Source organism: Zootermopsis nevadensis, unplaced genomic scaffold (genome assembly GCF_977971745.1).
Source record: "Zootermopsis nevadensis isolate Lab colony 2312 unplaced genomic scaffold, Znev_1.0 Znev_ptg000196l, whole genome shotgun sequence".
Lineage (NCBI taxonomy): Eukaryota > Metazoa > Arthropoda > Insecta > Blattodea > Termopsidae > Zootermopsis > Zootermopsis nevadensis.
Genome location: NW_028259327.1, coordinates 1 through 108,892, shown reverse-complemented (window position 1 = coordinate 108,892; position 108,892 = coordinate 1). Strand labels below are relative to the sequence as shown.

The 108,892-nt window shown below is 37.3% G+C and overlaps 6 protein-coding genes, 1 long non-coding RNA gene and 2 pseudogenes across 24 annotated transcripts; all 9 read left to right on the top strand.

Moving 5' to 3' along the window:
- Nucleotides 1–8,397, top strand: LOC147870810 (fatty acid synthase-like). Of its 6 annotated transcripts, XM_087341893.1 has the most exons (6): nt 1–25; nt 2,680–2,926; nt 3,021–3,132; nt 4,488–4,770; nt 6,452–6,748; nt 7,470–8,397. In XM_087341893.1, the coding sequence occupies exons 4-6, from the start codon at nt 4,756–4,758 to the stop codon at nt 7,677–7,679; spliced, it is 522 nt and encodes a 173-aa protein (XP_087198019.1). In that variant the 5' UTR covers nt 1–25; nt 2,680–2,926; nt 3,021–3,132; nt 4,488–4,755; the 3' UTR covers nt 7,680–8,397. The 6 variants fall into 6 exon arrangements, with proteins under 6 accessions (XP_087198019.1, XP_087198022.1, XP_087198020.1 ...); XM_087341896.1 differs by lacking the exon at nt 3,021–3,132 and having other exon boundaries at nt 2,680–2,849; XM_087341894.1 differs by lacking the exon at nt 3,021–3,132.
- A 5,988-nt stretch (nt 8,398–14,385) lies between these two features.
- LOC147870809 (calcineurin-binding protein cabin-1-like) lies at nt 14,386–23,815 on the top strand. Its single transcript, XM_087341899.1, has 10 exons — nt 14,386–14,397; nt 14,822–15,001; nt 16,417–16,554; nt 18,329–18,518; nt 19,072–19,217; nt 19,694–19,807; nt 20,137–20,301; nt 21,772–21,870; nt 22,437–22,543; nt 23,319–23,815. The coding sequence occupies exons 1-10, from the start codon at nt 14,386–14,388 to the stop codon at nt 23,365–23,367; spliced, it is 1,200 nt and encodes a 399-aa protein (XP_087198025.1). The 3' UTR covers nt 23,368–23,815.
- Nucleotides 23,816–28,553: 4,738 nt separating this feature from the next.
- Nucleotides 28,554–57,435, top strand: LOC147870806 (structural maintenance of chromosomes protein 6-like). Of its 4 annotated transcripts, none has more exons than XM_087341889.1 (11): nt 28,554–29,968; nt 30,687–30,792; nt 40,189–40,348; nt 40,749–40,944; nt 41,502–41,660; nt 42,319–42,479; nt 44,556–44,645; nt 44,947–45,132; nt 45,957–46,079; nt 54,046–54,236; nt 57,000–57,435. In XM_087341889.1, exons 1-11 carry the CDS (start codon nt 29,947–29,949, stop codon nt 57,001–57,003), a joined length of 1,398 nt encoding a protein of 465 aa, XP_087198015.1. In that variant the 5' UTR covers nt 28,554–29,946; the 3' UTR covers nt 57,004–57,435. The 4 variants fall into 4 exon arrangements, with proteins under 4 accessions (XP_087198015.1, XP_087198014.1, XP_087198017.1 ...); XM_087341891.1 differs by lacking the exon at nt 57,000–57,435 and adding an exon at nt 46,665–46,684 and having other exon boundaries at nt 29,932–29,968; nt 54,046–54,185; XM_087341888.1 differs by lacking the exon at nt 57,000–57,435 and having other exon boundaries at nt 28,555–29,968; nt 54,046–54,984.
- LOC147870808 (U5 spliceosomal RNA) lies at nt 30,384–30,496 on the top strand (annotated as a pseudogene).
- Nucleotides 30,833–40,218, top strand: LOC147870807 (uncharacterized). The gene is made up of 3 exons (XM_087341898.1): nt 30,833–31,650; nt 34,555–34,707; nt 37,844–40,218. Exons 1-3 carry the CDS (start codon nt 31,576–31,578, stop codon nt 37,994–37,996), a joined length of 381 nt encoding a protein of 126 aa, XP_087198024.1. The 5' UTR covers nt 30,833–31,575; the 3' UTR covers nt 37,997–40,218.
- A 3,565-nt stretch (nt 57,436–61,000) lies between the features above and the next one.
- On the top strand, nt 61,001–70,412 carry LOC147870805 (calcineurin-binding protein cabin-1-like). Its single transcript, XM_087341887.1, has 10 exons — nt 61,001–61,012; nt 61,437–61,616; nt 63,032–63,169; nt 64,942–65,131; nt 65,669–65,814; nt 66,291–66,404; nt 66,734–66,898; nt 68,369–68,467; nt 69,034–69,140; nt 69,916–70,412. The coding sequence occupies exons 1-10, from the start codon at nt 61,001–61,003 to the stop codon at nt 69,962–69,964; spliced, it is 1,200 nt and encodes a 399-aa protein (XP_087198013.1). The 3' UTR covers nt 69,965–70,412.
- Nucleotides 70,413–76,468: 6,056 nt separating this feature from the next.
- Nucleotides 76,469–77,863, top strand: LOC147870804 (uncharacterized). Its single transcript, XR_015533157.1, has 3 exons — nt 76,469–76,627; nt 77,013–77,097; nt 77,236–77,863. It is a non-coding gene; the product is annotated as an uncharacterized LOC147870804 (long non-coding RNA).
- Nucleotides 77,864–88,708: 10,845 nt separating this feature from the next.
- LOC147870802 (structural maintenance of chromosomes protein 6-like) lies at nt 88,709–108,782 on the top strand. Of its 10 annotated transcripts, none has more exons than XM_087341903.1 (10): nt 88,709–88,838; nt 91,892–91,997; nt 101,310–101,469; nt 101,870–102,065; nt 102,623–102,781; nt 103,440–103,600; nt 105,677–105,766; nt 106,068–106,253; nt 107,078–107,211; nt 107,798–108,782. In XM_087341903.1, exons 2-10 carry the CDS (start codon nt 91,894–91,896, stop codon nt 107,832–107,834), a joined length of 1,227 nt encoding a protein of 408 aa, XP_087198029.1. In that variant the 5' UTR covers nt 88,709–88,838; nt 91,892–91,893; the 3' UTR covers nt 107,835–108,782. The 10 variants fall into 10 exon arrangements, with proteins under 10 accessions (XP_087198029.1, XP_087198030.1, XP_087198026.1 ...); XM_087341904.1 differs by lacking the exon at nt 88,709–88,838 and adding an exon at nt 89,054–89,102 and having other exon boundaries at nt 101,870–101,954; XM_087341900.1 differs by lacking the exon at nt 88,709–88,838 and adding an exon at nt 89,054–89,102.
- LOC147870803 (U5 spliceosomal RNA) lies at nt 91,589–91,701 on the top strand (annotated as a pseudogene).
- Nucleotides 108,783–108,892: the final 110 nt, after the last annotated feature.

Sequence of the window (108,892 nt, the reverse complement as noted above, 5' to 3'; positions counted from 1 at the left end):
GACTCTTTCGGGGCTGACAACCATGGTAGGTAGCGCTACAATCTAAAGGAGTAGTTTTAATGTACCTTATAGGCTGTAATATGTGATGGTGTTTATTAGTAGACATTGTTTTTGCAAATGAGCTAACTGTTGTGACCCTATGTAATGGATATATAATGTACAATTTTGTTTTAATTTTACAAAAAAATATTATGGGTCTCAGATATTTATTACATCGTTCAATGTTGTTTTCATCTGAATCTACATTCCACATTTGCTAGTTATGCAGCTTCTGAAATCATATGAGTTTTTTCTTTATATTTCATGTATTCCATTTAATGTTTTCAGCCCACATAAAACAATATCCTTTCTTACAGTTCTTGTGTTTTGCATGTAGAAAGAAGTCAGATTTTAAGTCAGGGTTGATATAGCTCAATGGTTTCAAAATTGGTATAAACCTCATTGTCTTTGGTGTACATGTGTAGTCCAGTTAATTAGACAAGTACGTGGCCTCGTCCTATGAACTGCATATCTCATGTGTCAATAAACATTCAGATAAAATGTTTGGTTCGCAGTGTGTTACTAAGGAACAAATTCTCAACGAACATTTCTTTGGAAGCAGAAAAAAAATATCTTGACATGCACAACTTTCACTTCTCCAGTATTTCGGTAGATTTCCATCAGTGGCTGTGACGTTTAATTTCTGGGTTGTACTTAGAACTCAGAGAGTTTTATCATGACATTATGAGACTTGAAACATTTCTGTCATTTAGAGCTATAAAGATGGATGGAGCAAATTTTCTTTGTTTCATTTTTTGATGATCTATAAACAAATTTTCAACTTTGAAGGTGGTTCTTACCCTTTCGACGTAATCAGTCGGATCCTCTGAAATGTATGGTTAGTGTCTACCGGATTACATCGTGATATATCCCAAAAGATGTCCCTCTTAATTCTCATCACTATGCAAAGCTCAAATCTCACCTATTTTCAGTTGATTTTATGTTTAATTTGCTGACTAAAGTTTCGTCTTTGGCATGTTCAAATATTTTGTCACTCATTCATATGTCAGATGAAACCAATACTTTTTCTTCTTTCTCTTCTCTCCCTGGATTACAAAGGCATCTGTTTATGCACATCACTTATCGTAAGTCACGTGTTCTCTTCCTTCTTTGCTTGTATTTTGATATCACCTCTTAACTACAGACTAGTTTCAGCATGACTTCATCTTGTATACATTTATCAAAGTTCAACCCAAAAATGTGTAAATTCTTTCTTATAAAATCAGATGAATGTGCAAATAGGATGTAATGATGGCCAAGTCATGATTCTAGGTCTTGAAAGTTGATAGCTGCTAAACTGGTAAAGAAATTCCTCGCTTTTGTGGAATATGAATATTTGTTGTCGTGTTCTGTCCTGAATTAGTTGAGCCCTATTTTAAAAAGGTTCATTTTAATATAAACCTCCCTCCATTACTAATGTAACCCACACAGAATTCTCTTCAGGTTTAATGACCATGTATGTACGTGTCTATTCTACCTCATCATCCTTTATTTAATCAGTCTAATAATATTTAATAAAGTGTACAAATTATGAAGCTCATCATGTATTTTTCTTAGATCCAAATATATTCTTAATTCTTTGTTCGAAGATATCCTCAATCTTAATTTTTCCCTTAGAGTGAGAGAGAAAGTTTTGCACTCTTAATTTACTTTTTTTAATAAATAATGGACAGATTATATTTTAAAGATCATTTAATCATCAGGTATTTTAATGACCCCATTTTTAAATTTAACAGTGGCACATTAGTTAATTATTGTGGGTAATACGCTTCCGAAATTTGACTTCACTTTGGGTAACACTAATTATAATTCACCTTCAGATTGGTTAATAATTATTAACCAATTTGGTTAGCGCATGGCCCATAAGTACTGTATGGAGGTTTTCCTATGTTCCAATTTATTTGCAGTATTTAAAATAATGAAGACTGAGACACATGAACGTAGTTAGAACTCTCGTTTTACCGGGTATTGACTGAAACTGACCAGTGAGACGACGCCACATTTCTGAGACGTAATTAAACACTGAATTTCTGTCTTATTTCACTTTTTGATTTAGTATAGAAGTAAAGCTTATGAATTTGGAATATTACTTGGAATGTTGAGTAACAATGCTTACTGGCTAGGAGTGAGTGGTGTTGGGACAACGAACATCTTCCGGCTGTCATCGTGTGATGACTGCCACACGTAGCTTGTTTTTTGACTCTCGTAAATGACATATAATTCCGTTAAATGTAGTATGACGTTATCGAGGGCCAATCAGTAATGTTAACTGCGAGTAATGACTTATAAGCTGCCAATCACAGACATGCTAAAGGAGTTTCTTTAACAACAAGGAAGAATTGTAAAATTTCTAAGTCAGTTGAAGGTGATGAGTTAATGACAGGAAAAATGAGTCTTTGACCATTTGAAGTTCTAAATTGAACTAGAGCAAACATTTAATCAGCTCTCAATTCTCCATACTGGTTTGAACTTTGCCACATTTACAGAGAATTTAATGGCTTTACATCATGAAACTCTTATAGACTGCAAATTAGAATATGCCCTTATCCAAACTCCAGTGGGCCTCGTGGTATGAGATGAGTAGAAGTCTCCCTAATATACGGTACTGTCTAATGTAGATGATTTCTTGTTCTCCCTTAGGTCAAACGGGAAAGATTTCGTGGAAAGACGACTGGGTAGCATTCCTGGACAACTGCAGATGAAAATACTTGAGGAAGAATCGCGACGTCTCCTCGTTCCAACCTATATCCAGAAGATCACAATAGACGAAGCTGATGTCCGTGAACTGAACACCAAGAGCCATGATGTTGGCGAGTTGGTCCGTTTCAGTTTGAACGAGACTTCATCTGTACGCGTGCATGTGTGTACTGATGGGACGAGATTGCTTGTGAGTTCTTAGCATGGAGTGGAGAACTGCATGCACACCTCCACAATATTTCTGTTCCTTTCAAAAACATTGCCTTGTACGTGGCTGTCTTCAGGGTTGTAGCACCACGTAGTCTGGAAGAAATTTACCAACATTATAGAGGTTCTTGCTGCCTTCATCATCAGAGCACTTATCATCCTGATGGGCAGTGGACAATCAACTGACAGGTATGTGCATTTCTCTGTGTGTGTGTGTATCTCATTACCAAAACGTCCTCTTTCATTCCTAATATAAACTTCGTTCTACAACTTGGTTTCAGAACATTTTCATGCCACACATAGGGCATTCTCCTTTTTTCATGTTTTACCTTTCAGACCCTTTGATCTCCATATACATTAATGTAAGCGTGTACAGCTTTTCCTAAGGTTTAGTCGCATATAATAGTATAATTCCGTCTGTACTCAGTTTTCGTTAGTTCGTAAAAGTGAATTGTACTCTTCCAATTCACACTGTTAAAAATATTTTGCACTTCTGTATCATTGTTTCTGTCTTTACGACTTTCATTACGCTTGTCTCATTCCTTGCGTTTTCGAATTCAAATATACTTCACGCCAGTGCTATCTAACTCAGGCTTTAATAGTGCAGACCATTTTATATTATTTTTATTATCACATACTTGAGAATTATAATAAATGTTTACATTCTCATCATCTCAGAGCATTGCAGTTCTTATTCGCTATAGGACAAGATGATCAAAAAATCAAAATGAAATGTGGGACAGGAAACATAAGAAATCCACAGAAGACAGCAGAATTATTCTATTTGTATATTATCTGAAGCATTCATGGTGACTAAGTGTAATGAATTCTTCTTGGGCTACCAGACGTGTCAGGTTGTTGAGGACGAGGATGAAGACGGTTTTAAAAATGCTAGTTTTTTCTCCATTTAACCACCTGACATGGCTGGTAGCCCAAGAAGAATTCATTATATTCAATTCCTACTTCACAGAAATAGCCATAAATTTTTGAACCAAAATTTTGTTAAATTCTCAAGTTGCATGTTACCACAGTTGTAATAAAACCATGGTTGTATTCCAAGTAACTGAGTTTAAAGTTGAAAAAGGTAACAAAAAGCGTAAGGGCAAATGTTCAGAAGGTGTTGATGGTGTACCAGACTATGTAGTTGATTGATGTATAATCATATCAAAAAACCATTAGCACATATTTACAATGTTTAATTACAATCAGATATGCTTTCAGACAAATTAAAATCGGTGAAAGTACATTTTCAAACTACAAAGGTGGGTTATATGAATAATCTACAACTGTTGAGTGTTATCTATTGGTCTGGCTACTTTTCTAAAGCCATTCTGTAACTTTGATAATATATCTCCAGCCATATTTTTATTCATTTACCCAAAATACTAGAATACATTTTCCCTGTAATTGAAAGCAATGCAGTTCCTCTAAAATTGTTTGTATCATCCACACTCCCTTCTCTTCATTAATTTCTGTGCCTATTACATACCAATTCACTTGTACTAGAGAGTTTAAGTAAATATTTTTACTGTTTCTTGTGACAGTGCTGTCAGTACATGTGTATAAGGAGTTGGATATCATCCAGTCAGCAGGCGTGGAAGTACGAGGACTCCAAACTAATGCCATAACTCAATACAAGTGCCCGACCAAGCCTGTGCTCGAGAAATACGTGTTCACACCTAATGTAGAACCTGCACACTGCACTGAGGGTTTGCTCTGGAGAACACGAGTGTCACCCATGTGAAGGTGGTGGAGCTGCACAGTCAAGGCACCACACTTCTGTCACCAGCTGTGAATCTCATCATTGCGGACATGCCACTTATAAAAGCAAGTGTAACAATGTGTGACACAGAGTTACTTAATTTATAGTCAGCATTATTTATTATTTTTATTTCACTTGAGGTTGATTGGTCCATGTCTTGATAGGAGGAAACAAAGTGGGATTTCAGCTTTTCCTTTCTATTGTCTCACCTCCTGACATTTTTATGTTGTCTGTACCATTTCTGTAATTATCTCTCTTGTCTTCTTTACTAGTAACTTTGCATGCTGAACTCCTACCACATCATCCTCACAGCTGCAGTATCGTTCTCGTACCAGAATTTCCACATCTGTCTGTGAAACACAACAATTCTTCTTCTTAGATATAGCAATATAGGTTCACTTGGGTGGCCTCTGTACTACCACTGACCACCCTGTGCAGTACCATGGCCTATTAGAATACATGACTAATCCTCTATCTTAACACTGGCACCACTTTGAGGCGTGAGGTGGGCAAGCAGGATTTGAACCCTACTGCCTGCTGCTATGCTCTGTCTTGATGGTATACTGCCACTATCCCTGTTTTCCATTGGGAGCAGAACCCCTTTCTGAATGTTTTTACTCCTGGTATCTAACCCTTTCCACAGTCTCTTTGTATGTACAGGTAAGGTTAGTTAGGTAGATCAAAGAATACATCCAGTTCACTATATATGATATATATCATTAATGATGCATTCTCCGTCCATCTTAAAGTCTGTTCACTCCTTAGATGTTCCTGTACCTAACAGCTCTTGATTTCCCAATAACATGGCTGGCTCATTTACTTACAGATCCAAGGATTCCTATGGTGGTTACCAGACCAGTCCATATCCTGGCTGGTTGGAACATTAGTATGTGGCATTCCATAGCTTATGGCTCCTTCCCTTTTGGCCTGATCTATCCATCAGCAAGTTTTCCCTCCTGGCTCATGCCTTCTTGACTGTGCTTTTGTGTCATCAAGAGGACTGTTCTGCAGTTTGATGGTGTCAGCTAGTTTCTGTTATCATTTGGCTGTCTGACTCTCCATATGACCTAGTTTCTGGGCCACTTCATGAGATTATGAGATTTATCTTCTGAGCTATATATAATTCTGCATACCTCTGTGTTTTCTTCTTCTGGGTTTCTTAATATTGAAACCAAACCGAGTTTGTTATGGTTTTACACCAGCTCTCCTACTTATAATCTCTACTAGTTCATAGTCTGTGTTTCCATCGTTGTTCATTATTAATATGTCTAATTAGCTTAAGCTTCAAGAAGTAATGTTTGCACTTGATGGAGTCATGGGAAGGCACAGAATTTGTGCCAAGAAAATAACTTGAGTGTTAGAGTAACCAATTTGGAAAAGAGTAAGCAGAAGATATTCATGTTCACTGCCAAAAGCACCAAATTTTTATAACTGAAAGCAAAATGTGCATGTAACCAAATTAACTTTTATTGTGTGAGAATATGGGATTTAAGCCTGTGTACTATGGGGCTGTCTGCTGGTTAATAGTTTTTGTAGTATGTTACTGTGGCCCTTGGCAAACTGTTCCACACTTGAGCCATAATGCATGGCTAATGAAGGTTAAAGATTTGTGAATAGCATTAAGATGCTTCTAGGCTCTTGTTGAAATGTTTTACTAATATTGTTTAAGCTTATGTTTAAAAAAACACAAAAAGGCAAAGAGAACGACAATAATTGAACATGTTTTTTGGTTGTTGTATATTGCAGGCAAATATAACAGTCCTGTCGAATGGTTGTAACCTGTCACACAGAAACTTAAACGAGACAGGGATAATGGTTGAGGAACACAAATTAGAAAATGAGCGCAACTGTACCCTGGTTATTGCTTCAAACATCCTGCTGTATAGAGAATTTCTGCAGACTGCTTTAAGTGCTCTGGCTGATGGGGCGTGCATCCTGACTCGTGAGAAACCTGAAACAAACAGTCTGTTCATCTATGGCTTTAGGCTTGAAATTGTGTTTGAGAAAACCCTAAAGGATGAAAAGTTACTTTTGCTCAGGAAGGTAAGGCAGAACGTTTATAATGTTGATCACAAAAGCCTATGACATTTCCTTTTACTGAGCCGCATGAATCCAATCCCCATCCATCCACTCTGTTTTTATCTCTTTTAATATTATCCTTCCATCTATGTATCAATCTTCAGAGTGGCCTCCTACCTTCAGGTTTTCATGCCTAAGATTTGAATGTTTATCATCTATCTCATGCATGCTACATGCCCCACTCATCTCATTCTCAAGCATGTGCTCACCATAATAATACTTTCTTGACAGTACAGATGTGCTTTAATAATGTTAATAATGAAATATTTCTTTCTTTAGATTATTGTTTCCATGTTTGCTAAAAGTAACATCATCCATTTGTGATATAGCTTCTTAGTCAGTACAGCATAGTGTAAAATATAATAACTGATTAAAAGTAAAACTCCAATAAAAGACATAAGTATGGATGTGAGTGAAATTACTGAAAAGGCATTCTGAGATTTTCAGTTTGTATAAATAAGGATAATGTCTTTACAGTAAATTTTACAAGTTATGTAATTCCATTTCATAATATAAGAGGAAATCTACCACCTCGGGTTGACAAGAGCAAAATGATTAATAAAAAGTAATCCCAGTTAAGCCAGAGGTGGCAGTATGATCATCAGCTCATCAAGAAACTTTGGGTAAACGAAATGATTTTTTTGTTATAATATTTGGTAGAAAGTGTATGTGGAATCTGTTTCAGAGATTGATGGTGGAAAATCCAGTTGTGATCTACATTGCAGCCCAGAACTATGATTGGCTGCCACAAATGCAGACTGTCATCCAAAGCAACACTAAGCATCGCATTATCCTTGTAGCTCAGGATACACCACTCAATGGCATTTTGGGTCTCATGAACTGTATCCGCAAGGAGCCAGAGACCAACTTTGTAAGGTTAGAGACTCCTACTTGAACCTTTTTACTGCCAGTGAAGAAAGTACCACATGTTAACAAGTTTTCACCTGATTTCTAAGATTTGAACATTTGTGTAATATTTAATCTCTTTGACTTATAAATATTATTTTATGTTTTAAAATAAAATTTCCATCTGAGATGGTGATTTATTTAATTTATTGTTCTTACTTATTTATAAATTCTTGGAACATATGCCAGTTTCACTATTACAATAAAGTCCACAATCAGAATTTTTGTTGAAATAAAACCTGTCTTAAATTTGCATAATTGTTCATGTTTAGATAAAATGTTATAATGTACATTTTTGTCTTGAAGATTAGCTGATTTGAGTTGGTTCACTCTTTTCTTATTCATTTTCAAATATTGCATGTTTGATTGTTTGTCATGTTAAGGGTATAGAGCTATGACTCTGTTCTTGCTGTAGAACCTAAAGTGTGGATTTTCCATTCATAACTTTTCTGTAGATGAATGTAACTTAGTTTTGTCTGAATCAAAAAGAGAGAATTTTTAATATGTGCTGATTTTTGTCGTTCCCCAGTTGCATAAGAGCTTACTTGCTTTTCTGAGAGTGATAGCTGATTTTCTGGCATGAAATTAAAACAAGAGACTTTGTGAATTGGCACTGAAATTATGTAATGAATTTAAAGTTATAATTGGTTAGTTTAATTTTGTTTAATTCTTTAGATAGGTCAAAATAAATGTTTGTTTGGAAGTGAGTTTAGTGTTTACATACTATGTGGTCCAGCTTTTACAGCATTGTGGTTGAGAGGATGACCTGTAGATTAGCATCCTGAATCAGTAATTGTAAGGATCACAAATGGAAACAGGCACTTCATTGTTATTCATTTAAACTTATCCAGATAAAAAAATTTAATCAGTCAGACCACATGGGAGATGGAAGCTTAGTTGAAATGATAATATTAAAGTTCATCTTATTGGAATAGGATAGGAAGCTGTGAACTGTATTCTTGTGGCTCACAATAAGGACCAGTTGGCAACAAACCTTTGGTTTCCTTGAAAGGCGGGACTTACTTTACTAGCTGAGTGACCATCAGCTTGGAAGAAAGACTCTGTTTCATGGAGTTTTAAAAGGTTGAATTAAATACATGTGCCTTTTGTGTGAAGACAATGAACATTAATGTTTATTAAACTTATTGAGTAACATTATGATGATAATAAGGAGCCTTAGAATAATTCATATTAGATTCATCAGTTCGAATGACTGCATTATTCATGTCTCAATAAAAGGATATAATTTAAATATATAAGTGAACAAGCAGAAGGTCTACGCCCTCCTGCAAATTTAGTTGTGAGAAATTATCGAGCAGGGAATATCCGTATTAGGTGTTGAGTGCTGCAAGTGCCATAATGAAGTCTGACGAAGGGAAGTTCGTGTTCGTAAGTACGGTTACCAGTGGGCTTAGTCAGTCGGTGTGCTAAAGAGAGTCGTGCAGTACAATCCCGTGGCGACATATAGAATAATCGTTTAAGAATGCTTCGCGCTAAGTTCATTGTGCAGTATTTTACGAAATCCTACCTGTTTTCATAAATGATGGAAGATTTTTAGGTTATGGAAATGTTTGGTAGTTGGTTTTCTATAGGTGATGTTGGTTGGCCTGATTAATTGACGCAGCCCGCGTTTCATCTTATTAGTTTCTGCAAATTTAGTTCCAAGAATTGAATAAACAGGGAAGATGTCGCTGCTGAATCCGCGTGAGGTGTTGAGTGTCTACATGCCAACATGAAGTCTGACGAGTGGAAGTTCGTGTCCGAGACTACGGTTAGCAGTGGACGCTTTCACTCGGTGTCTTGTGTTATAGATAGTCGTGTAGGTATTAAAGATTTGTGTCTGGTTTTGATCTAAGCAGGGTGTTAAACGCCGCTGGGTTCAGTAACAATTCGGGTGACCGAGAGGCAATGTGTGCCAGAATGTAGGCGATCTAGTTACGAAATGTGTGTTATTTGTTTCATAGTGCTTCGTGCTAAGTTGATTGAGCTGTATTTTACGATCCTAGGTGTTGTTCCGTGTGGTTGGTTTCATAAATGATTTTAGGTTATGATTATGTTTGGTAGTTGGTTTCTTATAGGTGACGGTAGGCGTGTTTCGCCTTCATTTGTTTGTAGTTCCTGTCATTTTTAAGGGCTAAGATGTAACTAATGGCGGTTACGGAAGTACTTTCCAGCAACCCCGTTTCTGCTTATGATTTTACAATTTGTGGAGTGGTATTTCAGGCAGCATTTCGTTCGGCAGTGCAGTGGAGTGTGCTAGGTAGGACATCTACTTCAGCCCTTTTGTCGTTAGATGGCAGAGGAGTTCGTCAGGGTGGGCATATAACGATCATCGAATATCGCTAGTTCAGCGGTGGCGGGATGTGTTCGCTGTTTTTTTCGACGTTGCCGTCCCTGCGTATGAGGAGAATGGCGAATTCTGAGGTCGGCGTGATCGTGGGCTGCATTACGAGTCTAGTGCAGATTCACTGTCATATATTTATATATATATATATATTGCCATGGCGTGGAAGTTAATTTGATTTTATTAGAATTGATGTGTGTCATCTTTGTGTGAAGGACGTAAAGTGAGAAATATTTTGGTTGCATGGAAGGTCGGTTTAGTTGGCCAGTTGATCATTAATGTGGTGTAGAGTGCCTTCGTAGTAAGAATTAATACTGGTCTCTCAATGCGGATGTTTATTTCGGTACATGGTTTTGTTTCAGGTAGGCGTGCCTGCAAGCATATGGGATACTATAGACGTTACGCATTTACGAGTCCATCATTACTACAGAGGTAGCAAGACTTTGCACCGGGAGCTGACATGATCATTGTGCATGATGGACACAATTCATCAGGCGATGCGGTTGGGATGATCCACAGACACGTGTTGGCAGCCTCAGTTTTAGTGACTTGCTTGTGGAAATTCAGTAGCTGTTTATTTAAGTTTGTGTAAGAGCCTATCGCAGTGGACAAGGTAGAAGTAATCAGCTAGGGTTACAGGTTGTAATGTTGGTTATGTGGCCACCACACCACGGTCGCACACTTTAGATTCCTAGTGACCAAGTATCACGAGTTAGTAGCATGCCTCACAATGCCACAAGGAAGACCTCAGGCCCTCGTGTGATCTCCTTGCTTTCGGAGGAGGTGTACGGTTATAGATTCAGTGTGAGTGCCTTGTCTGTCTGAAAGAGGAGTTTGAGATCAGGGGATGTGCTTAGTGGCAACTTTCTCGTGAACTGTATCTGTAGTGTGTGGAGTAATATTACCAAGAGATGGCAGACAAAGTTATCTGAATGTCAGTGTTTCAGAAGATCAGTTGTGTGCGTGATGGGGAAGCAGCTTATTTGGAGTTGGAGATGTGAAGAACCAGACAGAATGAGGCACCTGGAGTGTTTGTGACTTGGATAGGAAAGTGCAGTATTCAGGTATGTTAGAGCGTAGAGTTTATTTACATTCCATAGATCCTTCTTAGGACTCAATCAAAGGATGGAGAACAAGTCATTTTCTGCAATATACATAAACCTCAGGACTTCATTCAATATACATAAACTTCTGTATTTTCGACACAATAACAAGTACGTGTTTCACATATCAATGTACATATACTGAGAATTTTAAATAGAAATACAAAAGTGACTTTACATATAGATTATAGATATACATAAAGCTTACGGATTTTCAGCAGAGATGAAAGCGTATACAGAATAGTAAGAGTGAGTGAAGAGGTAACCTTTCAATGCAGGCTTGAATACCTTTATATCATAATTTAGACTTTTAATTGTTGGTGGAAGATTATTAAACAACTTGATACCTGTATAGTACACCCCTTTCTGATATTTAGTAAAGTTAGCATTTGGCACACATAGGTCATGTTTACGTCTTGTATTTAAATTATGTACATCTGTATTTCTTTTAAGATTATCCAATTTTTCCACCACAAATTATAGCAAGCAGAGTATGAATTCACTTGCAAGTGGAAGTATATTAAATTTACGAAATAATTTTCTACAGGATATCCTGCTTTTGACACCGGCCATTATTCTAATTATTTTCTTTTGCATGTAAAAAACTTTATTACTGTCTGTTGAATTCCCCCAAAAGATTAATCCATAAGACACCACAGAGTGGAAATAAACAAAGTAAACTAGCTTTAAAGTATCTATTGTCATGGGTGGTATGACTGTTCTCATGGCAAGGCACGCAGAGCTTAATTTGGGAATAATAATATACTCAATGTGTTTCTTCCAATCTGAGGTATTGTGAACTCGTAAGCCAAGGAAACTTAAATATATAAGTGAACAAGCAGAAGGTATATTTCAGTATGAGATCTCTGAAACATTTTGTATATATTTTCAGGTGTTATTTTATTCTGGATACATCAGCACGCCCATTAAAGATCTTGTTATGAATGTATACAGTGATGGAAAGTGGGGGTCATACCGACACCTGCCACTAGACAGCTGTGCCACTGTTACTGTGCCACATGCCTATGTCAGCATAATGACCCGAGGAGATTTCTCCAGCTTCAGGTGGCTGGAGGGAAATCTGGACCCTGACAGGTGCTGATCAACTCTTGTACACAGTAATGTGATTACTTTAAAGTTCCATTATAGTGATGAGGGACCAGAATAAATGTACTTAAAATTTAATGCCAAGTGAGCTTGCTTGATTGTTCAACTTCATGAACAAGAAGTATATCAGAGAGTAAATGAAAGTTAGGTTGTCGAATTAACTAACTTCATAGCGTATAAGCTATCTTAAGAATTTGAAAACTGCTAATGTGGCCAAGAATTTACCCTGTATATAAGGAACCTTAAGGTTGGTTATTGTGTTCATAAGAACCACCCACTTTCACGTATTCTGATCCAGTTGGATAGCAAAAAAAAAAAAAAAGGGCATGTAGGTTTAAATTTGTTAATTCTGAAGATGAATTATAGTTGATTACAAATACTAGGAAATTTCCCATCAAGAATGGCGAAAAAATCTAAAGTCATACTTAAAAACACATTTTCTTTATTCTTTTACAAATCAATGTATGAAAATTTAAATTTAATGTTTTTTAACAAAAAAAAATCACTATGTATCTTTGCGTAACTAAGATTGTAGTATGATTTAATGTAGTACAGTCTTAAACATGATTTTATATCTAAGTTGTAACAACTGTGCCTCACTGTGTACATGCACATAGTAGGACGACCTTAACAACATATCCATGGCTATAATATTATCTCATAGAGCCCAAAATCTCTTAACAGGAAATGATCACCAACCAACCAATAGTAATTATTATGTAGTTAAATAATAGTCTACTGCTCATCAATTCTCTTGTCAGCTTTCAAAATCTACGCTGTCCTCTGTGTCTATATGCTGGTTTCTCCATTCACTATTAAAGAACGTCCTGTGCCCTTGTGAGAAATTGCACAATCAACATGAAATTCTGAGGGACACACACACACACACACACACACGTATATATGTCTCCATGTCACATAATGTAATAGTTTGTTTTATATATTACATCAAATTTTTTTGTATTTCAGGAAAACTTGGAATTTGTTACTAAAGAATTTTTGTGTTGAAGGGCTAGAGTTCTCTGGACATGACCAGAATGGGCAACGAGTTACAGGACACCTCTGGGCTCTCCATTTGAAATTTATGTCTCTGATTTCTGTTGTAATGTTATAGTCAGTTCTGTGCCTGCATATCTGTTGTGACTATTATTTCCAACTAAACGTCTGTATGTATTTTTTATTAGTTCCTGCATATACTACATATTTTGTCAATTCCATCTTTGTTACCTTATTCCTAACACGTGGCCTCGTGTCTTACAGCGTGAATATGTTCAGGTAGCTTAAATAATATATTCGAGATCTAGACAAAAGAAAACTATCCACATTATCTTTCTGTGGTTTCATTTATAACAAATTAAAAAAGTTGTTTGAATAATGATAGGTGGAACAGTTATTGTTTCATTTCTTTATTCGCAGAAATTTGTTTCTCCCGTGCCATATGTAACTGCTGTATTTTTGGTGGAAATTGCTTCTACTAGCTTCTGCATTACTATTTTGTTGTCAAAGCAACATGCTTACTTTTGAATGTCTTTCTTGTAACAGACGACAAAATAAAATACCAAGGGTTTATTTGCACCGAAATAAATCTAAACTAAATAATAGATCAAGTTATTGACATAAATTGAAGTTCTTTGGTTTCGAATACATAATATTGAATACTTTCATATATTAATATGTATAACTGGATATGGTGAAGTCAGATGGAATCCACTCAAAATTCAGTTTAATGTGTGAATCAACACACACTTTCCAATTGTTATTAACAGAATTATTATGTATTTTGTTATCTAAAAAGAATTTCCAGTCAGTGCAAATAATTGATAATTATTTAACAATGTATAAATTGTGAATTGTGTTTTTTTAATATCCATGGTTTATTATGTCTACTGTCATCTCACTAACTTATGGATCAATGGAACATATTAAAGCTGTATGATGTATGTATAACTATTTAACAAGTTTGAAAAAACAGATGTTTTTTTTTTGTAAAGTTTTCCAGCCCATGTAAGTTTAAAAGAGATTCATCATGCCCCCAGGTCTACTAGTGATCTTGAGATCAAGAAACTGTGAATCTTAACATTCACACCTTGTATTTATCTTTATGACATGGTACTTGGGCAAGGGCCAGTCCCCTAAAGAAAATGAGATTTCAGGTATAAATGGCAGTGAGTATGGAGGTGGCTATCTTCAGGGTTGTTACGCTATGTACTCTGGTAGATTTCCGCCAACGGTTCAGAAGTCATACTGTCTCCGTCAAAAGGGCGATTAACATTTATTGCCCTGATGACAGGCAGTATGACCTCTGAAATGTTGGTGGAAATCTATCAGACTACAGGGAGCAACAACCCAAAAGACAGCAATCTTCATCTTCTGAGTTCTTTTACTGTATAGGCTCATAAAAGTTGTGATCTTTCAGAGGTGGCTGGTGCCACCACCATCAGGAAACATGCACCTCCGAAACACCAGCAGACCTCTACCAAACTACACAGTGCAACAACCCAGAACAGAGCCACCTTTATACCTAAAGAGAATTTAACATAAAAAGAAAAACTTATTGCTTTGCTTTATTGTGAACAGGCTTACTATGCACTTGAGATGATCGGTCACATGAGAAAGGGTGAGTCTGTGCTGGTCCACTTAGAGAGCGGGGGTGTAGGCCAGGCAGCCATCAACATCTGTCTGCACGCAGGTTGTACAGTGTTCACTACTGTTGGCACGCAGGAGAAACGGGCATTCATGAAGAAACAGTTTCCACAGGTATTTCAACAGCCTATTTCCTATCTCATGCACACATAGGGGAGATTTTCCGCCATGATAAATTGAATTATTTTACAGATTCTGAGTGTTATGTGTGAATTTCATTAAAAATCGAAGTTTCGATGTGAAACATACTGTCACAGAACTCAAATACTGCTCCCCATCCCCGCTCAGCTTTCTGCATTGCCTGCTTGTGGCAACATCATGACCAAACAGTTGGGCATACACATAATCACCTTCTACGAAAGCCTGTCAGTGCCAAAACATTTCTAGTCACAATGCAACAAATGAGTTCCCTTTCAAATAATGAAGTATGTGCTCTGTTATGGAATTTCTCACATGACAGCGTTACTGTCTCAGCCATCTGCTGGAGGACTGAACGTGTGTGCTATTTTCCTATTTATATTCTTTATTTTATTCTTTCTGATTGTGGGGCAGCTGTCAGCTTGTCCTGTTAGATTATGTTCCCATACCTCCACCAGGAACATTCATAATTTTTGTCTGGTTTCTTGGTTGTAAATTTTTGTTTTTGGCCTGGATGGACTCTGGGGGTTCTCAGTGATGCATGACGTGGCAGCAGCTGTCATAAGTTCCAAATATCGAATCTGAATTTTTGGTGTTTAGTATGGGGGGAAATTTGGGCCTCAACATGAGAAGATTGTGGGACATTTTGGTTTTCTCTGTGTTGGGCAAAATACTGTTTTTCTTTGTACATATGAGAGATGATCAAGAATGTCTAGGACCAAGGAACTGAGTACTGGTTCTGTGGCTAGAATCATAAATTCTGTTTTTACCATAATTAATATTCTCATTCATGCATTGAGATAGTACAGGATCCATGCCTTTGACCCAGGCACAGTACACTGTTTGAAATATTCTGGAATGTTTTTAACTTACCACATATGTTATAGGGATTTGCATTGGTATGATGTTGAGACTGTTCAGCAAGGAGAATCTGTTACATCACTGTTAAAGAAAGTGCAGAACTTTTTCTCTAGACCTGCAAGTTATAAATGGATGTATGTTCCTTATAGAATACATAATATTCGTTACTGTCCAGAATGTAAATTCAGAAATGGAAATTTTTCTTCCTCCAGGTTTCCCTATTTATAACACTGGTTAGACTACAGTGACAGAAAATGAAAAGTAAAATAATATGCTTTTAAGACATGCAACCATAACAGGTATTGAAAGGACTTGGCCTTGAAGGTAAGATTCCTAGAGTGTTTTCACAATGGATGTGTAAAGTCATCTTATGCTCCGTTTTGAGAATGTTTTGTAATTTGAAGGTAGTTCTCTTGCTTTTAATGCATACAAATTGTCAAACATGTGTGCATATAATCTTCTTTCCCAGTTGACGGACCGCAATATTGGCAGCTCTCGAGAAACCTCTTTTGAGCAACTCATCATGTCAGAGACAAATGGTAGAGGTGTGGACCTTGTTTTCAACTCCCTCACTGAGGAAATGCTGCTGGCCTCTGTACGCTGTCTTGCCCATCGAGGACGGTTCCTTGAGATTGGAACATTTAATCTTTAGAAGAACAACACTATTGGTATTGTAAAAATTTTACTGATTTCACATGGATTCATTATAGCTTATGCATTTGTTAAGTACTCTAAAACAATTGATAATGATTTACTCTTTACTGTACTTGAAGCTACTGATATAAAAATGCTTAAAATAGTTGTTCTCTATTCGTTACACAGTGCCGTGCCCTTCACACACTGGTGTACTTTGTTTGGAGCAGTATGCACCTATTGTTATCTTTGCTTTGGTGATTGTTCAACTTCATGAACAAGAAGTATATCAGAGAGTAAATGAAAGTTAGGTTGTCGAATTAACTAACTTCATAGCGTATAAGCTATCTTAAGAATTTGAAAACTGCTAATGTGGCCAAGAATTTACCCTGTATATAAGGAACCTTAAGGTTGGTTATTGTGTTCATAAGAACCACCCACTTTCACGTATTCTGATCCAGTTGGATAGCAAAAAAAAAGGGCGTGTAGGTTTAAATTTGTTAATTCTGAAGATGAATTATAGTTGATTACAAATACTAGGAAATTTCCCATCAAGAATGGCAAAAAAATTTAAAGTCATACTTAAAAACACATTCTCTTTATTCTTTTACAAATCACTGTATGAAAATTTAAATTTGATGTTTTTTTAACAAAAAAATCACTATGTATCTTTGCTTAACTAAGATTGTAGTATGATTTAATGTAGTACAGTCTTAAACATGATTTTATATCTAAGTTGTAACAACTGTGCTACACTGTGTACATGCACATAGTAGGACGCCCTTAACAACATATCCATGGCTATAATATTATCTCATAGAGCCCAAAATCTCTTAACAGGAAATGATCACCAACCAACCAATAGTGTGCATCCCTTCCAGATGCGGGGTGATGACTGCATTACGACCATCGCATCATTGCGATGGACCAATTGACTTTGAGCTCAGCTTAAGGCGCGTTCCCGCCGTTGTGGGGGAACGAATCAGGTCGCAGCTTTTAAGCCAAATTCAATGACAAATTACGTAATGCAGGGGTATTTAAGCGCGATCGTGGTTGCGGGGCGCTCTCTAAAGTTTTGGTCCTTCGGTTGAGCGGGGGTGTTTTTCTTAACAAACGTACGACAGAACAAAGGAACAGCCGAGCCATCCAGCTGCCTCCGTGAATAGTGCTTAAAAGATATATATGTTCCTGCGCGTATTAAGGAAAAATAAAGTGTCGTCGATCAGTGCAACACAGAAAGACTTTGTTGTCCATTTGTGTAGAAACCTGCTCCACCTTCTAATTCCCGTATATTCCCAGGGAGTCGGAAACTCGTGCTCACCGACAACCTCTCACCATCATCAACAATCCCTTTCTGTATCTTTACATATCCCACGTCAAGAAGCTGTAATCATATGAGCAAACCAGGCTACGACTACGAGTATACTAAACAAGCAGTGTGACGTGTGGTGGACGGAAAGGGACGGTTACAAGTCACCAGGGAAAGGTACCTACTAACCTAACGTAATTAGGATACGACAGATATTAGAAAGTTTGAAATGTATGAACTGTGTTTGAATCATGAAAAAGTTTGTACTCTCAAAGACTAGACCAGCAAATGAAAGACAGAAGTAAGGGGGGGGGGGAAACAACAACAACAACAGCATTCGCAGTAAATGTGAAACATGACTGTCGGAAGTAACGTTCTTATAAAGAATCCATTATTATCACAGACGTTTAGGGAATCAAAAATACAAGCTGTATCATACTTAACTTCATCATAAATGTTTTTTTCAAACCTGAGGTCCTAAGGCATTCTTCTCCCAACAGGCGCGCTACCTTCAGGACCACAGAGTCCCTCAAGTCCCCTTGACTTGGGTGCGGGGCATGCAGTTATATCAGTTCTACCTGCCTGATGAACTGCCAGAATTTGATTCCTACCGTGTCACTAGCATCACCGCTGATGTTGAATGTCTGCTGAAAAGGATTGCCTCTCTGATACCTCCTCATTATAATCCAGGTGATATATTTACTATTACTCTGATTTTTAAAAAGAAAAGCAATTTTGTAGGACAATATCTGCTGTCTGTGATAGCCACTTTAATGACGTGGTTGACTTCGTGAAATGCAGAAGGAATATCTTCATGTTGGGTCGTACTGTAAGGCCATATACGAAGGATTGTAAGGCAAACTGTAAACGGAACTCCAGTTTGCCTCCGGCCGTCTTCACCATCTGAGAACGATCAGCGTGCGCAGCCCCCTGCTGTGTGTTTAAATATTTCGCAAATGGTCCCGACCCCGCGGCGACACTCAAAGTGTCTCTGATCGGGATGCCGTCTGTTCGCCATACAATATCGCAGCATCTGCAGAATTCTGTGCCCACATCTGCCAAGAGCTGGCTAGCCCACCGTGCATGGTATTCCATTCTGACACTTCGGTACCGGTAACAGCTGTTAGTCGTAACAGCGACCACACGCAAGGGGCTCCACAATGTTGACGTACCTGCTTCTGCCCCATCTATATCGGCTACTGCGAGCACGTACAGAACTGATATGAATTTGTGTTGCTTTCAGCACATCTGGTGGAAAAAGTGATGGCATATATCGATGGGACGAGCCCGTCTTTTCCCGTGTTGGGAGATGCTCGTAGTCAGTTGCCTCGCTCCATGTCAGCGATCTTCTACCTCTTGGCTGACTATTATTTCAAAGTTAATGAATGGGTAAGTAGTTGATAAGATATGTGAATTGTGCTTCCTTTAATCTTAATTTCTTTGGATTCTCTTTTTGAATATTCTACCTTCCTTAATGCCCTCGCTTCACTTCTGTACTGTAACACCAAGACAGACATTTCATTACAAAACTTTGTTAGCATTTCTTCCTTGATTTTGTCTTCAGTGTCCTTGTAAGTATGAAGCTTGTAATTTAGTCCTGTCAGTAACTGCTTCAGGTCGTGTGGGGTAATTCCTGTAAAACCCATATCTTACTTTTCTGTACTGAAATTTTAAAATTGTGCCATGCACATGAAATGTTCGACTCGAACACGAACCTTTGAAGTTCCTCTCCAGAATTATTAATGGACATACATAAGTGTTTGTGGAAGAGTCCTTAGTGTTATCTGAATGATTTTGACACCGATTATTGCCGTGCAGTGTGGAAACAGTGAACACAAGGTTAAAGTGCGGAGTGTCTGTTGCAGGGGAAGGCAATTAGGCACTACCTGCTGGATGTTTGTGTCAATCCTGTACGCATCGACTCCTGGGCAGGAATGGCGCTTGCTCGTGGGAGTCAACTGGAAACTAAACTTAATTCTGTAAGTAAAATATTTACAGTGCGTTCCACTTAATGTAATCACTTTTGCAGGATGTGCATGAAGTGAATGCATGTGTGTGGCTGGTCATATCTGTCTGCGTGATTGAACTTGAGACCCACTGGATGGATTTTGATGAAATTTGGTATGGACTTATGCCATTGGAGTGTACTCTGACTTGCCAACTGCATGGGGCAGAGTCCTGAGACCAGTGGAGTGCCACATGGGAAAAGCGGATCCGCCACTGGGAGCAGACTCCTATGTGTATAATTTTGCTAGTAGCAATCAGTATTTTGTAAATAGGTAAGGTTCAACACAATTTTATGTCGCAGTGTGAACCATTGAAGAGCGAGATGGACTTTTTGCGTCAAGCGTCTGCTGCTCAGCGTTGCTTTCAGCGTGCTCTGGATATTGAGGCGAATCATTCATTGATGTGGATCGAGTACGGCTCCTTTGTCTATATGGTGCATTCCTTCTGTTCCCGCCTGCTTAAACAGGTAAGATAAAAGAGCGTTTCTTGTAGCTGTAAACTCGCTTTTGAGCTTCACTGAGAGCAAGAGTCGTATAACAAGTAACTGAAAATGCTGTCCACTGTTTGATGCTGATGACGGAGGATGTACGCAATAGAATATTCTCAGGTGATTGGTCTATCAGTTTGAAGCAGAGGTACGATTTATAATCTCCACCATCAGGGAATGGTGTTTATTGACACACACACACACACACACATTTACAGATTCACTGGGGCCTACATTTGTGACAACCATTGACCTTTGAAGGTTAGGTTACTTATGCAGAGTAAAGTATAAACTCATGTCGTCACCATTAAGCTCACTGATTCAAAACTTGCAAAAACAAGTTAGAGTGACGCACTTATATGATATTTTTCTGACCTTCTGACATGCATAGTTTTTTCTTCAGAAGCAAGATGGCCTTTCTGAATGTTATTCAACATTCTTGTGAACCTAACCTAACCCTGCTGTGGTTTCTTGGAGTATGTTGGTGAGCTCTTCAAAGTCAGTCCTTGCACCTCCCAGATCATCTTTCAGTTGTCCCAGTATGTTAATACTCTTCTTGTTCAGCCACTGCATTGTCTTGATGTTATTTGTGGTGAGAAACTTGCTGATATCTCCAGAGGAGGAATGCGTATGAGATATTGTGACCATGCCAGTCTTTTGCTTCTCTCTCTCTCTCTGGTTTATCTGTGATGTGCTATAGCCATCTTGTTGGAATGATTTCCATCGATGTTTTATTTACCATTCAGACTTGGCCCAGACGCATTTGCTGTAGCAGAACAGTACAGAAAGGCAATTCAGAGTGAAGTAGGAGAAGAGTCAATGAGAAACATTTTAGGAACCATGTGAGTAGGAAAGTAGGTGGAAGAGTTTTAGTGACCCAGTGGTTGAAAGTGTGTTAGTTCTGCTGAGTCAGTCACTGCTGGTGAGGCTTAGCAGTTGCTTGATGAAGGTGTCTGAGTGGTAGGTCTGGTTAGAAAGGTGATAAGAGTCTTTACTCGGTCTGTACACATCTTTACAGTTGAAGTTTTGAAGGTGCTCTCTTATTTCAGTGGTTTCCCTGATGGTGCAGGTGTGACTGATCCTGTTGTACATGCCCAGTTCTTGATTTTGGAGTTGTCTGTCCTCTGTGGAACCGAAGCAGACGACTCCAGACTCAAAGATTGGCGTGCACAAGATCCTCTGCTAATGCAGTAAGGTTTACTTGACCAAATGGGTCTTCATATCTCCACCAGGAGTTGGGAACACATTAGAGACTCCAGACTGGAGATTGGCTGTAACAAAACTCTCCACAGAGATGAAACACTGCGTCATCTTTGACAGACAGAACAGAAGACATAGCCATTATCTGCACCTACAATTTCACATCATCAGGGAAGCCATTTAATTAACAAAACATTCTCATTATTGCATTGTAATTTTTGTAAACCATTGAACACTGTGTGTCTGCAGGAAACAGACAGCCTCAGCCTGGAGATGTTTGAGATATTGGAGAATCGAAAGGAGAAGATGTTGGACACGGCAGAGAAGTGTTTCACCACTGCCAGCAAGGTCAGCGGTCAAGTGAATCTTTGTTTGTTGTTTCGCTGTTCTGAGTGTTTTTATTTTTAAAATTGCAGATGTAGGCCATTTATCTCATATGACTAACTCCATGGAGCAGAGTTTATCGTAAGAAGCTCGTAGTCTCTCGGGTAATGAAGAAATTCCCCATCTTGCGTGCGATCGGAAGGTTCATTATCGTGATGACCAAGTATGTACGACTGGCCCCTGACCAGTCCATTCCTAAGGAACTATTAAAAATCTATTTTAATATTATCCCTTATCCAAGCCTTTGTCTTCCATGTGGTCTGTTCCTTTCAAGTTTTCTGACTAAAATTTTGTATCTATTTCTTATCTCTCCACGTGTTTACCCATTTGATAATTCCCTTTGATTTGTCATCAAAATACAGAAAGGCAGCTCAAAGACTAGGTATGCTTCGCCCTGTCTTTAATAGGAGAAATCGCATGTCCATCGGAAATGGCGTGCTGTTTTGTTAGACGGTCATATGTCCTATGATAGATTATACTTCAGCTATAATTTTTGTGGCTAAAATATCAGGACTGGTGTATGTTGACAGATATGGTATGCTGCAGGAGAGGATTGTGGAATACAAGATGAGCGCTGGGTAAAGTGGCAGAGAAGAGAGACCACAATCCAAGAGTTTTCCTTAGCCATTTTGCAAAGGTAAGAGCAGTAGGCTTCCTTGGTGTTTTTATAAATGGATTATAATTATTCTTGGTGTTGTGAAATAAGAGCCCGGTTAGAGTCAGAGGTAAAATGATCAAGAGAATGGGGTTTGTGAGTGGGATCCTGGGAGGGCTGGCAGAGATGGCTTTGAAACTCCTCCACAGACGACGCGAAGTGGGAAATGCCCTCAGGCAATTTGTCTAGGGAGGCAGGATTGGACTGGTCTGAAACTTTCCTGTCGGCAAGGTCACGAGTCCCGTAGGTCAGCTGGCATAGGCGCATCATAATCCTGGTGTACTGATTAGGAAAAATGTTGTCAGCCCAAATGTAAGTTTCTATTTCCTGGATCTGATTAAATTTATTGCACAAGGTTAACAACTCACCAGAGGTTTGATGGAGTCCGAGGCGGACGCGTGAATCTCGCTGCCTGCTAATCACCTAAATATTCTTGGAGGCCGGTGACCTTCCGTATGTTGATCTCATATTCCAGCTCATCCTTCCTGAGGTAGTCCAAATTCGGAAGTGCACGATCCATTGTAAAGATGATAAACAGCTGACAGATTAACAACAATTCACAATAATCAGTACAAAAGAAAAAAATGTGAGTGCAATAACAGAAGACCTTGAGTTAGATAGAATCACAAAACCACGCTCTGTGCTACCACTTGATATGCACAAAGGCCCAGAACCCTTGATAAGAAAATGGTTTATTAACAAACTATGAACTGAACAAGAGTATACCTGTTGAATATAGACGCGACGTTTATTGCAGGCTTGCGAACACCTTCATCAGACGCAGGCTAGTTATGCCCGTAGGATAAGCTACAGTAATCCACAGAACTTGGCAGTTGAAGCCTTAGAAGTCTACTATAGGATCCACGCTTGCATACTTAAATATTTGGAGCAGAATGAAGGCAGAAAGCTCGATGACAATTTGAAGACGCTGTTTGAAAAAATGCTCAAGGATGCTGCCGCAGGACCATTCATGGCTTCTAATTTGAGAGAAATAGAAGGGTAAGCGTGTTTCTGTGTCATAAGCTACCGTATTGCTTATTAAAGTAACTTGCAGCAGGTGTGTTGTATGACAGCCTTGTGAATTAGTTTTGTTAGAGTACCCGAAACTGTTGTCAAGTCTTTTAAATTATAGATTCCAACAGAAAGTGAGTGAGCGAAAGAGTGATTCATTTGTGGAAATTTGCTTGTGTTTATTGATTGTAGCTGCTAATTTTAACATGTCTTTATCTGAAATAAACATGATTTTCAAATTTTTTTATTTTTGTTGTAATACTATGTGGGGGCTTTTTAAATGTTTGTGGAACTAGGAAGTTGTTTGTAATAAACTGAGAATTTTCTTTAGTTCCATATTTGTAAGTATTCTCTTAAAATGTCTCTGTTGTTTCAACAGGTTTATAATTTTCTTTCGTATTCCGTATTTACTTGCTTTAGGAAAGCCGAGAGTGACGAAGAAACGACCGCCCGTGTCTTTGGATATTTTCGAAGAGGTCCCATTTACAAAGAAAGCACGTCTGGATTTGCCTCTGGTTAGATTATTATTAAATATAAAGCACTATATATAGTAACAACTGTGAGCACATATTTAAGAATGCCTCATTGCAACTTCTTTAACAATTTGTAACCCAGTGTCAGCTGGCAATTGACGTGACGGCGTTACGCCACTGCAGCGCAAAAGGTTGTAATATTTTACTTCTTAATACAACGTTTGCAAGTTACTGACAACAACAGTTACGTGTGTTCTTATTGGTGGTCAAGTGTAGGAATTGAGGCAGTGGGACACAGGAATAAACAGAATATGGGAATAGCTGAGGAGAAGAAGATTAATTGATCCTTGGGATTTTACTCGGGGGAAAGCTGTCTGCCACCTGACCAGCCTACTGCTTGCCAGGAAATCAGTGGATTATGTTCAGTACACTTGGCAGGCTCACTTCATATCTCAACAGAAAATTGGCTGAGATCATGAAGGGCACTCCTGTCTTCTACAGATGTATCTGTCTCAATTTGACGTGCATTGTGTAAGTACACTAGCAATATGATGTATTAGATGTGCTTGTCATGTGATAGAGTTAAGTCTGTCCAAGAATATGTGGCACTGTTTATCATTACAATGCCCTTTGTAACTTGGTTGTTGTATTTCTTGTGGTATAGCTCTTTTGCAAGATGTTTGTTAAAATATTAGAGTGTTCGAGCTGTCTGTTAGTAAAGATTCCTTTGCATATGAATCTTTATCAGAAAAGCTATCAGACTGGTAAACATTTATTGACATATATTGAGGTTGACACTGCATCAGCACAAATTTTTTTTAAGTTGAATGGTTTATTGAGGACCACTACATGCTTAAACCTTAATTTTTAATCTTCACTATTGTCTCTTTAAGTGCTTGAATGTAAGAGACAAGACTGCTAAGTCGTGTACATGTTTGAAGCAGATAACTTTCGCATGGACCCATTGCAAATGCTTTACGATTATTCATATGAGTTATTTACCAGGAAGCATGGGATGTCTGAGCTAGAGTAGAAACACAGTTTTTTCACCAGGTTTAGAAGCACATGCTGAAATGGAAGGGAGAGGAATTTAAGTGGTGTAGCTCTTTTGCAGGATGTTTGTGTTCGAGCCATCTGTGAGTGAAGATTCCTTTCCGTATGAATCTTGGAGGTAGAAGGTACCTTATTGATCTTGATATTGGGTAGTCAATCAGCATATGATTATCATGTTGAAGGGGTCCCGGGATCTTAATAAACATTGTGACCACAATCCGAAATTGTTGTGTAGACACGCTGTCAATTCAGTAATCAGCGTGCACTAAAACGCATATCGTAAAACTGTTTATTGACGTAATGTCAGATATAAAGGTATTGTTTTGTGGAATGGCCTCTGTGGTAAGTTGCATTCTTTATTCTGTTCTGTTTCTGCTTGTTAAAGTTGTTTCATAGAGATTGCTGCTGGTGTGTCATGGAGAGATGTTTCCTCAAGGTAAGGCATTTTGGTGCGCTCTCCTTTACTTAGTGGGGAATCCCCACGTCCACAGTACAGAGTGTCTAAGTATTTGTGACCAGGTTGGTGGCCTCAGCACTCTGCCAGTTTCTCATAGTAACTAGCTCCTTAGCACCTACAGTCATCATTCCATCACTTCTGCATGATGTTCTGGCAGATGCATTTCTCTCCTAATCTTCTGTGAGCGTGGAAATGAGCCTTTGTAGAAACAAATTTCTTGACTAGCTGAATATCAAAGTATTCAGAGAAGGTTTTGCGTCATGGACGTGTTTAATTCGCCATTTTGCAAGCAGGACGTGATCAAGATATTTCCTCATCAGCACAAATCTAAGGTTGCCAAGGAGACAAATATTACCAATTTAATGACTCAAGCCTCAACTTCGGCGCTTGTTTCCACACATTTGCTCGACATTTTTTAGAGCGGGTTACCTTGGCATCTCACTAATTGTTGAATACCTATGTACGCGCATCTAATTATAGGGCTGATACTAACCAAATGTAACACAGACGTAATTAGCTATAAGAAGATGAAAGGGGTTTGGTAAGCATTTTGTAGTTATTGCAAACCTTTTTATACATTTTCAAGATTTCCATCACCAACTGTTTTGATATGGGCGACAGGAAGTCTTTATCTTGTCCACTGAAGACAAGTTTATTGTTTCGTCTTCAATTACATGCACAGCTGCAAATGGCCCGCTGAGGTCAGCACGCCCGGACTTTGAAGGGTCAGAGAAGGTTGTCAACACTGCATCTTTCAAATTACACGACATATTATTTGCAAATGATATCTTATGACGCCAACTAATTGACTATATGGCTTACCGAACCCGAAGGTTCATCACCGAATTAACCAAAGCCCTGTCCTGGGCCAACAAAATCCAGGCTCCTTCAACTTCTGTCTCCCATAGATCCCGCCTGACATTATCCTCCCATCTACGTCTAGGTCTACCCAGCGGTCTCTTCCCTTCGGGTATCCCAACCAGTACCCGGTGCACACCTCTTGTCTCATCCATGTGCGCTACATGCCCCGCCCATCTCATTCTTCTCGACTTAATCACCCTGACAATATTGGGGGAGGAATATAAATTTTGAAGTTCATTATGCAGTTTTCTCCAGACCCCATCGTCTGCTCTCCTAGGCCCAAATATCCTCCCTTAGAGTGAGAGACCACGTTTTGAACCGATGCAAGACAACTGGCAGAATTATTGTTTCGTATATTATAATCTTCAGGTTCTTAGAAATCAGTCGTGAAGACAAAATATTTTGAACTGAGCAGTAGCAGGCATTTTCGGAATTTAGCCTCCCCCTAATTCCGTCGTGAATAAATTTTGATTTGTTATTGTTGTTTCATTGTTCCGTAAACCCGCGTACTATATAGTAACAGTATCAGAACTTTAACCTGATTTTCGACCACTTTCAAGGTCACTGACAATTTATTCTGGCCGATTAAACGCACGACGTCGCTTTCATTGCTATCGTAAACCACGTGCACTCTTAGCTTCGTGTTGTTGATGATGTGTCCGTGCTATGAATGCTTTTACGAAATCTTGTGACGTATTCGAGTATGGTGACCAAAGAACGTAGAAGCGAAAATCAAGGTAATGCATCGTGGAGATGTACTTTGTATGTCGACTGTTGAACGTTTGAATACAGTCTCGCGAATAATGGTATACGTTGTAAGTGTGCTCGTAGATGTGGAAATGGAGTGCTGACAAGAGTAGGTTTTCTCTCTGCGTTTCTGATAATGTCATCTCTGGTCGCGACGACGATGGCGCCATCATTCTACTTCGTGTGTTTGGGATTGTTTGACTAAGATATTTTGTTGTGACTTCTGCTTCTGTTTTGTAGCGTGATTATTAATCTTTTCTGTATTTGTTAAGAAATATTGAAATAATTTGCTAAGAGCTTAATATTTTTTATTACATTATCATTTATCTTTATTAATGAGGTCAATATTTCTGTAGAATGTTTCCCTGATTTATTTCTTTCATGTTTTCCAGACTGCTTTTATTTTGTTTTTTTGCTCGAGGCTGTTTAGTCTGGTTGTCACATTTAATCTGATTTAGACCTCGAGAAAGTAAGTATCTTGTAATATTTCGTGCAGTGAATTTTCATTACTTGGTTGTTCCACTATTGACAAATTAGGTAATCTTTTTTTATCTTTGTGATCCAGTCATTCTTTTCAGATATTTTATCACTGTTTTGGTGGTGAAACTTGCTTATACATTTTTAAGAGATTATTTAGGAATGTGTTGAATTTTGAATCTACATCAAGGCTGTTTAATACTGAGTGCCAATTTTCATTCGATGTGTTATACATTCTTTAATAGTGTCTTCATTTCTGAGTCTGATTGATATTCTGTACTTATGATAACTGGAGATCGACTTTTTTATTATTAATATTACTAGAAGTCATACATCGTGATCAGATGGAGTAATTTTGGATTCTTATGGGGAAATTAACTATTGCCATGACATTGGAAGATGCTAGTCGATCATTTTACACATTTTTATGGTGACTTTCAATAAGATAATTTGTATTGATGATAATGGGACCACAGTTGACGATGTTGTGCTGTAGGTTTAAAAAGATAATTTATAATGCTTTGTAACTTGTTTAGGAAAGTCAGCATTGCCAGTGGGGGCTCTATATATAGCTAGGACATATATGTTGGAATGTTTAGATTCCAATTGCACAATGCAGCGTCTATTTCTTGTTATTTTAGTGACACAATACATTTATCTAATTAAATTTTAGGTTCTTTTTGGCAATAATACTTGCACCTTCTTTTACCATATTTCATCTAGAGTAAGTACTTCCAAAAGTAACATTTTCAAGTTTTACCTCTGGTGTTGGGTTAAACACAGATTAGGGTGTGTGTTTATTATTAATGGACACTGATAGTTGATCAGTTTTGTTTGAAAGTCCTCTTATGTTATGATGGTGCACCACAGAATTGTTATCTTGATTGTATTCTGAATTTAGAACTGGTTTATTAGCATTGATGTAGACATCTTTCAGGTATTTGGTGACAGATTTGGGCTTAAGCCTAAAAGAAGGGTTAGATCTTACATCAGTGATTACAGGTATCCAGTTTGCACCTAATCTAATTAGCAGTGAGTTGCACAAGCTTCTACTTGCCTTCTGAATTAAGTTGTAATCCGTGTCTGGTATGATCATTCCTATTTAAGGATGAATTGTCAGTTAATCCAATATGTGATTTGTCTGCATTCCAAAGCGCACACTCAAGTAGAATATTTCCACTCCCCACCAACTTGTCTATATTGGGCCTGTCATGGTTGCAAAAGGAAAGTACTAGAAATCTGTTGACTTTGTACATTATGATTGCATAATGTCATGAAAGAGAAATTTATGGGTTCTTACTTGTTCAGTAAGCTCCTGATTATGAGTGTTTGGAATATTCATGCATTACTAATTTTTTAAATAAGCACAGGTGAAATAGGCCTTCAACTTACTTGTGGGGTGGGGGTGGGGGTTCTAAAGAAGGTGGATGAAAATCATAATAAAATTCTACTGACAGTAAAACAAAGGCTTCGTGTACTTAGGAAATTTGAGAACAGAAAATGGGCAACAGAATTTATAATAAAAGTATGTGATAGGGATTGAGTGATTCCATCCTTGAAAGAACACCATATACCAGGCTGACCTACTGATGGCGTATTTTGGGCATAGTTTTCTGGGAGTCCAGTAACACTGGTTTGATTATGGGGAAACTTTCTCCAGAGTTAGTAAGAAATGAGGAAATCAAAAGTTCATGTCATGGTGCGTGCTATGAGAAGTTTTGAAAAGATTGACAGTGAACTGAAAAATGGCTTCAGACTGAGAGTGAAGATACTGTGCCTGTTACAGATTTATTTTTATGGAAGCCCCACAACCCAAATGTTACGTCGAGTTTGAAATCTGTGTGTGTATCTTGTGTTTTCTTTTGATTTGTTTGCCAGCTTTTCCAACACAGACCTTGCCCATGAATTTAAGGTGCAGTGTGTCTTTTATGTGAATGTTCGTTGCTGGTCTTGCTGTTGTTCATTTTGTTTGAGAACATTTGTTGAAACTATCTTCACTATACCAGTGTTGAAATCTTGCAGGGATTGTGACTGGATGTTGATGTGCTGGTCAGGAGATTGCTTCTGCTTTGCAAGAATTCACATGCCCATATTATTCACTTGTTACAGAACTTTCATTCAGAATTTGAATGACTTTTTTATTGTAATGACAGCTTTTGAGCACGTATTTAAATACAAGGATACAATTTGGTCCAATATAATATGGGCTTTTATAGAAATTCCCTCAATGCACAACATTTACATTTTATGATATTCGTGCAGAGATAACCGTATGGAAATGACAGATGTAACTTGGGACACTCTTAATGTCTGTCACATCTATCGTAGGTGATATACCATTGCCATTGGTTTAAATTTTTGTCATGTTCATCTTCATTGATGAATTGGTATACTAGTTTGCAGGCTGATCAGCATTGATAATTTTGCTAAAGAGCATTCACCAGTTGATTAGGCTGTTTTTTGTTAGAAAAAGAAAGTTGATTTTTAAATATTATTTGCACGAGTTTCAGCTGCAAAAGGTTAAAGTTTATACTTGAGGAAGCACCCCACTGTTTCAAGGTACCAGATTGTAAGTGGTAGGGTGTGTGTCATTACATGTTTTGGGGCGGAATTCTGCAGCATGGCGTCGTTACATACTGTTATTTCATTATACTCTTATTTCTTTCAACGTCAATAATCACACATTTCCCAAATGCTTGGGGTTTTATCTAATTTTTTATTCTACATTATTTAGCTTATTTAAAAACTCAGGTTTCCCTTGATATTCGCATAAATCTTTTGCCTTTTACTGAAGATTTCTGTTGAGGGGAACATATGGTTCATACAGTTTCATTCCTACATTTAGATTACTGATTTATTTTTTTAACTTTGTTGTATTGAGAATGTCAGAAAAAAGAAGACTTCTGTGCAGTTTTGGGATCTAACGTAATATTATTCTCAAACACTACCGTGTCCTTATCAATTCACTATTACAAATTTCATTGCCCATGTCAAATCCTAGATGAAAACTGCTTGTATTTTCTTTATACATGCTGTATGTTCACAGCAATGGAACCTGGTCCATCAAGAAAGAGAGTAAAGCATGTTGTTCAGGATCAGCTGTCTGGCTTGCAGGAAGATCCAGCTGCGTGTGCCAGCGGCCCGTCTAAAGGGTAAGTGTTCATCATTACTTCTCTCTGATGTACAGAGAATATTTCTTTCAGCACAGGGAACCTGTAAAATTATGAAAGTAAACCACCAGGTGTATCGGAAGTCTTGACCTGATAATTTTCTAGTGATGTGTAGTGCAGTGAAATCGGCTTTCCTGTGTTATGTACCGTGGTGATACTTTATTGAGAGTGTATTGAACACGGCCTATTGAAGCAACGCATGTGGGGTCAGGATGCTCAGTCATGAGCAATTCGGTTAGAGAGAGAGAGAGAGAGAGCGGCTTGCTTGCACGAAACTTGTGACTGGTGGCAAGTGACGATGTCTTGCGCTTGCGCAGGACCCCGCCTTGTTTTAGTTTCTTTGTGTTTTGAGGGTCAGTTCCCTTCATAACTCTTGGACCCAGGTATTAAATCAGAATATTCATTGCAGTGTGGATCGTTATGGTTTTCCTGTTGTCATTCGGTTATCCTTTAAGACGCTGCAACGTACGTTCATATTCGTTTTTTGCAATTTGAGGTTGTGTTGTGTTGAGTTGTTTGCGAATGTTGTGCGGGCGGTGATTGGAAGAAGAACGCTAGAAATTGACTGCATATTCGAATGTATGTGACTTGGGCAAGGGAAATTGAGTACGTTTATGCATTAATATTGTGGGTATTTTACACGTGCCATTCTGAGAAGTAAATAACTTCACTCGATTCACGCGTAATGACAAAGCCGCTACTTGTCCTTTGTTCGTGGTTTGAACGCATATCGCCATCTTCATAACTGAGGACTGAGTTGGAAATATGTTTGTAACATACTTTATTTTTGTAAAAAGCCTGGAATGTCATTGCCCAAGAATCTCTACTGTTATTGTTTGTGTATGTATGATTGAAAATTAAATTTCTTTAAGATTTTTTCTTGTGGTAAATGTTTGAACACTGTTATTTGTTTTTTCGGACAGGAATAAGTTGTCAAAAGTAATACTGTCCTCTCATCTTGCCAAAGATTTGGCCTGTTTTTATGAATGTGTTGCTGTAAAGGATCTAAAACTTGAATTTATCATCTTTGGTTTTTGAAGGTGTTTCGTCTCATCGTGATCAACATCAACATTATGGATTAAGTTTTGGCCTGCCCCATATACAGGGATTAAAGTTATTCTGTTTTTTTTTTCAGGCATTCCTGGATTGTTCTACTCTTCGGTTTATGTTGATAAAGTGGCTTTGGAATTCTGTTCTCATGCATCTTTTCATAGTTTTCATGTTGTCCTCATATTTATTATTGGTTCTTCTGTATTATCTTTGTTACATTTAAGATCCGGCATTCTGTATCCTGCAGTTTCTGTGAGGAATCACATTCCTATTGTTTCATTAATAGCCAGTGTCACGAGATGTGACAAGTTAAATTTCCATACTGAAATTTTATCTCAGTACTTATTTGATGCTGTTCTGTTTGGAAGTACCCTTTCAAACCTGTTACAGCAAATACCGAGCTTCTGTAATTTTATAAGTTGCTGTGGAATTTTGAAAACCTAGTCTTTGATTGTCCCCTTTATTTCATTGATGTCATCGAAACCTTTTCGCTTTGAATTCTAAATTGAGTTTTTGGAAGAACGAAAAGTCGCGCAATACTAAATGCGGAGGAATATGTTAAGAAATGCGCAACAGCCGGAATGGTTGTCAGAAATTTCTGCACAAACAACAGAGTGAAGAAAGCAATCACAACATTTTATTTAGAAAAACTTATATATGAAATAAACTCCCAATACAGATTTCTGTTTACATCAAAAGAGGAGGACATTCTATGTGCTCCTTGCATTTGAGTGAACTCGTCTGGCCTCTTTTATGATTCATCATACTAGACCTGTTAATTTTGAAGATTTGTTTTGGGGTTACCCATGAACCATTGTTTTATCACTTCTGATTTTCTTGGAAAGGAAATAAGGTTCTTTCTGAAGTTTTCCAGGAGTTTTGACACATTGACTTGACTCTACTTCCGCTTGTAAGTCAGCAGATGAGACAAATTTTGCAGCAGTATGTTGGTTCTTAAGATTTTGTATCAGAATGAGAATCCATCCTTATTAACTTACATTTGGTGAGATGTCTGATTTATTTGTAAACAAGTCCCCTAATTTGTATAACTTTTTATCTGCTTTACTGTTGGACTGTAAAATTTCAGTATCTTCGATGAAAGTCATTTTATTTTTTTTTAAATTTTGAAACAGCTTACCTATTTGAGGTCTGCTAATTGTTTCTTCTGTCAAAGATATTTCTGAAATGTTGCAGATGTCTATAGCAATATTGCTTATTTCATATGTTCTGCTAGTTTTTAAGAAATGTAAATTGCAAGTACGACACATGACCTTACATCGAGATTCATAACCTCTAAATGATACATCCTGTGATTTTGAATTTATGGAGAATGATTTAACAGATTGTACTGTGCCATCATCCGTAACAGAGGAACTTTGTACTGACAGAACTGTTTAGATTTATGTACTTTTATATTAACAGTTTTATAATGGTTGTTTCTGTTGAAATTAGAAAAACGTATCAGCATTTTGATGTTGTGATCTTTTTGTTTCTGGTGTCGCTGGGCTTCCATTGAGATCTTCGATGAATTGTTTTGGAAGACACACATTTCTTACAACTGCTCAGATTCCTTCAACAAACTTACTGAAAAGTCTGGTTATGTTTCTTCGCTCATCCTAATTTTACCATAATATTGCTGAGATGCTTTGCAGCCTCAGTCATTTGGGTGATGAGTAAGTCAGATGATAACTGGATCTTGGTGACTGACGCACAGATGCTGAATCATTTCACGTTTTTCAGTATATGCATACTCACTATGTTTCCACTCAGTGTGCATAAATGTTACGTGTGTTATTTAATAGTAAGATATTGTTTAATTACCAGGTGACTTTACGTCATGTTGTAAGTCAGGCAAGAGTTTATAGTTTATTTTCAGCTATCATCTGTTTTTGTTTTTTTGAAATTTCTGTAATTGAATAAAATATGAGAATTTTCCTTAATCAGCTTTGGTTGCCCAAGAAATGGATTGGTTGGACAAACTAGAGAAGCGATTAGGGAAATCACTTAGTCAGATGACCAGACATAAGATGGCTGTCTTCTGTGGTCTGGTATAAGTTTACCAGTGATCATTGTCTTTGGATTTGTCACTGTGGAAACCTCAAATGTTACATATTCAGTGAATCTGAAATTTACCTTCTGAGGATAATGCATGTAGACTATTTACTGTGAAGGTGATGAGTGCAGGCATTAACACATTTTTTTCCCTCGTAACTGAATGAATAGGAGTAGGGTAGTTTTGAGGGGAGAGTCTACTTTAGGGCAGTTTTCTTGCATTTATGTGAAAATACTAAGGAGACCCCACAAAAATCCTCGGTCAGAATAACTGAGTTTGAAACCTTTGAGAAGACTCCATATCTGCAGGCTATGTAGCAGTTACATTCTGAACTGGCTTATATTCATTTTCACATCTCTTGTTGAAATTTATGGATCAGAGTGAGTTCTGAGGAAATGGTCTTTCAGGGTAGCTTGCAAGGTTATAATTCTTATTTCAGTCTTCTGCACATCTCCTTGATGAGTAAACACATTAAAGAACAAACAATTTATATGGAGTTGTGTTTGAAGATTATGGAATTCCTGCAAATGATCGGTCTTTTGGCTTATATCCTAAAAAGTGTCATTCCTGGATCGCTTTCGAAGTCACTATAGCTACTTTTATGTTTTGTGAAAGTAAATGATTTAGCAATTCTTTTGAAGGACCTTGAAAACTACATTCGAAATCATCTAGAAGCTCGCCTGGCCAAGATCCAGGATATTGGACGTCATTTTGTGGATGATGGCATCATGTCACAGACAGTGAAATCAGATGTGGAGGCTACTACATCAAGGTGGAGTCGTCTGAGTCAGCAGGTAGAAATAGGGAATTCATTACTTGCTTCTTAAGTCAGCATGATGAGATGAAAGTCTGATAATGTGTAATAATGTGATTGCTCCGTATTAATCTGCTTACCTGTTTGTTTTGACTATTGTACTTTTAAGTTGCCCTCAGTGGACTTGTGGTTAGCGTTTTCGCCACTGGACCCAGGGTTCACGGGTTCAAACCCAGCCAAGGTCGGTGGACTTTTAAGGATGATAAAACTTTCTTCAGAGGGGAAGTAAAGCCGGCGGTCTCATGTCATAGTTTTAGGGCATGTAAAAGAACCTTATGAGCAGGAACAAGATGTTTTGTAAGCAAAATTCATTGGCCATTTCTCACCCGTATCTCTGTTTTTGGAGTTGCAGCCATTTTTACTGTGGTCTGCTTATTGAAAAAAGCAATTTCGGTCATGGCACTGTCCTTTCATGTCTAGTTTCCAAGCAACAGGAAGCACCATCACCAGCACTCAAATTCAGGACTGAGTTTTTGACTTTTCTAAAATATCTTCTTGGTTTCCAGGAAGAAGCACTTCAAATTTCATATGAATTAGAATATATTTTTTTGAACTGTAAGCAAACACACACACAACTCCGAAATTGAAATTAAGATTACCAACCCTATGAAAGTTATTTTTACCAAAAGATCACATGGGGATGATGTCTTGTCAGTGACATCTGAATGTAAGCTAGATGAAACACGCAATGTTGCCACAACAAATAATACTTCATTCATTGTTTGTAGTTGCGTGATTTTTGTTGTTTTGGAAGTTTGAATACTGTAAATGACCTACGTCGTATGTTTACAGAAACTGACATATGTATTGAAGTTACGTGTAGTTGAAACTTGAGGAACGAAATAGAGAACATCTAATTTTGAAGAGTGTCTCTGATGAAGTAATCTCATTTGACAGTGAAATTGAACCAGCTTGTTGTGGCAGTATGGCATCTGGTAATAAGAATAATTCAATTAAAATCTAAAATAAAATTTGGCCAATACCATGACATCCATTGAATTCTCTTGGTGTCCATCATTTTGTTGAAGGTCTCGGTTACTGGACGATATAAGCGTTGATCTGTGTGAACAAATGTTCCTAAGCTTTAAGGGTTAAGTGTCCCATTAATTTGTGTGTGTGTGGTTGGTTGAATAGGACTATATGGTCCTGTTGTGTCATGATATTGTTATAATGTTTGTATATTCAGACAAATAGCACTGTGTATGTCCAAAATGCTTCTAAGGCTTGACAGTACGTCAAAGATTAATTTTTAACCTAATCATCCACTTTAAGGAAAGGATTCTCTAACTAACATTCACTTGAAATTTTCAAACAATTTGGAATAATTAAAAGGAATTTTGTTTTCCTGCAGAATGTCAAAATCGGACTAAACAGTCTAAAGGCAGTTTAAAATGCCCCTGTTTATATCATTATGACTGTGTATATATTTGAGGGAATGAAGTTCAGACTTCAGCTCTACTTAAAATACCCACGAGTTTATGAGATTGTCATTTTTTATTGGGAAGAAATTGAACTCTTTATATATCATAAAAGCAAGCTGTATCATACTGCAGTACTGTGGGATGTGCTATAGTTTACTACTCTTTCCAGGCAGGTGATACAATACCTTGCTCTGCTAATCCCATTGATACTCTTCAGTCAAATCACCCCTACCCCTGTCTAAATGTCTCCCCCCCTTACAAGGGTCCTGCAGCATACGTATTTGGTCCAAATATTGAACAAAAAAATCTGAGAATGCTCTTTGCTGTTTCAAGGATCTCTATGAAACAAATAACAAGATAGCATATTTAATTCTGTAGCTTCTCAGTTGGTACCTCAGCAATCGACTTGTACCCACAAGTGAATCGTCATATATTGATGTCAAATGCCACCATTTAAATTTATTTTTAAAACATTTTAAACAGTAGATTGTAGTGCCTTAAACCCAGTTTAAAATTACAGGTGACATTTCACTGTGTTTTTCTTCTTGTACAGTCTGAGGAGCAGTGGGTTAAAGAATAATAATTTTGTTGTTTATATAATTTGTTTTAATTAGTATCAAATTAGCAGTGTTCATTATATTAAATGTGTGTGTACTACATATTTACTTGTAGGTTTTATTTAGTATGTGAATGTATCACGTTACCATATCGATAATAATTTTTCTCTAAATGAGTATGAAATTAATTTTTATATATGTAGCAATAAAAAAGGGAATATCTGCCTTTAAAAATTGAGGAATGAATGTATTAACTATAATTAATAGGAAAAATTTATACCGCTGTATGTGGCTTACATCCTGAAATTGGTTACAGGTGTCAAGACTGAGGTTTTCTCATCATTCCAGTGAACTATATAACAAAATATGCCACAGCTGCTTTGTTTTACTCTCTTTCCAGTTCACCATAGTCTCAGGATTCAAATCTGATACCCTAACTTTTCAGTTTTCATTATTTTCCTCAGTTCCTCTGGGTATTGCTGTATTCTGTACAATTTATAATTTACAATGTTCCTGCCAGTTTATGATAAGTGTTCCTCGGAAATGACAAAGCATTATTAAAGTAACAGAGGAATAAATATGGTTACTTTTTTCTTTAATGACAATAGCATGAGGGCCTAATGGAGCTTATGTGTTTTAGTATAAAAAGACAGCTTGTTAGGATTTTGGGATCATACTTTCTGTGCCTTGTGATGATTATCTTTTATTGAAAGTCATTCTACATTTGGCATTGCATTGGAATTTGAAAGGCATGCACTGGCCATGGCTTGATTGCATCTTGCTTTGTGAGTTAGGGATCGTACCGTATTGCTTGAGGACTCTGTCACTAGTCTGAGTAAGAAAGCTTTTATTTGTATTTGTTCTTGTGCCAGTTTTTTTAATTGTCAGTGACATTGCAGCAAAAGTATTAGTTGTAATTACAACTGTTCACCAGTACCAAACATTTTTGTCCCTCTACTGAAAGCTGTTAAACTGCGAGATCGTGAACAACGTGGCTGTGTGTACAGCTAAGGTGATATTAAACTACAGGTTGAAACTTTTACACTTATGTTATGGTATTCACCAGTAAGAGTTTTACTAATTGCTAAATTCTGTCCTGTAATTTGTGTTGATGAATTAATTATATTTAGTCTTTCAGAATCCATATACATTTCCACTCGCATACACAGCAACCTTTAAAGTATTAGCAGCTGCCCTCCACATCAGGTGCCGTTTTCATCCGCGAACACAGGACGCGCTGCACGTACCACGCGCAGTCACAATTAGAATACTCCATTTAACTGTTGTGTGAGGCTCTTCGAACTGCATCGGAGTCACATTCGAGCTAAGAGAATCCTAATTGTTCTTCTTTAAAATGGGGACAACAACGAGCAGCGGTTGCCGTAGTAGCCCGAATGAAAAACTTAAAAGTGTTAGAGCAACGGTTTAAAAGGGGATACATTTTTGACAGCGTGTCCGAGTTCATTTTTAACTTGCGGATGGCGTTAACATTCAGGTCATTGTATCTGTCAGTTATCGTCAGGAGGCCAGAATATGTCACAAGGCTGGCCCGGATTTTTCTCTAATTTGTATTTGGAGGTGCCCAATTAGGCACTGCAATTGTAATGAATGAGCTGCTTTTCTGCCGGCCAGTGTGCAGTCGTGGCAGTCACCGGGTGAACTCGCTCGATCTTACCCGTCGAAACAATTTAACGTCAGTGGAAGGCACTATTAGTCGTCTAAAAGTTTAGTCTGTACGGAAGCCGTTTATAGTTTGGTAGATATTGACCGCCGTTTCAGATCCTTGTGCCCCCATCATCATACTCGTCGCCGTGGGGAACTCAGATCTTACCAAAATCATCTTAGTTTTTCTTTAATGACGAGTTTATAAAGCCAAGGAAACGATTCAGTCCATTATTGATTTATATAACGTTATTTTTGTAATATAATTAATGATAAATGTACCTTTCTTCAAGAACATATTGACTGAGCAGCCATTTGTTACGTTTTTATGCAGTCAATTTTCCCTTACTAACGTAAGAATCCTCAAACACGTATAGAAAATAGGTCTACTTGTTCAGTGACAAAGAACATCATCGCAGTCACATAATTACAGTTCGGGTTTCGTATTTGTGAGGCTCTGTTCTCAGCCCAAAGACCGTGCTTTCTGATGGAGGTATTTCATGATTTTCCTCAGTATCTCCAGGAAGATGCCTGGATGGTACCTTAAACTACGCCACTGGCCGTCCATCCTGAATACTTTCCGGTTAATTATTAACTAATTATTCTGTCATTCGACGCTGTCTGGTTTGCGATACTGAAGTTACGTAATTTTAAATGACCAAAACATGTTCGTGTGTGAAGAGAGACCTAGTATGTTGTTATTCTTTGCAACTAAAACAGGGCTGTGTAAACTTCTCTACATTCGAGTCGAATTGAATGTGGATGGATGTATTTGGGATCCGAGTAGAAAGAAATGTGTGCCTTGAAACCAGTTGATAGAATATTTTGTAATTTGTTCCCCCTTGTTCTGTTTCTTGTTAATTAATATTCTTTTTTTGGACTGGTCGGTTTATGTCAAATTCCATACTTTCCCCTCGATATAAACGATTTTGAGCACTTTTTGTACAGAAATGCAAACACAAAGGCTTTACGTTCTGCACGTAGTATCCAGCGTATTCAAAAATATTGTTACGATAATAAAATCTAGGAGGGCTTGATGGAGGAGACATGTAGCGCGCATTGGAGGTATATGAAATGTGTACCTCATGTTTGAAGTAAGGAGACCACTGGCAGGACACAGGCATAAATGGAAATTGACTTTGGTGGCGAGTCGAGCGAACACCATCATGTAACACGGGGAATTATATAATTACCAGCTCCTCCAAGTACGTGCCTTCCAAATTGATGTTTACCAAGAAATTCAGTGTGAATTCCTTAGATTTCTATTTCAAGCCATAAACCCAGCTCATTGTAGGATTTTAGATTTCATTGATCTAAAAATGGCATTTGACCCGTATCTCATGCGAAATTGCTCGCTCACTCTGGCCTTCACATGTCCAGATTATGTTGATTGACTAGAAGTAAATGTGGAAATTGCATATTTGTTTATTCTTGAATTCCTTATGAAATAAGACCTATTAAAAATTACGTACATCTAGTGTCTAGCTGAATGAGAATTGAGTCAGGTGGGCCTGTGTAAGCGAGTAGTGATGTGATACAGTATCGTGAAATATTTAAAATTTGAGTTTAAGCTACATATTTTGTGTGTTTTATGAGTAATTGTTTAGATGTGGTTACTTAGTTTGGATGTAAGGGAGGACGTAACAGCAGAAAGAAAGTTCTATCTTATTTCTAGGATAATTCATTCAAGAAGTACGGTTTATATGAGACAGGTATTACGCATGTAAGTTGTGTTGAAGTCTGTCAAATTAAGTTTGTTACATTTTTATGAAATTATCTAAGAAGTAAAGTTGTAGTTCTCACATGTTTCTGATTCTGTAGGTCATCTTTAAAAATGAATGTGAAAGGAGCTTCACTTGAACAAAAGAACTCTGGCAGTCGAGATGAGCGAGTTCGAGAATCAGACGATGCACCGAGCACCTCTAAATTCCGAAGAGATAATGACGGAGACGAATCCAGTTCTAGTGGACACCCCTCAAATGTGAGTTCTATGTAACTGGTGTATATGAGTCCTTATTTATAGGCACATGATTACACACGCAGAGCATAAATTATAATATGTACCAGGTTGCCATGTTACTAAATATTTGTTTTGGTGCCTGGGTTTCTTCTAAGTCGTGTATTCATGTGTGAACATTTTAAGAATTTGGATCTTGGAGTTCCACTTTTGTTGTACTGCAGATTGAAGTTTCAATCTGTGTGTCATGAATTGACAGAAAAGTGTGGAACTTTATACATTATAGGAGCCCCTGAAGATTGATTATTATAAATGTGATTGATGTGTTGCAACTGAACTAGCATGGTTCTAGTGCTCAGGGACAAGTTTGCCTCATTTGTAGAGTTTACTGCAATTTTATTTTAAAAGAATATTGACATTACAGGAACCAAAATCTGGGATCATTGAAAAAATATACATAACAAATTTCATGTGCCACTCATCCTTGGAGGTTCGTCTGAACGGAAGAGGTAATTTTGTTTTTGGGAAGAATGGCAGTGGCAAAACTGTGATAGTTTATGCTCTTGTACTTGGTTTGGGAGGTAACCCAAGAGCTATTAAGAGAGGAACCTCTTTGAAAGGTAACATATTGTAACAAGTTGCTAAGGTCATAGGTTTAGTCTTTGCTTATCTAGCTTGAATTTAGTCCAGTCTGAAAAGTCTGAGTGTACAGTCTACACAGGTAATGAACTGAAATTTGTCATCTCTTATCTTCCCTTAAAACTAATTTCCCAGTACATATTATTTATGTTTTTAAATTTCTTTAATCTGATTATATAAAATAATTCATAGTGTGTACATGTGTGAGCTTGGTAACTCAGGGGGCAGAGAAGATCCAGCATATTGTGCGCTGGATATTCTCCTACCATGACTTACCATTCCTGCACTGATGAAAAAAATTATACCATGGTATTTATTGCCAACCCATTAAGTAAATTTTGTAAGATCGTGATGTTTAATATCATCAAGCCCAAATGACTGAATTAGAGAACATGAGAATTGCGAAGGATCCCCTCAGTTAACCTAATACTGAATGAACAGTGGATTTGGTCCAAAACTTTAATTTTATTTCATATGATATTGGAAGGAAGATTAAGTGTGTGTATCAGAATTTTAGAATTGTTCCTGTTTCTTCCAGAATTTATAAAGAAGGGTAAAGTCACTGCTACCATCGAAGTGACATTGAAGAATACTGGTCACCTTAATTACGAGAGAGAACAATATGGTGACCATATAATTGTAAGGAGACGCTTCGATGCAACTGGTCGCGGCACATACGAAATAAAGTCAGAAGAAGGTACTGGGCTTTCTTTCCCTCTGCTTTTCCTTCATCTCATATATTGGATGCTCTCAACAAGAAATTTGTTATCTTTAAACAATTAGTTTTTTATAAATAAAATATGACTTGTCCCCTTCCTGATTGTATATGTGTTTTAAGAGGGCATTTTACCATGCACACTGATTATGTGTAAATGTCTGTTTCGTCATATTTGTTTCAAATATGTTCTATTTTTGGCTGTTTAAAAAGATGCGCAGATTTCAGGCCCATTTTACTGAAATTGCGTAAAAGTGTCATATTAGGCTTCTTCTTTTCTGAGAGTCCTGTTGGTCTTCCTCCATATACAGCATTATATAGGAAGTTTCAGTTTATTTCAACTCGCGTTACTTGATGTATTGAATTAATAACTTGGGTGAAGGTTGATTTACAAGATTTATGTACTGTACTCCATTCAAACTAATAGTCTCGATTGACTCTACTATATTACAAAATTTACAGCTTTTAAATATTGAAGATTTCTGTAAGTGGCACATTGCCTATCCTTTCATCTTCGTTAAATTGGCACCAGGTCCCGACCGTCTCAATGAAATAGTTTGTTTGGAGTAGCAGTTGATCACATTTGGGTCAGTGGGTTACATTACTGTGTATATCATTTCTCACTTGTTTCCTGTTGCAGGTGAAGTAATTTCCAGGAAAAAAGAAGAACTGGACAAAATTGTTTCAGCATTCAACATACAAATTGACAATCCTGTAACAATTCTGAATCGGGAAGATGTCCTGGAATTCCTAAACAGTAGCAGTTCTCAGAAGTACAAATTCTTTATGAAGGCAAGGAAGGTAGGACAAATAAAATGGTCATGTGCAGAGTCGATGTCAAATAAACGAAAGGTCACTACCATTTTAAACTCTAAGAAAGAGTATCTTGTTACATTTTTTGTATTGACGACATGTTTCAATGTGTATTACATCATCATCAGGTCTATCAATTTTAAAAACTGTTGTACATCTTGCGTTGCGTATATTGATTTGTTTGGTTTTAAGTTTTGTCTCTCCTTTAAATTTGGAGGTTGTGCTTGGATGTTTTATATTGGGTTGTAAGTGATGTGTTGTGTGTCCGATATTAAGGGACAGTAGTCTACCGTCTACCGTCCCTTAATATCTAAGAAAGAGGTTGTTATTCTGTTCAAATGTTGATTAATGTTTACAATAGAATGAGTTTTGTTACAACTTTTTTACAATTCAGATGGCTGTCATTTCCTCTTTAAATGATTAAATTGTGTAATGCACTTATTTGCATCTGCGCTGTAGTGAATGCATATCAGACTGAACAGCAGTACCAGTTTTATTTTATTCAGACAAATTTACAATTAACTTGGCTTGAGATCCCATTTTCTGTCTGTTGCCATGTGGGTTTGTAGGTGGGTACCTTTTGTCTTGGAGGAACATACTGGAGGAAATATGTTCTTCCATGACTTTGATACTCACCTGTTCTCTGTGAGAAACTCGAATTTCATCCCCACTTTCTGTTTATCCTTTCAGGAAATACGCCGTTGGTGACGGATTTTGTGGATGTCACTTGCTTTAAAAATTATATTTTTATTTGTTTGTGGTTTATTTTTCGCCACTGTCATTAGCTACTAGTTAAGACTTTATGGCATTAGATGATATATAATGGATGGGAAAGGGTGTGGAGGGAGTGCTATCTTGTCCTCACCTAATTTAAGGTACTGACCCAGGATGTGCCTGGAAGGACTGAGGGAAGTCTCAGGATAATAGGTCTCCAGGCTGAAATTTGAACCAGGGACCTCCTGTGTATAAAGCACATGGTAACTACACTGCTGCAATGGTTGTTTGTTTTATGCTGTGTTTATTCCAGAGAAATTACTACTCATTTACTATTAAAAATTGTAATACTCAGGGGAAGTAAAATAAGGCAGGAAAATTTTGTATTGTATGTAAGGAAGCCAGGGTCCACCAACTGAAGAAGAATAAGATTGTATTTGAATGTTTTCTATTTGTGCAGATTGTAATGTGCAAGCAGCCAGAAATCAGGTGACTTGTCTTCTAGGTTATGGTAGAAATTTACCAACGTTTCGGAGGCATTAAGCGCCTCTGCGATGTAGGCGAGTTTCAACCAGACTACACATTGCAACATTGCATCAACTTCATATTTATCGTGCTTGCTTACATTTTGTTAAATCTTTGTAATAGTATGAGTTACACTTGTAAATTTTGCACTGGAAGTTGCAACATCAAGTTTTGATGTAAGTGAAAGTAATAAACTCGGTGTCATTTGCAATCAATGATTAAGTGCCACTTCAGTGCAACTCCTTTGGTGTGGTACTATTAAATGAGAAATGCACATTTTTTAAAAAATGCTACTTTCATTTGAGTGAGAAATCAGACTTTGGAAGCTGCTGGCAGGGGCACAGTGGTTATGGATCAATTGTTGCTGATTCCAGACAACTGACATCACAGACATTGGACCATCACTGTTACGCTGTGCATACATTTCTTAGCTTGTTAAACATTTGTTAAGTTGTTAAATATGAATTCATGAAGCCGTTGTTGTTAATCCGCAAATATTGGTCTTGTGGGTTGTAAATCCATGTGGATTTGTATGTAAATACCAACATTCCTGAGGAACGTCCTGCTTCCATCTTTAGGGCTGAAAATATCGAGGCAGTATGTTCCTCTGAATTGTTGATATTTGTTACGTGGGTAGTATGAATCCTAGTAACTGTGGCTAATAATTTTTCACTGGATAAGGTGAAAATGCAGCTGTTCAGGTACTCCTGCCCTACCAGGTATTTTGAGTTGCATTTTTGAAGACTGTAGTAGCTGTTGTCTAATTTTATAGGAATTTGAACTGTTTCTTCTGTGGTTATTTAGTTTCTGTTTTGTATGTTTCAGGATCTAGAAAACATGATCGAACCACGTGATATGATTGATTTGCAAGTGAAGTCCCTTTTCGAGAGTTTGCTCCAAGGGTGCGGACGCAAAGTAAGAATCAGAACATTTCTCTAAAACAGTACTTCTCAACTTTTCTGTTTTATGGACAAGTAGTCTCTCTCAAATCCAACGTATTGTCAGACGTGTGGTGGGATGATATTTAATTTTAAGTGAAAAATTAATAGAAGTAAATTACATCGTATGTAGGCAAAAGTGTTTTGGGTTTGATAGTGAAAGCTGAATCAGATGTTTGATGTTTGTGGCCTCTTATGTGTTCTGTTAACTATGTTTTTAATTTGTAATGTGTTTGTGTCTCCTCAGAGACTTTGATTTTGGCAAATGTTGATTGCAGGGTGAAATTAAGATTGATCACCAAAAACAGACGTTGGAAGTGAAAGTGTCGTCTATGAATGACCCTCATGTAGAAGACATCATGCCTACAGGAGATTGTTCATACGCCATTGTTTGTTTAATCATGGCCCTTTGGGAAGCTATTAAGCCACCTTTCTATATCTTGGATGGATTTTATTTCTCTGCGGTAAGAGCAGCAAAGAGTACAATACAGTGAGAAATAGGACTTCGCAAATCCTTTTGTTCTTGTTTCCTGTTACCTAGAAATTAGTTTGTGGTACTTGGTACAGGCATTGTGCCAATTCTGCCTTGAATGATTGTTTGTGGCTTTCATTTTCTCATTCATTTATACCTTCTCGTCTTCATGGATTAAGTATCTTAATGCCTTTATCAGCCTCATCACCTTGCCAGCATCTCCCTGGTTCCCTTGTAACTCTGCCTTGTTTGTTTTAATTCTGCGCTGTATCTGGTCTGCATTCTTCTTCTGTATATGTTACACCTTATCGATTTTTGTACCATATTTTACAATTTATTTGCCCAGTATTTTGCATATTTTCAAATGTGTATGGCCAACAGAATTGTGTGATGATGTTAATGTATTTATTTTGACAGAATCATTGTACATAAATCCCTTCTAGTTTGCTTTTCACTCTGAATTCATGAGTCACAAATTCATAGTTGGAATACATTTCTAACTTTAGCGTGTGACTGTATACACCATATTTTAATTTTAATTTTAATATAGTGATTTCCACAAAGACTGAGGTATCGTAGACATAATCCTCAAATGTGACCTGTGCCATGCATGGTATTCAGAGTAAATTGTATGAGAACTGTAAGCTACGCCGTCACCAGACGACACGTAGAACGAATAAATAGGCCACATGATTTATAGGAAGCAGAGTAGGCTTTGTATAAATGTTATCCTTACATTGGCATTTCATAGGTGATTTTGTAAGTCCTTGTTTTAAGGTTTTTGTTGCTTCTTTAGTTAAATATTTTATATTTCAGGATATGATGAATCATCAAAGGATCATCGAACCATCCCCGACAGAAGACAGACTTCCAGTTTATCTTCCTCACCGCACAACGCGTATCCGCCATTCAGTCCCATGGGGATGTTACAATACACAGGTACTAAATAAACTAAGAGCAAGATAGAATACTAAGCCTCTTCTCTGTATCAACCACGTTCATCTTCAGTGTCTGGTTGGGTTGGAGGGTTCTTGGAATATTTAATCTTTTTTGCTGTTACATTTGGTGAAAAGTTTGAAGTTGGATAGGATGTTGTGTGTGCGCATACGTGTGCCTGCATGTGTGCACATTAATGCTTTATATTGCATAAATTATACTTGCTATTCTGTGAGTGGTAAATCTTTTCCAGCCCCTGCAATGCCATTTTAAGAGTTTTAAAAGTTCGTTGTTTACCGACTAAGTTTGTGTACCTGTTATCATGAAATACAGATTAATAGTTAACTTCTGCAGCATTAAAAGTGTTGCCTTGTCAGTAGGCTCACGAGAATACAATTCTAGTCTGTTTTTTTTATATTGTGTGCCAGCACTTGCATTTATTAGCTTGCTGTGTGCATGATTTGGTTGTTTAGCTAACAAATAGATAGTTCACATGTTTCTGTTGCTTATTTCGTCAGTAGAATAACACTGCTTAACTATATGACAGTGTTTCCTTTTAATATCATAATATATTATTTTTACTTACAGGATGGATGATCTATGCAGGGGTAATAATACACAGTGAAGAAGAAGGAGCTTGTATCTTGAAGATATCCGTCTTCTGGGTTATTGTGCTGTGTAGTCTGGTCGATGTTTACCGACGTTTCAGAGGTCATACTGTCTCCGTCATCAGGGCGATGAGTATGAAGATTTCTGTCTTCTGGGTTGTTGCGCTGTGTAGTCTGGTCGATGTTAACCCAACGCTTCAGAGGTCATACTGCCTCCGTCATCAGGGCGATGAATATGCCAATAGGGTGTGAGGTGCTGGGTTTATAGGCCGGGAAGTGAAAGGTGTAGCCTGCCCCGAGCCAATGGGAGCATTTATGGGATTGGACCAATGGTAGCACGTGGGCGAGAGTGGGAGAGGGAGAGAAAATAGAGAGAGAAAGGTGAGTTTGATTGTATGGATCAGGGCCCTGAAAAGGGCCGTGTTAGTGGTCTGGTTGGTTTTCAGGGCCCTGATCGATACAACCAAACTCACCTTTCTCTCTCTACTTTCTCTACTTTTCTTCATAAACGGATTCCCTTGTTTCATTCTTCAGAAGAAGCTGAAACTGCATGATTGCTTCATTATTGACTTTTCTTTTCTTCTGCTTCAAAGGTATGTTATACTCGTGTAAATCAGCTTCGCCTTTCAGAAAAATTATTATAATTATGACAAATTTCAAATGAGACCTGAGGTTCTCATGACAAGATGTCAGTGTTTGTCTTCTGAGTTTGAATGTCGATTAAACTTGTAAGTAGGTGGACGTGAACACACTGGTAAAAGATACTGCATCTATCATCACTTCACCCTGGAAGATGGAGGACGTACGTCAATCCAAAATGTTACAATCTACTTACAAGCCTCAGTCCAGAAGACGAACATTACATTCGACAAGAAAGTGGTTAACACTCTTATTGTGAGGAAGTTTTGTCATGTGAAAACTAATGACGACACTGGGTTTTGAAATAAACAAACAAACAAACAGAAATGGAAAAAAGAATAATTTTATTGAGTACTTTGGAAAATCTAGAAACATATATCATCAGGAGATGGTAAAGTTGCGTCATATTGTGATATAATAAATATATATTTTAAATCTTGTCCGTCTAATCACAATAAATTCTTATTAAATATTAAAATATTACAATAATTAACACCAAAGTCATATCGAGCATGATGTACATATACAGAACAACATCGAGTATGCTATTAAAATGGAATAAAATCTGGAAAAGAACATCGTTTGATATCTGATAAAAATGTGCGCTAAAATAATATATAGAAATTGTATTTAAGTTATTATTGATTTGAATCTTCATATAATTATATTCACCTGAAGATAGTTCTTTTAGGAACTGAAACATGTCGTGAAAAAATGATGGTCTAATGTAAATCGAATATTTCGATAAAGAACATCATTTGATATATTTTAAATGTTAATTATTGTAATATTTTAATATTTAATAAGAGTTTATTGTGATTAGACGGACAAGATTTAAAATATATAAATATATATGTATCATCAGGTTTTGTAAAAACACAGTAGTCTTGTTTAAACTACAAATTAAATCTAAAATACAAGTGAAGTAGAATCTACTTCACAAATCGGAGGATATACAAACATATTTACAGCTATGAGTGTGACGATGTAATGAAATTATATACAGACTACAGGCATATTTTTTTATTAAATCCTGATTTCTGTTTATTTCTATTAAACCTTACTTCTGTAAATATCTGGAACTGCATGTGGCCCAATTCTCGGACTGTCTTTTTCAGTACAGAAATCTGCTTCCAAATCTTCTCCCAATCCAATAAGGTGCTACAATCTTAGATATTTAATAATTAACCAATATCATCATCAAAATCTCATACAATATATAAAGATACGGAATTCTTCAAGATTTAAGTTAAGTGTTTTTATCTATCATTCTCTTATAGTCATGTCGACTTATCCAAAGAATTAAATACAAGCATGTTACGATAACAGAAATTAAAATTACTAATATTCGGGTGACAAAATGTGTTCTGCTTTAAAGGATACTATAATTCTATACATGTAAGAGATCTATCACTTAGTCATACATTTCAACGATCTGCTAATACAAAGTAATTCATCCAGATATAATATTGTGCTTCGATGGATATTTTAAAAGAATAAATTAGCTTGAAAACATAAAATTAGAGCTTCCATAAAATTATATGTATATGGAGAGCATCTTTTTTAGTACATTCCCCCCCCCCCTCCCCGTTCAATTTTTTTCCTTCTGAAATGTGAACCTTTTTGTGAAGATGGGGAACATAAAAGGTGCAGAGATAATCATGTATCACCTCATTTTATTGTATTGATATCTTTTAAGTAAATGCAGTAAATATAGTGGATTTGATAATGCATCATTATATAGACAAATACACATTTCATACTAACCTAACCATATGCTATGTAGGATTTGAGGTTTTTATGGCAGTGAGACTGGGTTGTTTTTTATGAGTAACCTATCGCCCTGATAATGGAGGCAGCAAGGACCTCTGAAACGTCAGTAAACTTCTACCAGACTGCACGGCGCAACAACCCGGAAGACGGCCGTCTTCAAGTATATGCTATATCGTGCCATGTTCAGATCACAATTATAGGAAATGATGCGGAGAATCTTATTATATATGCAGACGTTCTGTGGCATTGTCCCCAGATATATTTGCCAATGGCCTCTCTGCCTGACTTTGGAAAATCTAGAAACATATATCATCAGGAGATGGTAAAGTTGCGTCATATTGTGATATAATAAATATATATTTTAAATCTTGTCCGTCTAATCACAATAAATTCTTATTAAATATTAAAATATTACAATAATTAACACCAAAGTCATATCGAGCATGATGTACATATACAGAACAACATCGAGTATGCTATTAAAATGGAATAAAATCTGGAAAAGAACATCGTTTGATATCTGATAAAAATGTGCGCTAAAATAATATATAGAAATTGTATTTAAGTTATTATTGATTTGAATCTTCATATAATTATATTCACCTGAAGATAGTTCTTTTAGGAACTGAAACATGTCGTGAAAAAATGATGGTCTAATGTAAATCGAATATTTCGATAAAGAACATCATTTGATATATTTTAAATGTTAATTATTGTAATATTTTAATATTTAATAAGAGTTTATTGTGATTAGACGGACAAGATTTAAAATATATAAATATATATGTATCATCAGGTTTTGTAAAAACACAGTAGTCTTGTTTAAACTACAAATTAAATCTAAAATACAAGTGAAGTAGAATCTACTTCACAAATCGGAGGATATACAAACATATTTACAGCTATGAGTGTGACGATGTAATGAAATTATATACAGACTACAGGCATATTTTTTTATTAAATCCTGATTTCTGTTTATTTCTATTAAACCTTACTTCTGTAAATATCTGGAACTGCATGTGGCCCAATTCTCGGACTGTCTTTTTCAGTACAGAAATCTGCTTCCAAATCTTCTCCCAATCCAATAAGGTGCTACAATCTTAGATATTTAATAATTAACCAATATCATCATCAAAATCTCATACAATATATAAAGATACGGAATTCTTCAAGATTTAAGTTAAGTGTTTTTATCTATCATTCTCTTATAGTCATGTCGACTTATCCAAAGAATTAAATACAAGCATGTTACGATAACAGAAATTAAAATTACTAATATTCGGGTGACAAAATGTGTTCTGCTTTAAAGGATACTATAATTCTATACATGTAAGAGATCTATCACTTAGTCATACATTTCAACGATCTGCTAATACAAAGTAATTCATCCAGATATAATATTGTGCTTCGATGGATATTTTAAAAGAATAAATTAGCTTGAAAACATAAAATTAGAGCTTCCATAAAATTATATGTATATGGAGAGCATCTTTTTTAGTACATTCCCCCCCCCCCTCCCCGTTCAATTTTTTTCCTTCTGAAATGTGAACCTTTTTGTGAAGATGGGGAACATAAAAGGTGCAGAGATAATCATGTATCACCTCATTTTATTGTATTGATATCTTTTAAGTAAATGCAGTAAATATAGTGGATTTGATAATGCATCATTATATAGACAAATACACATTTCATACTAACCTAACCATATGCTATGTAGGATTTGAGGTTTTTATGGCAGTGAGACTGGGTTGTTTTTTATGAGTAACCTATCGCCCTGATAATGGAGGCAGCAAGGACCTCTGAAACGTCAGTAAACTTCTACCAGACTGCACGGCGCAACAACCCGGAAGACGGCCGTCTTCAAGTATATGCTATATCGTGCCATGTTCAGATCACAATTATAGGAAATGATGCGGAGAATCTTATTATATATGCAGACGTTCTGTGGCATTGTCCCCAGATATATTTGCCAATGGCCTCTCTGCCTGACTGGGGTAAATGCAGGAATTCATGTTTCAGATGGGAGCACAGCAAATAAATCTAAGACCGCGCAAATTGTTCTATTGAATTCGCACATGCTCTTATATAAGTGTTTTTTTTCCAAAACACAACACAACCTTTTCCCTTCACTAGTAGACTGTAATTTGGTTATTAAAGTAATTTAATGGGGGTCCAAGATATGAAAATAAATAAATCTGTTCTGTACTGCCACTTACTCATACACAAACACACACACATCTAATGCCAAACCACCCTCCAAGTATTATCCTGATTGGACATACATACATACATGCATCTTTATTACATTCCATGGATCCATAAGTTAGTCAGATGACAATAGAATGTAGAATAAGTCATAATAATACAATACATGTTATACAAATACAAGTCATATAAATGTCACAAAAATACAAAGGATAAATTACGACTTACTTGTAGACATTAGGAATTCATCGACAGAGTAAAAGGAGTGTGTAATTAAGTATCTCTTCAATGCTGATTTAAATTGTGCCTTTTTATTTACAAGACTTGTGAGATTTGATGGTAGACTGTTGAAAATTTTGATCCCTGCATAATATGCACTCTTCTGAAAACTGGCAATTGGTCTATGAAGCTGATTTTTATTCCTTGTGTTGACGCTGTGTACAGCAGAATTAGTTTGAAAGAGTTCTTGGTTATTTACAATAAAGTTCATTAACGAGAGCTAAGATCTCTAATCTCTTAAATAGACTTCTACATGAATTCCTAGGTTTTACACCAGCCAATAACCTAACAATTTTCTTTTGTAAAGTGAATATCTTTTTGATGTTTGATGAATTTCCCCCCAAAAATTATTCCAAATTTCATTAAATAGTGAAAATATGCAAAATATACTGATCTGAGTGTGTCAGTGTTGCTGACGTGGAACAGAGATCTAACTGCGTAACATGCGCCACTTAACTTAGGTATCAGTTCATCAATATGATTAGTCCAATTTAGGTGATTATCAATTTTCAAACCCAATAATTTTGTGTTTATCGACTCTTGTATATACTTCGCATCATAACCAATACTTGAAGCACATTGTGGTGAGTTATTTGTTATAAATTTTATCTAGATTTAGGGTCAGCTTGTTAGCAGTAAACCATTTACTCATATGAGACAGAACTATGTTTGATGTTGAACAGAAATCATCAAAATTTTTATTTTAAATTATAACGCTTGTGTCATCAGCAAATATTATGGGTTCTGTTGAAGTATTTATTGTTTTTATTATTGGAGGAAGGTCATTTATGTATATTATAAAAAGCAAGGGACCTAAAATTGACCCTTGGGGGACTCCATGTTTTATTGTTCCCCAGTTTGAGAAAAAATTTCGTTTGTTTTTAGGTGCTTTTACTTTGATCTGTTAAATAGGATCTGAACCATTGCGCTGCTATTCCTTGAATGCCATAAAAATGCAATTTATCCAACAAAATTTCATGATTTACACAGTCAAAAGCTTTTGCTAAATCACAGAAAATTCCTCCAACATGCATTTTTTGGTTAACAGATTTTAGAACATTGTCTGTTAGTTTGAAAGCAGCATCTTCAGCGGATACACATTTCCTGAAGCCAAGTTGTTCCTGGACTAATATGTTGTTAGCATGCATATGATGACTTAATCTATTGTACATAATCTTCTCAAGCACTTTAGAAAAGGTAGTTAAAAGTGAAATTGGTCTGTAATTTGTCATATTGGTTTTGTCCCCTTTCTTGTACAGTGGTCGTACTACTGATATTTTAAGGTGGTCCTGGAAAATGCCTGTGTATAATGAGTGATTACAAATGTGGGTTAATGGACGACTAATTAGAGCTGAACAAGCCTTCAAAATTTTACTTATTTCATCATAACCTGATGAGTTTTTTGATTTGAGGGAATTTATTACACTTTTCACCTCAGTTTCGGTGGTTGGAATGATATTAGAACCAGAAAAGTTTACAGGAAATGCAGCTTTTAAAGTGGAAACAGCATCTTCTGTCCCTGTTTGATTTAAATTTAAGCTTTCAGTAATTGTTAGAAAAAACTTATTGAAGGCATTAGCCACTGTTCCAGGATCATTTACTTTTTCATTGTTTATTAGAAGAGGTGGCATTTGTTCTGATAAATATATTTTCCCTGTCTCCCTTTTTATTATGTTCCATGTTGTTTTTATTTTATTGTCTGATTTTGCTATAAGTCTACTGTAATGCTGCTTTTTAGCCTCTTTTATATATGTATGTGTTTAACTGATTAAAAGTAAAACTCCATTAAAAGATATAAGTATGGATGTGAGTGAAATTACTGAAAAGGCATTCTGAGATTTTCAGTTTGTATAAATAAGGATAATGTCTTTACAGTAAATTTTACAAGTTATGTAATTCCATTTCATAATATAAGAGGAAATCTACCACCTTGGGTTGACAAGAGCATCAGAGACCCGTTTTAGAGTATGATTATGCTCTGAAACTGCAATTAACTTGTTTGAGTCATGCGCCTGAGCAGCATGCTTACCCTTCTACGTATTGAACACTGTGCAGCTTTGTGAGATCTGACATTTTCACTATGGTAAAGATGACAATATGATGATAGTCATCTGGGTTATGACACCGTGTAAGGCTGAAGGTAGAAACAGTAGTTTTCTCTGAAATCTTGGATTCTACCTATAAATCTACAAGGCATCACAACCCACAACAACATAATCAATGTACAGGTTATACTGAATCATCCTTCTTTATACTTTTCACTTCATCCAGTGTAATTATTATGTTATTTAATGCTGTATAAGTAATACATTGATTTGTTCCATAAAATGATTAATAAAAAGTAATCCCAGTTAAGCCAGAGGTGGCAGTATGATCATCAGCTCATCAAGAAACTTTGGGTAAACTAAATGATTTTTTGTTAGAATATATATTTTGGTAGAAAGCGTATGTGGAATCTGTTTCAGGGATTGATGGTGGAAAATCCAGTTGTGATCTACATTGCAGTCCAGAACTATGATTGGCTGCCACAAATGCAGACTGTCATCCAAAGCAACACTAAGCATCGCATTATCCTTGTAGCTCAGGATACACCACTCAATGGCATTTTGGGTCTCATGAACTGTATCTGCAAGGAGCCAGAGACCAACTTTGTAAGGTTAGAGACTCCTACTTGAACCTTTTTACTGCCAGTGAACAAAGTACCACATGTTAACAAGTTTTCACCTGATTTCTAAGATTTGAACATTTGTGCAATATTTAATCTCTTTGACTTATAAATATTATTTTATGTTTTAAAATAAAATTTCCATCTGAAATGGTGATTTATTTAATGTATTGTTCTTATTTATAAATTCTTGGAACATATGCCAGTTTCACTATTACAATAAAGTCCACAATCAGAATTTTTGTTGAAATAAAACCTGTCTTAAATTTGCATAATTGTTCATGTTTAGATAAAATGTTATAATGTACATTTTTGTCTTGAAGATTAGCTGATTTGAGTTGGTTCACTCTTTTCTTATTCATTTTCAAATATTGCATGTTTGATTGTTTGTCATGTTAAGGGTATAGAGCTATGACTCTGTTATTGTATATCCTGTTCTTGCTGTAGCACCTAAAGTGTGGATTTTTCATTCATAAGTTTTCTGTAGATGAATGTAACTTAGTTTTGTCTGAATCAAAAAGAGAGAATTTTTAATATGTGCTGATTTTTGTCATTCCCCAGTTGCATAAGAGCTTACTTGCTTTTCTGGGAGTGATAGCTGATTTTCTGGCATGAAATTAAAACAAGAGACTTTGTGAATTGGCACTGAAATTATGTAATGAATTTAAAGTTATAATTGGTTAGTTTAATTTTGTTTAATTCTTTAGATAGGTCAAAATAAATGTTTGTTTGGAAGTGAGTTTAGTGGTTACATACTATGTGGTCCAGCTTTTACAGCATTGTGGTTGAGAGGATGACCTGTAGATTAGCATCCTGAATCAGTAATTGTAAGGATCACAAATGGAAACAGGCACTTCATTGTTATTCATTTAAACTTATCCAGATAAAAAAATTTAATCAGTCAGACCACATGGGAGATGGAGGCTTAGTTGAAATGATAATATTAAAGTTCATCTTATTGGAATAGGATAGGAAGCTGTGAACTGTATTCTTGTGGCTCACAATAAGGACCAGTTGGCAACAAACCTTTGTGTTCCTTGAAAGGCGGGACTTACTTTACTAGCTGAGTGACCATCAGCTTGGAAGAAAGACTCTGTTTCATGGAGTTTCAAAAGGTTGAATTAAATACATGTTCCTTTTGTGTGAAGACAATGAACTTTAATGTTTATTAAACTTATTTAGTAACATTATGATGATAATAAGGAGCCTTAGAATAATTCATATTAGATTCATCAGTTCGAATGACTGCATTATTCATGTCTCAATAAAAGGATATAATTTAAATATATAAGTGAACAAGCAGAAGGTCTACGCCCTCCTGCAAATTTAGTTGTGAGAAATTATCGAGCAGGGAATGTCCGTATTAGGTGTTGAGTGCTGCAAGTGCCATAATGAAGTCTGACGAAGGGAAGTTCGTGTTCGTAAGTACGGTTACCAGTGGGCTTAGTCAGTCGGTGTGCTAAAGAGAGTCGTGCAGTACAATCCCGTGGCGACATATGGAATAATCGTTTAAGAATGCTTCGCGCTAAGTTCATTGTGCAGTATTTTACGAAATCCTACCTGTTTTCATAAATGATGGAAGATTTTTAGGTTATGGAAATGTTTGGTAGTTGGTTTTCTATATGTGATGTTGGTTGGCCTGATTAATTGACGCAGCCCGCGTTTCATCTTATTAGTTTCTGCAAATTTAGTTCCAAGAATTGAATAAACAGGGAAGATGTCGCTGCTGAATCCGCGTGAGGTGTTGAGTGTCTACATGCCAACATGAAGTCTGACGAGTGGAAGTTCGTGTCCGAGACTACGGTTAGCAGTGGACGCTTTCACTCGGTGTCTTGTGTTATAGATAGTCGTGTAGGTATTAAAGATTTGTGTCTGGTTTTGATCTAAGCAGGGTGTGAAACGTCGCTGGGTTCAGTAACAATTCGGGTGACCGAGAGGCAATGTGTGCCAGAATGTAGGCGATCTAGTTACGAAATGTGTGTTATTTGTTTCATAGTGCTTCGTGCTAAGTTGATTGAGCTGTATTTTACGATCCTAGGTGTTGTTCCGTGTGGTTGGTTTCATAAATGATTTTAGGTTATGATTATGTTTGGTAGTTGGTTTCTTATAGGTGACGGTAGGCGTGTTTCGCCTTCATTTGTTTGTAGTTCCTGTCATTTTTAAGGGCTAAGATGTAACTAATGGCGGTTACGGAAGTACTTTCCAGCAACCCCGTTTCTGCTTATGATTTTACAATTTGTGGAGTGGTATTTCAGGCAGCATTTCGTTCGGCAGTGCAGTGGAGTGTGCTAGGTAGGACATCTACTTCAGCCCTTTTGTCGTTAGATGGCAGAGGAGTTCGTCAGGGTGGGCATATAACGATCATCGAATATCGCTAGTTCAGCGGTGGCGGGATGTGTTCGCTGTTTTTTTCGACGTTGCCGTCCCTGCGTATGAGGAGAATGGCGAATTCTGAGGTCGGCGTGATCGTGGGCTGCAATACGAGTCTAGTGCAGATTCACTGTCATATATTTATATATATATATATATATATATATATATATATTGCCATGGCGTGGAAGTTAATTTGATTTTATTAGAATTGATGTGTGTCATCTTTGTGTGAAGGACGTAAAGTGAGAAATATTTTGGTTGCATGGAAGGTCGGTTTAGTTGGCCAGTTGATCATTAATGTGGTGTAGAGTGCCTTCGTAGTAAGAATTAATACTGGTCTCTCAATGCGGATGTTTATTTCGGTACATGGTTTTGTTTCAGGTAGGCGTGCCTGCAAGCATATGGGATACTATAGACGTTACGCATTTACGAGTCCATCATTACTACAGAGGTAGCAAGACTTTGCACCGGGAGCTGACATGATCATTGTGCATGATGGACACAATTCATCAGGCGATGCGGTTGGGATGATCCACAGACACGTGTTGGCAGCCTCAGTTTTAGTGACTTGCTTGTGGAAATTCAGTAGCTGTTTATTTAAGTTTGTGTAAGAGCCTATCGCAGTGGACAAGGTAGAAGTAATCAGCTAGGGTTACAGGTTGTAATGTTGGTTATGTGGCCACCACACCACGGTCGCACACTTTAGATTCCTAGTGACCAAGTATCACGAGTTAGTAGCATGCCTCACAATGCCACAAGGAAGACCTCAGGCCCTCGTGTGATCTCCTTGCTTTCGGAGGAGGTGTACGGTTATAGATTCAGTGTGAGTGCCTTGTCTGTCTGAAAGAGGAGTTTGAGATCAGGGGATGTGCTTAGTGGCAACTTTCTCGTGAACTGTATCTGTAGTGTGTGGAGTAATATTACCAAGAGATGGCAGACAAAGTTATCTGAATGTCAGTGTTTCAGAAGATCAGTTGTGTGCGTGATGGGGAAGCAGCTTATTTGGAGTTGGAGATGTGAAGAACCAGACAGAATGAGGCACCTGGAGTGTTTGTGACTTGGATAGGAAAGTGCAGTATTCAGGTATGTTAGAGCGTAGAGTTTATTTACATTCCATAGATCCTTCTTAGGACTCAATCAAAGGATGGAGAACAAGTCATTTTCTGCAATATACATAAACCTCAGGACTTCATTCAATATACATAAACTTCTGTATTTTCGACACAATAACAAGTACGTGTTTCACATATCAATGTACATATACTGAGAATTTTAAATAGAAATACAAAAGTGACTTTACATATAGATTATAGATATACATAAAGCTTACGGATTTTCAGCAGAGATGAAAGCGTCTACAGAATAGTAAGAGTGAGTGAAGAGGTAACCTTTCAATGCAGGCTTGAATACCTTTATATCATAATTTAGACTTTTAATTGTTGGTGGAAGATTATTAAACAACTTGATACCTGTATAGTACACCCCTTTCTGATATTTAGTAAAGTTAGCATTTGGCACACATAGGTCATGTTTACGTCTTGTATTTAAATTATGTACATCTGTATTTCTTTTAAGATTATCCAATTTTTCCACCACAAATTATAGCAAGCAGAGTATGAATTCACTTGCAAGTGGAAGTATATTAAATTTACGAAATAATTTTCTACAGGATATCCTGCTTTTGACACCGGCCATTATTCTAATTATTTTCTTTTGCATGTAAAAAACTTTATTACTGTCTGTTGATCTGTTGAATTCCCCCAAAAGATTAATCCATAAGACACCACAGAGTGGAAATAAGCAAAGTAAACTAGCTTTAAAGTATCTATTGTCATGGGTGGTATGACTGTTCTCATGGCAAGGCACGCAGAGCTTAATTTGGGAATAATAATATACTCAATGTGTTTCTTCCAATCTGAGGTATTGTGAACTCGTAAGCCAAGGAAACTTAAATATATAAGTGAACAAGCAGAAGGTATATTTCAGTATGAGATCTCTGAAACATTTTGTATATATTTTCAGGTGTTATTTTATTCTGGATACATCAGCACGCCCATTAAAGATCTTGTTATGAATGTACACAGTGATGGAAAGTGGGGGTCATACCGACACCTGCCACTAGACAGCTGTGCCACTGTTACTGTGCCACATGCCTATGTCAGCATAATGACCCGAGGAGATTTCTCCAGCTTCAGGTGGCTGGAGGGAAATCTGGACCCTGACAGGTGTTGATCAACTCTTGTACACAGTAATGTGATTACTTTAAAGTTCCATTATAGTGATGAGGGACCAGAATAAATGTACTTAAAATTTAATGCCAAGTGAGCTTGCTTGATTGTTCAACTTCATGAACAAGAAGTATATCAGAGAGTAAATGAAAGTTAGGTTGTCGAATTAACTAACTTCATAGCGTATAAGCTATCTTAAGAATTTGAAAACTGCTAATGTGGCCAAGAATTTACCCTGTATATAAGGAACCTTAAGGTTGGTTATTGTGTTCATAAGAACCACCCACTTTCACGTATTCTGATCCAGTTGGATAGCAAAAAAAAAAAAAAAAAGGGCATGTAGGTTTAAATTTGTTAATTCTGAAGATGAATTATAGTTGATTACAAATACTAGGAAATTTCCCATCAAGAATGGCGAAAAAATCTAAAGTCATACTTAAAAACACATTTTCTTTATTCTTTTACAAATCAATGTATGAAAATTTAAATTTAATGTTTTTTAACAAAAAAAAATCACTATGTATCTTTGCGTAACTAAGATTGTAGTATGATTTAATGTAGTACAGTCTTAAACATGATTTTATATCTAAGTTGTAACAACTGTGCCTCACTGTGTACATGCACATAGTAGGACGACCTTAACAACATATCCATGGCTATAATATTATCTCATAGAGCCCAAAATCTCTTAACAGGAAATGATCACCAACCAACCAATAGTAATTATTATGTAGTTAAATAATAGTCTACTGCTCATCAATTCTCTTGTCAGCTTTCAAAATCTACGCTGTCCTCTGTGTCTATATGCTGGTTTCTCCATTCACTATTAAAGAACGTCCTGTGCCCTTGTGAGAAATTGCACAATCAACATGAAATTCTGAGGGACACACAGACACACACACACACACACGTATATATGTCTCCATGTCACATAATGTAATAGTTTGTTTTATATATTACATCAAATTTTTTTGTATTTCAGGAAAACTTGGAATTTGTTACTAAAGAATTTTTGTGTTGAAGGGCTAGAGTTCTCTGGACATGACCAGAATGGGCAACGAGTTACAGGACACCTCTGGGCTCTCCATTTGAAATTTATGTCTCTGATTTCTGTTGTAATGTTATAGTCAGTTCTGTGCCTGCATATCTGTTGTGACTATTATTTCCAACTAAACGTCTGTATGTATTTTTTATTAGTTCCTGCATATACTACATATTTTGTCAATTCCATCTTTGTTACCTTATTCCTAACACGTGGCCTCGTGTCTTACAGCGTGAATATGTTCAGGTAGCTTAAATAATATATTCGAGATCTAGACAAAAGAAAACTATCCACATTATCTTTCTGTGGTTTCATTTATAACAAATTAAAAAAGTTGTTTGAATAATGATAGGTAGAACAGTTATTGTTTCATTTCTTTATTCGCAGAAATTTGTTTCTCCCGTGCCATATGTAACTGCTGTATTTTTGGTGGAAATTGCTTCTACTAGCTTCTGTATTACTATTTTGTTGTCAAAGCAACATGCTTACTTTTGAATGTCTTTCTTGTAACAGACGACAAAATAAGATACGAAGGGTTTATTTGCACCGAAATAAATCTAAACTAAATAATAGATCAAGTTATTGACATAAATTGAAGTTCTTTGGTTTCGAATACATAATATTGAATACTTTCATATATTAATATGTATAACTGGATATGGTGAAGTCAGATGGAATCCACTCAAAATTCAGTTTAATGTGTGAATCAACACACACTTTCCAATTGTTATTAACAGAATTATTATGTATTTTGTTATCTAAAAAGAATTTCCAGTCAGTGCAAATAATTGATAATTATTTAACAATGTATAAATTGTGAATTGTGTTTTTTTAATATCCATGGTTTATTATGTCTACTGTCATCTCACTAACTTATGGATCAATGGAACATATTAAAGCTGTATGATGTATGTATAACTATTTAACAAGTTTGAAAAAACAGATGTTTTTTTTTTGTAAAGTTTTCCAGCCCATGTAAGTTTAAAAGAGATTCATCATGCCCCCAGGTCTACTAGTGATCTTGAGATCAAGAAACTGTGAATCTTAACATTCACACCTTGTATTTATCTTTATGACATGGTACTTGGGCAAGGGCCAGTCCCCTAAAGAAAATGAGATTTCAGGTATAAATGGCAGTGAGTATGGAGGTGGCTATCTTCAGGGTTGTTACGCTATGTACTCTGGTAGATTTCCGCCAACGGTTCAGAAGTCATACTGTCTCCGTCAAAAGGGCGATTAACATTCATTGCCCTGATGACAGGCAGTATGACCTCTGAAATGTTGGTGGAAATCTATCAGACTACAGGGAGCAACAACCCAAAAGACAGCAATCTTCATCTTCTGAGTTCTTTTACTGTATAGGCTCATAAAAGTTGTGATCTTTCAGAGGTGGCTGGTGCCACCACCATCAGGAAACATGCACCTCCGAAACACCAGCAGACCTCTACCAAACTACACAGTGCAACAACCCAGAACAGAGCCACCTTTATACCTAAAGAGAATTTAACATAAAAAGAAAAACTTATTGCTTTGCTTTATTGTGAACAGGCTTACTATGCACTTGAGATGATCGGTCACATGAGAAAGGGTGAGTCTGTGCTGGTCCACTTAGAGAGCGGGGGTGTAGGCCAGGCAGCCATCAACATCTGTCTGCACGCAGGTTGTACAGTGTTCACTACTGTTGGCACGCAGGAGAAACGGGCATTCATGAAGAAACAGTTTCCACAGGTATTTCAACAGCCTATTTCCTATCTCATGCACACATAGGGGAGATTTTCCGCCATGATAAATTGAATTATTTTACAGATTCTGAGTGTTATGTGTGAATTTCATTAAAAATCGAAGTTTCGATGTGAAACATACTGTCACAGAACTCAAATACTGCTCCCCATCCCCGCTCAGCTTTCTGCATTGCCTGCTTGTGGCAACATCATGACCAAACAGTTGGGCATACACATAATCACCTTCTACGAAAGCCTGTCAGTGCCAAAACATTTCTAGTCACAATGCAACAAATGAGTTCCCTTTCAAATAATGAAGTATGTGCTCTGTTATGGAATTTCTCACATGACAGCGTTACTGTCTCAGCCATCTGCTGGAGGACTGAACGTGTGTGCTATTTTCCTATTTATATTCTTTGTTTTATTCTTTCTGATTGTGGGGCAGCTGTCAGCTTGTCCTGTTAGATTATGTTCCCATACCTCCACCAGGAACATTCATAATTTTTGTCTGGTTTCTTGGTTGTAAATTTTTGTTTTTGGCCTGGATGGACTCTGGGGGTTCTCAGTGATGCATGACGTGGCAGCAGCTGTCATAAGTTCCAAATATCTAATCTGAATTTTTGGTGTTTAGTATGGGGGGAAATTTGGGCCTCAACATGAGAAGATTGTGGGACATTTTGGTTTTCTCTGTGTTGGGCAAAATACTGTTTTTCTTTGTACATATGAGAGATGATCAAGAATGTCTAGGACCAAGGAACTGAGTACTGGTTCTGTGGCTAGAATCATAAATTCTGTTTTTACCATAATTAATATTCTCATTCATGCATTGAGATAGTACAGGATCCATGCCTTTGACCCAGGCACAGTACACTGTTTGAAATATTCTGGAATGTTTTTAACTTACCACATATGTTATAGGGATTTGCATTGGTATGATGTTGAGACTGTTCAGCAAGGAGAATCTGTTACATCACTGTTAAAGAAAGTGCAGAACTTTTTCTCTAGACCTGCAAGTTATAAATGGATGTATGTTCCTTATAGAATACATAATATTCGTTACTGTCCAGAATGTAAATTCAGAAATGGAAATTTTTCTTCCTCCAGGTTTCCCTATTTATAACACTGGTTAGACTACAGTGACAGAAAATGAAAAGTAAAATAATATGCTTTTAAGACATGCAACCATAACAGGTATTGAAAGGACTTGGCCTTGAAGGTAAGATTCCTAGAGTGTTTTCACAATGGATGTGTAAAGTCATCTTATGCTCCGTTTTGAGAATGTTTTGTAATTTGAAGGTAGTTCTCTTGCTTTTAATGCATACAAATTGTCAAACATGTGTGCATATAATCTTCTTTCCCAGTTGACGGACCGCAATATTGGCAGCTCTCGAGAAACCTCTTTTGAGCAACTCATCATGTCAGAGACAAATGGTAGAGGTGTGGACCTTGTTTTCAACTCCCTCACTGAGGAAATGCTGCTGGCCTCTGTACGCTGTCTTGCCCATCGAGGACGGTTCCTTGAGATTGGAACATTTAATCTTTAGAAGAACAACACTATTGGTATTGTAAAAATTTTACTGATTTCACATGGATTCATTATAGCTTATGCATTTGTTAAGTACTCTAAAACAATTGATAATGATTTACTCTTTACTGTACTTGAAGCTACTGATATAAAAATGCTTAAAATAGTTGTTCTCTATTCGTTACACAGTGCCGTGCCCTTCACACACTGGTGTACTTTGTTTGGAGCAGTATGCACCTATTGTTATCTTTGCTTTGGTGATTGTTCAACTTCATGAACAAGAAGTATATCAGAGAGTAAATGAAAGTTAGGTTGTCGAATTAACTAACTTCATAGCGTATAAGCTATCTTAAGAATTTGAAAACTGCTAATGTGGCCAAGAATTTACCCTGTATATAAGGAACCTTAAGGTTGGTTATTGTGTTCATAAGAACCACCCACTTTCACGTATTCTGATCCAGTTGGATAGCAAAAAAAAAGGGCGTGTAGGTTTAAATTTGTTAATTCTGAAGATGAATTATAGTTGATTACAAATACTAGGAAATTTCCCATCAAGAATGGCAAAAAAATTTAAAGTCATACTTAAAAACACATTTTCTTTATTCTTTTACAAATCACTGTATGAAAATTTAAATTTAATGTTTTTTTAACAAAAAAATCACTATGTATCTTTGCTTAACTAAGATTGTAGTATGATTTAATGTAGTACAGTCTTAAACATGATTTTATATCTAAGTTGTAACAACTGTGCTACACTGTGTACATGCACATAGTAGGACGCCCTTAACAACATATCCATGGCTATAATATTATCTCATAGAGCCCAAAATCTCTTAACAGGAAATGATCACCAACCAACCAATAGTGTGCATCCCTTCCAGATGCGGGGTGATGACTGCATTACGACCATCGCATCATTGCGATGGACCAATTGACTTTGAGCTCAGCTTAAGGCGCGTTCCCGCCGTTGTGGGGGAACGAATCAGGTCGCAGCTTTTAAGCCAAATTCAATGACAAATTACGTAATGCAGGGGTATTTAAGCGCGATCGTGGTTGCGGGGCGCTCTCTAAAGTTTTGGTCCTTCGGTTGAGCGGGGGTGTTTTTCTTAACAAACGTACGACAGAACAAAGGAACAGCCGAGCCATCCAGCTGCCTCCGTGAATAGTGCTTAAAAGATATATATGTTCCTGCGCGTATTAAGGAAAAATAAAGTGTCGTCGATCAGTGCAACACAGAAAGACTTTGTTGTCCATTTGTGTAGAAACCTGCTCCACCTTCTAATTCCCGTATATTCCCAGGGAGTCGGAAACTCGTGCTCACCGACAACCTCTCACCATCATCAACAATCCCTTTCTGTATCTTTACATATCCCACGTCAAGAAGCTGTAATCATATGAGCAAACCAGGCTACGACTACGAGTATACTAAACAAGCAGTGTGACGTGTGGTGGACGGAAAGGGACGGTTACAAGTCACCAGGGAAAGGTACCTACTAACCTAACGTAATTAGGATACGACAGATATTAGAAAGTTTGAAATGTATGAACTGTGTTTGAATCATGAAAAAGTTTGTACTCTCAAAGACTAGACCAGCAAACGAAAGACAGAAGTAAGGGGGGGGGGGGAAACAACAACAACAGCATTCACAGTAAATGTGAAACATGACTGTCGGAAGTAACGTTCTTATAAAGAATCCATTATTATCACAGACGTTTAGGGAATCAAAAATACAAGCTGTATCATACTTAACTTCATCATAAATGTTTTTTTCAAAACTGAGGTCCTAAGGCATTCTTCTCCCAACAGGCGCGCTACCTTCAGGACCACAGAGTCCCTCAAGTCCCCTTGACTTGGGTGCGGGGCATGCAGTTATATCAGTTCTACCTGCCTGATGAACTGCCAGAATTTGATTCCTACCGTGTCACTAGCATCACCGCTGATGTTGAATGTCTGCTGAAAAGGATTGCCTCTCTGATACCTCCTCATTATAATCCAGGTGATATATTTACTATTACTCTGATTTTTAAAAAGAAAAGCAATTTTGTAGGACAATATCTGCTGTCTGTGATAGCCACTTTAATGACGTGGTTGACTTCGTGAAATGCAGAAGGAATATCTTCATGTTGGGTCGTACTGTAAGGCCATATACGAAGGATTGTAAGGCAAACTGTAAACGGAACTCCAGTTTGCCTCCGGCCGTCTTCACCATCTGAGAACGATCAGCGTGCGCAGCCCCCTGCTGTGTGTTTAAATATTTCACAAATGGTCCCGACCCCGCGGCGACACTCAAAGTGTCTCTGATCGGGATGCCGTCTGTTCGCCATACAATATCGCAGCATCTGCAGAATTCTGTGCCCACATCTGCCAAGAGCTGGCTAGCCCACCGTGCATGGTATTCCATTCTGACACTTCGGTACCGGTAACAGCGACCACACGCAAGGGGCTCCACAATGTTGACGTACCTGCTTCTGCCCCATCTATATCGGCTACTGCGAGCACGTACAGAACTGATATGAATTTGTGTTGCTTTCAGCACATCTGGTGGAAAAAGTGATGGCATATATCGATGGGACGAGCCCGTCTTTTCCCGTGTTGGGAGATGCTCGTAGTCAGTTGCCTCGCTCCATGTCAGCGATCTTCTACCTCTTGGCTGACTATTATTTCAAAGTTAATGAATGGGTAAGTAGTTGATAAGATATGTGAATTGTGCTTCCTTTAATCTTAATTTCTTTGGATTCTCTTTTTGAATATTCTACCTTCCTTAATGCCCTCGCTTCACTTCTGTACTGTAACACCAAGACAGACATTTCATTACAAAACTTTGTTAGCATTTCTTCCTTGATTTTGTCTTCAGTGTCCTTGTAAGTATGAAGCTTGTAATTTAGTCCTGTCAGTAACTGCTTCAGGTCGTGTGGGGTAATTCCTGTAAAACCCATATCTTACTTTTCTGTACTGAAATTTTAAAATTGTGCCATGCACATGAAATGTTCGACTCGAACACGAACCTTTGAAGTTCCTCTCCAGAATTATTAATGGACATACATAAGTGTTTGTGGAAGAGTCCTTAGTGTTATCTGAATGATTTTGACACCGATTATTGCCGTGCAGTGTGGAAACAGTGAACACAAGGTTAAAGTGCGGAGTGTCTGTTGCAGGGGAAGGCAATTAGGCACTACCTGCTGGATGTTTGTGTCAATCCTGTACGCATCGACTCCTGGGCAGGAATGGCGCTTGCTCGTGGGAGTCAACTGGAAACTAAACTTAATTCTGTAAGTAAAATATTTACAGTGCGTTCCACTTAATGTAATCACTTTTGCAGGATGTGCATGAAGTGAATGCATGTGTGTGGCTGGTCATATCTGTCTGCGTGATTGAACTTGAGACCCACTGGATGGATTTTGATGAAATTTGGTATGGACTTATGCCATTGGAGTGTACTCTGACTTGCCAACTGCATGGGGCAGAGTCCTGAGACCAGTGGAGTGCCACATGGGAAAAGCGGATCCGCCACTGGGAGCAGACTCCTATGTGTATAATTTTGCTAGTAGCAATCAGTATTTTGTAAATAGGTAAGGTTCAACACAATTTTATGTCGCAGTGTGAACCATTGAAGAGCGAGATGGACTTTTTGCGTCAAGCGTCTGCTGCTCAGCGTTGCTTTCAGCGTGCTCTGGATATTGAGGCGAATCATTCATTGATGTGGATCGAGTACGGCTCCTTTGTCTATATGGTGCATTCCTTCTGTTCCCACCTGCTTAAACAGGTAAGATAAAAGAGCGTTTCTTGTAGCTGTAAACTCGCTTTTGAGCTTCACTGAGAGCAAGAGTCGTATAACAAGTAACTGAAAATGCTGTCCACTGTTTGATGCTGATGACGGAGGATGTACGCAATAGAATATTCTCAGGTGATTGGTCTATCAGTTTGAAGCAGAGGTACGATTTATAATCTCCACCATCAGGGAATGGTGTTTATTGACACACACACACACACACACATTTACAGATTCACTGGGGCCTACATTTGTGACAACCATTGACCTTTGAAGGTTAGGTTACTTATGCAGAGTAAAGTATAAACTCATGTCGTCACCATTAAGCTCACTGATTCAAAACTTGCAAAAACAAGTTAGAGTGACGCACTTATATGATATTTTTCTGACCTTCTGACATGCATAGTTTTTTCTTCAGAAGCAAGATGGCCTTTCTGAATGTTATTCAACATTCTTGTGAACCTAACCTAACCCTGCTGTGGTTTCTTGGAGTATGTTGGTGAGCTCTTCAAAGTCAGTCCTTGCACCTCCCAGATCATCTTTCAGTTGTCCCAGTATGTTAATACTCTTCTTGTTCAGCCACTGCATTGTCTTGATGTTATTTGTGGTGAGAAACTTGCTGATATCTCCAGAGGAGGAATGCGTATGAGATATTGTGACCATGCCAGTCTTTTGCTTCTCTCTCTCTCTCTGGTTTATCTGTGATGTGCTATAGCCATCTTGTTGGAATGATTTCCATCGATGTTTTATTTACCATTCAGACTTGGCCCAGACGCATTTGCTGTAGCAGAACAGTACAGAAAGGCAATTCAGAGTGAAGTAGGAGAAGAGTCAATGAGAAACATTTTAGGAACCATGTGAGTAGGAAAGTAGGTGGAAGAGTTTTAGTGACCCAGTGGTTGAAAGTGTGTTAGTTCTGCTGAGTCAGTCACTGCTGGTGAGGCTTAGCAGTTGCTTGATGAAGGTGTCTGAGTGGTAGGTCTGGTTAGAAAGGTGATAAGAGTCTTTACTCGGTCTGTACACATCTTTACAGTTGAAGTTTTGAAGGTGCTCTCTTATTTCAGTGGTTTCCCTGATGGTGCAGGTGTGACTGATCCTGTTGTACATGCCCAGTTCTTGATTTTGGAGTTGTCTGTCCTCTGTGGAACCGAAGCAGACGACTCCAGACTCAAAGATTGGCGTGCACAAGATCCTCTGCTAATGCAGTAAGGTTTACTTGACCAAATGGGTCTTCATATCTCCACCAGGAGTTGGGAACACATTAGAGACTCCAGACTGGAGATTGGCTGTAACAAAACTCTCCACAGAGATGAAACACTGCGTCATCTTTGACAGACAGAACAGAAGACATAGCCATTATCTGCACCTACAATTTCACATCATCAGGGAAGCCATTTAATTAACAAAACATTCTCATTATTGCATTGTAATTTTTGTAAACCATTGAACACTGTGTGTCTGCAGGAAACAGACAGCCTCAGCCTGGAGATGTTTGAGATATTGGAGAATCGAAAGGAGAAGATGTTGGACACGGCAGAGAAGTGTTTCACCACTGCCAGCAAGGTCAGCGGTCAAGTGAATCTTTGTTTGTTGTTTCGCTGTTCTGAGTGTTTTTATTTTTAAAATTGCAGATGTAGGCCATTTATCTCATATGACTAACTCCATGGAGCAGAGTTTATCGTAAGAAGCTCGTAGTCTCTCGGGTAATGAAGAAATTCCCCATCTTGCGTGCGATCGGAAGGTTCATTATCGTGATGACCAAGTATGTACGACTGGCCCCTGACCAGTCCATTCCTAAGGAACTATTAAAAATCTATTTTAATATTATCCCTTATCCAAGCCTTTGTCTTCCATGTGGTCTGTTCCTTTCAAGTTTTCTGACTAAAATTTTGTATCTATTTCTTATCTCTCCACGTGTTTACCCATTTGATAATTCCCTTTGATTTGTCATCAAAATACAGAAAGGCAGCTCAAAGACTAGGTATGCTTCGCCCTGTCTTTAATAGGAGAAATCGCATGTCCATCGGAAATGGCGTGCTGTTTTGTTAGACGGTCATATGTCCTATGATAGATTATACTTCAGCTATAATTTTTGTGGCTAAAATATCAGGACTGGTGTATGTTGACAGATATGGTATGCTGCAGGAGAGGATTGTGGAATACAAGATGAGCGCTGGGTAAAGTGGCAGAGAAGAGAGACCACAATCCAAGAGTTTTCCTTAGCCATTTTGCAAAGGTAAGAGCAGTAGGCTTCCTTGGTGTTTTTATAAATGGATTATAATTATTCTTGGTGTTGTGAAATAAGAGCCCGGTTAGAGTCAGAGGTAAAATGATCAAGAGAATGGGGTTTGTGAGTGGGATCCTGGGAGGGCTGGCAGAGATGGCTTTGAAACTCCTCCACAGACGACGCGAAGTGGGAAATGCCCTCAGGCAATTTGTCTAGGGAGGCAGGATTGGACTGGTCTGAAACTTTCCTGTCGGCAAGGTCACGAGTCCCGTAGGTCAGCTGGCATAGGCGCATCATAATCCTGGTGTACTGATTAGGAAAAATGTTGTCAGCCCAAATGTAAGTTTCTATTTCCTGGATCTGATTAAATTTATTGCACAAGGTTAACAACTCACCAGAGGTTTGATGGAGTCCGAGGCGGACGCGTGAATCTCGCTGCCTGCTAATCACCTAAATATTCTTGGAGGCCGGTGACCTTCCGTATGTTGATCTCATATTCCAGCTCATCCTTCCTGAGGTAGTCCAAATTCGGAAGTGCACGATCCATTGTAAAGATGATAAACAGCTGACAGATTAACAACAATTCACAATAATCAGTACAAAAGAAAAAAATGTGAGTGCAATAACAGAAGACCTTGAGTTAGATAGAATCACAAAACCACGCTCTGTGCTACCACTTGATATGCACAAAGGCCCAGAACCCTTGATAAGAAAATGGTTTATTAACAAACTATGAACTGAACAAGAGTATGCCTGTTGAATATAGACGCGACGTTTATTGCAGGCTTGCGAACACCTTCATCAGACGCAGGCTAGTTATGCCCGTAGGATAAGCTACAGTAATCCACAGAACTTGGCAGTTGAAGCCTTAGAAGTCTACTATAGGATCCACGCTTGCATACTTAAATATTTGGAGCAGAATGAAGGCAGAAAGCTCGATGACAATTTGAAGACGCTGTTTGAAAAAATGCTCAAGGATGCTGCCGCAGGACCATTCATGGCTTCTAATTTGAGAGAAATAGAAGGGTAAGCGTGTTTCTGTGTCATAAGCTACCGTATTGCTTATTAAAGTAACTTGCAGCAGGTGTGTTGTATGACAGCCTTGTGAATTAGTTTTGTTAGAGTACCCGAAACTGTTGTCAAGTCTTTTAAATTATAGATTCCAACAGAAAGTGAGTGAGCGAAAGAGTGATTCATTTGTGGAAATTTGCTTGTGTTTATTGATTGTAGCTGCTAATTTTAACATGTCTTTATCTGAAATAAACATGATTTTCAAATTTTTTTATTTTTGTTGTAATACTATGTGGGGGCTTTTTAAATGTTTGTGGAACTAGGAAGTTGTTTGTAATAAACTGAGAATTTTCTTTAGTTCCATATTTGTAAGTATTCTCTTAAAATGTCTCTGTTGTTTCAACAGGTTTATAATTTTCTTTCGTATTCCGTATTTACTTGCTTTAGGAAAGCCGAGAGTGACGAAGAAACGACCGCCCGTGTCTTTGGATATTTTCGAAGAGGTCCCATTTACAAAGAAAGCACGTCTGGATTTGCCTCTGGTTAGATTATTATTAAATATAAAGCACTATATATAGTAACAACTGTGAGCACATATTTAAGAATGCCTCATTGCAACTTCTTTAACAATTTGTAACCCAGTGTCAGCTGGCAATTGACGTGACGGCGTTACGCCACTGCAGCGCAAAAGGTTGTAATATTTTACTTCTTAATACAACGTTTGCAAGTTACTGACAACAACAGTTACGTGTGTTCTTATTGGTGGTCAAGTGTAGGAATTGAGGCAGTGGGACACAGGAATAAACAGAATATGGGAATAGCTGAGGAGAAGAAGATTAATTGATCCTTGGGATTTTACTCGGGGGAAAGCTGTCTGCCACCTGACCAGCCTACTGCTTGCCAGGAAATCAGTGGATTATGTTCAGTACACTTGGCAGGCTCACTTCATATCTCAACAGAAAATTGGCTGAGATCATGAAGGGCACTCCTGTCTTCTACAGATGTATCTGTCTCAATTTGACGTGCATTGTGTAAGTACACTAGCAATATGATGTATTAGATGTGCTTGTCATGTGATAGAGTTAAGTCTGTCCAAGAATATGTGGCACTGTTTATCATTACAATGCCCTTTGTAACTTGGTTGTTGTATTTCTTGTGGTATAGCTCTTTTGCAAGATGTTTGTTAAAATATTAGAGTGTTCGAGCTGTCTGTTAGTAAAGATTCCTTTGCATATGAATCTTTATCAGAAAAGCTATCAGACTGGTAAACATTTATTGACATATATTGAGGTTGACACTGCATCAGCACAAATTTTTTTTAAGTTGAATGGTTTATTGAGGACCACTACATGCTTAAACCTTAATTTTTAATCTTCACTATTGTCTCTTTAAGTGCTTGAATGTAAGAGACAAGACTGCTAAGTCGTGTACATGTTTGAAGCAGATAACTTTCGCATGGACCCATTGCAAATGCTTTACGATTATTCATATGAGTTATTTACCAGGAAGCATGGGATGTCTGAGCTAGAGTAGAAACACAGTTTTTTCACCAGGTTTAGAAGCACATGCTGAAATGGAAGGGAGAGGAATTTAAGTGGTGTAGCTCTTTTGCAGGATGTTTGTGTTCGAGCCATCTGTGAGTGAAGATTCCTTTCCGTATGAATCTTGGAGGTAGAAGGTACCTTATTGATCTTGATATTGGGTAGTCAATCAGCATATGATTATCATGTTGAAGGGGTCCCGGGATCTTAATAAACATTGTGACCACAATCCGAAATTGTTGTGTAGACACGCTGTCAATTCAGTAATCAGCGTGCACTAAAACGCATATCGTAAAACTGTTTATTGACGTAATGTCAGATATAAAGGTATTGTTTTGTGGAATGGCCTCTGTGGTAAGTTGCATTCTTTATTCTGTTCTGTTTCTGCTTGTTAAAGTTGTTTCATAGAGATTGCTGCTGGTGTGTCATGGAGAGATGTTTCCTCAAGGTAAGGCATTTTGGTGCGCTCTCCTTTACTTAGTGGGGAATCCCCACGTCCACAGTACAGAGTGTCTAAGTATTTGTGACCAGGTTGGTGGCCTCAGCACTCTGCCAGTTTCTCATAGTAACTAGCTCCTTAGCACCTACAGTCATCATTCCATCACTTCTGCATGATGTTCTGGCAGATGCATTTCTCTCCTAATCTTCTGTGAGCGTGGAAATGAGCCTTTGTAGAAACAAATTTCTTGACTAGCTGAATATCAAAGTATTCAGAGAAGGTTTTGCGTCATGGACGTGTTTAATTCGCCATTTTGCAAGCAGGACGTGATCAAGATATTTCCTCATCAGCACAAATCTAAGGTTGCCAAGGAGACAAATATTACCAATTTAATGACTCAAGCCTCAACTTCGGCGCTTGTTTCCACACATTTGCTCGACATTTTTTAGAGCGGGTTACCTTGGCATCTCACTAATTGTTGAATACCTATGTACGCGCATCTAATTATAGGGCTGATACTAACCAAATGTAACACAGACGTAATTAGCTATAAGAAGATGAAAGGGGTTTGGTAAGCATTTTGTAGTTATTGCAAACCTTTTTATACATTTTCAAGATTTCCATCACCAACTGTTTTGATATGGGCGACAGGAAGTCTTTATCTTGTCCACTGAAGACAAGTTTATTGTTTCGTCTTCAATTACATGCACAGCTGCAAATGGCCCGCTGAGGTCAGCACGCCCGGACTTTGAAGGGTCAGAGAAGGTTGTCAACACTGCATCTTTCAAATTACACGACATATTATTTGCAAATGATATTTTATGAAGCCAACTAATTGACTATATGGCTTACCGAACCCGAAGGTTCATCACCGAATTAACCAAAGCCCTGTCCTGGGCCAACAAAATCCAGGTTCCTTCAACTTCTGTCTCCCATAGATCCCGCCTGACATTATCCTCCCATCTACGTCTAGGTCTACCCAGCGGTCTCTTCCCTTCGGGTATCCCAACCAGTACCCGGTGCACACCTCTTGTCTCATCCATGTGCGCTACATGCCCCGCCCATCTCATTCTTCTCGACTTAATCACCCTGACAATATTGGGGGAGGAATATAAATTTTGAAGTTCATTATGCAGTTTTCTCCAGACCCCATCGTCTGCTCTCCTAGGCCCAAATATCCTCCCTTAGAGTGAGAGACCACGTTTTGAACCGATGCAAGACAACTGGCAGAATTATTGTTTCGTATATTATAATCTTCAGGTTCTTAGAAATCAGTCGTGAAGACAAAATATTTTGAACTGAGCAGTAGCAGGCATTTTCGGAATTTAGCCTCCCCCTAATTCCGTCGTGAATAAATTTTGATTTGTTATTGTTGTTTCATTGTTCCGTAAACCCGCGTACTATATAGTAACAGTATCAGAACTTTAACCTGATTTTCGACCACTTTCAAGGTCACTGACAATTTATTCTGGCCGATTAAACGCACGACGTCGCTTTCATTGCTATCGTAAACCACGTGCACTCTTAGCTTCGTGTTGTTGATGATGTGTCCGTGCTATGAATGCTTTTACGAAATCTTGTGACGATGCGGCGGGGTGACTCCCCGCCCGTCGGGGGCGAAAGGGAATCTGCAGTTTTGGGATCTAACGTAATATTAATCTCAAACGCTACCGCGTCCTTATCAATTCACTGTTACAAATTCCATTGCTCATCTTAAATCCTAGATGAAAACTGCTTGTATTTTCTTTCTACATGCTGTATGTTCACAGGTGTGGGGTATGGAGGGTCATCGGAGGAAGCAACAGAAGCAGCTGCTAGATCAGTTTTGGACAGGATCTTAGTTGCTTCCGAAGAGTAAGTGTTCATCATTACTTCTCTCTGATGTACAGAGAATATTTCTTTCAGCACAGGGAACCTGTAAAAGTATGAAAGTAAACCACCAGGTGTATCTGAAGTCTTGACCTGATAACCGTCTGTCCTTTTGTTTGCTAGGAATTTTGACATCCCGCTCGACCCCAATTATATAACTAGATACTTTGTGTCTCTCTCGAAATTGGCCGTCTCCTTCTTATGAAGGAGGACTCGCTGAGCAAGGCTCATACACCTGTTCGTGTATTGTTACCAAGCAAGAAGAAGAAGAAGAAGAATATTTGAAGCTTCAGGAAACTGTTTGGTTGAGTCATTGCACTGGGTATACGAAGAGTGGTATGTTTGTGAATGTGTATGCTATGATGTGGTTAGGAATACCAATAGGTGATGATTTTGTGTCGTCATAGTAATCTATAATTTCCCTAGAAAATTTTGAAATTATTTTTAATATTTATATGAACCTTACTGTTTCATTCTTACATTTGGATTACTGATTGATTTTTAACTTTGTTGTACTGAGAATGTCAGACAAAAATGTCTACTCTGCAGTTATGAGATCTAACGTAATATTAATCTCAAACACTACCATATACTTATCAATTCACTGTTACAAATTCCATTGCTCATCTTAAATCCTAGATGAAAACTGCTTGTATTTTCTTTCTACATGCTGTATGTTCACAGGTGTGGGGTATGGAGGGTCATCGGAGGAAGCAACAGAAGCAGCTGCTAGATCAGTTTCGGACAGGATCTTAGTTGCTTCCGAAGAGTAAGTGTTCATCATTACTTCACTCTGATGTACAGAGAATATTTCTTTCAGCACAGGGAACCTGTAAAAGTATGAAAGTAAACCACCAGGTGTATCTGAAGTCTTGACCTGATAACCGTCTGTCCTTTTGTTTGCTAGGAATTCTGACATCCCGCTTGACCCCAATTATATCACTAGATACTTTGTGTCTCTCTCGAAATTGGCCGTGTCCTTCTTATGAAGGAGGACTCGCTGAGCAAGGCTCATACACCTGTTCGTGTATTGTTACCAAGCAAGAAGAAGAAGAAGAATATTTGAAGCTTGAGGAAACTGGTTAGTTGAGTCATAGCACTGGGTATTCAATGAGTGCTATGTTTGTGAATGTGTATGCTATGATGTGGTTAGGAATACCAATAGGTGATGATATTGTGTCGTCATAGTAATCTATAATTTCCCTAGAAAATTTTGAAATTATTTTTAATATTTATATGAACCATACTGTTTCATTCTTACATTTGGATTACTGATTGATTTTTAACTTTGTTGTATTGAGAATGTCAGACAAAAATGACTACTCTGCAGTTTTGGGATCTAACGTAATATTAATCTCAAACGCTACCGCGTCCTTATCAATTCACTGTTACAAATTCCATTGCTCATCTTAAATCCTAGATGAAAACTGCTTGTATTTTCTTTCTACATGCTGTATGTTCACAGGTGTGGGGTATGGAGGGTCATCGGAGGAAGCAACAGAAGCAGCTGCTAGATCAGTTTTGGACAGGATCTTAGTTGCTTCCGAAGAGTAAGTGTTCATCATTACTTCACTCTGATGTACAGAGAATATTTCTTTCAGCACAGGGAACCTGTAAAAGTATGAAAGTAAACCACCAGGTGTATCTGAAGTCTTGACCTGATAACCGTCTGTCCTTTTGTTTGCTAGGAACTCTGACATCACACTCGACCCCATTACGTCATTGGAGACAATGTGTCTCTCCAGGAATTGGCCGGCTCCTTCCTATGTAGGAGGTGTTGCTGTGGGAGGCCTATACACCTACACGTGTATTGTGATCAAGCGACAAGAAGAAGAATATTTGAAGCTTGAGGAAACTGGTTAGTTGAGTCATAGCACTGGGTATACGAAGAGTGGTATGTTTGTGAATGTGTATGCTATGATGTGGTTAGGAATACCAATAGGTGATGATTTTGTGTCGTCATAGTAATCTATAATTTCCCTAGAAAATTTTGAAATTATTTTTAATATTTATATGAACCTTACTGTTTCATTCTTACATTTGGATTACTGATTGATTTCTTAACTTTGTTGTATTGAGAATGTCAGACAAAAATGACTACTCTGCAGTTATGGGATCTAACGTAATATTAATCTCAAACGTTACCGCGTCCTTATCAATTCACTGTTACAAATTCCATTGCTCATCTTAAATCCTAAATGAAAACTGCTTGATTTTTCTTTATAGATGCTGTATGTTCACAGGTGTGGGGTATGGAGGGTCATCGGAGGAAGCAACAGAAGCAGCTGCTAGATCAGTTTTGGACAGGATCTTAGTTGCTTCCGAAGAGTAAGTGTTCATCATTACTTCTCTCTGATGTACAGAGAATATTTCTTTCAGCACAGGGAACCTGTAAAAGTATGAAAGTAAACCACCAGGTGTATCTGAAGTCTTGACCTGATAACCGTCTGTCCTTTTGTTTGCTAGGAACTCTGACATCACACTCGACCCCATTACGTCATTGGAGACAATGTGTCTCTCCAGGAATTGGCCGGCTCCTTCCTATGTAGGAGGTGTTGCTGTGGGAGGCCTATACACCTACACGTGTATTGTGATCAAGCGACAAGAAGAAGAATATTTGAAGCTTCAGGAAACTGGTTAGTTGAGTCATAGCACTGGGTATACGAAGAGTGGTATGTTTGTGAATGTGTATGCTATGATGTGGTTAGGAATACCAATAGGTGATGATTTTGTGTCGTCATAGTAATCTATAATTTCCCTAGAAAATTTTGAAATTATTTTTAATATTTATATGAACCTTACTGTTTCATTCTTACATTTGGATTACTGATTGATTTCTTAACTTTGTTGTATTGAGAATGTCAGACAAAAATGACTACTCTGCAGTTATGGGATCTAACGTAATATTAATCTCAAACGTTACCGCGTCCTTATCAATTCACTGTTACAAATTCCATTGCTCATCTTAAATCCTAAATGAAAACTGCTTGATTTTTCTTTATAGATGCTGTATGTTCACAGGTGTGGGGTATGGAGGGTCATCGGAGGAAGCAACAGAAGCAGCTGCTAGATCAGTTTTGGACAGGATCTTAGTTGCTTCCGAAGAGTAAGTGTTCATCATTACTTCTCTCTGATGTACAGAGAATATTTCTTTCAGCACAGGGAACCTGTAAAAGTAAGAAAGTAAACCACCAGGTGTATCTGAAGTCTTGATCTGATAACCGTCTGTCCTTTTGTTTGCTAGGAATTTTGACATCCCGCTCGACCCCAATTATATAACTAGATACTTTGTGTCTCTCTCGAAATTGGCCGTCTCCTTCTTATGAAGGAGGACTCGCTGAGCAAGGCTCATACACCTGTTCGTGTATTGTTACCAAGCAAGAAGAAGAAGAAGAAGAATATTTGAAGCTTCAGGAAACTGTTTGGTTGAGTCATTGCACTGGGTATACGAAGAGTGGTATGTTTGTGAATGTGTATGCTATAATGTGGTTAGGAATACCAATAGGTGATGATATTGTGTCTTCATAGTAATCTATAATTTCCCTAGAAAATTTTGAAATTATTTTTAATATTTATATGAACCATACTGTTTCATTCTTACATTTGGATTACTGATTGATTTTTAACTTTGTTGTACTGAGAATGTCAGACAAAAATGTCTACTCTGCAGTTATGAGATCTAACGTAATATTAATCTCAAACACTACCATATACTTATCAATTCACTGTTACAAATTCCATTGCTCATCTTAAATCCTAGATGAAAACTGCTTGTATTTTCTTTCTACATGCTGTATGTTCACAGGTGTGGGGTATGGAGGGTCATCGGAGGAAGCAACAGAAGCAGCTGCTAGATCAGTTTCGGACAGGATCTTAGTTGCTTCCGAAGAGTAAGTGTTCATCATTACTTCACTCTGATGTACAGAGAATATTTCTTTCAGCACAGGGAACCTGTAAAAGTATGAAAGTAAACCACCAGGTGTATCTGAAGTCTTGACCTGATAACCGTCTGTCCTTTTGTTTGCTAGGAATTCTGACATCCCGCTTGACCCCAATTATATCACTAGATATTTTGTGTCTCTCTCGAAATTGGCCGTGTCCTTCTTATGAAGGAGGACTCGCTGAGCAAGGCTCATACACCTGTTCGTGTATTGTTACCAAGCAAGAAGAAGAAGAAGAATATTTGAAGCTTGAGGAAACTGGTTAGTTGAGTCATAGCACTGGGTATTCAATGAGTGCTATGTTTGTGAATGTGTATGCTATGATGTGGTTAGGAATACCAATAGGTGATGATATTGTGTCGTCATAGTAATCTATAATTTCCCTAGAAAATTTTGAAATTATTTTTAATATTTATATGAACCATACTGTTTCATTCTTACATTTGGATTACTGATTGATTTTTAACTTTGTTGTATTGAGAATGTCAGACAAAAATGACTACTCTGCAGTTTTGGGATCTAACGTAATATTAATCTCAAACGCTACCGCGTCCTTATCAATTCACTGTTACAAATTCCATTGCTCATCTTAAATCCTAGATGAAAACTGCTTGTATTTTCTTTCTACATGCTGTATGTTCACAGGTGTGGGGTATGGAGGGTCATCGGAGGAAGCAACAGAAGCAGCTGCTAGATCAGTTTTGGACAGGATCTTAGTTGCTTCCGAAGAGTAAGTGTTCATCATTACTTCTCTGATGTACAGAGAATATTTCTTTCAGCACAGGGAACCTGTAAAAGTATGAAAGTAAACCACCAGGTGTATCTGAAGTCTTGACCTGATAACCGTCTGTCCTTTTGTTTGCTAGGAACTCTGACATCACACTCGACCCCATTACGTCATTGGAGACAATGTGTCTCTCCAGGAATTGGCCGGCTCCTTCCTATGTAGGAGGTGTTGCTGTGGGAGGCCTATACACCTACACGTGTATTGTGATCAAGCGACAAGAAGAAGAATATTTGAAGCTTCAGGAAACTGGTTAGTTGAGTCATAGCACTGGGTATACGAAGAGTGGTATGTTTGTGAATGTGTATGCTATGATGAGGTTAGAAATGCCAATAGGTGATGCTGTATGTTCTCAGGTGTGGGGTATGGATCTACTGAAGATGGAGCCAAAAGTGAAGCAGCAAAAGTTATTATTGACAAGTTGTTTATTGGTTCATAATAAGATTCAGATAATTGTACCTACAAGATGTCCGAAGTTGTGTTCATCATTTTTGTTTATAATCGTTGCAGCGCACTTATTGCATGTGCTGTAAATTTAATTTAATTTCTGGTACATTTTGTCTACATACAGTGAAACGTCTATCCATCGTTCCCGGATGCATCGTCTGTTTTGTTCGGTCCCGGATACATCCCATATAAAATAATGTTATATTTTCCCGCTTCTATCGTTTTATGGCATCGATCGTCTAAAAATCTTAGTCCCGGCCCACAATTTTCCCGCAATGATCGTTTCTGAGAATTTAAAATGCTGGGTTTTGAGATAAATTAATACCGAAAGACGCACAATGTTTTTGGAATACGCAGTAGCGGTAACATGTTATGTTGCCCAACCAGCACAGATTCTTTTGGAATGAGTGGTCAGCGGTGCAGGGGTGATAGTTGGAGTGAATGTCGGTGCTCATTGTCAGAAATTTTATGAGTTTAATCAGGGTGCACTCATATTTCGTTCCAGCGATGCCAGATGGCATGTGCAGTGTGAATTTCTTCACAAATGCTTTTATTATAAGTACAAAGGAAAGGCCGGCGACACTTTTCATTTTTCTGGTTCATCTCGTTTCCAGTGGTTCAGTGTCTTCTACGGCTACGTTTCGTCGTGTTCGGCAGTAACAGTACTTCCATTCTTACTGTTATTGTTCCAGTCTATACTTTTGTAGTTGTTCCCGTAAATATTTTGTTATTCCTGTTACTACTGTTAATTATTTTGTTATTATTCCTGTACCATCTCTCGCCCAGTAAAACAAGTCAGAATTCTTCTAGAAAGATTAAAAATCATAGAAGAAGTGGAGAAAAATGCATTTGAAAAAAGAATCGACTTTGCTAAACGCCTTGGATTAGCACCATCTACTTTAAATTCAATGATTGCAAAGAAGAAATAAATCCGAAAACAAACTGACAAGTGCGGTAATTCATGCAAAAAAAGGAAAACCGGAAGGAAATCAACTTTCAGTGAGCTAGAAAGTGTCCTCTTCACTTGGTACCAGCAATCGCGGGCCTCAGGAATTCCTGTTGATGGCAACATCTTGCGGGAAAAAGCCAAGACGATAGCCGCAAGACTGAATATTGAAAATTTTGCAGCGTCGAATGGCTGGATTAGTAGATTTAAAGAACGACATGGTATGGTCTACAAGAAGTTAGCCGGCGAAAGTGCTGCTGTGGATGTGGAAAGAACGGAGCTGTGGCTCGAGAGTCTGCTGGAGGGACATTTATAATGCGGATGAGACAGGACTTTTCTACAACGCCCTCCCGGATAGGACGCTGGCATTGAAAGGTGAATCTTGCCACGGGGGAAAACGTGCAAAACACCGAATTACTGTTCTTCTGTGTGTTAACAGTGACGGTAGTGACAAACGGGTTCCGATTGTAGTTGGAAAATCACTAAAACCGCGTTGTTTCAAAAACATGAAAAAACGTCCGGTGAAATATCACGCCAACAAAAAGGCTTGGATGACCACAGACATCTTTACGGCGTTCTTAAGTTCTCTGGATGCCTCCATGGGCACACAAGGCAGAAAGATTTTGCTGTTTGTAGATAATTGTGCCGCTCATCCGAAGGACACGACATTTCTACGAAATGTGAAAGTCGTGCAGTATCCAGCAAATTGCACGAGCGTTTACATACGCTTGATTTAGTCTTTCTTTTATGCGCATAATATTATTGAACGTGACGAGGAAAACATTTTGAATGTGGAAAGGTCTCTGTTTGGCTTAAAACGTAAAGTTTCGACAAACCATTTGTCCATTAAAGACTTTTTTGGTAAAAAGAAGTAACTTTGAAAGAGAAACATTGCTTTTTTTAAATTTTTAATGCTTTCCCGTATTCATCGTTTTTATTTCCCACCCCCGCCGAAACGATGCATCGAGGTTTCACTGTATATGCTTGAAAATGTCTGTTACGCACAGGCACAAAAATGAACACACAAATGGTACAATTATCAGTTCTGGGAAAACACCAATAATAACTTTAGGTGAGTGCCACTAAGAAATCTGTGAATCATCTCTTCCTATAATCCTGTCATCAGCTTGCTGAAATAAGCTTAACATTTCTTCTTTATGTTTTCAAGGTTATGCCTGCAAGCCTTGTTCACTAAAATGTGTGCGATGTTTACCAGTGTCTCTGAATGGATTTTAGCATTAAAAATGGCTGTCTTCAGCATTGTAGCGTCGTGTATTCTGGTGAAAGTTTACCAGCACGGCACTACAACCTGGATGACAGCCATCTTCATACTCGCCAATTTGAGAATCTCAAATCTTGCAGTTTATGTTTTATCTGTTTCTTAATAATAAGATTGTCATTCATTATTGTTGTGAGGTTTAAGTAAGCAGTAAATAATACTTAAAATGCAGTTTATACCTCAAAGGCAATTTAACGTGTGTCTGTTACGAATATCAGTTAGCTGTGCATTTGAGGGAAATTATCACTGTTTATTCCAAGAAAAATTAATGGAAAACAGGTGCACAGTATCCGGTTTGCAGATTACGAGGTGCGATCAGAAAGTTTCCAGACTGTGTCAATAGAGGGCGAACCGGATGTAGTACGAGCTTCTGCCGCTAGGGGGTGCGGCCTACAATCATAGTGAATCAGTGTGCCAGCCGGCATCATCGAATTAGCATTTGTTTCTTAGTTACGGGCGTTTTGGTAGTGCATTACACCGACCCTCCTGCAATTTCGGAATGGCGTGTGCATCACATTTTGCCAAAGACTCGCCAAAACGGCTACGGAAACCTATGAAATTCTAAAGCAAGCATTTGGGGAGTCCGCAAACTTTTGTGTGGCATTCACGTTTTAAAAATGGCCGAACCTCTGTCGATGATGACGAGCATTCTGGACGACCATCTTCGAGCACAACGCCCGAAAATGTTACGAAGATCGACGTCGTACCATCAACGACTTGTGCGACATTGTTGGGATAGGCTATGGGACCTGTCAGCTGATTCTAAAGGAAGAACTCCACATGCGACGCATCATGACAACGCGCCAGCACACACCGCCCTCAAAGTTCGGCAGTTTTTGGCCTCAAACACCATGGCTGTCATCCCGCACCCTCCTTATTCGCCGTGTGACTTCTTCCTCTTGCCAAAGATGAAAATTCAGCTAAAGGGAAGGAGATTTGAGACGATAGAAGAGATTCAGGCAGAATCGCAGATGGTGCTTGACAGGCTGACAAAGAAAGATCTCCAGGGATGCTTCCAGGCTTGGCAGCGGCGCTGGGAACTACTCCGAGGGTGATGGATGAATTTAATACCTGAGATAAGTGTACAGGTTTTTATAGGCGCAGTCTGTAAACTTTCTGATCGCACCTCGTACATTGCAATAATAGCAAATTGATAAGGTGAAATGAACAGGATGCTTGGAATGTTTAGCAAAAAACTAGAGAAGTTCCAGCTAAAAGTAATGAACTTGACAGTGACTGTCTTGTGGATATGGATATGGCATGATCTTACGTGTTTGACAGCTGTTGAGGCATCTGCAAATTAGCTGATGACAATAGGGAGGGCTTCTTGAGCCCATAGCACAGTATGGAGTCAGCATTTGTTTAGTAGCCTCGTTTCTGTGAAACAAGTGATTACTGACTGAAATGCTTCAAGCGCTCGTATTCACGCTGATTTTGATGAGGCGTTGTATATTTTACGTGCAGAAGTTTGGAAATTGCATGATCTGTGAAATAATCCTACAAAATAGACGATGCGGTACTTTTGACTGATTTGTGGATTTTAGACGATACTGATCAGGTCTTTCTGACACAAAGATCCAGATGCATTCATTGGTCTGGCTGCATTGATTATGTATTTAACAAGAAACAGCAGCGACATGTCGCATCATTCCCTGTAGGTTTCTGAAATGCTGGACTTTGCTCCAGATTGATGCTGCTGGTTGCCTGAGAAGATTTTATCACATTTAGTCACTGTGAAAGCTTCAAGTCATTTCTGACTGATGTTCAGTTTTGAAAAGTTTATCATTATCATACTTTTGACTATGTTATGTTACAAGTTATGTGATTATGTTTGATTTTCAAGAATGGTGATATAGGAAGTCACATTTTCAAATAGTTTATATGTATATATATATATATATTATTATTATAAAATTATGTTTGCTAAGAAAGCAAAGCATTACTGAAAGAGGGAACTTATTTCATATGTACATTGTTTTCAACAGTAACTAGCCAGTTAATGTGTTTAAAGCAAATATATATAATTACAAAATTATATGAGATATTTAGTAATATTACTATTTTCATGTATTACATGCAATTGATATGTATATGTGTCTTCCATGAATGAAAACTGATGGAGCAGCATTTTGCATTTATGTATACATGCATATATGTCTTTATATATGTACACCTAATAAGTGCATACATGCTTATACAGTGTACATGAAATGTGACCATTAAAAGTTTTGGAACCCGTATTTACAAATTTCATGGAGAATTGATTTTTGTATGTGAAGAATCTCTTATGTATGGGTGAAACCATGTGGATGGACGTCTGTTGAGTAGAAGTGAATGTTGCAGTTTGAATATCATAGAGTCGAGTTCTTTTAAGTATATATCAGGTTGCGTGCCAGAGACAAAGTTTTCTTAGTAATTAAAAGTTTGATCTCGTTTGCTTGACACAGAAGAAGAGGACAGTGCAGGCATCTGCAGTCACTGTCGTGAATTTGAATGCCTGATGATAATACACAAGATTTATATAGGAATTTGCTATTCTTGTATTTATATGCAGTCCTGTATGTCAAAAACAATACTGAATAGTTTTCATAGTTTCCATAGGGCCATGCTCTTGGATACCTATATTTATGTTAGTTTTTTTAATGGCAGATCAGAGTTATTGCTTTGCTGTTCTGTTTGCCTTATTGACATGAATTGTTCGTTATATGTTCATGAGTAGGTATTGATTAAACGAGTTGTGATTGTGTCTTTTCACTATACACTTATTGTATAATAAAATGAAAAAGCATAGTTAAAGACTAGTGATAATTCACTATATGATATGAATGAGCAAATAAGGATATATTTGCTTTTAGAGACAATTGGGCATTAAAATATCAACATGTGACTTGTGCGTAACTGAAAAGTTGTTCAGATTTGAAAGGATTCATGAATGTTCAATTGACAGTGCCTGTATCTTTCACCCTTATTGTGCATTTACAACCTATTTGTAATTTTAATTTAGTCCTTATAACCCCTAGTGATTACTGGCTTTAAGATACTTAGAGTAAAGGTGTATTACTGTAAACCTCATTTGCTATACCTTGTGTTCAAAGAAGGATGCATTAAAGAATAATCAAGTTTAGTGTGGATAAAATATCCAGTAACTTCTCTGTTATGGCATCTGACTATGATGAATGGCACAAGCACATTATTGAACCACAGTTCATTATCGAGGTGTCTTACAGGGATTTGGGGAAGTTTTTCCCAGTTTTGGCAAGTGGCCTTGAAAGAATGTGATCGTGGATTTAAAATAACTGGCTGTGATAAAATATTGCATACTGTTTTTACTCTGTATAGCAGCTAAATGTTTTTGAGAAGATCATATTACTCTGCTTGAATTTCAGAAGTATGGATGGAGGATGTCTGAGGACTGGTAAAATACAAGTATCATTGCTTATCTTGTGTCACTTGAAACACTGCGTGCCTCTACACGCCTTTACTGGTAATTGTTTTTCAATTCTCCTGCATGAAATGCATGACATTGCAATATTTTACATTGGCCAAGCTTGCCTCTTTGTGAAATTGCCATTTCTTTTGTAAGTCACAAACCCTCAAGGTAGACATGCTTGAAGAAAGGTGAAAGTACTCACACTGGGACAAATAGTTATTGGGGATTGTCTTTACAAATAAACCAATCTACATCACATACCTTGTGCAGTGATAGTTACACAATTCATCTCTTGGTTTCACACAGCATTAGAAATTACATACACTGTTCTGTCAGAAGTCTTTGTAGAACAAAGCTTGCTATTTCTTTGTGTTGAGAAACTGTTGATAATCTCTGAATATATATATATATAAATTGTAAAAGTGGTTAAAGGCATGTCAGAAACTGTTTCGTTTAAAGTTAAAATGTAATTTCCAGTATTGATGATGTTTGTACTGTTTGTTGTAAGGAATACTTTGTTGTCCATGTGGAATCCCAGGTTTCCCCTTTTTTTAGGGCAAGTGTAGAATTTTCTTATGGATCTGTCAAAGAATTACTCTGTTTAAAGTTATATGTCTTTGCAGCTATGCGTGTGCAGTTTTACAATTTTTGTTAGCAATAATGTTCATAATTTAGCAATATAAAGCAGTTGTACTGTTTAATGGACAGACAGGTTATGTAAAGCTGATGGCAAAGATCATATTAACAAGTAGTTTGAAGAAGAGGGGATGTTACTGAAATGGTTGTGAGAGTGTGAACCAGGTTGAGTAACTATGAATGTAAACACACACACAGAAACAGTTGTTTAATGCCCACTTGTCGTGTTGGTGTCAGATTTTTGTCTTGAATGTTATAAAAAGGAGAGAGTAGTCAGATTGAGATTGTCGTTGTCTATTTTGAATTAATTTTGTTTCCTGCTTGTTTCCCTTAACCTGACGTGTGGACTCATTGCAGACAGTTCAATGTTCATAAAGAGCATGCATAGGAAAACTTTGAAAGCATAATATTGTACCTTAAATGAGCATAAGAGTTTCAGCAGGATCTAGGAAAGAGCATTTAACAATCCTGAATCCATTAAGTCGTGTAATTGAATATTTTATGTGAGAGTGGTTATGAATATGAGGAAGTAACAGTTTGAAACTCAGTGGTTCTAATGCGAATGAAGGCTGGATGATCTTTTAGCTTGGGTGTAAGCGACAAGAAATGCATCAGGAATTGTTGGGGTTTCGGAGGAGGAAGCAGACTTATAAAAAGAGGGAAGATGATGTTAAATTTTGTTATTTTTGACCCAGTTTAGTGTCATCTACGTGGCTACTGTTTGTCCTGGCTAACAAGTCTCATTGGTCGGGTCAGAGCATATAGCACAAGGGAACATGGCTTCTGGTCATGGCTTAGCTCAAGTGTGTCAGGGTCAGTGTCTGCGATAGGTCACATTAGAAAGAGGTAAAATAGTTTTAGGGGCAATCACAAGAGCATGAAAGATTATAACCATCTATTTTTACTAATTCCGAAGCTTAAACTTGGTGTTTGTTTGTTATTCTTGTATATTCCCACATGTTAATGAAATGTGAATTTCATTTAAACAGCAGTACACAAGTAGCTGTCGGACATGTTATTTGAAACATAATTTTATATTAAAACTGTGAGATTTGAGAGCTGCTGTGTGGAATCTCATAAAACATTGAAGAGGACCCCGTGAGCTGAAATGTTTGGCAATGCCTGGTGTAGCTGTAGTGACATATCACACACAAACCCAAGATGGGGAGACCTCAGTTTAAGGTGCAGTGGGTTGAATGTTCTGTGGGAATGTGAGCCATACTTGACTTAGTGCGTTTGAAATGTGGAGGTGCAGATGCAGAGGTAGTAGTTTGTTAACCTCTAATGTATGAGAACTAGGGATTTAAATGCGAATACTTGAGGCTGCTAGCTGGACTCCAATTCTGGGCCGAGGCATAAGACCATTGAAGTCAGATTGTCACAGGAATATTGAAGTGTCTGAGGTACAGTGTTGTATCCCTTTTGCTTCTGTTTATAGTTATCAAGTGTTACGGATTTCGGAGCAGTTCATGTCTTATCTATATTTCAAGATTGTCAGTTGTTAGACAGCGGTCAGTAATATATCTCTTCAATAACATTGAAGGAACCCCACTTCTTGCAGGTAGCTTTGTGAGAGCTGAATATGTAGAGTTTATAGCCTGTTGTGTGTTAAGGGAAAACGATTTTTGTTTTTCTGGTGCTGATATATTCATAGGTTATTTAGCATATAAACTGTATGTCATTTATATGTTTAGCGTTGGTTGCAGTTCCTTTGCCAGCTTCTGAATTAGGTGGTTTGTAGGCTGTATGGATACCTTGTATGGTGATAATAAGTATTTGAATGGAATTGTGTGTGTGTTTTAGCAACGATCTAGAAAGTGGTTACTTTGGGGACTCAAATGGTAGTGGGAACATGATACTAACATTCACGGTTGTCCTGATATGTCCAGGGTATGAATTTGTGTGAACATTGAATTTGATTGAGCGTGATAGGGGGATGAGAAACGTAGACTGGTGAACAGAGACTAGGCAGATACAAGAAGGAGAGGTAGGAAAGGCCAAAGAGGAAGTTTAAGTGGTGGAAAATGAAGATGGTCACTATTTTTGGAATTTGAGTGTAGAGTCCTAATTTACTATGTTCCTGTTTATAAGTAGGAAGATAGAATAGGTACAAATCTTTAATGCAGCAGAAGGTTTGGCTCCTGTTGGGATGGTGGATATTCTGCAGTGTTTTTTGAACCCTTGGTATGGCAAAGCAGAGAAAGTGGCCTTGAAAACAGTGTTTAAAATTACGTAAAATATAAAATGTAATTAATTGCTTCATATTGTGAAAAATAAATTAAATTATATTAAATCCTTTAGTTTTACCCTAAACAGAAGAATTAGGAAAATAAATAAAATTTCACTTCATTTTAGTGTGCTAATTTAGAGGTTTAGGGTGATTAGATAACACATTTTCCAAATTGGAAAGTCTGACTGTGAGGCATATGATGTTCCACTTTGAGACATGTATAAATACATTTTGGTGTTTCCCGATAGGAAGAGAGACAGTCATATCCATCACATCTTGTTGGACAAAAGACAGCATTCAATTATACTTGATATAAAAGCTTTCATAGAAATTTACTGAGATAACGATCAATATCCAGTGGTTACAACAGTTGGGGAGTGACTGTTACAAAACCAGTGAGTAGCATAAAAGCTTAATAGGGAGAGATTTAATGCGAAGAAAGTACACAGTGTGAATATTAAAGACCAGGAAACAACTTTACAACTTCAGAAATATTTGAAAAAGTGTTATAGTGAACCTAACATTCTCTACCAAAGAGAATGTATGTAGTTACAAATTGAAGCAGCATAAACTATGTTTTGATGAAGAATTCTGAAAATTAACATTAATAGCAGGGGGATAGTTTTCAGTTGTAGCAAAATCAAGACAGGATGAATGGAGATAGCCTAAACAGTATAACATGAGAAAAGTTGATGTTTAACAACAGAGAAAGGGAGACAATTTGAAAAATAAAATCAACTTGAACACAAAGGAAGAACAAAAAATATTGCACATGTGTTTGAAGTGCTGACGAGAATAGTGGTTCTCTCTGCGTTTCTGATAATGTCATCTCTGGTCGCGACGACGAAGGCGCCATCATTCTACTTCGTGTGTTTGGGATTGTTTAACTAACATATTTTGTTCGTCTTCTGCTTCTTTTTTGCAACGTGATTATTAATCTATTCTGTATTTGTTAAGAAATATTGAAATAATTTGCTAAGAGCTTAATATTTTTTATTACATTATCATTTATCTTTATTAATGAGGTCAATATTTCTGTAGAATATTTCCATGATTTAATTTTTTCATGTTTTCCAGACTGCTTTTATTTTGTTGGGTTGCTCTAGGTTGTTTAGTCTGATTCTCACATTTAATCTGATTTAGACCTCGAGGAAGTAAGTATTTTAAAATATTTCGTGCAGTGAATTTTCATTATTTGGTTGTTCCACTATTGACAAATTAGTTAATCTTTTTTTATCTTTGTGATCCAATCATTCTTTTCAGATATTTTATCACTGTTTTGGTGGTGAAACTTGCTTATACATTTTTAAGAGATTATTTATTAATGTGTTAAATTTTGAATCTACATCAAGGCTGTTTAATACTCATTCCCAATTTTCATTCGATGAGAGATACATTCTTTAATAGTGTCTTCATTTGTGAGTCTGATTGGTATTCTGTACTTATGATAACTGGAGATCGATTTTTTATTATTAATATTACTAGAAGTCATACATCGTGATCAGATGGAGTAATTTTGGATTCTTATGGGGAAATTAACTGTTGCCATGACATTGGAAGATGCTACTCGAGCATTTTACACATTTTTATTGTAAATTTCAATAAGATAATTTGTATTGATGATAATGGGACCACAGTTGACGATGTTGTGCTGTAGGTTTATAAAGATAATTTATAATGCTTTGTAACTTGTTTAGGAAAGTCAGCATTGCCAGTGGGGGCTCTATATATAGCTAGGACATATATGTTGGAATGTTTAGATTCCAATTGCACAATGCAGCGTCTATTTCTTGTTATTTTAGTGACACAATACATTTATCTAATTAAATTTTAGGTTCTTTTTGGCAATAATACTTGCACCTTCTTTTACCATATTTCATCTAGAGTAAGTACTTCCAAAAGTAACATTTTCAAGTTTTACCTCTGGTGTTGGGTTAAACACAGATTAGGGTGTGTGTTTATTATTAATGGACACTGATAGTTGATCAGTTTTGTTTGAAAGTCCTCTTATGTTATGATGGTGCACCACAGAATTGTTATCTTGATTGTATTCTGAATTTAGAACTGGTTTATTAGCATTGATGTAGACATCTATCAGGTATTTGGTGACAGATTTGGGCTTAAGCCTAAAAGAAGGGTTAGATCTTACATCAGTGATTACAGGTATCCAGTTTGCACCTAATCTAATTAGCAGTGAGTTGCACAAGCTTCTACTTGCCTTCTGAATTAAGTTGTAATCCGTGTCTGGTATGATCATTCCTATTTGAGGATGAATTGTCAGTTAATCCAATATGTGATTTGTCTGCATTCCAAAGCGCACACTCAAGTAGAATATTTCCACTCCCCACCAACTTGTCTATATTGGGCCTGTCATGGTTGCAAAAGGAAAGTACTAGAAATCTGTTGACTTTGTACATTATGATTGCATAATGTCATGAAAGAGAAATTTATGGGTTCTTACTTGTTCAGTAAGCTCCTGATTATGAGTGTTTGGAATATTCATGCATTACTAATTTTTTAAATAAGCACAGGTGAAATAGGCCTTCAACTTACTTGTGGGGTGGGGGTGGGGGTTCTAAAGAAGGTGGATGAAAATCATAATAAAATTCTACTGACAGTAAAACAAAGGCTTCGTGTACTTAGGAAATTTGAGAACAGAAAATGGGCAACAGAATTTATAATAAAAGTATGTGATAGGGATTGAGTGATTCCATCCTTGAAAGAACACCATATACCAGGCTGACCTACTGATGGCGTATTTTGGGCATAGTTTTCTGGGAGTCCAGTAACACTGGTTTGATTATGGGGAAACTTTCTCCAGAGTTAGTAAGAAATGAGGAAATCAAAAGTTCATGTCATGGTGCGTGCTATGAGAAGTTTTGAAAAGATTGACAGTGAACTGAAAAATGGCTTCAGACTGAGAGTGAAGATACTGTGCCTGTTACAGATTTATTTTTATGGAAGCCCCACAACCCAAATGTTACGTCGAATTTGAAATCTGTGTGTGTATCTTGTGTTTTCTTTTGATTTGTTTGCCAGCTTTTCCAACACAGACCTTGCCCATGAATTTAAGGTGCAGTGTGTCTTTTATGTGAATGTTCGTTGCTGGTCTTGCTGTTGTTCATTTTGTTTGAGAACATTTGTTGAAACTATCTTCACTATACCAGTGTTGAAATCTTGCAGGGATTGTGACTGGATGTTGATGTGCTGGTCAGGAGATTGCTTCTGCTTTGCAAGAATTCACATGCCCATATTATTCACTTGTTACAGAACTTTCATTCAGAATTTGAATGACTTTTTTATTGTAATGACAGCTTTTGAGCACGTATTTAAATACAAGGATACAATTTGGTCCAATATAATATGGGCTTTTATAGAAATTCCCTCAATGCACAACATTTACATTTTATGATATTCGTGCAGAGATAACCGTATGGAAATGACAGATGTAACTTGGGACACTCTTAATGTCTGTCACATCTATCGTAGGTGATATACCATTGCCATTGGTTTAAATTTTTGTCATGTTCATCTTCATTGATGAATTGGTATACTAGTTTGCAGGCTGATCAGCATTGATAATTTTGCTAAAGAGCATTCACCAGTTGATTAGGCTGTTTTTTGTTAGAAAAAGAAAGTTGATTTTTAAATATTATTTGCACGAGTTTCAGCTGCAAAAGGTTAAAGTTTATACTTGAGGAAGCACCCCACTGTTTCAAGGTACCAGATTGTAAGTGGTAGGGTGTGTGTCATTACATGTTTTGGGGCGGAATTCTGCAGCATGGCGTCGTTACATACTGTTATTTCATTATACTCGTATTTCTTTCAACGTCAATAATCACACATTTCCCAAATGCTTGGGGTTTTATCTAATTTTTTATTCTACATTATTTAGCTTATTTAAAAACTCAGGTTTCCCTTGATATTCGCATAAATCTTTTGCCTTTTACTGAAGATTTCTGTTGAGGGGAACATATGGTTCATACAGTTTCATTCCTACATTTAGATTACTGATTTATTTTTTTAACTTTGTTGTATTGAGAATGTCAGAAAAAAGAAGACTTCTGTGCAGTTTTGGGATCTAACGTAATATTATTCTCAAACACTACCGTGTCCTTATCAATTCACTATTACAAATTCCATTGCCCATGTCAAATCCTAGATGAAAACTGCTTGTATTTTCTTTATACATGTTGTATGTTCACAGCAATGGAACCTGGTCCATCAAGAAAGAGAGTAAAGCATGTTGTTCAGGATCAGCTGTCTGGCTTGCAGGAAGATCCAGCTGCGTGTGCCAGCGGCCCGTCTAAAGGGTAAGTGTTCATCATTACTTCTCTCTGATGTACAGAGAATATTTCTTTCAGCACAGGGAACCTGTAAAAGTATGAAAGTAAACCACCAGGTGTATCGGAAGTCTTGACCTGATAATTTTCTAGTGATGTGTAGTGCAGTGAAATCGGCTTTCCTGTGTTATGTACCGTGGTGATACTTTATTGAGAGTGTATTGAACACGGCCTATTGAAGCAACGCATGTGGGGTCAGGATGCTCAGTCATGAGCAATTCGGTTAGAGAGAGAGAGAGAGAGCGGCTTGCTTGCACGAAACTTGTGACTGGTGGCAAGTGACGATGTCTTGCGCTTGCGCAGGACCCCGCCTTGTTTTAGTTTCGTTGTGTTTTGAGGGTCAGTTCCCTTCGTAACTCTTGGACCCAGGTATTAAATCAGAATATTCATTGCAGTGTGGATCGTTATGGTTTTCCTGTTGTCATTCGGTTATCCTTTAAGACGCTGCAACGTACGTTCATATTCGTTTTTTGCAATTTGAGGTTGTGTTGTGTTGAGTTGTTTGCGAATGTTGTGCGGGCGGTGATTGGAAGAAGAACGCTAGAAATTGACTGCATATTCGAATGTATGTGACTTGGGCAAGGGAAATTGAGTACGTTTATGCATTAATATTGTGGGTATTTTACACGTGCCATTCTGAGAAGTAAATAACTTCACTCGATTCACGCGTAATGACAAAGCCGCTACTTGTCCTTTGTTCGTGGGTTGAACGCATATCGCCATCTTCATAACTGAGGACTGAGTTGGAAATATGTTTGTAACATACTTTATTTTTGTAAAAAGCCTGGAATGTCATTGCCCAAGAATCTCTACTGTTATTGTTTGTGTATGTATGATTGAAAATTAAATTTCTTTAAGATTTTTTCTTGTGGTAAATGTTTGAACACTGTTATTTGTTTTTTCGGACAGGAATAAGTTGTCAAAAGTAATACTGTCCTCTCATCTTGCCAAAGATTTGGCCTGTTTTTATGAATGTGTTGCTGTAAAGGATCTAAAACTTGAATTTATCATCTTTGGTTTTTGAAGGTGTTTCGTCTCATCGTGATCAACATCAACATTATGGATTAAGTTTTGGCCTGCCCCATATACAGGGATTAAAGTTATTCTGTTTTTTTTTTCAGGCATTCCTGGATTGTTCTACTCTTCGGTTTATGTTGATAAAGTTGCTTTGGAATTCTGTTCTCATGCATCTTTTCATAGTTTTCATGTTGTCCTCATATTTATTATTGGTTCTTCTGTATTATCTTTGTTACATTTAAGATCCGGCATTCTGTATCCTGCAGTTTCTGTGAGGAATCACATTCCTATTGTTTCATTAATAGCCAGTGTCACGAGATGTGACAAGTTAAATTTCCATACTGAAATTTTATCTCAGTACTTATTTGATGCTGTTCTGTTTGGAAGTACCCTTTCAAACCTGTTACAGCAAATACCGAGCTTCTGTAATTTTATAAGTTGCTGTGGAATTTTGAAAACCTAGTCTTTGATTGTCCCCTTTATTTCATTGATGTCATCGAAACCTTTTCGCTTTGAATTCTAAATTGAGTTTTTGGAAGAACGAAAAGTCGCGCAATACTAAATGCGGAGGAATATGTTAAGAAATGCGCAACAGCCGGAATGGTTGTCAGAAATTTCTGCACAAACAACAGAGTGAAGAAAGCAATCACAACATTTTATTTAGAAAAACTTATATATGAAATAAACTCCCAATACAGATTTCTGTTTACATCAAAAGAGGAGGACATTCTACGTGCTCCTTGCATTTGAGTGAACTCGTCTGGCCTCTTTTATGATTCATCATACTAGACCTGTTAATTTTGAAGATTTGTTTTGGGGTTCCCATGAACCATTGTTTTATCACTTCTGATTTTCTTGGAAAGGAAATAAGGTTCTTTCTGAAGTTTTCCAGGAGTTTTGACACATTGACTTGACTCTACTTCCGCTTGTAAGTCAGCAGATGAGACAACTTTTGCAGCAGTATGTTGGTTCTTAAGATTTTGTATCAGAATGAGAATCCATCCTTATTAACTTACATTTGGTGAGATGTCTGATTTATTTGTAAACAAGTCCCCTAATTTGTATAACTTTTTATCTGCTTTACTGTTGGACTGTAAAATTTCAGTATCTTCGATGAAAGTCATTTTATTTTTTTTTAAATTTTGAAACAGCTTACCTATTTGAGGTCTGCTAATTGTTTCTTCTGTCAAAGATATTTCTGAAATGTTGCAGATGTCTATAGCAATATTGCTTATTTCATATGTTCTGCTAGTTTTTAAGAAATGTAAATTGCAAGTACGACACATGACCTTACATCGAGATTCATAACCTCTAAATGATACATCCTGTGATTTTGAATTTATGGAGAAATATTAACAGTTTTATAATGGTTGTTTCTGTTGAAATTAGAAAAACGTATCAGCATTTTGATGTTGTGATCTTTTTGTTTCTGGTGTCGCTGGGCTTCCATTGAGATCTTCGATGAATTGTTTTGGAAGACACACATTTCTTACAACTGCTCAGATTCCTTCAACAAACTTACTGAAAAGTCTGGTTATGTTTCTTCGCTCATCCTAATTTTACCATAATATTGCTGAGATGCTTTGCAGCCTCCGTCATTTGGGTGATGAGTAAGTCAGATGATAACTGGATCTTGGTGACTGACGCACAGATGCTGAATCATTTCACGTTTTTCAGTATATGCATACTCACTATGTTTCCACTCAGTGTGCATAAATGTTACGTGTGTTATTTAATAGTAAGATATTGTTTAATTACCAGGTGACTTTATGTTATGTTGTAAGTCAGGCAAGAGTTTATAGTTTATTTTCAGCTATCATCTGTTTTTGTTTTTTTGAAATTTCTGTAATTGAATAAAATATGAGAATTTTCCTTAATCAGCTTTGGTTGCCCAAGAAATGGATTGGTTGGACAAACTAGAGAAGCGATTAGGGAAATCACTTAGTCAGATGACCAGACATAAGATGGCTGTCTTCTGTGGTCTGGTATAAGTTTACCAGTGATCATTGTCTTTGGATTTGTCACTGTGGAAACCTCAAATGTTACATATTCAGTGAATCTGAAATTTACCTTCTGAGGATAATGCATGTAGACTATTTACTGTGAAGGTGATGAGTGCAGGCATTAACACATTTTTTTCCCTCGTAACTGAATGAATAGGAGTAGGGTAGTTTTGAGGGGAGAGTCTACTTTAGGGCAGTTTTCTTGCATTTATGTGAAAATACTAAGGAGACCCCACAAAAATCCTCGGTCAGAATAACTGAGTTTGAAACCTTTGAGAAGACTCCATATCTGCAGGCTATGTAGCAGTTACATTCTGAACTGGCTTATATTCATTTTCACATCTCTTGTTGAAATTTATGGATCAGAGTGAGTTCTGAGGAAATGGTCTTTCAGGGTAGCTTGCAAGGTTATAATTCTTATTTCAGTCTTCTGCACATCTCCTTGATGAGTAAACACATTAAAGAACAAACAATTTATATGGAGTTGTGTTTGAAGATTATGGAATTCCTGCAAATGATCGGTCTTTTGGCTTATATCCTAAAAAGTGTCATTCCTGGATCGCTTTCGAAGTCACTATAGCTACTTTTATGTTTTGTGAAAGTAAATGATTTAGCAATTCTTTTGAAGGACCTTGAAAACTACATTCGAAATCATCCAGAAGCTCGCCTGGCCAAGATCCAGGATATTGGACGTCATTTTGTGGATGATGGCATCATGTCACAGACAGTGAAATCAGATGTGGAGGCTACTACATCAAGGTGGAGTCGTCTGAGTCAGCAGGTAGAAATAGGGAATTCATTACTTGCTTCTTAAGTCAGCATGATGAGATGAAAGTCTGATAATGTGTAATAATGTGATTGCTCCGTATTAATCTGCTTACCTGTTTGTTTTGACTATTGTACTTTTAAGTTGCCCTCAGTGGACTTGTGGTTTGCGTTTTCGCCACTGGACCCAGGGTTCTCGGGTTCAAACCCAGCCAAGGTCGGTGGACTTTTAAGGATGATAAAACTTTCTTCAGAGGGGAAGTAAAGCCGGCGGTCTCATGTCATAGTTTTATGGCATGTAAAAGAACCTTATGAGCAGGAACAAGATGTTTTGTAAGCAAAATTCATTGGCCATTTCTCACCCGTATCTCTGTTTTTGGAGTTGCAGCCATTTTTACTGTGGTCTGCTTATTGAAAAAAGCAATTTCGGTCATGGCACTGTCCTTTCATGTCTAGTTTCCAAGCAACAGGAAGCACCATCACCAGCACTCAAATTCAGGACTGAGTTTTTGACTTTTCTAAAATATCTTCTTGGTTTCCAGGAAGAAGCACTTCAAATTTCATATGAATTAGAATATATTTTTTTGAACTGTAAGCAAACACACACACAACTCCGAAATTGAAATTAAGATTACCAACCCTATGAAAGTTATTTTTACCAAAAGATCACATGGGGATGATGTCTTGTCAGTGACATCTGAATGTAAGCTAGATGAAACACGCAATGTTGCCACAACAAATAATACTTCATTCATTGTTTGTAGTTGCGTGATTTTTGTTGTTTTGGAAGTTTGAATACTGTAAATGACCTACGTCGTATGTTTACAGAAACTGACATATGTATTGAAGTTACGTTTAGTTGAAACTTGAGGAACGAAATAGAGAACATCTAATTTTGAAGAGTGTCTCTGATGAAGTAATCTCATTTGACAGTGAAATTGAACCAGCTTGTTGTGGCAGTATGGCATCTGGTAATAAGAATAATTCAATTAAAATCTAAAATAAAATTTGGCCAATACCATGACATCCATTGAATTCTCTTGGTGTCCATCATTTTGTTGAAGGTCTCGGTTACTGGACGATATAAGCGTTGATCTGTGTGAACAAATGTTCCTAAGCTTTAAGGGTTAAGTGTCCCATTAATTTGTGTGTGTGTGGTTGGTTGAATAGGACTATATGGTCCTGTTGTGTCATGATATTGTTATAATGTTTGTATATTCAGACAAATAGCACTGTGTATGTCCAAAATGCTTCTAAGGCTTGACAGTACGTCAAAGATTAATTTTTAACCTAATCATCCACTTTAAGGAAAGGATTCTCTAACTAAGATTCACTTGAAATTTTCAAACAATTTGGAATAATTAAAAGGAATTTTGTTTTCCTGCAGAATGTCAAAATCGGACTAAACAGTCTAAAGGCAGTTTAAAATGCCCCTGTTTATATCATTATGACTGTGTATATATTTGAGGGAATGAAGTTCAGACTTCAGCTCTACTTAAAATACCCACGAGTTTATGAGATTGTCATTTTTTATTGGGAAGAAATTGAACTCTTTATATATCATAAAAGCAAGCTGTATCATACTGCAGTACTGTGGGATGTGCTATAGTTTACTACTCTTTCCAGGCAGGTGATACAATACCTTGCTCTGCTAATCCCATTGATACTCTTCAGTCAAATCACCCCTACCCCTGTCTAAATGTCTCCCCCCCTTACAAGGGTCCTGCAGCATACGTATTTGGTCCAAATATTGAACAAAAAAATCTGAGAATGCTCTTTGCTGTTTCAAGGATCTCTATGAAACAAATAACAAGATAGCATATTTAATTCTGTAGCTTCTCAGTTGGTACCTCAGCAATCGACTTGTACCCACAAGTGAATCGTCATATATTGATGTCAAATGCCACCATTTAAATTTATTTTTAAAACATTTTAAACAGTAGATTGTAGTGCCTTAAACCCAGTTTAAAATTACAGGTGACATTTCACTGTGTTTTTCTTCTTGTACAGTCTGAGGAGCAGTGGGTTAAAGAATAATAATTTTGTTGTTTATATAATTTGTTTTAATTAGTATCAAATTAGCAGTGTTCATTATATTAAATGTGTGTGTACTACATATTTACTTGTAGGTTTTATTTAGTATGTGAATGTATCACGTTACCATATCGATAATAATTTTTCTCTAAATGAGTATGAAATTAATTTTTATATATGTAGCAATAAAAAAGGGAATATCTGCCTTTAAAAATTGAGGAATGAATGTATTAACTATAATTAATAGGAAAAATTTATACCGCTGTATGTGGCTTACATCCTGAAATTGGTTACAGGTGTCAAGACTGATGTTTTCTCATCATTCCAGTGAACTATATAACAAAATATGCCACAGCTGCTTTGTTTTACTCTCTTTCCAGTTCACCATAGTCTCAGGATTCAAATCTGATACCCTAACTTTTCAGTTTTCATTATTTTCCTCAGTTCCTCTGGGTATTGCTGTATTCTGTACAATTTATAATTTACAATGTTCCTGCCAGTTTATGATAAGTGTTCCTCGGAAATGACAAAGCATTATTAAAGTAACAGAGGAATAAATATGGTTACTTTTTTCTTTAATGACAATAGCATGAGGGCCTAATGGAGCTTATGTGTTTTAGTATAAAAAGACAGCTTGTTAGGATTTTGGGATCATACTTTCTGTGCCTTGTGATGATTATCTTTTATTGAAAGTCATTCTACATTTGGCATTGCATTGGAATTTGAAAGGCATGCACTGGCCATGGCTTGATTGCATCTTGCTTTGTGAGTTAGGGATCGTACCGTATTGCTTGAGGACTCTGTCACTAGTCTGAGTAAGAAAGCTTTTATTTGTATTTGTTCTTGTGCCAGTTTTTTTAATTGTCAGTGACATTGCAGCAAAAGTATTAGTTGTAATTACAACTGTTCACCAGTACCAAACATTTTTGTCCCTCTACTGAAAGCTGTTAAACTGCGAGATCGTGAACAACGTGGCTGTGTGTACAGCTAAGGTGATATTAAACTACAGGTTGAAACTTTTACACTTATGTTATGGTATTCACCAGTAAGAGTTTTACTAATTGCTAAATTCTGTCCTGTAATTTGTGTTGATGAATTAATTATATTTAGTCTTTCAGAATCCATATACATTTCCACTCGCATACACAGCAACCTTTAAAGTATTAGCAGCTGCCCTCCACATCAGGTGCCGTTTTCATCCGCGAACGAAGGACGCGCTGCACGTACCACGCGCAGTCACAATTAGAATACTCCATTTAACTGTTGTGTGAGGCTCTTCGAACTGCATCGGAGTCACATTCGAGCTAAGAGAATCCTAATTGTTCTTCTTTAAAATGGGGACAACAACGAGCAGCGGTTGCCGTAGTAGCCCGAATGAAAAACTTAAAAGTGTTAGAGCAACGGTTTAAAAGGGGATACATTTTTGACAGCGTGTCCGAGTTCATTTTTAACTTGCGGATGGCGTTAACATTCAGGTCATTGTATCTGTCAGTTATCGTCAGGAGGCCAGAATATGTCACAAGGCTGGCCCGGATTTTTCTCTAATTTGTATTTGGAGGTGCCCAATTAGGCACTGCAATTGTAATGAATGAGCTGCTTTTCTGCCGGCCAGTGTGCAGTCGTGGCAGTCACCGGGTGAACTCGCTCGATCTTACCCGTCGAAACAATTTAACGTCAGTGGAAGGCACTATTAGTCGTCTAAAAGTTTAGTCTGTACGGAAGCCGTTTATAGTTTGGTAGATATTGACCGCCGTTTCAGATCCTTGTGCCCCCATCATCATACTCGTCGCCGTGGGGAACTCAGATCTTACCAAAATCATCTTAGTTTTTCTTTAATGACGAGTTTATAAAGCCAAGGAAACGATTCAGTCCATTATTGATTTATATAACGTTATTTTTGTAATATAATTAATGATAAATGTACCTTTCTTCAAGAACATATTGACTGAGCAGCCATTTGTTACGTTTTTATGCAGTCAATTTTCCCTTACTAACGTAAGAATCCTCAAACACGTATAGAAAATAGGTCTACTTGTTCAGTGACAAAGAACATCATCGCAGTCACATAATTACAGTTCGGGTTTCGTATTTGTGAGGCTCTGTTCTCAGCCCAAAGACCGTGCTTTCTGATGGAGGTATTTCATGATTTTCCTCAGTATCTCCAGGAAGATGCCTGGATGGTACCTTAAACTACGCCACTGGCCGTCCATCCTGAATACTTTCCGGTTAATTATTAACTAATTATTCTGTCATTCGACGCTGTCTGGTTTGCGATACTGAAGTTACGTAATTTTAAATGACCAAAACATGTTCGTGTGTGAAGAGAGACCTAGTATGTTGTTATTCTTTGCAACTAAAACAGGGCTGTGTAAACTTCTCTACATTCGAGTCGAATTGAATGTGGATGGATGTATTTGGGATCCGAGTAGAAAGAAATGTGTGCCTTGAAACCAGTTGATAGAATATTTTGTAATTTGTTCCCCCTTGTTCTGTTTCTTGTTAATTAATATTCTTTTTTTGGACTGGTCGGTTTATGTCAAATTCCATACTTTCCCCTCGATATAAACGATTTTGAGCACTTTTTGTACAGAAATGCAAACACAAAGGCTTTACGTTCTGCACGTAGTATCCAGCGTATTCAAAAATATTGTTACGATAATAAAATCTAGGAGGGCTTGATGGAGGAGACATGTAGCGCGCATTGGAGGTATATGAAATGTGTACCTCATGTTTGAAGTAAGGAGACCACTGGCAGGACACAGGCATAAATGGAAATTGACTTTGGTGGCGAGTCGAGCGAACACCATCATGTAACACGGGGAATTATATAATTACCAGCTCCTCCAAGTACGTGCCTTCCAAATTGATGTTTACCAAGAAATTCAGTGTGAATTCCTTAGATTTCTATTTCAAGCCATAAACCCAGCTCATTGTAGGATTTTAGATTTCATTGATCTAAAAATGGCATTTGACCCGTATCTCATGCGAAATTGCTCGCTCACTCTGGCCTTCACATGTCCAGATTATGTTGATTGACTAGAAGTAAATGTGGAAATTGCATATTTGTTTATTCTTGAATTCCTTATGAAATAAGACCTATTAAAAATTACGTACATCTAGTGTCTAGCTGAATGAGAATTGAGTCAGGTGGGCCTGTGTAAGCGAGTAGTGATGTGATACAGTATCGTGAAATATTTAAAATTTGAGTTTAAGCTACATATTTTGTGTGTTTTATGAGTAATTGTTTAGATGTGGTTACTTAGTTTGGATGTAAGGGAGGACGTAACAGCAGAAAGAAAGTTCTATCTTATTTCTAGGATAATTCATTCAAGAAGTACGGTTTATATGAGACAGGTATTACGCATGTAAGTTGTGTTGAAGTCTGTCAAATTAAGTTTGTTACATTTTTATGAAATTATCTAAGAAGTAAAGTTGTAGTTCTCACATGTTTCTGATTCTGTAGGTCATCTTTAAAAATGAATGTGAAAGGAGCTTCACTTGAACAAAAGAACTCTGGCAGTCGAGATGAGCGAGTTCGAGAATCAGACGATGCACCGAGCACCTCTAAATTCCGAAGAGATAATGACGGAGACGAATCCAGTTCTAGTGGACACCCCTCAAATGTGAGTTCTATGTAACTGGTGTATATGAGTCCTTATTTATAGGCACATGATTACACACGCAGAGCATAAATTATAATATGTACCAGGTTGCCATGTTACTAAATATTTGTTTTGGTGCCTGGGTTTCTTCTAAGTCGTGTATTCATGTGTGAACATTTTAAGAATTTGGATCTTGGAGTTCCACTTTTGTTGTACTGCAGATTGAAGTTTCAATCTGTGTGTCATGAATTGACAGAAAAGTGTGGAACTTTATACATTATAGGAGCCCCTGAAGATTGATTATTATAAATGTGATTGATGTGTTGCAACTGAACTAGCATGGTTCTAGTGCTCAGGGACAAGTTTGCCTCATTTGTAGAGTTTACTGCAATTTTATTTTAAAAGAATATTGACATTACAGGAACCAAAATCTGGGATCATTGAAAAAATATACATAACAAATTTCATGTGCCACTCATCCTTGGAGGTTCGTCTGAACGGAAGAGGTAATTTTGTTTTTGGGAAGAATGGCAGTGGCAAAACTGTGATAGTTTATGCTCTTGTACTTGGTTTGGGAGGTAACCCAAGAGCTATTAAGAGAGGAACCTCTTTGAAAGGTAACATATTGTAACAAGTTGCTAAGGTCATAGGTTTAGTCTTTGCTTATCTAGCTTGAATTTAGTCCAGTCTGAAAAGTCTGAGTGTACAGTCTACACAGGTAATGAACTGAAATTTGTCATCTCTTATCTTCCCTTAAAACTAATTTCCCAGTACATATTATTTATGTTTTTAAATTTCTTTAATCTGATTATATAAAATAATTCATAGTGTGTACATGTGTGAGCTTGGTAACTCAGGGGGCAGAGAAGATCCAGCATATTGTGCGCTGGATATTCTCCTACCATGACTTACCATTCCTGCACTGATGAAAAAAATTATACCATGGTATTTATTGCCAACCCATTAAGTAAATTTTGTAAGATCGTGATGTTTAATATCATCAAGCCCAAATGACTGAATTAGAGAACATGAGAATTGCGAAGGATCCCCTCAGTTAACCTAATACTGAATGAACAGTGGATTTGGTCCAAAACTTTAATTTTATTTCATATGATATTGGAAGGAAGATTAAGTGTGTGTATCAGAATTTTAGAATTGTTCCTGTTTCTTCCAGAATTTATAAAGAAGGGTAAAGTCACTGCTACCATCGAAGTGACATTGAAGAATACTGGTCACCTTAATTACGAGAGAGAACAATATGGTGACCATATAATTGTAAGGAGACGCTTCGATGCAACTGGTCGCGGCACATACGAAATAAAGTCAGAAGAAGGTACTGGGCTTTCTTTCCCTCTGCTTTTCCTTCATCTCATATATTGGATGCTCTCAACAAGAAATTTGTTATCTTTAAACAATTAGTTTTTTATAAATAAAATATGACTTGTCCCCTTCCTGATTGTATATGTGTTTTAAGAGGGCATTTTACCATGCACACTGATTATGTGTAAATGTCTGTTTCGTCATATTTGTTTCAAATATGTTCTATTTTTGGCTGTTTAAAAAGATGCGCAGATTTCAGGCCCATTTTACTGAAATTGCGTAAAAGTGTCATATTAGGCTTCTTCTTTTCTGAGAGTCCTGTTGGTCTTCCTCCATATACAGCATTATATAGGAAGTTTCAGTTTATTTCAACTCGCGTTACTTGATGTATTGAATTAATAACTTGGGTGAAGGTTGATTTACAAGATTTATGTACTGTACTCCATTCAAACTAATAGTCTCGATTGACTCTACTATATTACAAAATTTACAGCTTTTAAATATTGAAGATTTCTGTAAGTGGCACATTGCCTATCCTTTCATCTTCGTTAAATTGGCACCAGGTCCCGACCGTCTCAATGAAATAGTTTGTTTGGAGTAGCAGTTGATCACATTTGGGTCAGTGGGTTACATTACTGTGTATATCATTTCTCACTTGTTTCCTGTTGCAGGTGAAGTAATTTCCAGGAAAAAAGAAGAACTGGACAAAATTGTTTCAGCATTCAACATACAAATTGACAATCCTGTAACAATTCTGAATCGGGAAGATGTCCTGGAATTCCTAAACAGTAGCAGTTCTCAGAAGTACAAATTCTTTATGAAGGCAAGGAAGGTAGGACAAATAAAATGGTCATGTGCAGAGTCGATGTCAAATAAACGAAAGGTCACTACCATTTTAAACTCTAAGAAAGAGTATCTTGTTACATTTTTTGTATTGACGACATGTTTCAATGTGTATTACATCATCATCAGGTCTATCAATTTTAAAAACTGTTGTACATCTTGCGTTGCGTATATTGATTTGTTTGGTTTTAAGTTTTGTCTCTCCTTTAAATTTGGAGGTTGTGCTTGGATGTTTTATATTGGGTTGTAAGTGATGTGTTGTGTGTCCGATATTAAGGGACAGTAGTCTACCGTCTACCGTCCCTTAATATCTAAGAAAGAGGTTGTTATTCTGTTCAAATGTTGATTAATGTTTACAATAGAATGAGTTTTGTTACAACTTTTTTACAATTCAGATGGCTGTCATTTCCTCTTTAAATGATTAAATTGTGTAATGCACTTATTTGCATCTGCGCTGTAGTGAATGCATATCAGACTGAACAGCAGTACCAGTTTTATTTTATTCAGACAAATTTACAATTAACTTGGCTTGAGATCCCATTTTCTGTCTGTTGCCATGTGGGTTTGTAGGTGGGTACCTTTTGTCTTGGAGGAACATACTGGAGGAAATATGTTCTTCCATGACTTTGATACTCACCTGTTCTCTGTGAGAAACTCGAATTTCATCCCCACTTTCTGTTTATCCTTTCAGGAAATACGCCGTTGGTGACGGATTTTGTGGATGTCACTTGCTTTAAAAATTATATTTTTATTTGTTTGTGGTTTATTTTTCGCCACTGTCATTAGCTACTAGTTAAGACTTTATGGCATTAGATGATATATAATGGATGGGAAAGGGTGTGGAGGGAGTGCTATCTTGTCCTCACCTAATTTAAGGTACTGACCCAGGATGTGCCTGGAAGGACTGAGGGAAGTCTCAGGATAATAGGTCTCCAGGCTGAAATTTGAACCAGGGACCTCCTGTGTATAAAGCACATGGTAACTACACTGCTGCAATGGTTGTTTGTTTTATGCTGTGTTTATTCCAGAGAAATTACTACTCATTTACTATTAAAAATTGTAATACTCAGGGGAAGTAAAATAAGGCAGGAAAATTTTGTATTGTATGTAAGGAAGCCAGGGTCCACCAACTGAAGAAGAATAAGATTGTATTTGAATGTTTTCTATTTGTGCAGATTGTAATGTGCAAGCAGCCAGAAATCAGGTGACTTGTCTTCTAGGTTATGGTAGAAATTTACCAACGTTTCGGAGGCATTAAGCGCCTCTGCGATGTAGGCGAGTTTCAACCAGACTACACATTGCAACATTGCATCAACTTCATATTTATCGTGCTTGCTTACATTTTGTTAAATCTTTGTAATAGTATGAGTTACACTTGTAAATTTTGCACTGGAAGTTGCAACATCAAGTTTTGATGTAAGTGAAAGTAATAAACTCGGTGTCATTTGCAATCAATGATTAAGTGCCACTTCAGTGCAACTCCTTTGGTGTGGTACTATTAAATGAGAAATGCACATTTTTTAAAAAATGCTACTTTCATTTGAGTGAGAAATCAGACTTTGGAAGCTGCTGGCAGGGGCACAGTGGTTATGGATCAATTGTTGCTGATTCCAGACAACTGACATCACAGACATTGGACCATCACTGTTACGCTGTGCATACATTTCTTAGCTTGTTAAACATTTGTTAAGTTGTTAAATATGAATTCATGAAGCCGTTGTTGTTAATCCGCAAATATTGGTCTTGTGGGTTGTAAATCCATGTGGATTTGTATGTAAATACCAACATTCCTGAGGAACGTCCTGCTTCCATCTTTAGGGCTGAAAATATCGAGGCAGTATGTTCCTCTGAATTGTTGATATTTGTTACGTGGGTAGTATGAATCCTAGTAACTGTGGCTAATAATTTTTCACTGGATAAGGTGAAAATGCAGCTGTTCAGGTACTCCTGCCCTACCAGGTATTTTGAGTTGCATTTTTGAAGACTGTAGTAGCTGTTGTCTAATTTTATAGGAATTTGAACTGTTTCTTCTGTGGTTATTTAGTTTCTGTTTTGTATGTTTCAGGATCTAGAAAACATGATCGAACCACGTGATATGATTGATTTGCAAGTGAAGTCCCTTTTCGAGAGTTTGCTCCAAGGGTGCGGACGCAAAGTAAGAATCAGAACATTTCTCTAAAACAGTACTTCTCAACTTTTCTGTTTTATGGACAAGTAGTCTCTCTCAAATCCAACGTATTGTCAGACGTGTGGTGGGATGATATTTAATTTTAAGTGAAAAATTAATAGAAGTAAATTACATCGTATGTAGGCAAAAGTGTTTTGGGTTTGATAGTGAAAGCTGAATCAGATGTTTGATGTTTGTGGCCTCTTATGTGTTCTGTTAACTATGTTTTTAATTTGTAATGTGTTTGTGTCTCCTCAGAGACTTTGATTTTGGCAAATGTTGATTGCAGGGTGAAATTAAGATTGATCACCAAAAACAGACGTTGGAAGTGAAAGTGTCGTCTATGAATGACCCTCATGTAGAAGACATCATGCCTACAGGAGATTGTTCATACGCCATTGTTTGTTTAATCATGGCCCTTTGGGAAGCTATTAAGCCACCTTTCTATATCTTGGATGGATTTTATTTCTCTGCGGTAAGAGCAGCAAAGAGTACAATACAGTGAGAAATAGGACTTCGCAAATCCTTTTGTTCTTGTTTCCTGTTACCTAGAAATTAGTTTGTGGTACTTGGTACAGGCATTGTGCCAATTCTGCCTTGAATGATTGTTTGTGGCTTTCATTTTCTCATTCATTTATACCTTCTCGTCTTCATGGATTAAGTATCTTAATGCCTTTATCAGCCTCATCACCTTGCCAGCATCTCCCTGGTTCCCTTGTAACTCTGCCTTGTTTGTTTTAATTCTGCGCTGTATCTGGTCTGCATTCTTCTTCTGTATATGTTACACCTTATCGATTTTTGTACCATATTTTACAATTTATTTGCCCAGTATTTTGCATATTTTCAAATGTGTATGGCCAACAGAATTGTGTGATGATGTTAATGTATTTATTTTGACAGAATCATTGTACATAAATCCCTTCTAGTTTGCTTTTCACTCTGAATTCATGAGTCACAAATTCATAGTTGGAATACATTTCTAACTTTAGCGTGTGACTGTATACACCATATTTTAATTTTAATTTTAATATAGTGATTTCCACAAAGACTGAGGTATCGTAGACATAATCCTCAAATGTGACCTGTGCCATGCATGGTATTCAGAGTAAATTGTATGAGAACTGTAAGCTACGCCGTCACCAGACGACACGTAGAACGAATAAATAGGCCACATGATTTATAGGAAGCAGAGTAGGCTTTGTATAAATGTTATCCTTACATTGGCATTTCATAGGTGATTTTGTAAGTCCTTGTTTTAAGGTTTTTGTTGCTTCTTTAGTTAAATATTTTATATTTCAGGATATGATGAATCATCAAAGGATCATGAATTTACTTTCGAACCATCCCCGACAGAAGACAGACTTCCAGTTTATCTTCCTCACCGCACAACGCGTATCCGCCATTCAGTCCCATGGGGATGTTACAATACACAGGTACTAAATAAACTAAGAGCAAGATAGAATACTAAGCCTCTTCTCTGTATCAACCACGTTCATCTTCAGTGTCTGGTTGGGTTGGAGGGTTCTTGGAATATTTAATCTTTTTTGCTGTTACATTTGGTGAAAAGTTTGAAGTTGGATAGGATGTTGTGTGTGCGCATACGTGTGCCTGCATGTGTGCACATTAATGCTTTATATTGCATAAATTATACTTGCTATTCTGTGAGTGGTAAATCTTTTCCAGCCCCTGCAATGCCATTTTAAGAGTTTTAAAAGTTCGTTGTTTACCGACTAAGTTTGTGTACCTGTTATCATGAAATACAGATTAATAGTTAACTTCTGCAGCATTAAAAGTGTTGCCTTGTCAGTAGGCTCACGAGAATACAATTCTAGTCTGTTTTTTTTTATATTGTGTGCCAGCACTTTCATTTATTAGCTTGCTGTGTGCATGATTTGGTTGTTTAGCTAACAAATAGATAGTTCACATGTTTCTGTTGCTTATTTCGTCAGTAGAATAACACTGCTTAACTATATGACAGTGTTTCCTTTTAATATCATAATATATTATTTTTACTTACAGGATGGATGATCTATGCAGGGGTAATAATACACAGTGAAGAAGAAGGAGCTTGTATCTTGAAGATATCCGTCTTCTGGGTTATTGTGCTGTGTAGTCTGGTCGATGTTTACCGACGTTTCAGAGGTCATACTGTCTCCGTCATCAGGGCGATGAGTATGAAGATTTCTGTCTTCTGGGTTGTTGCGCTGTGTAGTCTGGTCAATGTTAACCAACGCTTCAGAGGTCATACTGCCTCCGTCATCAGGGCGATGAATATGCCAATAGGGTGTGAGGTGCTGGGTTTATAGGCCGGGAAGTGAAAGGTGTAGCCTGCCCCGAGCCAATGGGAGCATTTATGGGATTGGACCAATGGTAGCACGTGGGCGAGAGTGGGAGAGGGAGAGAAAATAGAGAGAGAAAGGTGAGTTTGATTGTATGGATCAGGGCCCTGAAAAGGGCCGTGTTAGTGGTCTGGTTGGTTTTCAGGGCCCTGATCGATACAACCAAACTCACCTTTCTCTCTCTACTTTCTCTACTTTTCTTCATAAACGGATTCCCTTGTTTCATTCTTCAGAAGAAGCTGAAACTGCATGATTGCTTCATTATTGACTTTTCTTTTCTTCTGCTTCAAAGGTATGTTATACTCGTGTAAATCAGCTTCGCCTTTCAGAAAAATTATTATAATTATGACAAATTTCAAATGAGACCTGAGGTTCTCATGACAAGATGTCAGTGTTTGTCTTCTGAGTTTGAATGTCGATTAAACTTGTAAGTAGGTGGACGTGAACACACTGGTAAAAGATACTGCATCTATCATCACTTCACCCTGGAAGATGGAGGACGTACGTCAATCCAAAATGTTACAATCTACTTACAAGCCTCAGTCCAGAAGACGAACATTACATTCGACAAGAAAGTGGTTAACACTCTTATTGTGAGGAAGTTTTGTCATGTGAAAACTAATGACGACACTGGGTTTTGAAATAAACAAACAAACAAACAGAAATGGAAAAAAGAATAATTTTATTGAGTACTTTGGAAAATCTAGAAACATATATCATCAGGAGATGGTAAAGTTGCGTCATATTGTGATATAATAAATATATATTTTAAATC

Coding starts and splice junctions, on each gene's coding strand:
- LOC147870810 (XM_087341896.1), top strand. Junction 6,749..7,469: donor AGTTACTTTTGCTCAGGAAG/GTAAGGCAGAAC, acceptor AATCTGTTTCAG/AGATTGATGGTGGAAAATCC.
- LOC147870809 (XM_087341899.1), top strand. Junction 18,519..19,071: donor ACCTCCTCATTATAATCCAG/GTGATATATTTA, acceptor TGTTGCTTTCAG/CACATCTGGTGGAAAAAGTG. Junction 20,302..21,771: donor GTTCCCGCCTGCTTAAACAG/GTAAGATAAAAG, acceptor GTGTGTCTGCAG/GAAACAGACAGCCTCAGCCT.
- LOC147870806 (XM_087341888.1), top strand. CDS start 29,947: ATGTCTGTCACATCTATCGTAG. Junction 40,945..41,501: donor GAGAGGAACCTCTTTGAAAG/GTAACATATTGT, acceptor TGTTTCTTCCAG/AATTTATAAAGAAGGGTAAA. Junction 44,646..44,946: donor TCCAAGGGTGCGGACGCAAA/GTAAGAATCAGA, acceptor TGTTGATTGCAG/GGTGAAATTAAGATTGATCA.
- LOC147870807 (XM_087341898.1), top strand. CDS start 31,576: ATGTTTGTAACATACTTTATTTTTGTAAAAAGCCTGGAATGTCATTGC. Junction 31,651..34,554: donor TCTCTACTGTTATTGTTTGT/GTATGTATGATT, acceptor ATTCTTTTGAAG/GACCTTGAAAACTACATTCG. Junction 34,708..37,843: donor GGAGTCGTCTGAGTCAGCAG/GTAGAAATAGGG, acceptor TTAGTCTTTCAG/AATCCATATACATTTCCACT.
- LOC147870805 (XM_087341887.1), top strand. Junction 61,617..63,031: donor TGAAGAAACAGTTTCCACAG/GTATTTCAACAG, acceptor TCATCATGTCAG/AGACAAATGGTAGAGGTGTG. Junction 66,899..68,368: donor GTTCCCACCTGCTTAAACAG/GTAAGATAAAAG, acceptor GTGTGTCTGCAG/GAAACAGACAGCCTCAGCCT.
- LOC147870802 (XM_087341900.1), top strand. CDS start 89,069: ATGAGAGATACATTCTTTAATAGTGTCTTCATTT. Junction 105,767..106,067: donor TCCAAGGGTGCGGACGCAAA/GTAAGAATCAGA, acceptor TGTTGATTGCAG/GGTGAAATTAAGATTGATCA. Junction 107,212..107,797: donor GGGGATGTTACAATACACAG/GTACTAAATAAA, acceptor TTTTACTTACAG/GATGGATGATCTATGCAGGG.